General features: G+C 39.8%; 1 protein-coding gene across 6 annotated transcripts; it reads right to left on the bottom strand.

The window, feature by feature from the left end:
- Positions 1-48,983: 48,983 nt before the first annotated feature.
- On the bottom strand, positions 48,984-136,664 carry pbx3b (pre-B-cell leukemia homeobox 3b). Of its 6 annotated transcripts, XM_036578622.1 has the most exons (11): positions 135,189-136,664; positions 134,458-134,531; positions 68,825-69,066; positions 66,953-67,143; positions 65,055-65,190; positions 63,580-63,609; positions 58,622-58,787; positions 57,943-58,020; positions 57,407-57,519; positions 55,884-55,973; positions 48,984-50,714 (listed from the first exon to the last, which is right to left on the bottom strand). In XM_036578622.1, exons 1-11 carry the CDS (start codon positions 135,386-135,388, stop codon positions 50,622-50,624), a joined length of 1,413 nt encoding a protein of 470 aa, XP_036434515.1. In that variant the 5' UTR covers positions 135,389-136,664; the 3' UTR covers positions 48,984-50,621. The 6 variants fall into 6 exon arrangements, with proteins under 6 accessions (XP_036434515.1, XP_036434517.1, XP_036434516.1 ...); XM_036578624.1 differs by lacking the exon at positions 57,407-57,519; XM_036578623.1 differs by lacking the exon at positions 63,580-63,609.
- Between the last annotated feature and the right edge of the window lie 7,515 nt (positions 136,665-144,179).

The raw sequence follows: 144,179 nt of genomic DNA, 5'->3' as shown, positions 1-144,179 counted from the left end.
AATGCAACCAAATTTACCTCTCTTCATACTTCTGTTCCAAAAAAGTTCTGTTTATCAGTACCATTATGGCAATGAACTTTAGCAACTTTAGCCAAGTTAGTGTTATCCAGCCCTAGCAGCAATCCTGAAACATTTAATTTTTGACACATAAAAACACACAAAATAAAACACTATATTGGTATATAAGTAACCAAGATCTGCTGTCAAGGAAGGGAGACTCCTCCAGAATTTTCCTATTTCACAGCAGGGATAAAAAAAAATAAAAAAAACCTCTTCCCATTCACACAATTCATGTGAATGGCGAATTCATAATTCAAAACAGCAGATTTCGCAGAAAGGCAATTATTAATCAATGATGTGCTTGACAGTGGCGAATGACAGGAGAGGGGCATGTAAGGGGGCAATCAGATTTTTACTGTCCCTGCTTATCAAGCAGTCTCAGATGAATTGCTAGAGGCTTATATAAGCAGAAGCACCAACAGAAAGGGCTGGATGCCACAAATAGACACATAACTGGACAACAACAGTTACATATTGTACCCAAGCACACTCAGGCAGGCAGATGGACAGTTCTAACCCACATTTAGAGGTCTACTCAGCCAGGCCTGCTCTCCAGCGCTGGTCACACAGTAAGTGTTGATGTGTGAGTGCATTTATTTTCCCAGCCTGAGCTGTACTCTGCTCTTGCCGAAACAGTGCAGCATGGGCTGTCTGAAAATAAAGAGCCCGCTGGGCATTTAGGAGCTGACTGGCCCTGTCCTCCTGCCCCCGACTCTTGATTAAGGCCAACGAGCAGCCAGGCTTAGCAGAGCGTTAAAGTTGAAACCAGCCAGGGAGGGAAGGAGAGAGACAGAAAGAGTGAGAGAGAAATGGAAGGCAGAGGAAGGGAAGTGGGGGAGGCAAGAGATGTGAGACTTCTGGCCAGAGAAAGAGAAGCAAGTATGAGTCAAAGCAAGTAAGAGAGATAAAGACACAAGTCTTTGGGCTTGAGAACAAGTGGAGGAGCCTTCTATCTTTAAGGAAGAAAGAGGAAAAAGCAGACCAAGACAGAAAGAGAGGTAAAAGTGAAGTATGAGAATGAGAGACAGCATTTCTATTAAAGCCACCACCACTGAACCCCAAGGAGGTCATTAGGAGACCACTGACCTCACTGGTGCAGCCTCTCTGACAGGCCACCCACTGGCATGATGTCATACTTCACATGTCAGAGCTCATCAGATATCCACATGACCGCTGGGAACCCGACGAACTCAAGTGGAATTCAGAACCCTGCACACCTGATTACTTCACTGTAGCCTCCAGCTTCGCACGTATAATATATTAGTTTTATATTTAGTGGAAAAAAACAAAAGAGACCTTACAGAATTTGGACATGTCTGGTAATCATAACATCATCGTAGACTTAGGGATTAAAGATTATATAGTGGACTTGGTGAGCGACTTGGTGAACAATCATTTACACACTTGAACGATCATTCATAACATCATTTACTAAACACTTAAGCATAATTTACACACTGGACCCACCTCTGAGAATGACACACATATTTTGCATATACGTATACACACAGTCTATGCACCAGTACACTTCTGGTTTATTCTGTGTATATTGTCTATTTATTGTATTGTATAGTTATTGTTTTTTTTGTGCACATGATAAAAAGGAAACAACTGCAAATCAAACAAAAAAAGCTGCTGGTGTTCTCAGAATGGACCAGACACCCAGATTCCAGACCTCAATATCCCTGAATGTGTTTGGGATTCCTTGAAATGTGAGAAGCAGAAAATGCAATCAACTTCCAAGACTGAACTTTAGAGGCGTGGATAAACATCCGTGCAGTTTTGAAAATCTGAAAGCAAGTCTTCCAAAACAAATGGAAGCTGTAAAAAAGGCAAAGAATGGACACACTAAATGCTGAAAAAAATAGTTTATTATATGTAGTTTTTGAGACTTCTGTTTAATTTTCTGTTAAAAATGTGTTTTCTGCTTTTATTCCCTGATGCTAAAAAATGAATTCCTTGCAATAATAATAGCTGTTTTGACTAGAAATTAAATGAATGGTGGTCTTTGACATTTGTACAGTAGGGTAATATATACAAATAAAATACTAAAATAAATGAGTCAATGACATAATGTGCTGACTTGCAATCAGCTACTTGTTACTACACAGTTTATGCAGTTACTATGCACTGTTGCTGTTTACAGGCTCTATAATTGGTCCAGATCTTCATGATATTTGCAGTTATTCAGTGCTCTAGAAGTATTGATGATATTCATGATGCCCTCAGTATTATGAGTATTATGATGTAATTTATCACATTAACAATAACATATCGAAATACCGCCCACCCAAAAAACTTACTTCTCTAGAACTACCAACTTAAAACTAATAGTTTTGAACACTGGTACATCTTTGCAAGCCCATTTTTGAGGATGTTAGTATTAGATAAAATTCAGAACATTAATTAAGCTAGGAGTAGATTTTAATAATCACCCTAAAACAATAGAAGGCATGGAGGCTTGAGAAGAAAGGAAGAAGAAAGTCCTCATTAACAACTACAGCTCCGCAAATTGAACGGATGCACAATTCATCACATCCCCCTCCCCTCTCTAACCGGTATGAGCAGGAAGGCCAGCCGCACCAACTAATGACCTGGAAATAGTTCCTCTAGGCTTCCTGTAATGATGCGGCTGCTTGGGATTTCTTTTTTAATTTGGTCCTTAAGAAAATAACAATCCTCTGTGGCAAGCGCTCATTATGGGCTGGTTTGTCGTGGTTGACCATTAGGAAGGGAAAATAACCTTGCTCGTTTACGGGCAGTAAAAACACTTAAGCTGGAAGATCCCCAAGGCCAAGCATGTGTGTAAAGGATGAAATGTCCAAATATAACTACACTCTTTCAATGGTCAGCCTCCCCACTGCGATTCAAGTGTGAGACAATGTCGGTACCACATTTAAACCATGTGATCTCTAACTTTCATTTCAGTGGTTTCATAGCTTGATATCAAGGATTATTACTTGTATACCTTGCAAAAATACTGTCACATTGCACATGGGAAAACAATATAATCAAAATTAAAAGCAAAAAATTAATACACAGCATTAAAAGCTACTGTACCTTTAAACAAATGGATGCCACAATCAGTCTTATTTTCGGTTGATGCATGCAGCAGAGGCAATTTTATGGACTGGACAGACAGTCCCACAACTCTGGCAGAGACACAGAGTGTTTAAACGATGCACTGGTTACACTCATTGTGTACTGAAGTACTGAGGCATGGTGAGAACAGATACACCTCTATAGAGCACAACCACAGGCTCCCTAATCAAGTCTGAATTCAGCATGCAAATACAACGCTTATAGGACAACACACATTCAAATGGTAACACAGTATGAGATCTGGCCTTTTTGGGAATGCCTTTTCGTTGTTCATGGGGTGGGTGATATGGAAAAATATTATATCATGATACTTCAAGACATTTTCACGATACATGATATGCATCATGATATTTAGTTTTTCTGAGATTTAAAAAGTTGGAACAGACAAAATAGAATCTGTAGTGCCGCATATAAAACAAACTATAACAACAACACCAACAATAATATTACATTTTCAAACTGTACTGCACTAAATTCAATTTAGCAAGCCCAGTGCAGATCATTTTCTAGTTAAACACGCAGTTGTTTAGTGTCCTTTAAGCACTATACGTTCAGAAAAGCATATGACATAATTTATCACGATAATGCTAAGATATCATCATGTTGCCCACCCTCAATTGCTCATATGCTAAATTGTCATGAAACTTGCCTGCACAATACCGTGTTGGTTTTTGCAAAACAAATTCTGCAGAGGCAATAAATTATGCTTGCTATTGTTAATATACAGTGATTTTCTCTTATTACAATTCTGTGCCACACTCTTTTAATTAGACAATCATGGGTAATAATCAAAACAAAAGTAGAGCTCACTAATTAAAACAGTTCAGCGATGCAGCACTTTTAAAATGACAACAAGCGTAGCCCAATGGCCCCCACCCCCCCGCCTCACAAAAACAGAGAGTGTGGAAACTTTCAGCACTTGCAACACTGAAATTTTCTGTTAACAGACAACTGCGACTTGACAATACTGACTGACAATGACAATAAATTGTTGGACTACCTGATCATCTGACACATTTCTGTTACTCATCAGTGAATTGCATAGCATCTTTCAGCAAATTCGACTGTGCTTCATCAAGCAGTGACTGTTGTACATTAAATGAAAAGGCTGATGCATTAACATTACTTACACAGGCTGCAATAAATAAATATAAAAAAAACAAAACATACTGATGCTATATTGGGAGAGCTCTCTCTTTCAGCCATTGATCTGACCCTATTCCCTCTTATCATAAAGCATGTCCATAGCACTTCAGTCAACAGGCTCATCCTTAATGTGATATCTCTCTGATTACTGTTTCCACTCCCCAGCTGTGCCTCCCCCTCCTTAATGCACACAGCACTTTCTAAAAGCATTTGTTTTACGCAGGATCAAAATAATACCAGACCATCCATAGGGAGAGAGGCATTATGGTTCTTTTTTTGTTGTTTTTTTAAAGGCACTCTCCAGGGACCAGCATTGATTCATTAATGAATGGAAGCAGGCAGATGAAAATGGATTTATTCCGTCCAAAGAGGTGTCTGTGCACTTCCCCTTTAAGATGCTCTCTCGTAGCTTTGCATTGCATGTGATTACACATTGGGAAGAGGGAGATGTTTGCATCTCTATAAAATATTCATCACCAGAGCTGAAAGAGGGGCCTGGCTCTATGGATTTACCCACAATGAACAAAGGAGAAAGCTACAGATAATGCTGAAGAAAAGCAGACACAGAAAATTTACAAATTTTAAGAATGCATGAAATCTATAAAAGCAAACAAAAAGGCAGAGTAAGACACTGGCTAGTTTTTAGTTAAATTAAAACAAATTAATACATGTAAAATAAATCCTGAACGGTTTAATGGTTTGCCTCATATTTTTATACACTTACACGTTTTCTTCATGAGCACTAGCATTGCTGTCCTACAGAACTACAAAAAAATTATCCACATCAGAAAATACCAGCCCAAGTATACAGTCCATTCTAATGTGTGAACTACAATTCTTTCTCATAATAAAAACCTTATTTCATTTAGAGGACCATTAACAATATTAGAAGATTAACACAGTCTTGCTTAAAACCCTTAATGCCCTCAGTACTCATATTTACTCATTAAAATGCTTCTTTTGGTGAAAACAGACATCATCGTAAATTGATTTAAATGCTTGCTGTTTAATGTGCCTTAATATGTCTTAATTGGGCCATAATTATGATGAATATTTAAACGTGAAATATAATCAAATTAATTGCAAGTTTCCAGTAGATAGCCATAATTAAAAGGAATTACAGTTACATCATTTGACAAAGGGAAACATATGAGTTTGGGACTAACTAATGAGACGTTGCTCTCTGTCTCTGCAGGCTACGGGAGTTTGCTGGGGTTCTGTTTAGGACAGTCTGTATTGCATAAGCAAACTACATGTCACCGAAATCAGTATGTGAAGACAATGACTTACATCATTAATCCAGCAAGGTGTAGTTTTAGTCTAAAAGAATGACAAAGATTTAATTCCGAGAATATACTCATCATATCATTATTTTGTCGTAGAATATGTTTTAGTGCTTGTATTGTTAAACCTAATGTTTTATCCCACAAACAGGCTACACATGTCAATGATCTATTTCTGAAATGGCCTTAAAATCATTCCGGTCAGCAAGTTTTCAAATATTTGTTTTGAATATTTGCCAGTAGATGTCACTGTTCCAGCGAAACTGAATATATTCTCTTCCACAAGACATAAGGACTCCATTGAGCTTTCTGATTCAGTACAAAACCTGTAAGAAAACATTTAAAGGTCAAATCTAGAATTGTGAATCAATAGGTTGCCGTAACAGTAATTCTTAGAAAATGTTAAAAATCTTGCTGTCTACTTTGAGTAAACAAATGGCCACCACACAAATTCCTGCAGTTACCTTAAGGTCACTCAGAAACGCTTCATTCTGTTATGACAATCACTAAACTGAGCACCTGACAGCCAGCCTGGCTATCACAGCATTTTCTCACCACTGACAGTGAAGTGCAAGAGTTGACTGAGAGAGTGATAGAGAGAGAAAGAGAGCAAGGCAGAAGAGGATGTCAAAGGAATAATACTGCTTGCCTGGTATCTTCCAAATTGACTGGGTGACAAACATGTCTGTCAAAGCTGTGCCAATATAGTTTAGGGCCTCTCGTGATGGGGCACACACCCAATGACAGAAGCAGGTCATTTCCAACGGCTGGCCACATAAATCCACAGTCTGGCCGCTGTCCTGATGCTGAGCCTGCAGAACATGCACATACAGAGAAAGAGTCACATAATGTATCGTATCTACAGAATATACAGTACTTCTGAACTAGGGCCTATAAGCAGTGCAATAATCAAAAGATCTTACCTGTGACTGGAGTGCAGAGTAAATATATGTAATATATTCATATTTGCAAAATCTAATGTCAAGGTTAAAAAAATTACTTATTTTCTTTCCATATCAACATGATGAGAATGGTAGTTGAGCAGATACTACAGTCCCATATAAACAATGAACCAAAATATGTTGGGGGGACCGAGTACAACCAAGCCTCTCAACTCCCTGGCCCACTTCACCACCACCACGTCTTTCCCTACTGAAATGCTAATAGCCTCCCTCGGCCCCATCTTATGGTAACAAACACTGACATTCTTTTATTTCTCCATCGTCCAAAGAAAAAAAAAAAAAATGCAACTCTGTTTAGGGAAGAGATGTATTAATGTTTCAGTATGTATGGGCTGGGATCAAATATGCGCTTAAAGAATGCCTGGGCCAGGGGCTGGCATGGAATGCTAAAGCAGCATGTATCTTCAAGGTTATCTGGGGGGACAGCGACCTTTCTTCTGTAACCGCCTTTGCTTTATTCCTCTGAACGCATGCATTAAGTTGGTGACGAGTTTTGTCGGAGATGGTGAAGGTGACTTTTACGAGGCAAAGCCAAATCATTGTCTGCGTGAGTATAACCTCACACTGCTTCTGAAATGGCTGGGAGACAGTGCGTGGCAGCCATGGATGGGCTTCGGTTGCTGTTAAGGGGTTTAGGTGCGGGTCAGCTTCAGGCAGTGTCGTGCACAGTAACGATGAGGCTTTCGCCCACAATGGCTGTCACTAGAGCAGGGATCATTTTCCACAGCTTGTGCTGTGATATTAAAATTAGGTCATCATCGTTGCGGCACGGGCCACTTTCCCTCCACCATAGATCACCACAGGCCTGCTCCCCACTCCTCATTACACCATATTTGGTCAATAAGCCATTAACATGCCGCAGAGGATGTTAATAAGCATTCCTAGCAAGAGAAGGGGGAAAATGCGCTTGTGTTGTTCAATGCAAGTGTGTGTGTGAGCGTGTGTGCACAAGGTTGCAGGTGGTATTCTCTGAAGATGGCACACTAGCTATACACTAGCTCTAAATTTTAGTTAATTATTGAGTACAGGGATCTGACTACACGTTGCATCTTTTTTATAAAATCTAAAACCTTTGAATCCCCCAAAAAATCAAAACCCATAAACAATCTAGATAATCAACATCTCCATGGTTTGACATTTCTTCCTTTTTGAACATATGTTTACATTCCTGTATCAATGATAGTCAAACCCTCAAACTTTCTACACAAGTTAAGCAATCTTACCTAAAAGTACCTCTCACTTTGTGGCATTTTAATTTCATCTTGAGGTACTGGATTGCTGCATAAACAAACAGTGCCTCAGGCTAGCTGAAACTGCCTACACAACCCCAGGCTCTCCTTATTTCACTGCTCTAGCACAGTTTAAGTGCTCAGCACTACAAATGTTTATTAAAAAGAACCTTTTATTGATGATAAAAAAGATGTGGTTTCAAGTACTTGGGTGAACTGGGCGAAATAGCAGCAAGTAATATTTATGTTAGGCCTGCAGCAATTCACATATATGGAGAGTTATGCAGGTGAAATAAAGACATGAAACAACAAAAATATGAAATACTAAATTACACATGGCAAAACCCTAAATCAGAATGGTCTAATTTGTTTACATGACATAAACCTTCATGGATCCAATGTGTACATAAAGATTGTAAGCAATATTTATGTACAGATTGAATGACAATAGACTGCAATACACAACCAAGGATAATGCTATTCTACATACAATATGCATCCAAAAGACATATCACTTATGAAAGCACAGGCTAAAAATAATGATAATCAATCCCGGTAGCTTTCCATCTTCATGTGAGTCATATTATCACAACTTCATTTTGTATTCAGGCACAATGAATACTGCTAATTTCTCCCCACAACATAATCGGAGTGCTTTCCAAACGCACAAGACGAGTAACAACACTGAAAAACAGCTGGAACAAGCCTAAAGGCAGTCATAACTGGAGAAAAAAGAGACAAAGTCATTGTCACGACTCATGTTCTTCTGCCATAACACTGTTACAGCACACCATTTACGATCATCCAACAGAGGTGGATTAACAGCAAAATCAACCCAAAACTGGTTTCAGAACTCTCCTAGTTCAAAAACTAGCTCCCAGCACACCAAACAAGAACAAAAAGCACATTATGAACACTGCCATGTTATTTTATTATATTTTCCACTCTTTGATTTAATTTGTTTTCCCTTGCTTTTTTTCTTGAGTGCCTTCTTCCTGCCTGTGAAAATGGGGTTTATATTGATGAGCTGGGCCCCAATATTGATTTCCCATCATTCCTGGTGTGGACATTTTCTGGTCTATTATACTACACTTGCAGCATATTCCCTCAGCAGCTGTAAACTGGATATATGGGCAACCTGACCTTGGCAATATGGAGATAATGAAATATCCTTAATGATCCTTTCGGAAAGATTTTACAGCACTATAGACTGCCAACGCATGTACAATAATAGTTAGTGGTAGCAGAGGTAGGATTTCTTTTTTTTTTTTTTTAAGCCTTGGTAAATCTATAACTGGTTACTTGTCTTATAGTTCGCTCCTGATTTTGAGTCTACACATATAAGAGGGGGGAAAAGGAAAAGTTCTGAAATGATTTTGATTTGTAGTCAAATTTAGAGTTGTGCAGTATAACATCATGTTATCAATTGCGTAATAAATTACACAATGCTCTTTTCTGAGTGCATCATCATCAGGTCAGAACTTCTAGAACACTGAAGAACTGTATGTCATACAGAAAGATTACTACAGACAGCCTGTAAAGTATAACTACTGTATAGTAACTGAATAAACTACACAGTAAGGCTGGGTTTACCCAGTAAAACTTTCATGCAACTAGTTACCTTATAATTTCTGTACTACTTCACAGTTACACGAAGCAATTCAATATTAATCAAAGTCGCATGCAACATATTCAATTATTCCATTATCTGACCAACTTAGCAGCCTGTATTTTTTGATACACCATGTTGTTCTCACTATAAAGTCATCAATGAGGTGTATATTACATTTGCAGCATTGTAGTTATTGTCTTTTTTCTTTTTGTCTTTAATCTGAGTTTTTGTTGCTTTTATGTTAAGCTTTTGAAAATAAACATTTAAGTAGCCATTTTTTATAGCTCGTCTCACAACAAGTTCATCATGGACCGTGTCTGACTCTCCCTTTCTGTAATCATCTTCATCCTTTGGATCCCAAACAAATTCAAAATTAGGGGCTGTCGGGAGTTGATGCTTTACTATATGCAACTTAAGTGCAAATTAGTTACATGTAGTTTCAAGCAGCTAAAGTCACATGAAAGTTTCAGACTGCAAAGACAGCCTAACAGGTAGCTGACAGGATGTGAGCTCATTATGCCATCATCTTATTTTTTATTTAGATTTTTAATTATTTGATTTGTACTCCTGCTCCTTTGTAAATATTTTATTTTGGTAAATTTTGACTTTACAAAAAACATTACCCACATATGTTTTTGAAATATGGCATTACTGTTTTGCTGGTGCTTTAGAAAAATATAAATGTACAATAATCCGCTGTGTATTATGCAAAATGTCTTCAAGCCCGACCGATAAATCGGAGTGCTGATATTATCAACCAATATGAGCTAGTTGGAGATAAATCAGTGTGGGCGTCTATAGTTGCCAATAAATGACAATTAAAACTACGTTATGTTTGTTGTTGCGTAGTTTGTCCATAAGAAGGCACACTGCAACTTCCCTGTTGGCTAAACACACGTGTTTGGAACACCACAAGTCATAACAATCAGCTGACCTGAGTCGAGCAGAGTAACTTTTCCCTCAGAAAATAAGCTATCAGCATTCATGACAAGTTGATAATTTTCATATGAAATACATTACTTAAATAATAATAAAAATATCCCCATCACTTCTCCTCTCAGCCTAAATAAGCTGGCCAACATTTATGTCAGTCATGCCTGCTTTTGCTGCAGTAACGTGAAAGCTGGTATTCTCAGAAAAATCACAATTAGCTTATGTTTAACGTTGCGGCAATTAAGTAGTGTGGGCTAAGATGTTGACAAACTTAATCGTAGATTTATTTATGCAAGAATGTGGCAGTACTAGCGAGTAAACAAACAACGGTCCTATCTTTTTTCCCTAGCTTGTCACTTCTAAAAGTTTTCTGGCAACATTGCTTACAGCATCTTATAACACTGTTCACAGCTCAATTAAGTTACCCACAAAGCTAGCTAATGCTATGTTTATCAGTGGAAAACCACTGATGTTAATGAGTTATTAAACTATAGCGTTTAACTTATTCTGCCTAAATGATGAAACTAAAGTCAGCCTCTTATTCGAATTTTCCCTTTCCACCTTAAATGATGCAGCAGTTACATTTTGGCTACTGTCTGCCTCCGGCACCAAAGTGTAACTGCTGCGCTATTTAAGGTGGAACGGAAAAATTCGAACAAGAAGCTGGTGAATGGGAAGCCAACTAGTGTGTGTGTGTGTGTTTGTGTGAGTTGTAATGACACTACTTCTTTAGAATGCAGAGTGCATTAATATGCTGTAAGACGTTATTCACACGTCAAAAGCTACGTTCACATTACAAGCCTCATTGCTCAAATCGGATTTTTTGCTCAAATCCGATCTCTCTGACAGGATGGTTCACATTTGTTTAGGTAAGTGATTCAAATCTGTCATTAATGTGAACACACCGCTGTCCTGAAATGGCCCGCATGCGCACATCCTACTCAGTAACAACACGTGAATGAATTGCGTGTCACATGCATTATCAGCAAACAAACTAAAGAGCAGAACGAGCGAAGATAATTAACTCTGAACATCCCAGCTGTTCATTATTAGAGCGAGACGAAGGTGGAAAAGATGAGATGTGTTTCTTTTCCACCGTTTACAGGCTTTAACTTCTGTTAGGCGCTGCTGCCATGATAACGCTGAATGATGGTGCACGCACAGTGGAAGGAAATCACATGAATTCCTATCTAAAAGTTTCACATTAAGGTCGCATGGCCACGAATCGGGTACGTATCCGATCTAGGACCACATGTGAAAGTGACTCAGGTCAGATTTGAAAAGATCAGATTTGAGTGTCCACACAGCCCTGAAAACATCAGATCTGAGTTAAATCAGGGCAAAAAAATTGGATTTGTGCCACTTCAGCCTGGTAATGTGAACTTAACCAAAAAGGAGCTCCAGTACAGTTATAACATAACATGTTCAATGTTCAAATATTCCCGCACACTACAATGTGAAATCCCAAAGTTGCAAGTTTTTTAACCTGCATTATGTCATGTTATCTTGGTTAGGACTCTTAAATAACTACACATAAGAAATGTTAGTAAACATGTTTGTTTATATTATGTATTTCTGAAAAAGATTTATTTTATAGATATAGATCAGATTATAGATATATTTTGCCATATCACCCAAATTTATTCCTGTTTAAGGGGCAGCTTTTAGTGTTTGTTAGAATATGAAAGCATACATGATCAGAATTTACTCCTTTATTTACAAATATGAAATTAATAACCTGGAACAATATGCTGTACACTATACGTCCTGTGGTCATTTTACATACTCACATGGCAAATTTAGGGCAGAATGATTGGGAATCTTGACAAGGCATCTTGAACAATGATGGAGAATATCACTTTCAGGGCTCCCTGGATGAGCAGTGCCTTGAATGTGTCTCTGGCTCGATGTGCGAGTTGAAACCTCGGCATTGGGTGTATAGATCATTATGTGTCTGACTATCTGACAGGCCCCTTCACTGCTCCGTGCCTATGGAAGATAATCATCGGCAGAGCCGAGTAACAATGAACTCGTTCCTGCACTCCAGTATTTCCAGGAGAGCACTTCAAACGCTTCGCTCCTCCCCACACAAAAGGAGCCATCTCTTTTGATGTCACTGTCAAAGACCAAGTTTTGTTTCCGTCACCTTCCGAAATACACCCCCCACCACACTTCTTTGCAAGAAAAAGAAAAAGAAAGGAGAGAAGTCACAGACGTGAGTGCGTCTGAATTGTGAGAAACAGATTTTCACATGAAAAGCACACCTGCGTTGCACTGGAACTCCACTGAGGGCCAATCAAACAAATACTTCACTGGTGCCCAGGGATAATGCAAGCATCTTTACCATGCAAAAAAAGATAATGTTCAGCTGGTGAACTTTTTCTAGGCAATTAAACTTACCACTAATTATTCTAAATTTGTTTAGGGGCATACTTATTTGGTGGATTATTGTCCTTTTTTTTAGAAGCTAATGAGGGGGAACGTCAGTTATTAGTGGCAGCTGACTGAAGAGTCAGAAAGCATGTAGGTCTCCCTGCTCGGCAGGTTCAGGGCTGTTATCCCAGCTAACAACAGCAAGTATGTTCCTCCCTCTGTCAAGAAGCCCGACAAACAGACATGACGGCCATCTAATGACTGTAATCACAACAGATAAGCAAGTCAAGCATGGAGAAGTGAGAGAGAGAGGATAAGAAGAGCAAAAGAATTGAAAGAGGGAACTAGAGGGATAGAGAATAGATTAATTGATTCCTTCATCCAGGCTTTCAGAAGAAAGTAGGTCTTGAGAGGGGAGATGTCTTTCAGAAAATGGCATTTGGATTGCATGCATGCACTGTTCTTACCAGAGTCAATATCACCTTTGGTACAATGGTTCAAGTGACTCAAGTTTAGCACCCAGCTAAACACACTCAGTACATGATTACAGGATGAATGGAGGCAAATTACACTGAAACCAAGCTTTATGCAGATAAAATGGGGTCAGTTGTATGCTAGGCCTTATTTCCAGAGGTCAGTTTCGTGACGTATGGTGGTTCTTTGGTTGATCACATTGTATTTTGGCAGTTTTTCTAAGGCAAGATATCAGTCATTAAGTGTAAGTCTACACAAGACATTCTCTTGGTTCTGAGTGAAATAAATAATCATAGCAATTATTAGCAAAATGAAGTGATCTACTGAATATTTTGAATTGAAAAGTATCTATATAATATATAAAAACATAGAAAAAAAACAACAAATCATCAAGAAGTAGACATAGGTGATATGACGAAACTACAATGTCACAATACATGAAAACATTTTCCCGATACATGATATGTACCACGATATTTAGTTTTTCTGAGGTTTGATAAGTTAAAACAGATAGAATACCCCAGCAGAGTCATATTTAAAAAATACTATCAAAAACTATGAGTACAATCATTCAATACAATATTCAGCATTTTACATAGGGACGGTTTACAGCCAGGAGTAAATACCCTCAAGATGCACTGTGATCAGATTATGATCAGATCGCTAAAATCACTGTAGGAGGCAATCTCAAACACATTCAACACAAATAACAGAATGCGTTTTCGTTATTTGTATTCAATTATGTGAGTAGAGATGCAGTGCCAAGTGTTAACTAGCAGGTGAGAGGATAAATAAGAAAACGATACATGGAGGATATGCGAGTCTGGAGTTATCCTTAACCCGAGTCCTTTCTGGCACTCTGGGCCGATGTAAGTGTCCAAGCCTCGCTTGTTGACACATATCATAATGAAAAGAAAATGTAAAATGTAAACAACGCATATGTTTATGTGCTTTTTACTCAAGGAAGTAAAACTGGATCTCATCTGGTCAAACTGGGCATGCATTTTACTGAAAAGCATAAATGGAATCCAATACCCAGACACAGTCTGGACACGAAACATGTCAATGCAATATACAAACAGGCACATACTGTCCAGCACTGTATTATGGAATAACTGAAATCTTTGAGGAGGACCATGCTTGAAACCACTCCTTCTTCCAATTTTATGCCCTATAAATTCCCTTCCCTACCTTCTGTTTCCTGTGACAAAGTTTTTGCAATCCCCACCATCACCACATCTTCTCTGTTTCTCAGTCCTAAATCACTCCTAGCACAGTTAAAAGCGGGGATGGAGGGGTGGGTGCATAGGGTGTCCCGGCCTTCTAGCTCCAGGCTGAAGCTGCCCAGAACTCCAGCTCAAGTTCACAAGTTCTCTCCCGTCTTCACCCAGTCTTCCCTCATCCTACCACCATATTTTGCTACGTTTCAAACTTGCAAAATCCAGTTTAACCTGACTAATTCTGCCCTCTATTTAATGAAACCTGATTAGTAGGTGTTCTTTAAGTGCTGACATTACCCACAATATACTCAGAAAAGTGTGTTGTAACAATTTACCATAATGCAATGATATACTGCCACATTGCTCACCCCATCAAGAAGATAATTTTAACCCGTGTTTGTTTGTTTTTTTTTCCATCTAGTGATCAGGAAAGCCCTAAAGTGTATATCCTAGTGCTGGGTGATATGGCCAAAAATGTTATCACGATAAACAAAATTCATATTGTTCGATATCGATACATACCGCGATAAATGTCAAATCATTATTTCTTTCAAGTTTGAAGGCTGATTTTTGCTCCTGGGTGGTTAATTGCTGTTTTAAACTATCCTTTATGGTCGGAACACAACAAACACTTGCCAAACACTGGAACATTTCACAAATCTGTCATGGGAGAGTGGGAGAAAGTGTCATAATCTAAGAAAGAAAACAGATTATTTTTAGCTGGTGACGAGCGCTCGGCAAACTACCCCGCTACAAATGACATCACAGTATTCAGACACCTGCTGGCGACGACTGGATTTCTCTATACTATTGTAGTAGTTTAAGTGGTGAACTGCAAAATATCTAACACCAGACAAACAGTCCTCTTTTTAGGTACGTTTAAACTGAAAGCGCTGCTGACGGAGCGCTGCTTCAAGTTAGCCAGCTGCTAAAAACAGCTAGCCTGCAAAGCTAGCGCTCTCCCACTCTCCAATGCCTCACAGCTTCCTCAGTTTACGTTCGTTTAAATCAGGGATGTAATTTACATGAATCCACTTCTTTCTTTCACTTTCGTTGCTTGGGAATGCACTAATACTTAAATAGGACTGTCCGAACGCTGTAACAGCGCTTTAGTTGTGAGGATTGTGATTGTGATTTAATGCTGCTAAAGCTGGTTAGGATGTACAGAAAGAGGTGAGTTCGCTGTAGGACAGTATAGTTACACCACTGACCTCATCACTCACACTCGGTCACAGGAGAACAGATCGCCGGTCGCTCCACTCAAACAGGGAATGTATAACTCCGCGTTTTAGCAGTTGTTAAAGACTCATCTTACTCGTGGCCCCCTCCCTCTCTAATCATGTAGAAATACTCGGAAGTGCGCCCTCTCCTGGCGACAGCAGAGTAGTGTCGCTTTCCTTGCAGTAGAAAACGCCACCAAGGCTTTTGCTGAACGTGGAAGCGTGAGAATGGTATATCAAACATTTATCGAACATGTCGTATCGCTCTATCGAAGAAAAGTTATATCGCGATAATTATCGTTTTCGTTTTATCGTCCAGCCCTAGTACATCCTTATTAAAAAGCTAAGGCCAAGCCTAAATTTGATTAGCAGTTTGCTGTTCTTTTCAGAGTGCGTTTTCAAGCTGCGGTGTCACAACAATGTAAGGGATGGGAGGGGAAAAAAACATATCCTGTCTTGTCGCTAAAGTGCCATCCCTGCTCATGTCTGTCACGAGCCCCGCTGTAAACACTTTTGCACTGCATCTTTCATCACCAGTAAATACACCACTGAGTCAGAGACAGAGAGAGAGAGAGACTGGAAGGGAAGTGGAAGGGAACCGTGAACACGTTGACTTGTCATGAGCATCATTGTCTGTCTCTCGACTGGGTGCTACGCCACTGGCTGCCATCTTAGTTTCCCAGTCCATGAACTGTAGACCTTAGATAACTCTGTACAGCTGTCGCAAAGATGAGGCATTCAACTAAGGCATTCTGTGGATTCAAGATCGACTGCATTTGAGTGTGTTAAGAAGGCTTATTCATACTGTATGGTCACAATAAAGAAGCAGACGCACTCTATTATTCAGGCCATAAAATATTCTGAATAGATTTTGATGTTTAAATGAACAAAGCGAAGGTGAAGGCAAATTGGTCAGCAAGAGAGAATGAGATAAAGAGAGGGAGGGAGAGCAGAAAGGAGAGAGATGGAGTGGTATATTGAGATTTTAAACAGGTAGAAAGCAAAGGAAGGGAAGGGCAGGGAGAGGGAAAGGCGGCAGAGAGCGGAAAATAAGTGAAATGTAAATCAAAGTAGGCGATAGTTTGATAAAGTAATCGCGGCTCCAGGAACAAGCTGCAGACCCCGGTGTCAGCCCTTACTGATTCTGCCGAGCTCCCGTGGACACGCAAGCATCAGATTTACAAATTGAAAATCATTAATAATTCTAACCAGGACGTGATAAATCTGAAATCATTCTCGATGAACCTGGACATACTTCCATAAATCAAAAAGATTACTTGGGAATTTTTAAAAATCTGACGTCAAAGTGTCAGACTTACTAATGGTTTTTGTAGATCCTCACAGTGATATGCCATTAATCTGTGATACATTTGAAATATGTCAGCAGGGCAATATGTGCTTTAATATCAGCACTGGACTGCTTCACGCTCAAAGCACGGGATGAGAGAGAGAGAGAGAGAGAGATGGAAGATGGAGGGTATTGCTGCTGTGTCATACACACTAATGAGCAGTTTGTGGGCACCGTTTAGCTCTTATTATGCTGGCATCAACTTTCAGGATTATTTCTTCAGGGACCAAAGCTTTGAAGGTAAGAGCAGGCTTACCTGGTGTTAGTTTTCTGAACTTGCTAATTTATCAGTTAAAATGTTCTGTTTTCATGCAGACTATTTTACAAATTGCAAAGGCAAACAAACGTATAAGTCAAATACATATATACGTTATGTTGTTCTGACAGTTATTTGTGGGTGTTATCCTTAAAATAACCATGTTCCTTAAATCTGAATGAAAGGCTTAATAACCGTAATAACCTAAGATGGAAGGACAGTTGAAAAGGCCAAGCTCTAATCTAAGGGTGATAGAGGAAAACCAAAGGATGGCTGCCTTATTTACTCACCATCTTGTCTGTCAGACTGCTGCGGTCTCCTGAATCCACTCCACCAGGTCAATTTAGTCCATGCACACAATGCACGAACTTCTTGGCTAGCTAGACGAGTCGACGTTCGTTCTAATGTAATGTTTCTCACGGTAGAATTTTGTGCACGAGCTGTCCTAACTGGCTTTTTAGGGGCCCAAGCACGTAGAACTGGAGTTGTAATTTGTTTTTAGTGACATATTGTTCCGATTCTACATTTACATGCATTGTGGATAACGTATGTCGTGCAAACATGGCACTTTGAGTATAGTACCCGTTAACAAGGTAAGCGAGATGAGCTTGATTGGCCTGAAGGAGGCGTTACAGAGTAGCATTTTACTTTTTGTCACATCTGGCATTTACAACCTATTTACAACCGCACAGTACCATGCTAAAGTCAGCACTCTGTATGCAAATACGAGCTAGAGCATGGAAGCATAACAGTATCAAAATAAAATACAAATACTTGTGCATCTCAAAAAAAATCAGAATATCATGAAAAAGTTGTTTATAATTTAATTCAAAAAGGTAAAATGTAATTTATTTTATATTCATTACACGTAAAGTGACATATTTCAAGCATTTTTTATTTGTTTTAATTTTGATCAGTATGACACCTCATGAAAATCAGAAATTAAGTATCTCAAATTGTTAGAATATGTCATTTCGAGTTTGAGTAAATTACTGTTCAAACAGTATAAATACAGTTTATCTCTTAGTCTAGTTCAGCACAATCATGGGGAAGACTGCTTACTTGACAGTTGTCCGGCACACGACCATTGACACCCTCCACAAGCCATAGAGGGTCAATTCTGAAAAGGCTGGCTGTTCGCAGAGTGCTGTATGAAAGTGTATTAATGGCAAGTTGACTGAAAGGGGAAAATGTGGTAGGAAAAGTGCATGAGCTAGAGGGCTGACCGCAGCCTTGAGACGATCATAAAGAAAAGTCGATTCAAGAACTTGGGAGAGCTTCACAAGGAGTGGACTGATGTCAGTGCATCAAGAGCCACCACACACAGACATCTCCGAGAAAAGGGCCACAACTGCTTTATTCCTAAAATCAAGCCACTCCTATACCAGAGACAGTGTCAGTAGTGTCTTACCTGGGCTAAAGAGAAAAAGAACTGGACTGTTGCTCAGTGGTCCAAAGTCCTCTTTTCAGATGAAAGTAAACCTTGTATTCCATTTGGAAATCAAGGTCCTAGAGTCTGGAGGAAGAGCGGAGAGGCACAGAATCCAAATTCTTTGAAGTCCAGTGCAAATTTTTTCACAGTCTATGATGGTTTGGGCGCCATGTGATCTGCTGGTGTTGGTCCACTGTGTTTTATCAAGTCCAAAGTCAACACAGCCGTCTACCATGAGATTTTAGAGCAATTTATGCATTCATTCTGACCATGATATTACTGTGCTTGATTGTCCAGCCAACTCTCCGGACTTGAACCCCATATAGAATCTATAGGATATTGTCAAGAGGAAGATGAGAAACACCTGACCCAGCAATACAGATGGGCTGAAGGCCACTTTTAAAGCAACCTGGGCTTCACTAACATCTCAGCACTGCCACAAGCTGATTGCATCAATGCCATGCCGCATTGATGCAATAATTCGTGGTAAAGTTCTGTGTACTGAACCACTGACAGGACAGGCTCACTGGACACCAAGTGGACATTACTACATCTCTCCACTACTATGCACTGCCACTTAGATTATACATTTATACATACTTCATATTGCACTGCCACTTTATTTATTTGTCCACAAATATTGCACTTTGTTTACCTTTTTGAATTAAATTATGAACAAAAATGAACTTTTTTTTTCCATATTTTTATTTTTTTAGATGCAATAAAATAATATGTAAATGGAAATGTACTTGTATGTTTACATTGCCCACTTATATATGCAATGTTACACTATATTGACAAAAGTATTTGCTCGTCTGCCTTCAAACATGTATGAACTTGAGTGACATCCCATTCGTAATCCACAGGGTTAAATATGATGTCGGCCCACCCTTTGCAGCTGTAACAGCTTCAACTCTTCTGGGAAGGCTTTCCACAAGGTTTAGGAGTGTGTTTATGGGAATTTTTGACCATTCTTCCAGAAGCGCATTTGTGAGGTCAGACACTGATGTTGGATGAGAAGGCCTGGCTCGCAGTCTCCGCTCTAATTCATCTCAAAAGTTAAAAACTCTGTGTAGGCCAGTCAAGTTCTTCCACACCAAACTCGCTCATCCATGTCTTTATGGACCTTGCTTTGTGCACTCGTGTGCAGTCATGTTGGAACAGGAAGGAGCCATCCCCAAACTGTTCCCACAAAGTTGGGAGCATGAAATTGTCCAAAATCTCTTGATATGCTGAAGCATTAAGAGTTCCTTTCACTGGAATTATGGGGCTGAGCCCAACTCCTGAAAAACAACCCCACACCATAAATCCCCCCTCCACCAAACTTTACACTTGGATCAATGCAGTCAGACAAGTACCGTTCTCCTGGCAACCACCGAACCCAGACTCGTCCATTGGATTGCCAGACGGAGAAGTGTGATTCGTCACTCCAGAGAACACGTCTCCACTGCTCCAGTGGTGGCACTTTACACCACTGCATTCAACGCTTTGCATTGCGTTTGGTGATGTAAGGCTTGGATGCAGCTGCTCGGCCATGAAACCCATTCCATGAAGCTCTCTACGCACTGTTCTTGAGCTAATCTGAAGGCCACATGAAGTTTGGAGGCCTGTAGCAATTGAGTCTGCAGAAAGTTGGCGACCTCTGCGCACTATGTGCCTCAGCACAATCGCTCCCAATCGCTTCCACTTTGTTATAATACCACTGACAGTTGACTATGGAATATTTAGTAGCAAGGATATTTCACAACTGGACTGGTTGCACAGGTGGCATCCTATCACGGTACCATGCTGGAATTCACTGAGCTCCTGAGAGCGACCCATTCTTTCACAAATGTTTGTAGAAGCAGTCTACATGCCTAGGTGCTTGGTTTTTTGCACCTGTGGCCATGGAAGTGATTGGAACACCTGAATTCAATTATTTGGATGGGTGAGTAAATACTTTTGGCAATATAGTGTAGCTCAAAATGAAAATAGATAATGCTATTTTAATTTGCCATTTGGTATACTACTAGTGACATTACATTTACACAAAGATTTCTATGCTTTAAGAGTAGTATTTATTTAAATCAAGATGTATTTCCAGAACTGCATATTTATGCTTAATGTGATTATGAAATAATTGTGTCAAAATGATAATTAAAGTGTAACTTATATTGTATGCATTTTTACTCTCTGATAATGCATTAAAATTGTATTTTGAAAGAGAACACCAAGCTAGAAATGAGCAAAATTGAATAATTATTAATATCCTACTAAGTGGATAATATGTGGTTACAGAGCCAGAAACCACTTTTCGTCTTGTTGTTTAGTTAAGGTTTGCAGTGGTATGGTAATAGACAAATATAAGCCTAAAAGCATTTAAACAGAGCAAAAAATGCTGCATGAGTGGTGTAGCCTGCTTACTGCTGCTGCAGCTGCTCACATCAAGCAGAACTTGAGCTAGCTAGAAGCCATTGCTAACAGTGGCTGTAATCCCAAGCTGTTATCCGGCCATCGTAAGGCAGCTTTCTGCGTTACATTTAGCAGCCAATTTTGTACTCATGTCTTTTGAAAGCTAATGCTGAAGGCAAAGAGCCATCAATGTATTACAATGTAGTTTCCCTTAAGTCAGCTTGGTAATAACAGCCAACGTTAGCTGGCAAGTTATGTCAGAAATGGCATGGCTCTCCCTCAACACAAACAACTAGCTATATCAGAAAGTGGAAATTAGAATGTCACAGCATAACCACAATGCTAAGATACAAGCTAGGAGTTTTGTTTTCAAGTGAGCAGTGAGAGGTGGATGATTCAAAAATTGTAATGAATCTAAAAGAAAGATTTTGTGTGACAGATAGCTATGTTTGATAGCAGATATTTACTACTCATATGAAGCTAGCATGTATGAAGACATAGAGACTGCTTGATGTCAGTAGTAAACAGGGCTACACCTCACGTACAGCATTTTTGTTTTGTTTAAGTTGAATCAGTGTTCGAGCCTTATGGTACATTAAAATAACATTATTGTGCGGTAAATTACTACTGTATTGCATACGTCACCTTTTGACACGCCCACTACTTCATCCTGCAGAGACCTATACTTGCACTCAGCAGATGAGGTGAAGAAGAGAAAAATAGCCACTTGTGATGCTTAATGTCTTTATACATGACTCCATAAGAAAGTGTTTAATCGAATGTGTGGCCATGTTTTCTGTTTGAAAGTGAAGCTGGACATAGAGATTCAGTTGATGCCACGCAGGGATATCCCCTACAAAGTGAGCATCAGAGGTGGATATACTGCTCTGTAAAGGGTTACAGAATTAAGCTAGCTAAAAGCCATTGTTAATGCTATAGCTAACGCTACATTCCCAAACAAAGCCCCCATCTGCTGATTTTACCAGTTAGCTAATATGACCCAGCTCAACATGTCACTCATATATTCCAGTGATTTTTGTAATATTAATTTTTAAAAAAACCTAGCTGATTGCGGTTGAAATGTGACACGGGACCAACAAAGCAGAAACATCTGCCACATGTTCGATTAAAGATTCTTTGTGAGTTGTGTATAAAACAAAGTAATCATCACAAAATGATGTATTCCGTTTCACTACATCTTCTAAAGACAGATCGGCTGCCCTAGCCAAAAATAAAGACTTTTCCCCTGAGCATACTGTTGGCCCCGCCCTGACAGGATGTTTGAAGGTTGGAAAGACCATGAAACTGAAAATTCTGGCATTTTGACACAGAATGAGCCCAATAGGCAAGAATATGTAATTGCAAAGAGGAGAGGCGCTGCTTCCCATTTAATTTTGCCACCTTTTTAGCTTGGTATTCTTGGCTGATTATTAAAGAGTTAAAATGCATATATGATAAATTACATTTTAATTATCATTTTACACAATTATCACATTAGGCATAAATATGCAGTTTTGGAAATACATTTTAATTTAAAAAAGATACTCATAAAGAATCTAAATCTTTGTGTAAATGCAATGTCAATACTAGTATACCAAATGGCAAATTAATTTAATTGATTTGAATTCTCATTTGAGCTCAAGATTGGATATATGAGTGAGAAATTGAAATGCAAACATACAAATATTTGTAAGTATATATATGTAAATATATATAAGTTTTGAATTTTTGCGATTCCTTGTATGTACACTCCAAGCCTTTCCAAGTGCTTATTTTTTGCTGGATTGGACTGAACTTTGTACTGAACATCCAAGAAACCATAAGGATAATTTGCAACATATATTCATGTAAATAGTTGTTGCCAAATGATTCACAAACATAACACATATCATGTTTATTAATTATAAAAATAAATATTTTCTTACCTGAACAAAAAACCTTTACTTAATGTAGTATCAGTGTAATCCTATAACATCTAGAAGTCATTTGGTCCTACATAAAATATTGAGTGTCACAGATCTTGATAAATATAGCTCCAGAGCTGAAAATCCACTTTTTAATATATTTTGACTGTCCCATGAATGTAATAGGAGTTTTCATAGAGGTGGACGATATGGAAAAAAATAATATTGTGTTACTTCAAGATTTTTTTTACAATAAACAATGTCACAATATTCGCTCCATCTACTAGGCCCGCTAACCCCTCTTAGTGGTGGGCTAAGGGGTAATATTGCAAAGCATGCATGGGTCAACACTTGACAGAAGTGGTCTACTCAATGTATGAAGGGCATACGTTATGGCTATAATAAACCTAGCAGGTGAAGCATTCAGCAAAGTTACAGTACAAAATCTTTTTTTGTTTGTTTGTCTTTTTCTTTGTCTTCATTGTGCTCACCTTAAGTGGCACAGCAGTAATATTCTGACACCTGAGGCACCACAGTGTAACTGCTGCACCCTTTGGAACAGAAAGATGGAACAGAAAATTCTGATAAGAAGCTAACCTGAGCATGCTAAGAGGTGGGTCCAGCATGCAGTTGACACATTTCTTCATGTGTATATTCAGGTTTAAACATATACATTTGAAGCTAATATGTGCAGAGGGAGGTGGTCTCCAAAATCGTGATTGGACGTTGTACTGATTTTCTGAGTACACTTAGCTTCTCTATCCCCAACTTATATTTTGCATAGAATGATACCAAATTGTGCTGAGTAAAGCAGAGATTCTGGTTATCCTAAAAGGCTGCCTCTTCTTTTAGCTACTCAAAGAAGTTTGGGAGGCTATTTACCTCTAGTTTTGTTAGCAACAATAGCTAGCTTCATAACTGCAGTTTAAAACTGGACTTGGCTGATTGACGTGAAAAATCATGTAAATGAGATATTCCACCAAACTATTGCTTTCGTGAAGTGCTTCAATTAAAAATAGCTCATTTTTAAGCTTACCAGCTCTTATAGAAAAACTACGGGATAAATCATGACCAATACTAAAGGTTCAGTATTGGTATCGGAAAAAAGTGGAATTGTGGCATCTTGAGGTTTTTGAGGATTTTGAGGTAGCCTGCCTATTTCTGGGAAATATTTATTTCTCAGCACCTCTTGTCTGATCAAATTGATAATGTTTATGTTTTTATAATTACTCAGTAAACATAAAACTATAGATGTTGTCTACCAGTTAGGCTCAGCATTGGTCAAACATCAGGAAACATGAAAAGTCTATCCTTGTATGGAATCTCTACTATATAAGGAAATAGCCACTGGAGTGGTCATACTGTGTTGACTTTTTAATGCAGTGTGGCTGTAGCACATCAGTCAGTCATGGTGGATGGTGACTTTGTTGGTTATAACTCAAGTATGAGTTGCGATACTTCACAATATTTTCACGATACATGATATTTCAGAATATTTATTTTTTCAGACATCTGATCAGTTAGAACAAAGAACCAGTATTTAAAGAAAAACTGTGAATACAATGATTTTATTAAAAATTTGGCATACTGTGTTGCATAAATCCAGTTAAATGTTTGTAATTTTGCTCTCTTTATACTGAAACATGCAGTTTGTCAGTGTTCAACAAGTCCTGATGATATTCACGATATGTTCAAAATAAGCATTTTGTATTGTGTTGTGACAATCATGATAGTGTAATTATATTACTGAGATGTTGCATTATAATGGCTCAGTAGACTTAATGCTGATTTTCTTTAAATTCCTTAAGAGAATTAGACAAAAAGGAGAAAAGGGAGAAAGGAGAGATGAAGAAGAGATGAGAGTTTAGTTGCAGATAAAGATGAGTGTTATTAGCTTTGCAAATCTGAGCACTTTTGTTCTTTTGTTCAGGAAAAGTATCTGAGCAGCCTGAAGACTTAAGCAAATCCATCTCCAATCTTACTGCTGTCTAGGATAAACTACAGAGATATTAAGGAGATCTCTTTTTGTATTTTTCTTTGCTATAGGCATTGAGCTTGGGTAATGCAAGTCATAATGGTCAAAAAAAAAAAACAAGACAAAAGTAGTTCAAACTTTACAATTGCTGTTATAGCTCATCTTCTGGGCTCATTCTCTGACTCTGTCTTGTAGATGGGGCCCGATTTATTCCTTGTAAGTGCCACGTGACTCTGATGTGAACCTCTCCCTTTCCTCCTGCCCTTTCTCCCTCCTCTTTTTACTCTTCAGGAAGAAATATGGTCCTTCACTGGGCCTACATGATTCATGGGAGCCCACTCTGAGCATAAATATCTTACTAATATTGTCTCTTTACTTATTCACAGTGATGTAGGCTCAGGCTCTGGCACAGGCCTGATTCCAGCATCCAACATATCTGGATATGTTTCCACTAACACCTTGAGTGGGTTTATTGACTTTAGACTTCCCAGCATAACTCAGACACTGGCTTTTTTATCCCCTAAAGTAAAGATTTATTGAAGTAGGTGATGAATATTGCCATGCAAAAGATTTCGTGATATCTTAGTACAGTAAAAATAGTTTTAGAAATAGTTTTAAAAATAGTTATTTTGAGGCATTTATTTTTGAATAAAGGTGACGATGATATGAATGCAGTGGAGTTTAGAGCAGTAATTCTCAAACTTGGTGCAGAAGTGCTGCTGCATTACACAACTTGGTATTTACCCTACTCTAACAGTTCAGTTCAGGAATTGGCTGATTACTAAAAACATGAAAATGTCCTTGACTGGGTTTGAGAACCACTGGAATAGCTGGTGATGGAATCTCATGGAAGATGCATTCTATTTATTTCTTTGCAATTCTGAACTCTGTGACACATTAACAGTCAATATTATTTTATAGGTTGTATTAAAGCAATAAGCCACAAGAGGTTGTGTCCACTTAACCGGGGAAAATCACTGTTATTCTCAGCTTCCAGTGAAGATTTTAGAGCCAGAACTATCAGTTGTATAAAGTAATCACTTGATATAAGGTGCCACAGCAGGAAACAAATAAACAGGCAATTTACCATTTACATCTGGCGTGCTGAAATGGGGACTTTAAAAATGGATCCCAGTGAAGATGTAAATATCCTTGATTTGAAACTAACAGTGGCTATGTTTACATGCAAAGATTTTTGCCAATCCGATCAAATACATTCCGATTATAGATTCAGACTGAGGTGTTTATATACTCCCTCTACTCAACAATCTGATGAAAATTTCCGTTTACATGCACACTACAAGTAATCTGATCCAAATTTATGCGTATGCAAGTACCACTTAGTGTAGACATTATCATGACAACGAGTATCACGTGAGTACAGTTAGAGTGAGAGCAGTGCTTGTGTTTTTAATTGCTTTAAAATTCTGGCAGACTCAGGAAAATGTACTTCACGAGAGGGAGACGTCATTCTCTGAGACACATAAGCTGGACGTCAGTCCCACTGCTGCCTTTTAAAGTTCAAAGCATAAACTTCACCCCCTCTGCAGACCAGTTTCTGGCTCCCGCCATGTTGAACATCAGAAACGTTCGCTATGACACAAACGCATATATGCAGAACATACTTAAACTTTCCAATTGGGAATATAATTGGATACAAGCGTTTACACTGTTATTATTCTTCTATTTAATGGATTATTTATAGGATTACCCACCTGAACCATTAAAAACAATAAATAAGTAAAACAACAACAGATACAATGATATGTAAATTGTGGGCTAATGCTGGTATACACTTTTAGTGTACATATGTGCTAATGCATACATAACCACAAATACAATACAAACTGGGATGGATATACTTGAATTAGCAAATATAATAATTATTTCTGTAGGGTTACAAACAAAAATGCAGATGATTTATTATAGTAGCCTAGTGTTATCTAAAGGTTCTGATATTCTGGAGTACCAGATGAAACAAATGAACCCTTAAAAAAAAGTATGTGATATTTTTTTGTGAAAATCATATAAGCATGTTGTTTGATGCCCTGTGTTTAAAATAACAGGGTAACTAAAGCGCAAATAAGCCAAAGTTTGGCTTTTTAATATAAAAGGTTGTACAAATATTTTTAAGCATTTATCTGCCAATACAACATGCATATTAAGAATGATCTTCACCAGCACATAGACATTTCCATGCCAAGAAAGCGGCCTCTTCACTGTCTTATTTAGCAGACCAGTAGATGTTCAGCAGTATACCCCCAAAGACACACAAACACCAGCATCAACATCACCTATCAATAATACTCATACCTCAACGCTTGTCATCAGATGACATCACTGTATTTCCTCCAGGGCCATAGAAGAGAGAGCAGAGTGATGAACGTTTTCTCGTTAGGGTGAGCGGTCTCACTCTTCGTTAATGCTAGGTTAATGAAAGACTCTCGGCCCTCTTCATATCCTCCATGTAATCAACTATTCATGAGACTAATTTGTAATCCTTAATCTACATGGCAATTCATTTCACATGACCCGTCAAGGTGATAGTGATATTTACATGTAAATATAGAAGTCTATGATGTGTTTTTCCCCCGATGAGCATACCAACGTGATGAATTGCAAAGCCTGTTAAAAATCATAAGGGAGAATGCATAACTATGCCATGTTGCAAAGATGTACTGACGTTACTTACCATAATGTTAAAATATTTGCACAAACATTGTTATAAATATGTGCTGAGATGTGATTTTTGAGGGCATGTTTGTGAGTGCCATTAAAACGGGAAAATTTCCAATAAGTACACTTCATCTTTTGGTTTGTTAGCTGCCTGTTTTGTCACTAGATCATTGTAACATTACACTCAACAAAAATGTGAGTGCAGGTATTGGTATGTTTCTCTCTTTCTCTCTCTCTCTCTCTTTCTCTCTCTCTCTCTCAGCCTGGGGACATGAGGCCATTAACCTCCTGCAGCCGGCGCCTTCTCTCCTTAATGAGGGGCTGCAAGTACGACCTGCACTGTCGTTCATATTTCTCCTCTCTTCAGCAAACCAATCTGAGGTAATCTGTCGCTCTGGAGGAGGGGGATGGGATGAAGGCTTCTGCCTGACCACCAAAAAAAAGGGGAGTGAACATATTTACAAATGCTTAGCTAAATGAGTGAACATCAGCAGTGGGCTAAAAGGCCACAGTAAAGTGAAGCTGATGGAGAGACTGACTTGGTTATTTTGCTTTGAAAGAAGAATCTCTGAATATATACCCTTCTCTCTTCAAAATAAAGGTGCCAGAAAGGGTTCTTTGGAGTAGTGCCATAGAACAGCCGCGTCCAGTGTTATCCGGCATGGTGGCAGGTTTTTATTCCAAACAAGCAGGGACACACCTGATTCTTTTAATAAATTGGTCAGTCTTCAGACAATTGATTAGGTGTGCTCCTGCTTTGTTGGAATTAACCTCTGCCATAGAAGAACCACTTTTGGCTCCCTAACGGACCTTTCAATGGATGATATGAAGTATGAGTATGAAGAACCTTTTTAAAGTTTCTTGGAACGTCCACATTATGCAAAGGTTCTGTAACAATTAAAGGGTTTCCTGCAACAGTACTTACAAGCCAAGAACCATAAAGAACTTGTTTTTCTAAAAGTGTATGTAGGCCATGTGAATCCCTCTGGACATGCAGAGACAGAAAGAATATGACACATTTTCATTAGGAGATTGGATGCAGTTCTTGAAATTACTCCTTTCTTTTACTGCTATTAGCATGGATAGCAGAGAGGAATTAATTCTATTGTGGTTCCTTATCCTTTCCTTATTTGTCTCAGGATCCCTCACTGGACAGTCCTGATAGAGTCTGACAGTAAGAGCATGGACTGACCCATCAAGCTTCCCCACTGCCCCCCCTCCTGAATATCCTTCTCTCCTCTCCTCTCCTGTCCACTCCTCTCCTGTCCTCTTCTCTCCTGTCCTCTTTCCAAGCCCGGCTGACTTTGTGACAGAGAAGCAAATCTAAGATGGCTGATGATGAAGTATTGTGGTTTGAGAAGGTGGACGGAAAGTGCCAGGACTTCATTTGTGTCAGGAGCGCGGCGACGTTAATGAATTTCTGTGGCGAGGACCCACAGCGAGGCCGAGATTCGATGCCAGCATGCAATCGGTGGCACACAATATCCAGCCCACCGTCAGATTTTTATCTCCGCTGTCTTGTCACCCCTCATTGCATCACTGCTATAATGCAGGCCACTCATGTCAGTACATACGAAATGAGCGCTTTGATTTTTATGTCCTGGCCAATGATCTCCCTCCATGCAAAATCGGCCCCGAACCTGCTCTTTAGATTACAGAGCTCAAATTCATGCTCTCCTTAATCGAAAGACTTTCGAAAAGGTCTATTAGGGCAACTGGTCTGGTCCATCCACTCGTCTTGTAAAGCTCCTCTGATTCATAATGTCGATGGGCCATATCCAGTTACTTAGGTGGAATCGGAGGAGCGTAGGAGACTTAATTGCTCCCAGCGAGCGCAGTCGGAGGACTTGATTAGAGGCCCCGCACCACTTCTCATGTTCTTCATTTGTGCGGCGACGACCTTCTGCAGAGAAGAGATCAAGCAAGGGTCGCTTTAAGAACTCCTCCACTGGGAGCAGACCCCTTTGACTCTGGAAACTCTCAGAGTGCCGCTGAGTCTTTTAACTGTGTAATGTCCTGAGTCATTGGATTAAGCTTTGATGAGGAACACCATGACTTTGTGGAAGACAGTTTTTTTCCCTTTCTTTCTTTCTTTCTTTCTGTCTGTCTTTCTTTTTATGGAGGAAGACTGTTTTTTTATATATTTTTTTTTTGGTACACATACAATCAATGACATCATCACAATTAATTTCTTGCTATAAGTACTATAAGCAGTCGCTTAGGGCCTTGCAAGTTATACAGTTATACGCAAAAGTTTAAATACTCCTGGTCAAATTACATATTTTGTGAAAATTGCAACTTTTTATCAAATATAGTGAGTTCAGCAAATAAGTAGTACTTGCACATAGAAATGTGCAGAGGTTTGTTCTGTGTAGAGGATGTTATTTTTACTCAGCAAATTAACAAAGCATGTAATTTGAATAGGGGTGCCCAAACTTTTGTTTACAATTGTATTGTATATCTAAACGGGTGACAAAGAACAAAGGGAAAAACAAAAGTTCTTAGTAAGGTGTTGGGCCGCCATGGATGGAAAGGGATGGAATGCCTTTCTTCCAAAAGATATTTCTCAGTTGGTGTTTCAAAGGTGGTTTTAAAGGAGTGCTATCTGATAAGTCAGTCCAAAATCTCCCATTGGTGCCCAATTGAGTTGAGATCTAGTGACCTTGAAGGCCATAAGAATTACATAATTTTCATACTCATCAAACCATTCCATGACCTGTGGACAGGGGCAGTGTCATCTTGAAAGATACCATTCTTATCAAGATAGAAATATTTCATAGCATAAAGGTGATTGGCCAGAAAAACTTTGTATTGATTTGCAGTGACCCTTCCCTCTGAGGCGACAAGTGGGCCCAAATCATGTCAGCAAAATTCCCCCACAGCATAACAGAGCCACCCGACTCTTTCAAGCTGTCAAGCATTCACACCTGTACTGTTCCCTTGGAGTAAGACGCACATGCACTCACCCATTAGGGAATAAGGTGAAAAAAGTGGCTCATCTGACCATATCACTTTTTCCCACATCCCTGTGCCTATGTTTTTTGCTCCACTTAACTCTCAAATGTGCATTTATCTTTGGGGTTAATGTTGTTGTTGCCGGACTGTTCTTGCTAAAGTTATGTTGATTTTTCCTTTAATTTTAATTTGACAACAACATTGGTGTCTTTGCTTCCACAAAATCACAAAAGCAGAAATAATTCACATGCCATGTAATATTTTAATTTAATGATAAGCATTTATTTAGTTTATTTTACTTGTACAGACAATTTAAAGCTGTTTCAAGATTCTGTTTCCCCTGTATATATGTATATACTTTTTTCTCATCACAATAAATAAAGTATTAGTTCTTTTTCATTCTTGCATACAAAATAATATTGTTGGGGTGGGTGGTCTTTTGCTTGTATTCTGCGTTTTCCTTCCGTCTTTGTTTGAATGACTTTGAATGAGCCTGGAATTCGTAATGTTACCATGGTCCTGAAGTGGTCTGCATTACATTCCATTAAATCGCTAGAGTTTGTCAGGAATAAAGAAACTTGACACAACCTGAACACAGTATCATAGCAAGCGTGATGCAAGTCAAGTGGTTGCAGCACAGTGAAATTTTAGGAGACTTACAGCAATACTAGCCTCAGATGTAGAATCAAGCTAACAGCAGAAGCTATTTTGACACAGTCAGAACCTCATGTATTTTTCATTAAGTTCATTAAGTTTTATGCGTAGTCTAGACACGCAGAAAGATATGCCTAAAGGATCTGCGTATTTATGTTTTGAAAGCGTAAGGCTATTTATGTATTTTTAGTTTATCTGCATCTGATGGTGAACAAGGAACACATTCACAGATAAGACTACTGACAGTTTGGCTCATTAGACTATTTGGGGTTGCAGAAGGAGACAGAACTGTCTTGCCTTAAGAATGATAATGCTAATTGCATTAGATCAAGGGTATAAAAAGGGTGGAACTGCAGCCTTGCTGAAAAAAAAGGTGTAAGAAATATCACAGTAATAGCGCTCAACTGAGCTGGCTGCCATTAGCAAGATGAATTAGCCAAGTCCATGCAAGTGACAATGGCTACAGAGGGAACCTGATCCTGGAGCCACCACAGCCTGAGCTCCCAGACACCACCAGGAAGCAGACAGAGAGCAGAGCAGCTCCCTTGAGAGCCAGCAATCACATGCACGTACACACACACACATAGTATAACCTCAGCACACACTGTCACAGTATTGCAAAAAGGGCAAATGTATACATGCATATCTGTTAATCTGGCAGTGCACTGTAATAAATCTATCATTGCTGTTGCAACAAAGCAGTTTTTTTTCTCCAAAATGGCAAAATAATTGGTATATAACTTTAAAATATAACTTTAAAGTTTGTTGATTCAAAGTTTTATTACAAGTTAGTTTGGAACTGCATAGTGAGTAACACCACACAGCTGACTGGAGTGTGATTCCCCACCTGGGCAAGTACACCATGCTACACCAATAAGAGTCCTTTTGCAAGACTCCTAACGTTACATTCACCTACCTCTGTAGTCAATTTGTCAATTTGTATTATGAACCAAAAGGTTATTTTATACTATTCTTTCAATGCAAGGTTTAAAGAATACAAGGAGTTACAAGTTTTTGATATGGCAGTATACTCTTCTTAAGTCCCATAAAATTGTATGGATTTGCTTTCTGTACATGTAAATCTCTACTGTATTTGCATCATTGTTAAAAAAAGCTCTTACTGCAGCATAACTACTGTTGAGTATCACATTGTCATGGAGTGTCTCTTCAATATGCTAAACTTCCTCACCCTGACAGGACACTCAAATTCTTTATCTTCACACTTGAATTTGTGTGTGTGTGTGTTTGTGTGTGTGTGTACCCCTTATTCCCCTGTACTGAATTTGAACTGAGAACCACTGGTTCGAGCTCTGTTGCTGTGCACCACTGCACAGGGGTGGTGACACTGACTACAAATGAGTTTAAATGTTGGATTCAGGGCTGGCAGCCCCTGGACTCTACTCCATTACACAGGGGAGCCAGTCAGTCACATGCAGACGTGTGTAAGATCACATAGGAAACGAGAGAGAGGGAGAGAAATAGAGGGACAGAGGGAGATGGAGATGGCTGAAGCGAATTAGTGAATGTTTTGCTGGAAACAAGATCCCTAAAATTGCACTCAACAACATTACCTACGTTTACTCAAACATACCTACTTATGTCATGTTCAGATGATCCATGTAAAGTCACAAATTTCCGATTCCATCAAGGAATTTCACTCTAAAGACTGAAGTCATAAATACTAGACCTTCTGCACTGATCATAATTTTTATGACAGATATTGATTCCATTTTCTTTACAGTCAAGATTTTTTTTCTTTATTTAATTTTTACTTACAGTTTAAATGAACACACTGATATAAAGATGCACTGACATGCATGCACTTCAGATTAAGTGCACCAAGGATCTGAAGAGCATGCATTTTCACAGAATATATTTCCTGATAATGTGGTTCTTAAAATCTGTATAAATATATCAGATGTGTCCAGAGACCTTTCTAATAGGATCAGTTTTGAACTGAGTAAGTGTCCAGGCAATAAACAAGACTAGAAAACAGACTAATGCTAGTATGTTGGCAGTAACAAATGGATATAAAGTAAACAGCTCAAAACCATAGTGTACCCTATGAAAAAACACAGTTTTATTTAACAACCAGATCTTTAGATAGCTAGGAGGCTAATTCAGGAATATTCAAACTTGTGCTTTAAGTTGAGGTATTTAACAAACGATTCACTGTAAAATAGCAAAGTAAAGAATATATAACATTTGTGTCTCTAAAGGCAGTTGGCGTTTAGAGAAGGTTGTCTTCTCTAAACGCCACCTGCTCAAATGTCAAAACTTTGTAAGTAGCATTAGCATTAGCATGGGAAAATAAAGTGCATCACCTTTAGCTTGACACTAACATAACACAATATTAGTGTAGATTAGTATTATAGCAGAGTAACTTTTAAAAAGTTAAAAATTAAATTCACCTATTTTATGAAATGTTCATAATTACATAACAAAAAATACATAGCTCATGAACTTACTGGAACATTTCATTCTTTACATTAGGCTGTGGAGATGACTACAGGCTAAAAAATGCTGCACCCTTCTGATTGGCTCACATTATTTACATCACATACTCACAAAACAGCTAAAATAAATCTATTGCTTGTAATAAAAAACTTATAATGTTTAAACTTAAAATGTTACCACATTGTTATATTTCGCCACCCATTACATTCTCTGACACCGTGTGATCAAAGTGCCATCTCTTAATATATACGTCTTATTCACTTATAGATGTGCCAGTTGCTGATGAATAAAAAATAAATATAAAAAACAGCTGGGAGTTTTTAGTAATTAGATGATAATGACAGTTTTGATGAGGAACATCCGAACACCCTATAAAGCTAGTTAAATAGAGTTAAATCAGCTGTGTTTGAGCTGGGAAATTCCCAAACTGTGCTAGACTAAGGCCTCCAGAACCACAGCTGTACAATACTGCTATCAAGGAACTGACTGTGACAGACCTCTAGCTCCTTTACTGTTCAAATGACTTCGTATGTCTTATATACTTGAGGTTTCAGTGGTAATACGAAATTGCATTAACAGCATGAAGACATGTTTTTAATCCATTCATTTGTTCCTTGATTGCGATATTTCTTTGCTGCTGAGAACTGTAGTGGTGTAGTCTGTGATTAGATTTCAGGTATGAGTCATGTCCTGGCCTTTGTCCTGTAAGGTTGGTGAGCGCTGTTATACATTCTGGGAGAGACCTACTACAATAATGAAAATTGATTAGGACTAAATTAGGACGAAATGAGAAAAATCCTCCTATTATCACGTCTCACCAAGCTATTGAATAATGCTTTGACTGCAGAAATCCTGGCACGTGGTCATATTTTGATGGTGACACGCTGTATCTCGGGGCCTGTTGTCAGAGGCGGCATGTCTGATATTAACACGTTGTCTTTGTCATAATGGCGTCCTCCTGTTCTGTGCCGTGCCGCCTGCTCTTCTGTACTGGCCAGCCAGGCACTGATGAGCTGTGACATGTCAAGTATGACATCATGCCACTGGGTGGCCTGTTGGAGGGGCTGCACCAGTGAGGTCACTGGTTTCCTAATGACCTCCTAAGTGTCTGACTGCAGAGGCTCCAATACAAATGCTGCCTCTCTGAGATGTCTTCTTTTTATACCTTTTTTCTTTCCATTTAGAAGACCTATATAAAGCCTTCTAGATGTTTAAGGTTCTTTTCTCTATTTGTTCTTGTTCTCCCTGGGTTTGTTGTTTGTTTAGTTTGGCTGTGACTTACAGACTGATTAACTGTTTTACTGATATGTCTTCAGTCATAATGGAGTGAAAAGCTGAACCATGCCAGAATCCATCTTTGAATCTCTGATATGCTTGCTCAAGCACACATTGAATCAATGTTATTCCATATTAGTGAATATTCAGAAGGGCTCATGTTCCTTCTTTGCCTGGCGCTAGAATTTTTGATGAGCAGATTTGCATGTTACCCAGGTTTTTTCTTAGCTACAGTGGCATTTACTGTGGTGGTGTAGCTCCAGGTCGCAGTGCCTGGTGTTTATTCTGGGCTGAATCACAGTTAGCCCTAGGCTGTCTTGATAAATAGCTACTATGGGCCGAATGGCGGAGTGCGCTCTTTGACTCTGTAGGTCATGCTGCCTTGTTGTGAGGACATGGACTAATACGATGTGAAGTGTTAAGTTATTATAGCGAAAACTGGACGAGGGGGCTCTAAGCGAGGATGTCAGGCAAGGTGGAGAAAGGCAAGAACCAAGGAAGGTGAAGGAGAGAAGGTCGTGGAAGAGAGGGAGAGAGAGAGCCAGAGATAGTGAACAAATGAACGGTTAAGGAGAACAAATATCACCGTGATGGTATTAGAGAGAGGTGAAATTGCCAGCTGATGACTGGGGCGAGCACAAGAAGGGCAAAGCGAGAGGGAACAGTATGCAGCAGGGAGATAAAGAGAGATGTGGGGGGAGGAAGGTAAAAGTGGTGGGCGGTTGAAAGAGGGTGATCAGAAGAAGAGGCTGAAGAGAAAGACTGATGGAGAAAAAAGTTGAGAGAACGCAGAGCGAGAACTAGAGGCAGAAGTGGGCTCGTTAGCGCGCATTGTTTGTGCGAATGTGGCTGAATAATGCAGCAGTAACTCGGCTCTGCGAATCTCCTGAGCAAAAGCCTCAGCACCTGTCAGAGAGACAACGAAGAAAACACGCCATTATTACAAAGCCAAATAAACTCGGAGTAATCGCTTGCAGATGGTGGAAACAAATCGCAGCTGTTAATATTGTGTGAAACACAAAATATGAAATATAAATACAGCACTGTGGGATTTTGTAACGCAAATCCACGCACACCAACCAACCACCACCATGTCATTAGAAAGACAAGAAACTGCCTCATTGTGAGAGACATGGCACATTCCCCAACAGGCATGGAATCGAGAGGCTGATAGTTGAGAACTAGAGAGAAGGAGACAGAAATGGAGGGGAGAGAAAAAGGAGAACTAGAGAAAGTCAATGGCAAAAAGGTCTGATTTTCCTGATGCGCCTGTTTCTCCACTTTTTCTGTAGGCCTATTTTGCTCTGTTGGATGTCAGTGTATTTTAGTAGTACAAAGGCTTCCCACGCTGGACGACATGGCAGTGCTGAAAGGTAAAGAGAACACCTGTCTACTGTCACCAGGCTTCAGAGCTGTGCCATTACTCAGTACACGCAGATAAGACCCCATCACTGCTCTTCTCACCCCACTCCATCACTTTGCTCCAAGACTGAAGGCGATGAATTGTTGTTGAAGGGTTTTATTAGGAGGTAACTAGAGATGTGTGCAGTTGGTGAAGGGAGAACAGTTCTGGCATGTGATAATTGACAAGGCAGTACAAAACAGCAACACTCTACTAAATATCTAAGAACATTTCAATTGTATACTTTAAAAAGAACTTTAAAAGTTTTATTTATGATGTAGTATTGGATGGCTCAAAGTTTTTGGAAATCTCAAATCAACACCTTGAGTTAATTGGTAATTTAACCATTTTCTACAGTTGTGCAGTGCAATTCTATGAGGGCAGTGGAATGCACCAGGGCACAAGGAGAATGATTCTCAAAATATAGGGTAAAATCTGTAAAATCTGTAACCGATCTGGTGTATCATAGGCTGTGTCTGAAATGTTGCCTATTCAGATAGTCTTCTAAGACAGAAAAGGCCCAGTTATGTCTGAATCGTATGCTTGTATAAAAACCCTGCTGAGGGTTCCTCTGTTTGGCTGATTTTTAAAGGCAGCATGGATGTATCCTTCACTGCCTTACATTTCCAATGCAGTCAAGAGAAAAAAAGCACCAGCACAGTAGAAGAGAGAGATGGGTTTGTGTTATTTGTGACAATGTTTTTTGACAAAAAAGCCCATATATCTTGCATCTTGTAGTAAATAAATGTTATTTGAAAAGTATAAGCCTTCAGCTATTTAATTTTGAATAACTATTACAGAGTTTTAAAAAAGCCTGTTTGTCACAGCTCAGCTTTAGCTAAACTTATTGGTTGGCTTACCTAAACTTACTCATTTTAGCTAAACAGGTCATTTTTTTTTTTCATTTCAGAACAACAGCAGCTCTTATGTCTGTTTATAATGCTCTAACAGTATCTGTTAGCTAATTTGACTAATGTAAGGTAACGTCCAAGATAAGCTAATGTTTAGGTAGTTTAGCCAGTAAACCCAGTGAAGCATTGGTGTTTGTTGAGCATTACATCTTTCTGTGAGATGGATGTTTCACTTACATAAAATACCACATTGCAGTTATAAAACTGGAAGTATCTTTACCTTCTGAAAATATGTTTTCTCCTGTGTGAAAATATGTAACAGCTAATGCTAATGCAGTTAACAGCTAGCGCTGAGCTTTCAGTATCCCAGAGGCATATAAAACAGGATGGGCAGCCACACAAAAATGAGCAAGTAGACTCCTAAATGGTTTTTTTATATGATTCTTGGCTTGTACAGAACTTTAACATTATGTGAAGGTTCTTGAAAATGGTTCTTCACACTTGCTCATCTTATTTAAACACAAAAATATAAACCAAGAAGAATAATAAAAAGTTGGATAACAATAGTGTTGCAATGAATAAAAATGGTTTGAACTCTTGTATGTGTATATTGAAGTGGAAACGTATTATATACTGTATATAAACCTATTGTTAGATCCTCATGTATAACACACTTCATGCATATGAGATTTTCCAGGAATAGTTCAAAGTCCCAGTGTTTCAGCAAATCTAGTCCCATTTGTTACCTAATCAAGTCATTCATTTTTGTTTTGTAGATTTCTATGTTTTAGATTTTTGGGAATCATTCTAGATTTTCCTAAATTTTGTAGATTTAATACTTACAGAACCAAGTCTCAATATGAGACATAACCTTTATTTCTCAAATTTCAGAATGAATGTCTTAAAGTCTCCACGTCACTGACAATATTTGAGATGTAGTAGACTTTTAGACAATTACTCAGTGTCACTGTCTCAAGGATAACCCATCTCACATATCCACCATCCTGGACTTCCTTACCCACATTAATCAAACAGTGAGACACTACAATGGTGAGCAAAAGCGTGAATTGAGCTATGGTGCAAAACTTCAGAGTTTCAGTCCAACTCCTGACCTCCGAGTATACTTAATTTGACAAAGTATATGTAATAAATCATATACTCATTCTAGAATAACCACTCCATTTATATTCAGATATTAAAGTATTGGACATTCTCCTTTAAAATGTAATGTGGTGTTCACTTTGGTGCAGGAATAAGAGAGAGCGCAGTGTAATAACTTCCAGATAGCTGGACTCTCCCAGAGAGTCATACATCATACTTTAACAAGTACCAATCAACACATCTCTTCTCTACACGCCATCTTATCCCTCTGCTTCCTGGGAGAGGACTGAAGAATGTCTTCACATGAATATGTGGGCATTGTATATTATTAGTGTATCCTCTGTGTTAAGGCTATTTACTTTATTAAAAGACCAAACAATCACTAAAAGGACAAATAAGCTTTTTTTTGGCTTTGTACAGTCTGTTCAACAGTATAATGGTTTAAGGTAAAAAATTATGTGTAATTAAATATTAAGATGCAAACAAAATCATTTAGGGTGGTTTGAGGTCAAATGCTTCTTTCTAGAGAAATTAGAGTTAGAATTGAGGAAACAGGCCTCACTGAAAATTATTATATAAAATGGATACAAACTCATTGCTTAATAGAAGGTTTTGGCCTAAAACTTTTATTTTTTAAATGCTTTAATCCTTAAGCTTGTTACTTGGTGGTTGCCAAGTTGTTGCTAGGTGGTTGCGATGGTATGAGGGGTGTTTACTGAGTGGTTGTTGGGGGGTTGCCAAATGGTTGCTAGGTGTTGTTGAAAATGAATGGGAAAATCGAGTGTGGGTCAGCATGGCTGCGGATTAGAGCTTGGGGACCTGCCCTGAGTTAGTACATGCAGTTTCATGGCTTTTGGGCAAAGAAAAGAATATGGCTTGGGTGTGGGCAAAAATGAATGGGCTCTATGAGAGGAACAAGGGATGAAAAAAATGACAAACAGATAAGTGCAGGTCACAACAACATTGAATTTGTGCTCGGGGGCCTGCCCTGAGATATCACATGTGAAACAGTGTCTTTTGATCAAGCAGCAGTGCCCCATTCATTCTTACGGGGAAAAATTAATAATTTAATGAAGATTGTACGAAACCGTATGTCTGTACAAAAAGCTGTAAACAAGCACACTATTCCTGATCAGACCTAACATTCTGGACTCGGAACGATGTCAATTTTCCAAAGACTGCATGACAAGTTAGCAGACTGAAATCTGGCAGAGAATAATATATATTGGATAACAATAGTGTTGCGCATTGTTTTGCATTGAGCAATCACTAATAATCTATTAAAATCCATTTCCTAGATCTTTCCATGTGTGAATAAGACAGAATGAGCGGTGCACAACACACATACAGAATGAGAAAGAGAGCAGCAGCAGATGAGCAGTAATAGGTCTGTGAGTGAAGCAAATGAAATATTAAAAGCCTGTAATGAAAAATAGGAGGTTTGCTTTTTCTCTTTGCACTTTCAAATGTGTTTATTAATTTATGCTTTTAAATCATAACCATTTCATTTGGGCTTGAGCAATAGCGAGCAATGAGAATGGTTTAAAATTTTAATGCATAAACAATGTCCTGCCATTGAAATATAACATGGGTCTTTGAACAATGCACCAGAAGCAATTAATCAAAAAGAGGAGAAAATTACATTTCATATTTAACTGAATATGAACTCTTCCTTAATAAATGATATCTTCCTTTGATTTTATTGGTGTCAGCTCAGATCTAGAAGATTGCTAATAAAATTTAGTATTTCCATAATTAATGATGCATGCTTTTCATGGTAAATTTTTCCAGAGAAATGTTGTCTTTAATGAACCTCAGAGAATGCTGTAATAGACCATCTCTTTAACAAATGTAATTCCCCATCTTCTAAAGGTCCTTTGGTCAATTCCGCTGATTTAAACATATTTAGCCAGTTGTGGAGGAGCAAAGAGAGAAGATGTAATGGATATTGTTCTTATATGCTTGCTGCCATATTGCTACCCCATGCATTCATATTAAAAGAGCAAAAATTTGCAAATGGAGGAAAAATATTTGCCCATTACACTGTCTAGTGATAGTTATGAGTTTCATTAAAATTGTACAAATGCTAAAGAAAAAATGAAACAAAGTAAACAAAAAGTTTACTTGCAGAACAATCTGAAAACTCATAACAAGAGAGTGCATGCAGCACGAGTTTCCTCTTCTGCTCCTTGTCAGGTTAAAAGGCATGGCTCATTTTAGAGAAGTATACAGTGAAAATTGGAATAAATGGATGTCAATTTCCATTTTAAATTGGTAGCCAATGACCCATGGAAGCAGCCCTTTCCACCACAGACAGACAGAATAACTTGAATTAGAAGCGCCTGACATTTCAGTTAATTGCTGCGAGCATGCCCAGCTTTCGCAGTCACCTCCAAACCAGGTTCAATTAAGTCCTCACCTTCACAGCCAAGGTTTAAGAGAAGAGCAAAGGCCGGAGAAAGTGAATTGCTCTTAGACGAAACCTATGGCCAGTGTGGACTCTCTTATAATGTCAAAAATCAAAGGAAGAGCATGCAAATTAAAATTTAAGGAGCCAATAGCTGATATTTATTTGTTGTTTTCATTCATTCATTTATTTATTCATTCACTTGTTAATCCATTTAGTTATCTTTGGTTCCAACTGTTTGTAAATATATAAGCTGAATCATAAAATTTTTTAACTTGATCATTAAGCAATGTCAGGTTTTTAAAACATAAATCCTAAACAATCTTTCAAATGGACTAAAATTCTAGAAAAACGTCTGTGCATGTTCAGGACTGGGTAAACGTTTCAGACGATATGATGACTGACAGCAGGCGTTTATTTAAACCTGTGAGGTAATAACAATGGTCGTAAGAGTTAGTGGCCAATGCAAGTTAGGAATTTGGCCATCATGCAAACACCATTAGCATTTACTAAAGTATAATACTGAGGGTAGGTCTATATGAAAGGCATGCCATTATTTAAGCAACATTGGTATTTGTCAGCTAATGCTCGGATTTTCCCACCTCCGGCTAGTAAAAATTAAAGAAAACACCTCAACTGGAAATTCCTACTTGGAAAGTCGGGATGGTGTTCTCAAGTCTGAGCTCTGCATATTACACCAGGCCAACATCTGTACACACAGTCAGTACGTTTAAATGATGTTTAAATGAGATTTGCTTCCAATCAGTCAACATACAGACACAGTAGTAGGTTAAATCTATAAAATTTATCCTAAAGTTCACTGTTGTGAAGATACATTATGCACATTAAAGTTATCAGTCATATCACAAACATTAGCTCACTAGCTTGTTGCAAACAACACTGGCTTTCATGGAAGTGCCTGTATTTTTCCCACTTTGTAGCTCAAACACACATAGGTTAAAAATGATGCAATTCCAAGCTCCGAATTCCCATCTCCTCATAATTTGACTAGCCAACAAACGATGCAAAAAGAACTTAGTTAATTCATTTGCCCACTGACTAGCAGCATCAGACATCCAGTCAAAGTATGCTAACTCGTTCAGGAAAACATCGCCCAAATGTGTCAGTTACCAGAGCGAGGGGAAAACACTAAGCTAGTTAGTCAGCTTCTTATTCATATTTTTCATTCCACCTTAAACGGAGCAGCAAATACATTTTACTGCTGCTCCTTTTAAGGTGGAATGAAAATTTGTAATAAGAAGCTGGCAAATACCAAGCTTTAGCCTCTTGGAGAAAATACAGTCCCAGCAGTTATTTCTCCCCACAGGATTCAAGCAGCTGCTAAGTGCCAAATTTTGAACGAGTGAAACAAATAACTCATGCCACAGGGATGTTAATGGCCACCAATTTGCACCTCTGTTTGGTTGTAGAGTCCACCTCTATGTAGTTGTGGATTCTGTAGCTTGCTGGGAGTAAGATCAGATGTAAATGAACTTGTAATTTATATTTATATAAGCGTATTCTATGTAGTGATGAATATCTGTAATGATGAATCATGCTTCTCTATTTGGCAGTCTGATGGATGAGTTTGGGTTTGGTGAATGCCAGGAGAACGTTACCTGCCTGACTGCATTGTGCCAATTGTAAAGTTTGGTGGAGGAGGGATAATGTTGTGGGGTTGTTTTTCAGGGTTTTGCCCAGACCCCTTAGTTCCAGTGAAGGGGAAGCTTAATGCTTCAGCATGACAATACATTTTGGACAATTGAATGCTTCCAACTTGGTAGGAACAGTTTGGTGATGGCCATTTTCTGTTCTAGCCTGACTGTGCCCTAGTGCACAAAGCAAGCTCCATAAAGGCATGGTTGGGTGAGTTTGGTGTGGAAGAACTTGACTGGCCTACAAAGAGCCCTGACTCAACCCCATCAAATACCTGATTAAATACCGGATGAACTAGAACGGAGATTGCTAGTCAGGCCCTCTCGTCCAACATCAGTGTCTGACCTCACAAATGCTCTTTTGAATGAATGGGCAAAAATTCCAACACACTCCAAAATCTTGTAGAAAGCTTCCCAGATAAGTGGTGTTATAGCTGTAAAGGGGCAATCAACTCCATATTAATGCCTATGGATTTAGAATGGGATATAGAAGCTCAAGTTGTCCCAGTTGTTTTCTCTCTCTCTCTCTCTCTCTCTCTCTCTCTCTCTCTCTCTCTCTCTCTCTCTATATATATATATATATATATATATATATATACATACAAAACAATCTACCCTATTGGTTTAAGGAATCACTAGAGCGGTATAGTTCCTTTGGTTGAAAAATGCTATTTCTAAATATGTTAAAGAATTTCTTTAGAATTTAGAAATAATAGACATAATATCTTTATTAGTAATAATAAAAATAATAATGTCTGTATTTATAGAGCACTTTCTGTACCAGTGGCAGCTCTGCTTTACAGACAGATGACAAAGCTTATCAGCAATAGAGGAAACTATGAGCATTAATTTAAAATCAAATGAAAAGATCAACACCAAGGAGGTGTAGGATTTTAATTAAATGCTAAGGTAAAGAGATATGTTTTCAAATGTTTTTTTAAAAGTATGTACTAAGCTTGACTGTCTAATAAAAGGTGGAATTGTGTATCTGTATGATTTGTTGAGCTGTTTTGAACCATTTTGTATCAACTTCTTGCTAATATTCAGCTATGCCTTGAAGCTTTTAAATTCTTGGAGAAAGTGATATTTTTTTCTCTTTGGAGCACAAACACTCATAATGAATTTACATTGCTGTCAAACACTCACAACAAGATGTTCCTATTGCATTAATACATTCAGCATGAAAACGCCATTAAAACAAATGAGCCTATTGAAGGAGCTCATTGGCAGGTAAATCGTTCCAGTCGGATCAAAGGGGGAATTGTTGAAATTGGCTTTCATTATTCAAGGTCTGCATATTATTTCTGTCGCCCCTAATTACAAGAGGTATTGACCACTGGGAGCACTTGATTGAGGCGGTGCTAAATAGGTTTACCTGCAAAAGGACTGAAGGTCAAACTGCTTATTGCCTTCCTCCCACTGCCACCCCTCCATCTCATTGCAGAGTGAAGAATAAAGACACAGCACAAAGGAAAGATGCCACAGGATTCTGATTTTGTTGACATTTTTATATTGTGATGGAATTGTAGTATAGCTGCTTTTGTAGAAGATACTTTTATTCGTTCCATGATTTTTATTGGAAAACAGCAATGGAACATCTCTGAAAAGCAAGCAGCACAACCTAACACATTTTGCTTTGTGCTATATTATGTCTTAAATAACTGAGCAAGATTAATCATTTAAAGTCATGTGAAATCATATCGCATTTTCCATCTAAAATGTATTTCCAAATGATACACTTCATTGGGGAGCGAAGGGGGGTGGGAAACATTATATTACTGATTAATGTTTTTTCCCCCACCTGCTAGTTCACAGTGACGTGATGAAAAATCAGAAGAGGTTTTAGACGTTGGTGAAAGTCTTTATATTTCAATGGAAGATTATGGGAATTTAGTTTTTTAACTAACAAGGTAAAAAAGGTAAATTGTGATTTTCAGATTGACCTCAACATGCCCATCTCTGCTACAAAAGCTGTACCTTGTTTAGTGAGTTTGGACAATGCCTTCAACATACTGTTGCAATATGGGAAAAGACTGTATGACTGTTGGAGGGGAGAGAACAGTGAAATCTTGGGCTGGAGTTGTCTCTCGGTTGTGCTGAAAGACTTTACAAGTCCAAATGATGTACTTGTGGTTGTGCAATTGCTCATGCGTGTGTAGCTGAAGCATTTTGCCACTCAAAGGGTGCTCACTAGCACCATATATGTGTTCTTTCTGTGGCCTTTGGCAGAATGTGAGTAAAAATGCATTTGTTTATTAATTCACTGACCTGCATAATGCTTGTAATTTGAATTCAGATACTGTAGATGAGCCATTAGGTCATTAAAAAGAAAGTATGCTGCATGCCATACGTGGAAAACCTGCATGTCACACAAATCTGTCCTCTGTGAGTGTCTTGCATTATAGCAGGGATGTCCAGTCCTATCCATAAAGGGTGAGTGTGGCTGCAGGTTTTCATTTCGAATAAACAGGAGCAAACCTGATTCCACTTGTTTAATCAGTTGGCCAGTCTTCAAACAGTTGATCATGTGTGTTCCTGCTTTGTTGGAATGACAACCTGCAGTTACACTGGCCCTTTGCAAATAGGATTGGAGACCCCTAGTCTATGGGTCTGCATGTTGTTGATATCACAAAAGTGTAGACTTTACGGAGGACTTCAGGGCTTGGGGTGCCATTTGGGACTGGGCTGTAGAGATGGAAGTTGGAGGAGCTTCAGGTGGGCTCCTCCTCCCAAATAATTCCATAACTCCATTTTGAGCATCTGCCTTTTGTGAGGAACAAAAGGAGGCATAGAGAAAGAGTCAAAATGTTACAACGTACCCCAAAAGCAGGTTGAGGGGAATATGGGAATATTGTTGTTTACTTCAGACAGCTTAGTTGTAACACTATGTTACAACTTACCCCTGTCATGCCTTGTTCTCCAGCCTCTCACTGTGAGTTGATACATGCTTCGAAACAGCGCAACGTTACTGGCACTAAGAAAGAGATTACAGTCAATTCTGTGACTTATATAGGCAACTCAATAATCAAAATTCACTGAAAAAAGAAAGTCAGATAGCTATGAAAATTTACACATGCTAGACAGCATATTCTGCTTGAACTTGTTTAGCTACATAAAACATTCATCCACTCTCCCCTGTTAGCTACTATATTGGAAAGAATTTCCAGGTTAACACACTCTTTGTCTGAATGAGGCCAGTAAAACCCAGGTGTGATGATCATCTGCGTCTGCCTGGCTCTAGCAGGTGCTGGCTGAATCTAATGTGCTCTCCCCTTAGTCTGAATGCTCCTGCTTAGATTGCACATTTCTTACACTATTTACAACAAGTCAGCCAGGCCAACGGCGAGTAATGGAAACACTGTTTGCTTACTGATTCGTACATTTGCTGTAAGCTGGCCTGCTGTGCTTGAAAAAAAATGTGTAAAAAGCTTTCGAAAGCTTTGTGTGTTCTTCCTCTGAACTGGTTAAAAACAGGCAAGTTGTAGTTTGTTTCAGCTGATGACTAGGTGTGTGAGAAGACCAACATCAGCACGGGCTTAAAGGATTGTTCTCAGGTCCAGGTGCAAAGTTCGGTGTCCATGCTTCTAATAACTTTTCCAGTTGAAAGACATACTTGATGTACAGAAAAAGGAAAAATGAAGAAAAATACTAGAAAAATATTTTAATACATTTTATTAAATTATTAAATTGAACAAATATGAATGCAAATAGTGTGGCAACTAATGGGCTGTACTCACACAAAGACAAATAAGCATAGTAGTGGGCAGTTTCAATCTACAATGATATGATTAAGGTTGGATGGTTTAATCAAATCAAATCAAATAAATAAATAAATAAATAAAATGTGTGGGAAATCGATTGGCCAGAGGAAAAAAGTGAACATTTCCATGGCCTTTAAGATTTCTAATAAGTATTTTAATGGTTTGAAAGACAACAGATAAAGGGGTAAAAAGTATGCTTTTTCTCTTGTAAGTATAGTAAGAGTGAAAGGACAAGTGTTCATTTTGAGTACTACTCAAGTAAATCTTCCAAAAAATATTGAAGTATCTTAACAAAGTACAATCTCTAGTTTTTGTTCGACCCTTGGTGGATTTATTGACACCCAAAGCTGGCAAATTAGTCAGCTTCACTTAAGCCATCATGAGCTTTTTGCTAGTATTTACCAGCTTTATCAGTAAGAGATACTGAAATACGATCAAAAGAGATGATAAACTTTTTTGTTACTCTATAAATATAAATTGGCAACAATACGGTTTTCTGAATCCTTTGTAATGGGGCCAAAATTCTGAACAGCTGAATTATTCTGCGAAGTACAGAATTCTTCTAAAAGTACTTAGCAATGTACAAATCCTTGGAAAAACTCCACAAGTAGACTAATGTTCATCACATTCCATTGACGAAAACATGGTTATTTATAGTGGAGTCTGTAAGTAATTGGACAGTGGCTCCAGAACACTGGATTTAAAATGAAACAATGACAATGCAGATCATATTTAATTGGATGAAATTGGGGTGGCCATTATGACGAAATTTTAAAGTTATCGTGCTAAATTATGTAACAATGTGGCTTCTCTAAGCACATTGTGGATATCATCACTACTCAAAGAACACAGACTAACAACGTTTCACTACAAATTGAGGCCTATTTTGTTAGATTTAGTGCAGTGCAGTTTGCAAAAATCTTGTAGTTGTAGGTTTATTATTACTGTAGTATTTTTATACATGACACAACTGGTTCTATTTTGTCTGTTCCAACTTTTTAAATTTCAGAAAAACAAAATATTGTGATGCATTTGATGTATTGTGAAATTGTCTTGAAGTATTGAGATAATATTTTTGCCATACTGCCCACCTAAAATAAAATGTTCAGTATTTCCATAACACTTTCACATCCTATATGGATGCACTTTCCCTCAAATTAGTCTATTAAAGTCTACAAACATCCTAATTAAAGAAAGGAATTTTTGCAGCATTTGTCAGAAGTCTCAGGCAACAATTGGTAATATTAATGTGTTTTTGTCACTGTGCCACATGGAACAGCTTCTAAGAAGCTGCTGCAAGGATCCATATCATTCCGAATACTTCAGTTGGCTCCAGCAGCCCATGCCATGCTGAAAAACCCATCTCTTTCTCTTTGACAGATCGTAAGCCTGTAGGGGAAACCATGGTTTCTATAAGGGGGCTGTCACTTCCTCTTAGAGGCCCTGTCACCGACATGTGTGCCTTCCATAGATTTGCACTAATGTCTTTAAGATAGTGGTTTCTGATTATCTAAGTAATGTGACACTAGTATTCATGCATTAGCAAAGTGTTGTGTTTAATTCCGCTTGTGTGCTTGATTTGATGTATGCGCATTAAAATATAACCAATCGCATTTAAATCTCTGTTGACATAAAGGGGCTGTTGTGCTATTGCATGCAAATAGTGTGGTTTTATTGAAGTATTGAGAAATAGTAAGTATTATAGACTGTCCAGTAATAAACCGTGTAAAATAATCAGATAACTTTTCTCTGTGCCAGGGCTGGTATTGCCCATTAGTTGACATATCACCACATCACATAAATAAATAAATAAACAAATAAGTAAATAAATAATAAATAAATATTTTTATAACTTTCAGTCTTATCAGTCCTTGCATTCCTCTGTACTAGCTTTGTTTACAGTAGACTAGGAATGGGTTATGAAACATATCTACTTAAATGCATATTCACTGAAAAGACTTGAATAGAAAAGAGACCATGTAATTCACACAAAATCTGAGAATGTATACTTATATACCAGAAGAAGCAAAACCAGTTGAAGAATATGTGCAAAGCAGAAATTATTAGAAGTGAAACTGCTGTGGACTGCAGAGAGCAAGTAATTCAATTCCTAAGAGCTTCTCAATGTTCTGGAGAAATGTCGGCGATAATGGGGACATGAATGTGTGGGGGTTCAAAGAGGCTGCAGACAGCTTATTGGTAGTGAGTTTGTTTTGTGTCTCTGATCGGTCAGTCCATGGGTCTGTGGTTTGGTGATTGGTTGTCCACAGTCTGAGAAGGAGCTGTATCACTGAAGAAGAAATCAGTTCGAGGTATCAGAGTGCACACTACCAGGACCTTCGGTAGGGGAGATCACAGAGGACGGGGTTGTAGCATCTTGCCATCCTCCGTCAGCCTGTAGCAGGAAATGCAAACAGAGATAATGCGCTAAAATTTTCACACAAATGCAATTTGGCTCCATATTTCCATATTGAGTAGTTTTTGGACACAGGACCCATACTTTAACTTAAGTTGTTTTTTCTGTCCTATATCAAGCTATGAAACCTGCTCATCTGCAAATTCCATTTAATAAATAAATAAAAATTAATTTAGTTGTTTCATTACTTGTACTCTTGATACTTAAATAGGCCTATAGTGAAGTATTTAATCCTTATATCTTTATTTTAGTTTTGCATTCAGATTAGGTTGATCAATTAATTAAATATATATTTCTAGCTCTATTTCTAGCTGTATTTATTAGTAAGACATGGTATTTTTAACAAGCTGTACTACTGCTACTACTACTACTACTACTAATAATAATAACAACAACCAACAACAGTAATAATAATTTGTCTGCTTGCAAAGAAAAAGTCATGATATCAGGATCTTCCATCATGAAAGGAAAAAAGTTTATTCATGTTTGAAATTACACATAACTACCACAAGGAAGACTTTTCAGTCCAGGGTGTAGTCTGGTTAGAAAGAAACACGAAACATTTTTAATACATTAGATTCACTGCCACAAATAAATTTTCATGACTTCTTTTTTTAATCAGTTTCAGAATCACATACGATACAAAAAAAGAGAAAGAAAGTTGGAGCCCTGTCACACAGAGCCTGAAATGTACAGTTCTGAATACTGAAACCTCTATGCATTACAGATTTTTTTAACCATGATTTTTTTCCTTTTTTTAAGTGAATTAGTAACAAGATGAGCAACATTCAAAATGTTCTTCGCTATTTACAACAGTTTAACTGTTCGGTGTTAATTTTTAGTCCCACGTCCCACATTCCCCACCACCCCAAGACCCTCCCCAAAAATTCACCACAAAACCCGCTCGGTCTCCGTGTTATTCATATTATTTGTATTATGGTCATCATTTTTTTTTTCTTTTTTTCCTTTTTAAAAGTTGCGAGAAAGCAACTCATTTTCTTAGAAGATTAAAATATACATTAGATTACATGAAGAGAGAGAGAGAAAAAAAAGTTTATTACAAGATGCAACCAAATGAATCTACGTAAAAATGGAAAAATAAAGTTAAAAGGATGGTGGTGATATTGTTGAGAGGTAGTCAGTGAGAGCACTCTAAGCTAGAGAAATGTTGGAAATCTATTGGTTCTTCTATGAGTCTGAATGAGGTAATAAAGCTGCGTATTGATTTGTGAGATGTATAAATACTCTTAAGCTATATTATATACAAGACCGTTTTTTGTTTTTCCTGTCTGTGAATGGAGTCCCTACGAGCCAAAACCATGGAGTCCTGAAACATAACGGTGTTAATGTAAGACTCATATTCTGCATTTAAAAAATCATGTCTCACATAATATGAGCCTCACTTAAGTACATTTTGTGATGCAATGAACATTGATGTTTTATGTTCGAAAATAATACAATTATGGAACACATATTTGCAGAATTTCAATTCATACCCCCAAAATGGAGTGGATTCATTTAGATCACCTAATTTAGGACCATGCAAGGACGTAAAAAGAAAAGGTCAGATAAAGAAATGCATTTCTAAAGTTCCCAAAGCTGCCTTCTTTAGCATATTAGCCCTGTAAAATGAATGGGTTTGAGTATTTACTTCTATCAGTCCTTGCATTCCTAGCTAGCTTTGTTTACAGTAGACTAGGAATGGGTTATGAAACATATCTACTTAAATGCATATTCACTGAAAAGACTTGAATAGAAAAGAGACCATGTAATTCACACAAAATCTGAGAATGTATACTTATATACCAGAAGAAGCAAAACCAGTTGAAGAATATGTGCAAAGCAGAAATTATTAGAAGTGAAACTGCTGTGGACTGCAGAGAGCAAGTAATTCAATTCCTAAGAGCTTCTCAATGTTCTGGAGAAATGTCGGCGATAATGGGGACATGAATGTGTGGGGGTTCAAAGAGGCTGCAGACAGCTTATTGGTAGTGAGTTTGTTTTGCGTCTCTGATCGGTCAGTCCATGGGTCTGTGGTTTGGTGATTGGTTGTCCACAGTCTGAGAAGGAGCTGTATCACTGAAGAAGAAATCAGTTCGAGGTATCAGAGTGCACACTACCAGGACCTTCGGTAGGGGAGATCACAGAGGACGGGGTTGTAGCATCTTGCCATCCTCCGTTAGCCTGTAGCAGGAAATGCAAACAGAGATAATGCGCTAAAATCAGTATCAGAATCAGAATTGTTTATTAGCTAAGGACATTTTCACATACAAGAAATTTGTTATGTTGAGTATTCACACAAAGACAGCAATAAAAAAGGAAGTATTGCAGAATAAATGAAAGCATGGATTGTATTGTAATATGTTGTTGGGAGTTATAAATAATGAACTGACAAGTATTTGTGCATCTAAGTGATATAGTAGTAACCAATGGAAAGACCACACTGTTTAAAAATGACACATTGATCTTCCAGAATTCATTTAAGATCTGGCCAACAATTAGGAAAAAGTCAACTTGATAAAAAAAGGAATTATATAACAAAACAAAGCAACTAATGCAGTAAAATATATGCCTATGAGGACCGGTGTGTGTGTCCATCCCTGTTTGTGCAGAGCTCTGCCTGGTCTCAGCACATATTGGGTGAGAGATGCCTGTTCATATGCATACTGATACATTAAAAAATCATAGGGGTCTGAGTGTATGTTCAGTAATGCCAACGGCCATCTCGCTGCATTTACACTAGCAACAGCCCCCCCCTTTCTCTCTCAGCTGCCTCCCTTCTCTTGGAAAACAAATTTGCCTTAACGTTGCAGGCAAAGGGAGCGATCTCTGAAATCAATGTCTAATCAGATTTCGGCGGTGGGCCGACAGCTTGTCGCTCCATATTTTGATGTGAGTCAGGAGGAGGGAAAGCCAGGCTGGGTGGGGTGGGGTGGGGTGGGGGAGGGGGGACGCTGAGCGAAAGTGACGGTGGAGGCCTTTCCTCCACCCAGCGCGCCTGAGTGCCTCTGACTGAGGCGTGTGGCTCCTGGCAGAGACTAGCCTTTGCTGGATAGTTTCTCCTCTCCTCTCCCTTCCTCCTGTCCTGCCTCTACCCCCTCCCCTCCTCTTCTCCTGCTTCTTACAGTCACCACAACAAAAGGTTAGCGTATGGTAATTTACTTGGGATGCGCAGCATTATCAAAACAATCCGTCTGTGTTACTGTAAAAATGTGGTGAGATGCGTGCTGTCACTCTCTCTCTGTATATATATATATATATATATATATGTGTGTGTGTCTGTGTGTTTTGTGTGTATAAAGTGGTGTCAAACGTGATTAATTATTGATTTTTATCAAACACAGTATGTCTGAAGCCCAGCTGCTCACACATTGTTGCGATGACTGTAGCCCTAACTGTTTATTAAAATACAGTAAATATATATATATATATATATATATATATATATATATATATATATATATATATATATGTATATATATATATTGATATATACATATTAATATATATCATCTCTGTGCAGATGTATAGATGTATGTCATATATATTGTCACTTTCGGAACAAAAGCTCCAAAAGAATATATATATATAATATATATATATTCCTGTAAAGGTATTCTTTTGGAGCTTTTGTTCCGAAAGTGACAATATATATGACATACATCTATACATCTGCACAGAGATGATATATATTAATATGTATATATCAAAGTACATATCATCGCCATCCAATTTTTTTAGTATTATTTTTACTTTTAAATATCATTTGGGCGCGGCAGCTGTCCTTTACATTGTGTGTATCATTTCATGATAAATGGACCAATAGATATGCTCCAAAATTACTTGGAATAAAATCTCTTTACATTAAATTTACCATTTTGGAGACTTGTTTTTCTTTGGACAGTGACGATATATAAGGTGTCTGAGTGTGTGTGGTGTATGTTTGGGGAAGGAATGCTCAGTGGCGGAATTAGAATTTTGCTGATTTAGAGTTCCTGGAATAGGTCAATAAACAGATTGATCTGGCTTCTTCCAGCCACAGTGTCTGGGCTGAGGCTGAAATAAGAGCGTTATGAGGAAGTCTGCTCAGCCCCGGTGACATGCATCATCTGCATTCATCCACAGTGACTCTCTCTCTCTTTCTCTCTCTCTGTCTCATTTCTGAGTCAGAGGAGAGAGCAGTCAGACTGACACCACCCCATTCTTTCTGTTTTTGGGAGGAGCAGAAGTGCACGCATGCACAGCAACAAACTCAAACACACACACTCTTGCAGTGGTGATGGAGTGAGCTCTGACCCAATCAGTGGACCACAGTGTGAAAGCTGGAGAGAGAGAGAGTGTGTGAAAGTGCAGTTTGAGTCTGCGAGAGCCTGACACTTCATCTGCACTGCTGCAGGCCATAGAGGCCACAACAAAACCCGAGATGACATGCTGCCGCGTGAACATTCGCCACGGATACACTGCCATGGTCGCGTCCCACTGTCTTGAAAAGCCACACATACGCTTTGGCTCCTGACATTGATGATAATGTGGATTCTTTACCTTAATTCATGCAAATGCACTGTAATGCTCACCAAAAAGCATGCATATGATATGACAGCACTGCTTTATTAATTACCTTACAGTTAATTATCCATCCATCAAAATCCATCTGTTTCCCCGTAGAGATGTTGTATCTTTATTTTTTCTTCAAATTTTGAATGCTAATCGAGGTTAACTGACACTCTAGACTATTTTATCAACAAATCATCCTGCTTTGCTTATACCTGCAAGGTATGTTTTCTTGTGTAGTTTAATACATTATTTCTTGATTTATTTCTATTTATTTAATTGTGAATGTAAGAAAGTAAGTACATTGGCTTTATTCAAAAGGTTCTCCCTCTCTCTCTCTCTCTCTCAGTCATCAAATAACTGAATCTTTTTACCCTTGTGGTTTCAGATTACAGAGTGTATGGAGGAAAAAGCACCACAGCAAACCTCATCAAGGAAGATAAAATTCATGTCTACCGACGGCTGCAGGCGATCATGCTTTCATATTTCATCACGTTGATAAGGATATTGCGAATTCTTTGAAGCATTTCAAAACAGCCAAACAGTGGCAGAGATAGGGCACTAAAAGCCTTTTCATCTCACCACGCTATAGGTTACCGTAATATGAAATGTTTACACAGGCAACAAACATGTTTAATATCTGTCTGGATCTCATTTTGCATTCACTCTGCCTCAAGAATAGCGCTGTTTGGGTTTACGGCAAATGATGTTTTGTTCTCACTCACTCAAGTGATAGAATTTCAGCATATTCTTATGTCTTGTGACAGATGTTGTATTTGTCAATTTAAAGATTAAAACTTACACTGGCATTTTCTTATGTTATATTGGATAATCATTTCTTTATAGACAAGATCACACATACACTGGTGTTAATATATTCACTGGGACTTTCCATTAAAATATATAATTCTGTAAATTAATACTGCTTTGGCTACATGTGTACCTCAAATCAAAGCTCATTTTTGAGTAATAAACATTTGTCTTTATGGCAAGCACCAACACAGTTCACACACAAAATTCCACTCTTAGCATTACTAAGATACGACTATCGGGTATTGGACTGATATCCTACTCGATATGTACTCGTGCTCATGGACAAAGACTCTTGACAGTCAAACAAAGTCTTTAAACAAGCTTTGGTATAATCCCATCAGACCGTTTTAAGCACATCCCCAATACAGGTGGAGACACGAAGGCCAGAAAAATGGAGGCTAAAGAGTCAACTTTTTTTTCCAAAGTCCTCCTATGCTGACTTTACTTTTTTGACTGAATAGAATAGGGAGGTACAACCATATGATCCTGCCAAGTATATTATTGCCTGCTTAGGCTTCAGTGCTCAGTGTTAGTAGCACTGCTCTTCTCTATGTTTCTCTATGCTCAGCACTCAGCGCAGTGTTATTTTCAATGAAACAGCTGTATCTGAAATTGTTCATGGACAGAACATTTCACACAGCATGGACCGAGCATTTTCATACTGTGTGAGTATATAAATTGTAGGCTTTGTCTCGATGGGCAGTGTATTCATATGTACAGTGTGAGTCACCAAAGAACAAGATTTCTAAAATCACACAGTGTATGTCAGGCTTTAGAGGACATTCAACTATAGCTCAACCAGCCAAACAAAAGACTTCAGACATAAAACTCTACAAGCAAGCTCCTCGGATATGATTCCTGCTGTCGCTGTGCTACAGAGACCGTTGTTGAAAGAGACAGATCAGGGTTAAAAACTATGAAATGTACTTACAGCTGTACAGAAGCGCTTTTCTGACAAGGAGCAAAATCTACTCGTCTCTACTGCAGCGCTACTCAATCAAAAGTAACTGATGTAGCATAGCTAGCTAATTCACATAATTGAAAATCGGCTAGAATGTAATGATTTAACTGTTAACTGTTTAACTTATAACTATTTAATTCTAAGTAGCTTACTGAGTATAATGTCAGACTTGGTATCAGCGAATACAAAAGTACAAGTAGAGTGTACTTGCACTTGCCCAAAAAAATGGTATCAATGCATCAATACACAATGCTCACTGTTCCACACTGTCAGAAAAAAACAAGTTTTGTGCAGGCAAATTTTTGTTCATCAAGGTACAGAAAATGTAAATGTACCCTTAAGGGTACAACAATGGCCTTAAGCAACTTGAATAGGGTTTTCCCATGGGAAACATACTTATTTATACCTTTTCATAAACTAATGTTAAAAAAGTTAAAAAAGAACAATAAATTAAAAAGCCTGGAGTCAATACAAGGTGTATAGAGTCAATGCAATTTAAAAAATATAACTGCAATGGAGTAAGGTACAATTATGTTCCCTAACTAAAGGTACTGAAGATCTACCCTTTAGGGGAACCACCACAGTGACAGTTTAGTACCTTTTTTCTGAGAGTGCAGAGCTCAATGGAGGGGCAAAGCTTTATACCCCCCTAGCCAATGCTTGACATTAAGCATTGTGACCTGCGTCATGTGTGGCTGCTCTAGAGCATCTTATTCTGTTGGCAATGCTTTTCTATGAAGATTATGCAAGTTGTGTGCACAATTAATTGCCTGTATCAACAATGGGTGCGCTTTAAAGTAGCTGAATTCACTAAGGTCTAAGTGTCTGGATACTTTTAGACATACAACGTATGTAAGCTGTATACGCATATTCATGTGGATGAGAACTCTGGTCCATGATGTCAATATTGTGTAAAACAAATGAGCTATGCAATAATAATTCACAAAAATTCATGAAAGGAGTTTAATCAAACCAAAAATCAAAATTAATTACATTGTTATTTGCAATAAATGGCAGAATTCACTTACATTCAAGCCATGTGGACTGTACATGGAGTTCCCCCCAAGGGCATCATTGTATCCTGCCGTCTGACTGATAACATGGCGCAGGGTATCCACCTGCAGAGAACACAACAGGAAGTCAAGCCTGTCAACTTCCTGTGTCTCAGGAACACATCAACAACATGAGCACAAAATCATACAAAGCACTTGCACACTGATGTCTAAACAGAGGAGGGAAGAATGGACCAATTCCCAGTTGTAAGCCAAGCTAGAGACAGCAATCAATAAACTCTCTTGAAGTTGATTTTATGCACATTTTATGAGAACATTATCTGTGACTACTTCAAAAACATTGTATCTGGTCACTACTCTCCACAATTTGTATTAATGAATAAAAAGAAAAAGTCTGTAGACCAATATAATAAGTACTGGAACAGACTCTAGTCCACTTGACCTGTGTCTTCTAAGTCTTTTATCAGGCTGTTGGGCTAAATTGCCTGAGTTAAGTACTTTAAGTACTTTGGATCACCCTGTGTAGTTAACTTTTCAATTTTTTGCAGAACGGGGGTATTTTTAAAAATACCCTGTCCTAACTCTCTTCAACTGATTCAGTCAATCACTGAACTGAAGTGGGCCGAGCTGACAAATGTGGGTGGGCCCAACTGTTTGTTTACAACTGTGCGGTCCATTGTTCTCTCTCTACTAAATTTGCAACACTAGGTGGAATGCATGTTGAATGAAGTAAATGACATACAAGATGTTTTATGTGAAATTTATGACTGCATGCATAGAAATTGTTTTTTAACGATATTTATTTGAAAGCAGAGACCTGATTACAGTACAATAAAAAGACAAATTATTATTCACATATTTACATTTTTACACAGACATGTGATCTGAAGACAGCAGTAATACGTGACACAGCAAGTTAAGCAAGCTACAGTAATATGCCAGATATGGCGAGTAGATGTTTTAAAATACTCTGCTATGGTAGAATTATAATGGTTCAGAAAATCCTCTCTCTTTCGTAATCTCCCTTTCAAGAGCCATCTCTCATGACAATGAGATGTATCATCTTAAAATGGATAAACATTATGAAGGGACACAGGCACAATGAAAAAGAGATAATAAAGGATACAGAAGTTTGAAGGAAAGTACAGTTACAAACACCCAATACCAACCCAAGAGCTCAAGTCAGAGCCAAATGCATTCGCAACATCAACTGCAAAATGGGGTCTGTTCCAGAGGTGAGATCAATTTACTAACAGACTACAAATAATGAGGATCTGCTTTTATTGGCCACCCTGGGCTATGATAACGGTAATTTGTTGGAGGGCAATTTGGGATTGCTCAAATAATCCGTCCATAGCCAGACATCAGTCATCAACAATTAATGTTCCATTGCTAAAATAAGATGACTAGGGAGGGGGCACACAATTTAGTATGATTATCTGTAAGCTGGTGTTGTTGAGACTGTACTTGGGATGACTGGCTAGCTTAGCAGCTTTCTGTTCTGGCACACAGCCCCAGTCCCTGTGCGTGGAGCCTACCTGTGACTGTACATTGGCTCCGACTTGTGCCCCTTGGTAAGAATCCCCATTCAGATTCTGCATGCTCATGAACATGTCCCCCGAGTTTGGGAGGTTAAAAGAACCTGACGAACCTGGAAAGGAAAGATGTAAGTGGCTGAATAACAAAAGAGAGCAAGGAAGAGAGAGAGGAATTCACACATACACACACACTGACACGAACACGAGCATACATACAAGTACGCCATCACCCATACACAAACACAGATGCCCAGAAAACAAGCAACCAGAGTGAAGCAAAAGCAAAGGGAGAAAATAATTGAGAAGATAGCCCATCTACTGCATTACCTATCTAATCAATAAATACATACATACATAAAGAAAGAAAAAAGGACAAAAGAAAAGAAAATCTGATGACACACAGAGATTGGTTATGGGGTTGGCAGCCTAAGCTCCACAGGGTTTCACATCACCTGCTATTCTAATGGACTAGCTCAGAAGGGATCATGTGCCAATGACAATAAGGACAGGAAGAAGCTGATGGAAAAGGTCAGTACCAGTAAACATGTTGGTTAATAGAGAGTTTTTGTTCTCTGCAGAGTCCAGCTGAAATTCTTCATCTTTCATCTGGAATCCTGGGTGCAAGAAAAAGGGGACCCCTTTAAATCTCTTACCCACAAGCCCTCAGGGCCTCAGCCATGTCCATAACATAGTCACTTCTGCTTAATATGTTTTTTTAATATATTATTATTATTTTTGTTTGAATGTCAACACTATACACGGCATCATGCTACTAATAAAATATTCATTAATATTCTTTATTTTTATGAGCATAACATGCTCCAAGCAAGAGATTTCCATTATTTCACAGTAGGGGTAACACTGTTATGCATAAGAGGACAGAAAGGAAGGGAAGAGTGGGAGAGGATCATCATTTATATTTCTCTTTTTTCACTAAAAACAGTTCACACGGCCGGAACCCATGCACACACACTCGCATACACACATACCCTACAGTTTCTGCTTGTCTGCTTGACTATGCTTGTCTCGTTCGGCATGTACGGTCTGGGAGGCAGGAGAGTGGGGCTTATCCCCCTAGCTGGGACCGCTCACTGTCACAGCACCCAGGCAGCGCAGAGCGTGGGAGAGAGCATTGCTCTTCCGAGGGGAGCGGGGAGGCATGGGGTGGGGTAAGGGTCTGATTTGGGATTGGGATGGGTGTTCACTGGTGCTTACCAGAGTTGGGTGTGGTGGGTGAGTTGGTCTGGCTGTTCTGCACAGCGGCAGCTGCCGCGTGCGCCGCGTTCACGGCCGTCTTGGCAGCGTACAGGTTGGCTTCCTCCTGGAACTTGCCAATGTTCTTCTTGTACCGGATCCTCTTGTTCCCGAACCAGTTGGATACCTGGGGGAGAGAGAGAGAAAGAAAAGGAAGGGGGGGGGTTGAGGGAAGAAGGGAGGGGGGTGTCAGACGTCAAGGCAGACGAGGCACAGTGCACTGAGCAGTGTGATTGTTTCAAGATGTCACGTTCAGGTCCATCAAGTCCACGGTCCCCAGCCTCCTGCAGTAATATCCGCTGGGCACATAGACTAATTAAGTGATTATCAGACAGGGCTTGTGTGCTATTACGGATGAGAGCGTGACATGCTCTGTGTTTGTCTCTAGACAAAAACCAACACACCAGGGGCTGCTCGTCTTGTGGCAACACCAAGCTTTGGTGGTGCTCACACAGGATCACGTCAACAGAGCAGTGGTTCACGTTTGTGGCAAAGTTGGTAAGAATCCAGATGGAAAATGTTTTCTCAGCAATGGGGCACATTTTGGTTTTGGTATAGCATTAAGCTGCTGTGCTGTGTCATTTGTGTCAGATTTGCTTAAAGATTTATTTATTTAGTTTAGTTTCTATTTTTGGGTTACTCAACCTATATTCTCGGCATTTTCACTCAATTAAAGTGAGTTTATCAAATAAAAGTATCTAACTGCGTTGGCAGATAATTTTCCTTCTTTTGAGTATTATTTCTTAAAACAAGCACAACCAAAATGATTTGAAATGACAAAATTACTTTAATGTCTAGAGATTGGTTGAATAATCTTATAATATTATTACAATGTCAGAATGGGCTATTTTAGGTATATTGTCTACATTTTAGATGTTTTAACTTGCCAAGCTACCAATATTTGCAGAGCAGTACAATAAAAGTGTCTCTGATTAAATCTTAGGTTAATGGCATATTCAATTTGCATTTAATGCAATGTTGCTGATTACAAGAATAGGCTCTTCATTTATGGGTTAATAGTAAACAGGAATAAATGAAGTTTCAAAGCACACTCTCACATATAGAATTTATTAGAGATATTAGAGTACTACACTTAAGACTACCGATTCTAGCTCATGCATTAATTATTGCAGTGATACAAAAACAAAGCATACTGGAAACAATAAGATCTAGGTCACATCAGGGGGGCAGAAGTGTGAATGCTTGCGCTGCAATAATTGTGGAATAATAAAGAGATTAGGGGTTGTTTCTTAATAGCCCTATAAATTACAGTGGCCTGTCGCCGTGGCGATCTCTCCTGCCATATCCCAGCGCTGGCTGGGCCAGGCAGAAAGCCCAAGCCCTTTAATGAAGCTTTATTTAATTTCCACCTCTGCGCTTCCATTTTAATATCTCCAGCAGCCGGAGCCATGCTACACCAAAGCCCGCGAATTTACATGACATCAGATCAGTCCTGCCCCACCATGTCACTGTGCTTCTAAATCTTTAATATCTAGGCAATTAAAATTAATGACTGCTCGGCCAAAGCCACCACCGTTGGCAGGCTTTTGCCTTGACATCAATTGTTTGATGGGTTTACCTAGAGGTTAAACTAACAAGCAAGGTTTAATTGGAAGCAATGAAAGCACTAGCCATCATCCTTTTTAGCTAACCTGCTTAGAGAGCAGCTTTTAAGGGCAGGGGGAAGGATGCACATTCAGGCTTTAAACTTTAGGCTGAGAGACTACTGTAAATATGCACAGGCCTTAAGCTACACAATGCAGTAATTTTTATATTATGCCTGGAAAATAAGCCTATCTGCAATTTGTATGTATTTATAAACAAATCGTGTACCTAATTTCTACATAGGATAGTTAATTTGTCTAGGATAAGCTATATTCATTATATTACTGACTGTATGTTGGGCAAGAAAGAAGTCTCACAATAGAAACAGAATAACTAGAAATCATTCTTTGTATGGTTGCCCTATATGAAGTACAAAATATCCTGCTATGAAATAATTGTGGCTTAAAATGTGACTTTGTCTCCTAGTTTAACAATACATGTTAAACAAACACAGATAAACTAACGGGATTGACAATGCAACTCCCATACCTTTACACATTACACATAAGAGAAAGATGGAAGTAGCAGAGATTCACATAAGGAGATTTACATAAAGGAAATCACTTATACGCACACTCTTAAAAAACTGTTCTTGATACGACAGTTCTCAATGCAACCATTTAAAGATACAAAACCCTTGTGCCTCCTGAAGGGTTGCATAGGGTTCGCTGCAGCATCAGTTCTTTGCTAACTGCCAACACAGCAATGCTAACAAATCAGAGTGGAGAGGATCTGCTCTAATGAATCATACCTAGCCTCAGCCCTGATGTACCATTGTGCTCTCCATTGATTTGATAGTATCGCACAGAATATAATATGCAAGGGATTCATCCAAATAAAATTTAGGATCATATAGGCTACTGCGAAATTATTGATTCTACATTTACTATCATGGTATTAAATTGATGTAATAGTAGTTTCAGGTAGTTCTTCCTCCCTTATCCCTGATGTGCCAAACTACATAAAACCCACACACCATAAACGGCTGGTGAAAGGAACCCTCCAAACCCGTCTTATCTACAGCTGGAGCATGCTTTCAATCGACTGATCAGTGCAGCATGCAACGTCAGCCACTAGGCTGAATTACTACTGTACACCTGACCTCTACCGAGGAACTGGCATGAGGAGAATGTTCCAGTGATATAGTACTTCTGTGTGCCTACAACCCGACACCAGGTTTGTTTTCCCCTGCCCAGTGGAGAGGAGAGACTCTGTGCTTCTAGTAAATAATTCACCACTTCTCCATCTGCAAGCCTGGGTCAATACACCGCTAGAGTCACTGAAAAAGAATAGATGATCTTCCCCAGGTTTCAATAGCACCAGATTTTATATCGCCTCTCTTAAGGAGAGTGAATGTTTGGAGTTCTAGCTTTGTTAACACACCCACACCCACAAAACAAGACACAGAAAATATTGTTTAGCTGGATCACAGTGGGTAGAACAAACCTTTCCTGGTAGCTTGCAAGCTATTTTGCTAATCAAAGCTAGCTGTCCCCCAAAGCTTTCCCCAAAGCTAGCTAACATCAGAAAAAACTGTCATTTTTACATATGATCCACATAACTATCTTTTTGTGATTAAGTTAATCATGGTAGAACATGTTGTAGCAATCATCTATTGCTAGTTGAAATATCTGCCCTCTGTCCTTAAGGATTGTTTCAGCTACAGCAAACACTGTCGTAGGTGGTTTCAGCGGCCAGAACCGCAGATATTATCAATAATGAAGCAGCATGCATTAATAGTTAACACATTAACCTAGGGCCAGGTTTAGCTTCATGTATAATGAGCTAAAATATTGATAAGTGTCACTGGTTTGAACCTCAGGAGTATTATAGCAGAAGAAAGCAACCTAATTGTGTAATGATGTCAAACTTTGGGCCTATTAATTTGCATTTGTGATCCTGCTCACCCTCCCTCCATATTCCCATCCCTGGATGACCAATGTGTACAGTTTATCCCAGCCAGTGCCCAAACTCCGCAAACAATATCAATTATATCCACCCAACACATCTCAAAAGCCTTACATGCAGCTGTGGTGGTGCTCATTTGAGAGAGCAGGGTGGATAATGAGGATGTCTCGATGCACTAACATGGACCCATGTCTGATAAAGGGGCTAAATTTCATCAACACCATTACACACTCTCACATCACTAACAATCAGTACCCAGTTCCAAACCATGCTTTTGCACTGGGTGCCTAATTTAGCCTTGGCTAACTCAGAAGAGTATCTTGTTTTCTCTATTTATTGCTGTTTGTTAAAACAAAAAGGAAATAAAATCATTATGTGCTTCATAGATGCACACTGAAAGAAGCCAGTACAGACAATTTTTCCTTGCCAGCATTTCAAAAAAAAAAAAAATTGTAAGCGTTTTGACCAATACATGAGTGTGTTGGCTGCCTAAAATATCACCACTAGATCAGACCATGCCACACAGACTTTGAATTGACCTTGCGTTTTATGGCTGTTGTATCTGTGCTAAGTTGATAGACTGATTTGATATGAACAAAATCATGGTACAAAAGCACTTTGCCGTTGCCTTTCAACATTAATCTTCTCAAAATAATGGATAGCTCAGATGTGCTAAATGCTTTTAGGGCACTTTAACTGGACCCTACTAAGGGCTCTTCAAGCTGAGTTCAAGTGACTTCTGTGAGAGTACCCTTAATTCCTAATGCACTTTGACTGGCTGTCTAGTTTCTATGGCAACCTAGTTAATTAAGGCCTTTAAAGGCCAAGAGTCCTCCAGTGCATAAACCCATGTAACCCATGTAAAAGCCACTATAACACAAAACAAAGTGTGGCAGATCCCATGCCCCTACATACCAAAGACACAGAATGATCAAGCATATATCATGTTGCCTACACGATAACAAGTTCAAATATAATACAGCTGTCTGTGAAGATTCTAACGGGATTAAACACAGGTACTTCCTTTTACAAATGTGTAACAAATGAACAGACATGGTACATAAAATGAGATGTGACCAAGGTAGCTGGGATCTTGCTGTAAGGTCTTTAGGTGGATCTTAATCTGATGAGATGGTAAGTCTATGACAAAATGGAAGGCTGAATGTTTTGCGCTAATGAGCCATCCATATATGAAATATTTAACACTGCACTGATTTCCTTTGCTTAATTCAAAAGAGTGTTAGGAGCGGTCTGGCAGTGCAGGTAAGGTGATCGGGTTGAGGGGTGTATGCATTCTGAGGTGTCAGTGAACACACATAAAGGGGTTTGAGAAAAAGAAAAAAAGAAGAAAAGAAGGCAAAAGAAAAGACCAAAACAAGAGTGGAGCAGGAGAAATCATGACATACCTGTGCCACTGTGATGGTGCTTCCCACCCCCTGAAGGCAAAAAAGAACGGCTTTTACAGTATCTGACTCTCAACAGCCCTCCACATCCCCCTCCCCACAGCAAAAAAAGAGACATTTACATATCACAGAGAATTCCAGTGGTGTATACCGAGACCTGTAGGCTAACATTAGACATTAAAAAAAGACCACCTCTGTGGCTTCATGTACTAAAATTATTTTTTGTCTGTGGGGAAATGAGTGAGGGGGATACTATTGCCTTCAGGTGTGTGTTAACTTAGTGCTTCCACAGAGTGGGAAAATCACTTTGATGGTACCGTATGCTTTTTAATCCACCCACCACTATCTTTTGCCTCTTCGCGGACAGCCACACGCATGCAGAAGCACACTCACACAGCTAAAAAGTAGAGGCTAAGGTGGACTACAACAAACAGTTGCATAAGAGCAGATGCAGTGGCTACAGGCTGCAGAAGGCTCTGGTCTTTCCTCAAAGCTCAGTGGATGGAGGACAGTATGCATGGAGGACGGGGAGGATGAGAGGAAAGAAAGGGAAATGGAAGAATGAGTGTAGGAGGACTCTAGTTTAGGTTCCATTCTTACACTCTCAAACATGCAAACCCAGAAATAGTCTCTATTCATCTCTAAGCTTTGAATGTTAATTTATGCTATCCTAGCTGGTTATTCATCGACAGTCAGCTCAGTGGACAAAACAATTGTCACATGCATCACTTCTTTTATTATACCTGATTATGTTTCCCTTTGCCTTAAAAATGGCGTCAATCCTGTCGGGAACAGATAAAACCAGTCTCTTATGACAGTTTCTGTCCAGTCTGGCCCACTCTTTTACAGACTGTGTGCACTTTTCAGTCAGAGTTCATATGCCTATTTCAGCACTTCACCTGCTGTCCCATATTGTCAATTGGGATTGATGAATTTGCTGGTATATCAAAGTATCCCAGTGTTCCACCATGTCTGTTGAACCAGTCACATGCAGACACCCTCCAGTTGTCATCCTGGAATGTGGCAATGTCAATGTTGTGTTCTGCTTGGACATGAAGCACAAAGTTAGTGGAACAGTGGGCTAACACGAACAGAAAGGGACCACATATAATCCTTACCTGACAGGACTGACGCTGTCAATAAGGCAATGGTCCCCAGACAAGGGGCACTTAACTAAGTGCTAGAGAAGAAATTATGCATGTGACTAAGTTTTGTCTGGGAGGTAAAGAGGTAAAGTCTTAAAAACAAAAGTTGCTAAGTGGTTCTTGGCTTAAGCATATACTTATTGGAAAAGCCTTTAATGAAACAAAAACTTCTTTTTTTATGTTCTTCTATGCACAGTTCCAAAGAACCTTTTTTGTCCCCTTTTATTTTTAAGAGTGTCAGGCTTTGAACCTTAGTGAAGCTCTGTTATCTCACTAAACAAAAGGTCTAAGTGTTTGTGTCAAAACTGAACTGAATGAAATGTCCAGTCTCACCTGGGATACCGTGATGCTGCACTTCTTGGCCAGTTCCTCTTTGGCTTCTTCACTGGGGTAGGGGTTGCTGAGGTGGGAATAGAAGTACTCATTCAGGATCTCCGTGGCCTGCTTGCTGAAGTTCCGTCTTTTCCGTCTGAGTGGAGGAGGAAGAGAGGAAGGCGTTTAGCGTGAGCAGCAGAAACGTGTCTGTTTGACTTGAGATAACAGTGCTGGGGCAGGCTTGGAGATGAGAGGAATAATGAGGGGAGCAGGACTCCCTCAGAAAGAAAACTGGACTTTTGAACTTGGAGGAACCCTAGTCGGAAAATACGTACAGACACACAATCACATTGTTACTTCGCTGAACAAGCTCTAGCCCAAGCGTGTAATGTGCAGTGTTTAGTGCAGACAAGCTCTCTCTCCCTTAACCACAATGGTGCGTGCTCAGTTGGGGCTGTATCTTGGGACATTAGAGAAATCAGACCATGCCCAGCTGAGCACTGTTCCTCAAGTACAAGTGCCTGGCCTGAAGGAGCTGTGCTCAATCTAGCTGACTGTGGCCTGCTCCAGACCGCAGCGCACCCCCGCTACCCCCGCTACCCCCACCCCCTTCTCCTCCATGCCGCAGGCTCATTGCTGCTCAGGCACAGGCTTCTTTCGCCTTGTTTAATGCCTTTCACACAAGCGCCAGCACCGGCCCAATGACTGTGCTTCCGCTCCGTTTGAGCATTCCCCCACAACCCTTTACTGCACTTATTTTCTCTCTCTTTTTCCCTCGCTCTCTCTCCCACTCTCTAGACCTCTCTAGACCTCTTGCACCAACTGTTTGTGATTACTGTAATCTAGACCACCTGCTGATGACCTCCTACCCACCAAACACAAATGACTTCATTCCCTCGCTGCAGAAATCTGAAGTGCTTTCAGGTGCTTAGCATGGCGGTGCTGAATGGAAAGGCCTGCAGGCTGCATGAAAGCTCTCCTCACTGCAGAATGCCTCTGTTGCTAATGGATGAATTATGGAGTGGAACTTCTGTTATTGTGGAAGTCACATGTTAAAACAAGCAGGTGTGCGGAAAAAATGAGAAGCTGTGCTTCAGCTGCAAAAGGAACACTTGTGACATCAAATCAATGGTCTGACGTTTGAACTTATCCCATTATATAATTTAAAAAAGACCAAACTAAAAAAACCATAACCCCTTTAATGAGCAGGATTATACTGACAGTTACTCTTCTTTAGTATTACTCAACTATTTTTCAAAACATAGGAAACAGAAATGCTGTGAAACGTAAGAATGCAAATACGCTCTTAAAATTAAAAGCTCCTCAGTGGTTCTTGGACATATGGATGTTAGCTGGTACGTAGCTGGTATGATACAGAATTAATGCTCATTATTTTTCTATCCCCCCAATCTTGCTAAGGGTTATGTATGTTTTATTCTTTTAGCAAGGTATAATATTGCACTGGTTAATTGAGAAGACCACATATTAAGTAAAAGTGGACTGTCTTATTTCATTTCACAAAACATTCGGTCAGACAACTACTTGTACATGTGGATTCTGGCATAAAAACTTTTGAGAACCCCTGCTTTATAGAACTATACTTTCAAAAAGTTCTTTAGGGCTGTGTTTCCCAACCCTGGTCCTTGTCAATCCCTTACAGAGTTAAAGTTAAAGGGTGTGTTAAAGCAGCGAAAGTATTTCAATTGCAGGCTGGACAGCAGGCCCCCAGGATCAGGTTTGGGAAACACTACTGGGACTTTTGTAAGACCATCTGTTAAATGCTGTAAATGTAAATCTAAATGTAAATGCTTTAGGGAAGCAAAAGTGGTTCTGCTATGGTATCACTCTAAAAAACCCTTTTGGCATCTTTATTTTTAAAGAGTGTACATGTGTATAAACCAAACACAAAGACAGACCTGGCATCAAGGAAGCGTGACCTCAGGATCATGACGGCTTCGCAGGTGCTCTGTTTGAGCTGCATCTGGATGGAGCTAAACTTGCGGTGGATGATGCCAACCATGCGTTCTATCTCTTTGGGTGAAATGGGCCGCGTGCGTGACTGCTCCCGCAACAGGTTCATCACGTGGGTCGTAAACTCATTACATGCCTGAGGAGGAGGTCAGAGAATCATAGAAATAAGATTTTTTCATGTTCTTTAAGTTTCGGGATAAAGCATTAGGCATGCAACTGTTTGACTTTTTGGCATTGATCAGTTTTAACAGCTCTTTCAATGCAGTTTAAGCTTTGACAATAATACTTACAATTTGTTTACTTCTCAAATCCGTTTCCATACTCAATGCCTCCTTTTTGAATTACAGCTTCACTACATGTACATCCCGTGAGCAGCTTAATCTCTTCCAGCATATTGACAATGACAACACTTGACATAGTTCAGTAGTTGAAACTGCATCATCTCGACTGTATTCATTTAAATTTCTTTTAAGCTACAGTCAGTGGTTTCTGAATGGAGTTCAAAGCAGCAGCTCTTGAAAGGAGAGAAACACAAAGCTCATGCTGTTTGTAGCAGAGCTGAGTACTTCAGCAGCCTAATAGGTGAAGTCATCTATGAATGCAAATGCCGATTTACAATTTGCCCAGCACCCAGAAAATTTAAACAGCTTTTCGTTAAACCAGTAGTTCATACATGATTAATTAGAATAACTCATTTAGGTAGTGCACACTTTAGCTCATTACTCTGAGTAAAATTCGTTAAGTATTTACATTTAGATAATTAAAATCAGGGGAACACCCTTAAGAAAGATGCAGTTGCACTGGGTGGAAGGGTTGAGCACCCCTCTGCACTCCCTCTTTTTGCTGGGAGTAAATTAGATGCATTCAGCCCAGGGGCTGGCTAAGCCATCACTTTCTGTGCCTTTTATTTTAGCTCTGAGGGACTGGATGTCCTATGCTGTTTCAAACAACACATGGCACAAAATATTCTGTCTTATGATATTACAGATATCAAATAAAGAAATATAAGATTCTAAACCTTGAACATTGTCTTATTCATTTGGGAAAATGGCAATTCTTGCATAACTATATATTCATATGCAGATGTTCTCCAATCATAAAGGACACCTTCAACAAGGTGTGAGTCTGTCATAGAAAAGCATTAAATCAACAATCATTGAGTATTCATTAGGATGGTATTAAAATAGATAAAGCAAGGAATACAAAATGAATGTCAACTCTATTAAAAGAATCAATACAAGGCCCCAGTAGAGGAGGCAGCCCTTCATAGCAACACTCTGAGATGCACTCTGTCCAGTAAGTAAAAGAGTCAGCTCAATATTAATAAAGGAGAATTCCACTGTGGTGGGGTCAGTTAAGTTCAGGCCTTCCATTTGAAAACAACCGTAAATCAAAATTGGTTACTACCTATTAGTTTAGATTTTGGCATTGAAATAGAAGAGCTGTTTGGTCTAGTTTTGCTCTCTGACATGTACACTATAAAAGAGCAGAAGGCATCAAGTTCTAGCAGTTACAGCAGGTATATGCATGTGCTTACATCATGGCAACCGTGATTACAACACTCTGTATACCATACATGAAATCATATATATGAAAGAATCTGTAGTGCCTGACTAATAATTCAACCCCTAAAAGTCTAAGAGCCTGTACGTAGGCCCATGCATAAATTTCTCACTCTCACAACAGCATAAAATAAACATATAAATTTCATAGTCAATACCATAGCTGTAACCATAGTAGTAGGTCAGAGCAGTAGTTAATAATGAATGAATCTATGATGAAAACACGTTTGGCTGTTTGTTTGTGTTTCTTCTGACCTGTTCATATTTCTCCAGTTCAGTGTGGTAGATCTGTCTGATCTGGGAGAGTTTGGCTCGGTAGTCTGAGTGTTCAATGGAGTTATCGGTGGGACTGCCCGAGGCTGCTGCTGCCGCTGCCGCCGCTGCTGATCCTCCACCTTTTTCTGGCCCTGCTACCCCTTCTGCCAACAGCATGTTGTCCAGACGCATGAGTTGGGGGTCTGGAGGGTCTTCTTCCTGTGCTCCACGGATACTCAGACCTGCAAACAGTGGAAAGAAAAACAGAATGATGAAAATACTATACTGTAATTATATTGTTAAATACTGCGATTGTGAAATATATTAAAAACACATTGTATGACATGGATTATATAAATACCCTGATGCCCACAGAACACAGAACACGTCTGGAACTGTGATTGGTTAAAATGCTAAAATTCTTCAGCAGCTTATTGGCAATGTTTGCCAAGCCCGGTGACCTTGTGAAGATTTTTGTGTTTTCTCTATTCTAACACACTTCAGCTCATTAGCTAATTATTAAGGCCTTGATGAGCAGTGCCGAGTGAGTTAGAGTAAGGAAAATAGAAAACGTGCACAGCATGGTGTCCTGAGGACTGAAATTCACTGTTTTAGGGCCTTGAAGATTGTACACAGACAGACAAATGACAGCACACCTGAGAACAGTTATCACACCCTCATAAGAGCAAAGAAAGGTTTACATGAGGGTGATTATTTTCACCACTCGGATTGCTGGCAGTGAGTTAAACAGTGAGTTCAGTGAGTGCCATGCGACCAGCAAACGCTCTATGACAGCAACTCAGAGTGACGCTAGATGATATTACTGTAAAAACATGCAGCCGTCTGTGGGCCATAGCTATCTGTGAGAAAGAGAAAGAGAGAGAGGGAAAAAGAGAGAGGGGCACTCGGGGTGCTGCGGCAGTGCTGAAAGAGCCGGTAGGTATGAATTTGTTTTTGCGCTGTTTCGCAGACCTGCCTTCTCGTATTTACACACCACACTGCACACACTGTGTGTTTACTCACCGCCCAACATGACAGCGACACACACCAACTGACACACACTCAACAGCACTGTGGCACTTCCCCTCACAGAGACGATGCTAAGCAGAAAGCCGTCTGCATGCGTGTGTGTGTGTGTGTGTGTGTGTGTGTGTGTGTGTGCTTCTGGGCGCCTGCTGCTCCAGCGCCATGAGTGCAGGGGTAATAATGAGCAGAAAGTGTTCTCACAAGTGCCGTTATGTTTTGTGGTTAACAAAGTGCGTTATTATACCATGCGGTTCTGCTCACTGCACAGAGCAGCCTGCTCCAAATGTATGTAAATTTGCATAGCGATCGATATGAGGGAGAAAGATAGCTCATTGTGTTTGCTTGATATTCATAATGAACCTTGGAGCAGTAAAGAGCCATTAAGATTGATTACAGACTTCCTCATCAGTGCCTGACTCTCTCTCTCTCTCTCTCTCTCTCTCTCTCTCTCTCTCTCTCTCTTTCTCTCTCTTTTCCCTCTGTCTGTGTAATGAACACCATTCACAAACGAGAATAATGAACCGGGGTGGGGGGGGGGCTCTTTATTCTAAAAGATTTTAATCAAGAGCTTTAATCTTAACATGTATTTGATTATAGCCCCGCTCTAAGAAGACTGAAGACACAGACAGTCCCTGCTTTTGTTTCTGGCTAGTGCCTTCTGCCTTTGTTATCACAGCCCACCGCCCCCCCCAACCCCCCACCACACCCCCCCCCACACCCGCCTTTCTTTTCTCCCGTGCCTATCTTTCAGCGAATCCTAATTAGTCCTCATTCAACACTGGAACATGCACACCTGCTCTGGCAAAGCAGTAGCCTACATGCCCTACATCCACGAGAGCACAAAGAGAGGTGAAAAAATCCAAGGGAAATGATAAATAACCAAATCTAAAACACTGGCAAAATAAAAGTGCTATCATCTATTAATTTAGCAACGGCCAAGACTTTTGAAATATATAAATCAAATGCTGTTCATGTATATTAGGACTGACCCAAGTAGTCAGTAGTATTGGGGTAACTGAGGGGTTTTTAGCAGTTCAGTATGGGTGTACTTAGGATATGGTTAAGTGGAAGTATACAGATGCTACAGAACTATGAAGCAAATGCAGTGCTGTTTTAACACATTAGGACTGGCTGAAGTAGTCAGTAACATGGGGCAACTGAGGGGTTTACAGCGGTTCATCTTAGGCCTAATTAGAATATGATAAAGTGGGAAAGTACAGATCTTTTGAATTACAAAGCAAATACAGTGCTGTTTGTGTATACTGGGACTGGCCTGAGTAAGCACATTAAGTAAAGTGTGTTTAAGATATTCATTATATGCTTAATTATGATATGGTAAAGTGGAAGAGTATGGATAGTGTAGAATTATAAAGCGAATGCTGGACTGTTATTCAGTGGTTCATTATAGACCTATTTAGGATACAGGAAAAGAGAGTACAGATACTATTGTTGCTCTGCAGACGTGGTCTGTAAAACATGCCATACAATACATTAGAAGTTCATTTAGCTCAGTTTACACAATACATATGAACTAAACTAAACTCAACTCTGCACAGCAGCCATGGAATGACAAGAACACAACTATCTCTCCTTAAAGTGAGATGTTGGTCACATTAATTTAAAAGAACACAAACAAACTTTGTTTAAATGAATGTGTTACTCTGAGCCCTTCAGATACTTGCATGTGTTTAAACGTAACATCAGCTCTACACTTCTACTAAGCTCTTCTGTATACAAATACTTCAAGGCCCTCATGTACTGTATACTAACACAGTTGCACTTATGAGCAAAGCTTTCAAGAGAGTCGGCCTAGTATACAAACATGTCCTCAGAAAATACAGACATACTCAATCTAACCCTCACACACACACACACACACGGGCAGTCCCCTAAAGAAACCAACAACCCAACAACGTGAGGTTCCCATATACTCTACCGGCAACATAGATCTATAGCAGCTCTGTACCTCCAGTCTGAGCCAGTGATTGAGCCTGCAGCCCATCCGGTGCTGTATTGATCAGGTGTTAGTGCATGTATGTGCTGCTGATATGAGGCCACGGGGTGTAATGGTGTGAGAGGCTGAGGATGAATGAGGTCATTTGTGGGAGACACTCAGCTGGCTATGCTGGACATTGCAGTGTCAGCGCATAGAGCCAAGGCCACACCAGGGACGATATGACCCTGCTCCACTGACTCCCAGTGCACCCTCTTACAAACACACGCACAGAGTTTGTTACAAGGCTTAAATCATTCACTGTAATAACCTACATGTAGGTTTGACCATAGGTTCTACCTGTCAATAGAAATATAATTCCTTACCAGTTGTCTACATTTTAAGAATGCATCTAAAGTCATGCTATATGTTCCCCTGTGTGTGGTTATGTGTGCGCTTGCTTTCTAAAGGTGGCTATGGCTTTGTTTTCTGGGGGAATTCCTCCCTCTCTGTCAGGTATATTAAACATATCTGCACACCGTTTCCACACTCAACCCTGCTTGTCACTTTCACTCCATTCCCTCACACCAGAGGCATCAGCCTGGAACTAGCAGCGCTTGGGGGTTGGAGGGATGGGGAGGGGAGGAATTCACCCTGCTTCTCCCTTAAACTTACATAATCAGCCCTTTCCTTCAACCCAAACAATCTGGGTCCATAAAGAGCTGCTTGTCTTGTGTTGTATATTACCATCAGGTTCCTGTAAACAATAATGTGGCTGTTCACAAGCTACAGCACACAGAAGGCTGATGTGAGGATGCGGTGCGTAGCGTAGTTAGAAAAGTCGTGTTGTCCACACTGAGGCCAACTCTTTTATCACGCAAGTCTGTTTAAATTTGGGAAATGGCCAGGATGAAAATGATTACTTGTACAGCCAGAGATAATGCTGTGGGCCTTTGTGCCACTGGCAGGGTATGGCAGCACCAATGGAGCCCAGTGATCCAACTGTCATGCTCAGCACCCCCCACCCCCAACACCCTCTGGTCATTTCCAGCTGCCAGCTTCGGACAGGGAACAGTGTCTGGGTTTACCAAGAGCTTTCACTAAATCACACACACACCACACAAACAGATGAGACTCTATAGTAGCATTCCTGTTCCAATCTCTTATTTGTATGACACTTTCACATCATCATTATAAAACAGCTTAACCCCTTGTATTAACCCTAGGCTTATAATTCAGCCATTAATCATAATACTTAAAGATTTACTATTCAGTAACTACATGAATACTAACAATAATGTCCAAATGTTTGTAGACATCATTCACCATTTCTTCTGAATTCAAGGGTATTAAGAGGGAGTTTGTCTCCTTTTCTGCAGTAGCAGCCTGTACTTCTTGTGTCTCTTCGTTTCACTGTTCTCTCTAAATATCTCTCATGTTTTCTTGTTATCCTTTTCATTATGCCCAGTGTGGCCTGAGTTATATGGCCAGCTGACACTGGAAACTGACGAATGTGAACTAACCAAATCTTTTCTGTTGTAAAGCATAAAACACTGTCTTATCATTCCAAATGAAATCAACTATGTCTGGAGTGAATTACCACTATCACGCTCCTGCAGGAGCTTACTCTAGCTGAAGGTCTGTAGGCTGCTAATAACACTTTTTTTCAGATTTACTCACAGCAACATCCTGTCGCAAAGCCTGTAAAATAGACTTTCTGGCTGATTAGATCTTGCACTGGCAGAAAAGCTGCAAACACAGAGTCAGGACAGCCCATGGCCTTAGTCACAGATATTGGACTGGATTTACTCAATAAACCTCCATCCTAAACTTGAGCCTGATGCAATGTGTACACTCCTCTGAGCCATTTAACATATCTAAAGAGTGATGTAACATCACAGGTAGCAGAACACAACCTTGGCCTTCCCTGGTCTTGTGCCCTCTTGGTTATTCTTTCTTTTTTTTCCTTTTCTTCTTTCTCTGATGCAAGTCTTAAGGAGTTTAAACTGAGGAGCAAGAAAAAAACCCAGATTCCACAGCATTCACATGGCTGTGTCTGATGCAACGTTTTAGTGATCGGGGCAAACGGACAACGGGGACGCAAAGCTCGTGTGAAGGATGGAAGGTGAGCCTCACCTTTGTGGATATGCCCTAACAAAAGAAATTACAAAGTAGAGGGCTGTGGGGGGAAGGAGCAAAGGCCTAATTAGTCAGACTTCTCTAGGCCTGTCACTTGATTTCATCAGATTTCAACCAACAACACTCCCTACAAAAGGGAATGCTGTTGCTTGTGCATTACGCAAGGCTTTGAACTTAAAAACATCATGTTGGCCAATTGTTAAATCAAATTAGAAGCACTTCTACTAAAAGCTGACTGCTGCTGTGATCAGGGGTGTAGCACCAAATTTGTGGAACCAGGAAGACTAGAGGCTGCTACTGCAGTAAAGGGGGACAAACTCCCTCTTAATACCCTTGAATTCAGAAATGGTGAATGGTTTCTACAGACATTTGGACATTATTCTTAGCATTCACATAGTTACTGAATAGTGACTGACTCTGTGTTTGCAGCTTTTCTGCCAGTGCGAGATCTAATTAGCCAAAAAACCTGTTTTTTACAGTAACGCGCCCAGGCCCCCACCTAAGCAAGAGATTAAAGGAAAGGAAAAAAATATATATTTATTAGGCTGTATGTCTTTATGAAGTTGGTTGGTATGCATTTAAGTGTTAAACAGCTGACAATCAACAAGGTAAGTGTGCTTTGAATCATCAATCTTGCTGTAGTTCAGAATTAGACTTCAACTTGGTCTCTGTTCAAGACAATCAATGTAATTAGAGCTAAACAGCCACTAACTGCCATCCATAGCCAACAATGGAGAAGTCACACAATAGACATGAGCAGCGGAAAATCAAACCCCTTTTATGCTTGAGGGGGGCGGGAGGGAGGATAACGGCACCAACAGGGAGATAAGCAGAACTTGAAAGATGATTGTGGAAAATTCAGTATTGTGTTATTCATTAATAACAGATTATCAAAACTAGAAACCAAAACCAGTTTATTTCTAAGGCTTTTGGAGGGCCCTGGTTAGTCAGGTCCATCTTTACCTTCAGTCTGACACCACTGGTTGTGATCCAGCAGCAAGCTTCTTTGTAGCTGTTTTCAAGTGAGCTGAAAGTGTACAGGTTTTATGTTTCCAAAGGGTCAAAAACAAAAAGGTTGTTTGTATACATTTTAAGAATAACAGTGAGACTCGCTTTCATTCTCTACCTCTGTTTCTCAGTCACTACCTCTGTCCAGCTCCAACTGACCTTTGACCTCTGCCTTATTTGTTTGCATCATTGAAGAGTGGCCAGGAGAGCCATAAAGACTCAACCCTGCTGTGTTAATGTGCAGACTGGGCCAAGCTCTTCACACACACACACATGTACACACACACACACCATGAGAGAGAAAATGGCAAGTCACTCAACCTTCAGCACGGCTACTGGCACAAAGCAGAGTCTGTTTATAAGCTTTGGAGAATTGAAAGATTTACTAAAAAGTGTGTAAAAATGTAGAATTTTCATAGGCTTTGTCCAGAAATGCAAAGTTTTACAGAATTACAAAAAGACTATTGTCTTATCTCTCATGCTCTTTCTCTGTCATCGACAGTTTACTCTGCAGGAGTTCAGAGTCCGATCGACACCTCAGCACATCTAATTGCATCGACTGGCGCAGGTCTCCCAAAGCTAACTAATCGAAAGGAAATTTATTTCCTGTCAATACCTGGAAAGGTCAACTCTCTCACACTGGAGCTCTGTTCACTTCAGAGAGAGAGAGGGAGTGAGAGAGAGAGAGAGAGAGCGAGAGAGAGAAAGAGAGAGAGAGAGAGAGAGAGAGAGAGAGAGAGAGATAGAGAGAAAGTGAAACAGAGAGAAAGAGAACGACTGAGTGAGTGAAAGGCAGCAAGAGAGGGTGAGAGAGACTGAGAGCAAGAGAGAGTCAGTGAGACTGAAAGAAAGAAAGAGAAGGACAGACAGAGAAATAGAAAGAGAGAGAGAGGATGGGGTTAGACACAATGTTAAACTGGCCACAGATTTAAAGATGGGGCAAGTTAAAGCAGGATTACATGCAGCCCTTGACACTAGCCACGTTTACATGCAGCCTGATAATCCGTTAATAATCCGACTAATAGCTCAATCGGAATAGAATACGTCCATGTAAACACCTCAATCGGAATAGTCTAATCCGATTGAGGCCATTCGGAATGCAGTTTCTATCCGATTAAACGAGGTGGGTAAACTTCTAAATAATCCGTTAAATAGAAGAATAATAGCCATGTAAACGCCTGAATCCGATTACATTCCAATCGGAACGTGTAAGTATGTTCTGCGCATGTGCGTCGCGTCACGGCGAAAGTTTACACCGCTCAACATGGCGGAGCAGAAACTGGTCTGGACCTCACGTGATGTTCGCTGTCATGGTAACGTTTACTCTAAGCGCTTCTCCACGCATGCGCGTCATTTTGCATCGGATTACTTGTAGTGAGCATGTAAACGAAGATTTTCCATCAGATTGTTGAATAGAGTGCATATAAACACCTCAGTCTAAATCTGTAATCGGATTGTATTCAATCGGATTGGCAAAAATCGTTGCATGTAAACATAGCCACTGAATGATCCACTGTGATTACAAAACACTAGGAAAACACACACTCACACCCTCATACACTTATACACTCCTCCTCATTTTGGACTCACATCTGTGTGTGTGTGACGAGCTGGGAGATCAAACGACTTCTCGGCTGCAGAGCCACTCAAGTGCGTCAAATTACCACCGCAAATCTTTTGTGCTGGCAAATAAAACAAAAGATCCGCTCACACTGATGTCCTTAAAGTCTCCTGTTCTCTCCATCAGTCTATCTGTGTGTGTGTGAGACAGAGAGGGAGACAGACAGAGAGAGCCTTGGCCTACATCCACATGGCAAAGAGAAAGCCAAGGAAAATGCCTGCAGGCCTGCTCTCTCTCACTCTCTCTTTCTCTCTCTCTTGCATGTAGGGTAATTAACATGCCATTAACACATTAATACACATTAGCTATTCCCAATGTTAATGACAGACTAATTACCATACCTGAGAGTGCGCCGGGAGAGGCTACAACACACTTCTCTCCCTGTGCATCGACTCAGACTGCAGCCCTCAGCCCAGTGCTTAAGTCTCTCTATTCCCCTGCAGTCAGGACTAGTTTGACCTCTCTGCACTGCTGTGCTTACCTGCCAGTGGATGTGGGCTTGTTTTGCATGAAGGGCCAACCAACATGAATATGTGACCAATATTGATTTTACGGAGCTAAAAATACAAACAAGTGACCGTTTCAGCTGATATTATTTAATGTAGGCCAAAAGAAACAGCTTTAGCTGAATAATGTTTGTTACATACAATATACATGTCTGTGAATGAGCCATAGTGTAACCAGGTTTACAGTCTTACCAGTCAGTTGCAGCAACTATGTGCCAGGGCTCTTTACTTTGAGAGTGACTATAAAACTGCTAAGTATCTGTTATATGCTTTTTTAAAAAGAATGTCTTTTACAAGCTTCAAATATTTTAAATATATTTAAAAAAAAATTGTTACAATTTAAAACAAATCACTGATTATCAGCGCATTATTGGTGGGATGTTTGCCAATATCAGTCAACTGATATGTTAGTTGGTCCCCTATTTTGCATGCAACATGCCAGAGAGATGGAGCTCCATAAACCCTAACACACCATTGTTAATACTGTGTCAACTAAAGAGACTGACAAATAACTTGGTATTTGAATAGGGAGTCCACGCTGGAGATTAGTGCACTGGGGAACATATGGAAGCTTATCTTGCAGATTCCCAGCAATCACTGATAAATTAGGGGGTAGGCTTTGAAACACTGAGCACTGGAGATGAATGAGCTTTTTGACAGAGCAAGAGAGGGGGTGAGTGAGGCAGGGTGTGAGAAAGGGACAGTGGGAGAGAGAAGAAAGAGAGAGAGAGAGAGACAGAGAGAGAGAGAGAGAGAGAGAGAGAGAGAGAGTGGGAGGGAGGGAGAAGCCCTGTCTGTGGTGGATGATGATGCTGATGATACACAGTATCTCGTCTCTGTGAACTGAGTGATAAGCTAATCAGGACCACTGACAGTGATGCGTGACAGTACACACACGCACACACACACACACACACACACACACACACACACACAGACACACACACACACACAGACACACACACACACACACACACACAGAGAGAAACTGATCCCCCAGGGTTGGGTCAGAACTTATCCAATCACAAAGAGAGAGCAAGAGAGAGAGAGAGAGACAGACATACAGAGAGAGAGAGAGAGAGAGAGAGAGAGAGAGAGAGAGAGAGAGAGAGAGAGAGAGAGCGAGAGAGAGACAGAAAGAAAGAAAGAAAGAAAGAGACAAGAGAAAGATACAGAGAAAAATAAAAAAGAGAAAAGAAACAGATAAAAACAGATTAACACAGAGAGTGAAAGAGAGACAGATACAAAGAAACAGAGACAGAGAGAAACAGAGAGACAAACACAGAAAAACAGAAAGAGAGAAAGAGAGAGAGAGAGAGAGAGAGAGAGAGAGAGAGAGGCAGAAGTCAGGGGAAAGGATTTCCTGTCAGTTCAAGTAGGCAGTGTAGGCCTGGATGATGATGTGTTTCCTTTCCCTGGGAGAGGGGTCTTTGACAGGCTGAGGGAGAGAGAGGACGAGAGACGGGGCAGGGGCAGATAACCCAAACAAACATCATGTAGACATTTTGCCAAGCGCACCAAAATTAATCACTGTCCTGTTGAGGAGCTGACATTTGTCTGCAGTTACACACAGTATGGTCCAGAGAGAGAGAGAGAGAGAGAGAGAGATAAAGAGAAAGTATAGAGAGAAGAGAGAGTCCAAGGGGGGTCTCTTTCACTGTTTGTTTTGAGCGTATGAGTGTGTGTATGTGTGTGTGTTCCCCGCTCGGACACACAGTGGGCTTTTGGCCAGGAACTACAGTGGTCAGTGACCGGGCCTAGTGTGTGGAGGCTGGCCAAACCACTGCGCAAGGCCATTGTAGCATGGATCTCCCTGCCCACACACATACACACACAAAAATAGAGTGACCTGTCAGGACCTATTCAGCATGGAGCTCCTGAACTGGCTCTTATGGGGTCAGTAGCTCTTGCCAGACTCACCATTATTCAATCATTTGTTTAGTCTGTGTGCATAATTAGCTGCAGCTCAAAGATACTAAAGCCAACATCCACTTATTTGTGCACATAGACATCTTGGTGTTTGTGCTGCAGTAAAAAAGAGCACTTCATATTTTCACATTTCCTCCAAAATGGGCTCTATTCATTCTGGATCCAAATACCTGCATATTACTGTACAATGCAATATGAATATGAGCTTCAGGCCCTCAATGAGAACATCCCTAGATTTTTAAATTTCCAATTTCACTCTCTCAATTTATGCCTTTTTTAGTCCTCATATTTCATGTTAATATCTGGTTGGGTTATTTGTTCTTGTCTTATTAAGCTGCTGGCCTTCATTTGTGGCCAAGGTAGTGCGCTTCTTAATGCACACCCCGAGCAAATAATGCAAATGTGGCATTGAAAGCCACTTATGAAATACCCAAAGGCAACTAATCTATGCTAGCCACTTCACCCTCCTCCACTACTGCCCAATTAGGCAACAGAAAAGTGTGTAAAACCAGGTCATGCGCACACACACACACACACACACACACACTTATAGACGGCAGGTTCTGCATTATTACTTTCATTATACGCCACACACATTCATACTTATAAAGATACACACATGCACTCCATAGGCTGAGGTCTGACGGAGACAGCAATGTAATATGCTCATATTAATCCCAGAATCCTCTACGCCTGGTGATTTCATTTTCATTTCTTCCAGCATGACATGGGCTACAGGCACTGAGCTCTCCGCACATGCTGGGCATGTGTGTGGCTACGCGTCTGCGCGTGTGCGCACGCATGCGTGAGGGTGTGTTGATAAACAACAAAAGCAGCGTCGGAAACGCACAGCCGGGCCGTGATCCAGTGCCAAAGAAATTACTTTTTGCGGCGGCGTCCTCCGCACCAGACTTGACAGTCCATCATTTAGATTTGGCTGCAGTGGATCCACAGCAAATACTCCACTGCCTCGAGCGTACAGAGAGGGCGAGAGAGTGAAAAAGAGAGAGAGAGAGAGAGTGAAAAAGAGAAGGGGTGAAAAAGAAAGTGAGAGAGATAGTGAGAGAGATAGTGAGAGAGAGAGAGAGAGAGAGAGAAAGAGAGTGAGAGAGAGAGAGAAAGAAGGGCATATCCCGTCTCCCTCTGAAGACTGTGTCTTTCTCTCTCTCTGAGAAGAAAATAACACTCCAAATTACAGATTAACATCCTCTAGTCTTGTGCATCCTAAGGCAGGGAACCTACAGAGCCCCAATTAGAGAAAGAAGAAAAAGGCACTCACTGACACTCAAACTGACAAAGACACAGAGGCTGTCTTTCATACACAACACACTCCCAGCCTCACTCTACCCCTTTCTGCAGGGCACTCACTCACAGGGAATCCACTGCTAATGCTCTTCAGGAACACTCGTTAAGGCTTGAGGTAACAAAACACTGCAGCTTGTCCGAAAAGGGTCTGCGTCTGGATGGGCACTGGCACTTCTGTACCTGGGTGCTGCCCACACAATGCCCAGCCTGTGTCCACTGTAGCATTCTGCCCTGCTGCCTGCCGCCACTGGAGAACAAAGCCATTCCTGCTTCTGGAGCTCACAAAAACTGGCCAATGCTGAGGAAGAGGAGTGCTCTTCATCGTGTACAGAATGTATATGCACAATGTCCATACCTTCAAATGGCAAAATGTTTCTAAATAGATTTAAGGGATGCTTATATATTTCTTAAGCAAACATGAAGTGAGAAAGCGTTTTTTTTTTAACTAGCTCTCCCAAAGTCATCACACTTTCCAAAGTCATTCTATTCCATACAAAATGCAGACTAGAGCTGCACAATATATTGTTTGTTAGTTGTCATTGACATATTGGCCTTTGCAATGCTGAACAAGCGGTTACATACAAATGAGAACTCCAACAAATCATTGTCTGTATTGTACAGCCCTAACACAGACATCTCTTCACTCAAAAAAAAAAAGAAAACAACCCTAGTGAGAAAGACATCTATAGACAGAGAGGATGTGAGGGGAGGGGGAGATGTTCTTTAGCTAATTACAGTAATTAACAGTTGCAGCTTTAATTGGAGGGGAAGGCATTAGATGAGTGAGTGTTTTGTGGCTTGCTATTGGGGTGGACTCGTCGTTGTCTCTGTGCTTTTGTCTGGAGGGAGGTTTGGGGCTCTTTGACATGACACACGTCAGGGTTGAGCCGCCTGGGCTCATCACCCACATGCAACGGTCAGCACTAATGAGCCGGTGGGTTAATGAGAGCATGTACGCTCCACAACAAACAGCAACGCCATTAGCTTAGCCTAGACAAACCTCCGTTTCTTTCATTCCTTTTTCTTTCTTTCTTTTGTTCCGTTGTTCATACACAGATGCATCTCAGTCTAGTAAGCTACTGACTTACTACAGGAATGTACACCATGATGAAATTTACTGTTTGTACAGTTTTGCTAAAGTATTTTATTTCACTTTTTTGTTTAACACTTGGGGTGAACTTCATTACCCATCATTCCATGAATTACTGAACTACAATTAAGGATGGCTACGAAGCCCAATTTTTCACCAGTATTCTACATACCATTATTTCATTCACAAGCTTTGAAAAACTCTTCAAGCTTAGACTGTTTCCAGAAACCAATTTTGTTGTAGATATATATGGTATTTTAATATAACACCGTGATGTTCAGGTTTTCTCCAAACTGCAGAATATAGAATATATGAAACTGTAGATAACAACGTTTTATGATAAAATCAGTATCTTGAATGTTTCATGTTTGCAAATGATTGAGTCATGAGGCAGATAACTACTCCAGTGTACAATGGCGACTACTGGATAAAATAGCAATTATATATGACAAGGGACTCAAAACATTTGAACTGCAGTGCACATTTTCTTCCTTATTTTCTTTTTCTTTCTTTCTTTTGCTCATGCAAAGAACCATGCAGTAACTGTTCCTTCACAAACAACTGAGGCCCATCGCTGCTTTTTACGGAGCCCTGGAGGGGAGTGAGATAAAAAAATATAATTAATTCGAGCGAATGTTTTGCAGTTCGTACGCACATTTTCTTTCATTCGTGGTCACGATTTCTTAAATCGTTCCCTCGTTTTCTTTTAAATGTGTGTACGTTTTCTTTACTTCGTGGGAACGTTTTTTTTTATTCGTGATCACGATTTTCTAATTCATTCTCGTTTTCTTTTAATCGTTGTCATGTTTAATTTTTAACGGAACGCACGTTGTTTATTTTTTTGATTTGTGCGCAAAATCAATGTAGTAGAGGCAGGTTGTGTTATTTGTTATTTGTGCAGAAGTAACTAACAGCTCCCTGAGACTGTCTGATGGGTTTTGATGTGTTAGATTGATGAGATGATGGACAGAGATGCTCTTCAGGTCTGATTTTGATTTGGGGCGTTATGAGGAAACTGTAGATCCTCTTCACAGAAAACGGCCCACAGGTTCATCAGTGCAGCTACAGTTTGGTGGTGAAATGAAGGAAGACAACAAACCACAACCACAATCTTGACTAAACTGCACTTGCTAATGATCATATTTAACAGAGATATAGACGCAGCGCGGCCGCTTAGCGCTGTTTCTGCTCCCGCGACAAGCTGCGGTGTTAGAGATCATCACACAATTACAGGAAGAAATGGTCAGTGTCAACGTTTCAACAAACTCAAATTAAACACACACAGAAACATGCATGTGGGATGAGGTCAAATAGCAAGAGAGTTTAACAGATCTATGGATTAGATATAGATATGTTAATGTGAGGATGTTGAAACGTTGATCATTTCTTCTTGTAATTGTGTGATGGTCTCTAACACCGCAGCTTGACGCAGGAGCAGAAACACCGTGGGCTGTTTGCTGTGAAGAGGAGCTCCAGTTTTCTCATAACCCCCCAAATCAAAATCAACCTGATGAGCATCTCTGTTCATTATCTCATCAATCTAACACATCAAAACCTGGCAGACAGTGTCAGGGAGCTGTCATCAAAAAACAAACAACGTGCATTCAGTTAAAATAAAAAATGACCACGGTTAAAAGAAAACGAGAGAATGAATCGTGATCACGAATTAAAAAAAACGTACCCACGAAGTAAAGAAAACGTGTGCAAGATTAAAAGAAAACGAAGGAACGATTTAAGAAATCCTGACCATGAATAAAAGAAAACGTGCGTACGAACTGCAAAACAATCGCTCGAATTAATTATTTTTTATACCTCCGTCCCCTCCAGGGCTCCATAGCATTTTGAGGACTACAGCCAGTATTTTTCATTGAAAGGAAAAAGGAAAGTGAACATACACTTCATCTCCATTTTGGAGTCGACTGCAGCGGCGAGTGACCTTTTCGGATTGTATTGCCTTACTTTACTGTTCCACATGTACTGTATATCATTTCCACAAAAGACCAGCCAGACGGTGCAACTCTGGGTCAAACATGAGGCATTACATCCACCAAAAGCTCGCTCTACTCCCTCCCCTCCTCTACCGATCCCCTCTCTCTCTTCCAATTCAAAGAAGCTGGCACTTAGGCTGCAAAGTGCTCGCTCGTTTCACTGGCTCGTCTTTCTTAATGTGTTTGTGAAATCCCACACCCCTTTGAAATGTAAGGGGATTTATAGGAACATGGTCCATTGAGAGATTCCGAGACACATACACACTCTTCTCTCTCTACCCCCCACACTCTCTCCTCTTTTCTTTCTGAATCTTCTGAAGCTCTTCACCTCTTCTCCTTTCTCTCTGTCGGCTCTGTTTTTCGCCACCCTGTGTTGGGCAATTACATGCTGGCCCTGAAAAACGAGGCTCGACCACTGCGTCCGTCTTTTTAATAAGCTTTGGTTAAGATGGCATGTGTGAAGGGGTTCAATATCCTTGCAGTGGGGCAGAGGGGGGAGAAACCAATCTAAAATATGAGAGATAGAGGAGTAAATAGTGTTTAGGATTTGGTGGAAAGAGGAAAGGGAGGGCAGGGTACTATCTCGGTGACTCTGGCTTTCGGTTTCATCATGCTGTTTTCTTTCATTCTGCACATATTCTGTAGCCTTGCTAGATATAAGCTTGGAAGCTTTTGTGAGGAAGGTCGACTTTGGATATATGCTTTTCTGCTTCTTTGCAAAAGCTGCATAATGGTGCCTCCAGTTTGCCGATTTAAATATGAATGCACACTGAGACCGGTCATATGAATAAGTCAAAAAAGCACATTACTAATGGATCAACTCTTCACACAGCTCTGAGTGGCCTTGAGTTTATGTAAAATAGGGCATATTTTTGTGGCTAATGCTAACCGAATAAAATAATATTAAGTAGCCATTCAAATGATACTGCTTTTAAAGCCAGCAACCGGGAATAAAAGCAATATTAATATCATCTCCATGAGATATGCTTTTAGCGTTTATGCATCTGTATGTGTGTTTTTGTGCTGTTGTGTGCCTCTCCTGGCCCCTTGTGAATGCACTGACCTACCTCTCTCTCTTACACTAGCGTATAACTCAGAGCAGGAATAATGCTAACGTCTGGCTGGCCCCGAGCCGGAGCAGACGGGGTGTAAAAGCGCCATGTTTGAGGCCAGTAAAACGAGTCAATAAATACAGTGAGCGGCTGGCGTGGAGCTAAGGCCTCTGTTTGAGGGGATACGGAGGTGAGCTGCTTCTTCTCACCCTCAGTGCACGCAGATGACAGCCACATTATGGGCCCCTCAGTCCGCCCGGACCAGCCGCTCGCCCGCCAGCTATATCTGTCAGTGTTAAATACGCCCGCATTAGCCGTGTAAACAAAGACATCCGCAGCAGTTACAACACACCACTGCTGGGAGCCAGTGTGCAGCGGTTAAAGTGGCTGGTTAGTTTGCTTGTGGTCTCTCCTTAACCCTTATACCAGGGAAGAAAGATGAAGCTGCTTTGCTCTATTTCTCTCTCTAGAGAGAAAGTGCTGGGGGATATATTGTCAATTCACAGTCATATTCATTTTAGTTTTAGCAGTAGTGATTGATAACAAAAACTCACTTAGAGGAAAGGCACTTGCTGAGTGCAGTTTAAAATACATAAACTGAATAAATTATAAGTTTTCTTTCTGAAAATGTGGTTTCTGTCTAGTTAATGTTGGTTACGTTAATGGTGGTTTTCAAAATGATCCTTGGGGATCCAAGGACAGTCCCAGCTCTCAACACATAGGAATAGAGCAAAAATATGAATGATCTGGGAGTCCCTGAGGACTGGTTTGAAAACCACTGGTTTACTTTAATGTGTAAGGTTCCCTTGGTGTAATTTAAAAAAAAAGCATCAAAACAAGCTATGTCATGTTGCTTTTGGGATAGAGTACTAAGAACCACAGGTTAATTAACTAATGCATCATCTTATGTAAGATATACAATCTATGGACAAAAGTATTAGGACACCTACACATTACAACTACAGGAGCTTTTATGATATCCCATTCTAAATCTATAGGCATTAATATTGAGTTGGTCCCCCTTTGCATCTATAACAACTTCCACTCTTCTAAGAAGCTTTCTACAACACTTTGGAGTGTGTCTGTGGGAATTTTTGCCCATTCATCCAGAAGAGTATTTGTGAGGTCAGACACTGATGTTGGACGAGAGGGCCTGGCTCGCAAACTCTGTTTTAGTTCATCCCAAAGGTGCCTGATGGTGTCAAGGGCAGAGCTCTGTGCAGGCCAGTCAAGTTCTTCAACACCAAACTCACCCAACCTTAGGCTTGCAGGCAGCTGCTCGGCCATGGAAAGCCATGCCAAGAAGTTCCTGGTGCACAGTTTTTGTGCTGATGTTAATGCCAGAGGAGGTTTGGAACTCTGCAATACCTGAGTGAGCAGAGCGTTGGTGACTTATGCACCTCAGCACTTAGCGAACCCGCTCTGCACTTTACGTGGTCTGCCACTTCATGGCTGAGTTGCTGTGGTTCCTAAACGCTTCCACTTTTCAGTAATACCACCAGCTGATCGTGGTATATCTAGAAGGGAAGAAATTTCGCGAACTGACTTCTTGCAGCGGTCTTCTTTCTAGCACTCTTAATTTCATTAAACTTGTTAGAACAAGACAGAATGCATGGCTAGGTGCTTGATTTTATACACTTGTGGCAATGGGATGAAATAAAACACCTGAATTCAATGATTGGTGTGTCCCAATACTTTTGTCCATATAGTGTAGGAGTATAAAAACATCTATATAGATATTGTGAGGTGAATTTTACCAATACCACCACTCTCTAGCCTTTCTTTCTCTTGCTCTCTGTTTGCCACCTAAATGGAGAGGTGATGACACCAGAGCACTCAAAATGGAACAGCCATTAAATAAGCTAATATTTGAGTTAGAAAAAAAAAACAAGCTCACCTGATTTTGGGTGCCCTGGGTATGAGGGTATGATTTGTTCCTTCTTTGTCACAAGCACTTTTCTTTCTTCTCTTTGTAATGCTAAAACAACATCACTTCAACAAAGCAAATATATTTAGTGACTGTGCTGTGCGCGCCTAGAATCAGTTTGCTTTGCTATTCTCTGCTTCCATGGTTCCTGCTCCATAGGATATGTTTACAAATGGGAAAATTTCCCCAGCGAAATGGGAGACAGCAGGGGCTTTGACTACGCTCAAGCAATATTCCATACTTCCTTTACCCACACTGCATATCTGACTTTAAATCACAGCACAGTAGTCTGGTAATAAGTCAGCCTCTCTCACCCCTTTTCTGTGACACACACTTCTTTACCAAGCCTCTACATATTAGCCCTTTATTCACTGTGCACCCCACTGCATACATCCCTATAGAATTCTATGAGGCCTAAATATATCACAAGGTGATCCTAAAGATGGGAAAAAGATTTCAGGTATATATTCAGGAAGATCTCCCCCACCTCTATCTCCTTCTCTCTCTCAGTCCTCAGACATTACTGCCAGTAGCTGAATATGGACTGTATGCATCAGCAGGTCTGGAAAAAAAGCATCCAGTAAGCGGTACAAATCCCCAGGACCAAATGAAATGTATTAAACATGTGGAGTTCATAAATCCACTCTGGCTAAGGGCAGGTCAGCGTGTATGTGTGTATTTCCCTCAGGAACATACTCCAAGGAATGTGCACAGGCTAAGACAGCTGTCCTGATGAAAGCAGAGAAAAACACTAACACTCAACCATAAAGTGTTAAAAAGTACAGAGTAATAAAACAAGTTAATGGATTCCAATTATTATTTCAGAGTAGGCCAGTATACTGTGACATATATACTGGATATCATGCATCTACCAGATGTAAATGGCAAGAAGAGTTGAATAGGTTATAGCCTCTTTCCATCACCTTCATTATGTCATCTCCTGTACACTAAGCAGAGGCAACAGCACTGGGCAGTGTTGAAGAGCCGTGAATGGACTCTTTAATCTTGAGTGCTGAATGAAAGATAGAGACACTTGGCATGCACAACTAAAGACATATACACACCTTCTCAAGCCAAGTCTAGAGAAGGCAAAGAGTAGATTAGATCATTCCACAGTAGTTCACACTGTCATCAGAAGAACCACTTGTGATTCCCTAAAAGCCTTTCAAAGGATGGTTCTTTAGAGTCATTATTGTAAATTATATGCAAGTGGAAAAAATAAATAAATAAAAGTTGTTTACCAGTGAAAGGGTTTTCTTAGAACCATATGTCCACGCAAGAACCATTTAGGAACCTTTTTTCAAACTATATAGTGGTGGCCAATTCCACCCGTTATCTACGTCATCCCCATCACGCAATGCTACCAAGCGGGAAGGGTGAAGGCTAGCGCGTGCTTCCTCCAAGACACATTCTGTTATGCCAGCTCACAGACGTCAGTACTGACTAGCACTGCACTGAGTTACAGAGGGGAGGGACGGTCATCCTACTCACCCCGGCTCGGTCTCCTTGCCATGGATGGCATCACCAGGAATTGGAAGTGCGATCTCCTCAAGACTGAGCCAGTGCTAAGACAATTGCGCCATTTGGGAATCCAAGGAGCCTTTGTTTTTAGAAGGGCAAAAAACCTACGCAAAACATGGAGCTTTTTCAGACATTAAAAATGTTCCCCACATTTGCACATCTCAACCATTGCAAGGTTCCTTAAGGAACCAAATGTGGTTCTTCTGTGGCATTTCTGCAAGAAACCTTTTGGGATTTTTATTTTAAGAGTGTATGCTGGGCACCTTTGACATGGGTTGCTTTTCTATACTACTGCATCAAACAGAGGATCCTAAAAATTAAATAATCTACCGATCAGTATGGCCAAAACTACTCTGCAAATGTATCTATTACAGAAACAAGGAAACTCCCTGAGCTGGATTAGGCATTATGCAAGTGGTATAAGCTGTTTTGTCTCCTCCACAGGGAAGATGGGAAGTAATTATGTCTTTTTCGTGATGGCTAATCTACTTGGATCAGAGGAGATCAGACACAGTAAGTCATCAGCTGGAGCTCAAGAGCTGGGCTCATTCCGAAAAAGCCTGGCAACAGCCATTCAGCCTCGAACAGCAACAATGCTTGTTTTTGCTGGTCTGTGAAATCTAAGCAAAACCAAGGTCAATTGTGCAGGCATAGGTTTTAAAAGCACTCATGGAGCGTCATCCGTCAAGTACTATAGAGCAGCGCTCCATGGAGTGTGCTGTACCAAATATGTGTGTATGTGTGTGGGTGTGTAGTGGACCTATGAACTCCATTAGTATGGGCCATGGTTTCTAACCCCTGCCAGCTTCTATGGAGAAACAGCAGTCCCATGTTGCGAGCATTAGCTTGTGAAAAACCACCGGGGACTTCGCCTTTGCAATATGGAGGGTTTCAGATTAGTCCATGAAAATGTGAACAAAGTCGTCTCTTTTAGCGTCAGCCCATGTTATTACTAGAAGTAAAACAAATAAGACCCCAGCACATTTTAAATCGCTTCCTGTCGCATTTCAAAGTATAATTTAATCATTTTTTTTCCTCCCTCCCTTTCTTTCCCTTTCCCTTGCCCCCTCTCTTGAGACACGTGACAATTACTTCATCACCGTCTAGTGACGGATTAAAAAGTTGTCAAATTAAATATTAAAGGGGTTCTGCAGGCGGCTGTGAATTTGTTTAAGGAATAACAGAGATTGGAGCTGAAACGTAGAACCTATATGCATATTTTATACCACAGGGACTGCATCCATATATTTTCCTCTAGGCCACCTACTTAGAAATAAAGTGTGCAGAGTCCATGGATGTAGCTTCATGCTGTGTTTGAGAGTTAACATTGGTAAGAGCTGCTTTTGTGCTTTGCTGTCAAAAGGAATACGGCTACATATGATCATGCCGAATAAAGATATGAATTCATTCGCTACGCATGAATATTTTGTTAATGGATTCTATTGTGCACGCAAAGAATAAAGCGACCAGTTCTTTTTCATGCAGCTTGAATCAGAACCCACTGAAACAGTAGTTAACAGCATTTAATTTTCAATAACGCCGCAGATCTTGGGAGAAGAGGAGAAGAAAGAGGAAGAGAGGAGAAATACCCTGGTGGAATAAGCTGCAACACAAGAGGCGTTCTTTTGTGTTGGCAGAAAACGGAAGTGACAGGTGACAGTTACGGAACGGCGCTTTTCCAGAGATCAAAATTGCGTGAGCTACAAAGAGGATATGCCTAGATGTAGCACAGTTAGGTCTTTATAAAGAAGCTGCACTTTTGTTGCCATATCACAGCACAGACAACATTGATTCTTTGAAACAATGACTAATCAATAGAACAAAAGTCTCCCCTTCACAAAGTTTCCCATGTAGATTTCACCTCTGTCTCAATTAAAAGTGTCTCTGCTGTATAATGTATTAAAAGAAGAGGTCAATGTTTTATCTTCAAAAACATATTTTCTTTACAGTACTTTGTACTACACTACAAAATAGCACAAAAATCACTAATGCCAGTAAGCTAGTCAAAATCATAGCTATCAAAGTGTGATTATTTGCCAAAATTTTCAGTGAACCCCTTAAAATCCAAGCTTGTTATATACTAAGTCTTATTATTCAGCTATTCTTAGGTTATAGAAGTGTGTAATAAAACCTTTAGCCTACTGGCAGGCCCTGGCTATTTAAGGGGTTAAAATACTAAAAGTACCTAAGTCACTAAACATATGTCGATGCTGTGTTGTTTTCATGCTAGCATTTGTGCATGACCATTTTAAACTCAGAACTGGATGCAGTTCTATGTTCAATTATATGTATAGGCCTTCATACTGTGGTTTATAATCATGCACGCTTGCAGTCAGCATCACTGTCACGGGGAGGACCTGATGTATATATGTGACCATCTGCGTCTGCTGTGTTGGAGGGGATTTCATTGTCTACAACACTGACTCACACAGTTAAGATGTTAAGAGTAGTTATAGCACTGAAGACTGATGACATAAACCAGTGCAGCACTTTGATGTGATGTCATCACACATCACCTCTGAATAATGGTGGGGTTGACATGGGATGACTGGCAAAGCCCCAGTCAGCACGGTCTGTCTGTGTGTGTGTGTGTGTGTGTGTGTGTGTGTGTGTGTGTGTATGTGTGTGCGCGCTGTGTGAGTGTAAGACTGCATGTGTGCACTGTAAGAAAGTGCTGTGCTAGGCTATACTAAATCTAGGACATGGGCTAAAATTAGCATCTCGCTGAGAGACAGAGTGGACTATGCCATAGTGATTTGGTCACATTAGCAGTCCACTTCAGCCTGGTTCATACCACAAAGCAGGATCTGAAACACAGATGGTACTTTCCCCACAAGGACCACAGAAAAAACATGATTTAACTGAATGAACATTTCTGAGAACTGCGCATGTGTTTCCAGCTACCGTACCCAAAAGTGCCATACACACCAGTGATCCTCTTTCATAGAGCAACAATGCAAATAGATAGCCACCTAGAGGATGAGCAGAATGTCAAAGAACCAGCAAAGAATATTAATTGGCCTATCCATACTCTGCCCACAAATGCATTCTTTCACAGCAACTGTTGCAGGGTTGGACAAGTCTGGTCATCGGCAAAAATCTTATTCAACATAATGAAAATGAGTAGTGCACAGCATTTAGAATGCGTTATGAATTTCAAATATTTTATTCTATAAGCATGTGAAAGGTCAGTCTGTTAGATTGCATGTAGTTTTTAGTTTTTGTTGTTTAATCCAGCTAATGTTAGCATGTTGGTAAAGTTATTGTCATTTCCAACCTGCATAGTTTTGATTACGCACAACAACATAGTGTGGCCCGGTAGCGTAGCTGGAGTTCATATAGTGACCCTACAAAGACTGCTGCAATTTCTTATTAGGTCAAATTGAGATTTTTACCACAATTGTGTACATCTCATCAGTTACTGTGAAAGAAAGCATTTGTGAGCGGAGCATAGATAGGACATAACATACTTCAGGACTGGCATCTCAAACATAGTCTCCACTGCACAATTTTAATGCAAATATGGAACATTTAAGATTCTATTTCCTTTTCTGCCTCCACTCTTCTTCTGTAAATAAACACTGCAACCCAAGCTGTTTCCCCACTTTTAATCCTTTCACACACAAATCCTATCCTTGGTTCTTTACTCTTCTTTCTCTCTTCCATTCTCTCTTCCATTCTCTCTATCATCTTCTCTTACACCACATTTCTCTTTCTCCTCTCTTTGCAGACTGCATAATTAATGACCCCGCTACGCTGTCAGTGGAGTCACGTGCTGGTTGATGATTCGGTCGGCTCCGTGCTCCATGAGCCGCCCTTTACCCGCCAACATTAACTAGAGAGAGCAGTTCTGCTCGGCACAGCTACAGCGTCAGTCTGCCTCTCGTCCTCCCTGCACCTTTTGTTTCATCACTGTGATGGAGAAGGGGAGCGGAGGCGAGCACAGCAGCAGCTCGCGCTCCAGAGGGCCCCTGCCTAACCTCATCTATTATGCATTTGCAGCCTCTGAACGGATCGCTGACTGATCCTCAAATATTTCTTGAGGCTCAGGCATCTTTTAGCTATATTCTTTTCACATCAGCCTTGCCAGGCTATTAGCCTACGAGAGCTTGCTGTTGTGTGACACAGAGCTGAAATTATGAATTGCGGCTATAGAGAGAGGGAGGTGTTGTAGGCTGATGGGAGCGAGCCGGTGATTGGTGGGTGATAGGAATGCTGTTTGGTGACACAAACGGAATTCTATCTGCAGGAGCGCTCCCTCTGGAGCACTGCTACACGAGAGGAGGCTGCACAGCATTCCCCATGCTTGAGTTGAAACTCATACATTTCAATAGGGAGCCATTTCAAACCGAAGACCTGGCGATTAGGCTCAGAAGCCTGCCATTTTGTTCGAATACATTGAATTCCCAAGGCAATTTTGTTGCCGTTTTACTTGTCAAAAACAATTGGTGGCGGACATTGGGGGAGAGGGAAATAATACATACTGTCTCTGACTGAAACCTGGGTTTCTCAACGTACAGTGCAGAGTGAATCTTCTTGAAACTCCACTCTTTCACCTCTCTCAGATTTCTTTCTTTACCTGGCCTCCTCCGTTTTCTCCTCTTTCTCGCTCTCTGCCACCCCCAATCCCCTCCACCCCCCCCCCACCCCCCGCCCTAACTTCTCTCCCTCCCTTGGAGGCCTTGTGTGTTGGGGCTTGGGCCGAGACACAGATTAAGTGACTTGATCCTGCAAACATCCAAGGAATTCAGGCCCGCAAAGAGGTCAGTGTGAGGCCGAGGGGATAGCCTTACACGCACGTGCACACAGACACACACACACACACACATGCACTGCCTCTTCCATTAGCCTGTCAGAGGTGCTGTCACCAGCGTGGCCCTACAGGGCTTTCACAGGGAGAAATAGCCTCAACAAGCTGGCCCCATGCTCCTTAATGGCAGACCATTGACTCACGGCTACTCTGGACAATTACAGCCCAGTGAAAAACATAAAGCCAGGAGAGAGGGGAAAAAAGTACATGTTTGATGCTCTTTTTCAAAAATATAGTAGGGAGTATATCAGCTGAAATGGAATGTGTTTGCCACAATTGGATTGTAATGAAACAATTCAAAATTTTTCATAATAAAAGGCACACCCATAAAACTGCACTTTTAAATATGGGCTAATGGAATTATGCACGCTTTCCATAGCCTCCCCCTTTCCGGGTGCAGTGGATGTGCAATCGGCTGCTTAATTGTGAAGAGGTTTCATATGGAGAGACAGAGGAAAGGCCTAGAGTCACAGCATGGGCCACTTTTCACAAATGGCCTCTTTATTGGATTACTGTTCCATCTTAAGCCCTAGTGTCCAGCTATAATGTCATGTCTTCCACTAAAGTTCACTTGTTTGGGAATGCCACATTAGGTAAACACAAACGCAGACCGCAGTCTCCTGCTCTTTCGCTCAATTGGATTTTCGCTGTCTTGCCAGGGCATGAGACAGTCAAATGAAAATGTAAAATGCTGAACTTAAACAGTGGCTTAGGGGCCTTCTGAGGATTTGTCATAGGTCATGCAGGCACATGATCTTTGAGGGATAAATTTTGCTTTTGTGAATACATGGACATTTACAAATGCAACAGTGAAAAGTCTGATATTTCCTAACTAGCCTATATTGGCAGACAGAACAAACAACTGGTTTAAGCAACATTGGCAAGATAATCTGTCAAGATATACATAGTGACACACAGGATACAGTAGTTTTCAAAACACTAAAAACACTCACCCTCAGCTGTCATTCACATCTTTCAAACCACCCTGCTGACTAACATTTTTCAGTTTTTATAGCATCCAGTGATACAGTTAGCTAGCCTGAATCAGGCACTTAGCCTCTGCTGTATATCTGCTAGCATTGCAGTTTTTATGAACTCCTTAGCAGAAGGTCCAGCCTGATGTTAAGCCCAGCAAGCAATGTGGAGGCAGGGCAGCCAGCAGTTAGTGTGCAGCATGGCAATGACACATGGCATGTTAGCAGCTAATTCTGTCTCATTTATTTTACTTATCCAGAAGATTCTAAGAGCTGATAAGGGAACATGCTGACCTTGTCAACTTTTCTCTTCCAGTCCCACTTCCTCCATCCTTCTGTCTGGTTCTGTGGTGCTTCCTGCATGCATTCTCTTACTGTCTAAGTGAAGAAGGTGGTTTTGTGTGCCATTTTGGAACAGCTGTCTGTTAGCTGCTAATTGAACTAGCTTACAGTAAAAATGGTGCACTGTTGGTAATACAGGGCCATGTTTAAATCCATTACCATATTCTGCAACTGTTTACCCAGAGTGGATGTAAGAATGTTACTTAAGCAGTGTGTTTATCTTGAAAGGAGTGTCTAAATTGAGTGAAGCTCAACTGCTTAGCCATTAGTGCGTGTGTACAATTTTTCCACTCCAGCTTTGGCATGCTTACCGCAGAGGGTTGCGGAATAAGGACAACAAAAAGAAAGAGGAGAGGTAAAGAAGGAGAGAGGAGAGCATCTTTTAGCTCACCAATAAATCCTCATTATTTGAAATGGCGTCTTTGAGAGCTAAGAGCGTTGTGGTGTGTGTTCTCTTAATCTTGCAGTCGGTGGTAGTCTCTGCGAGGCAGCCTAGGTTAATGCAATATCACAGTTGGGCGCCTCACCATGACACTTAAACCCCCTATTAGTAAAACACTCCCTTTCCACATTGTAAAAATGAGCCTCGGCTGCCACTTCCACAAGCAAGCTGGCAAAATCAGATGATTTATAATTGTCAGTGAATAAAAAAGCTACATCCAGTGTACATTACCTGTAATTTGGGCTATGATGCCATGCACAAAATTGGCTCATATCACTCAGGAAAGTACAGCATAATAACAGTATACACATGGATAAAATTGCTTAAAATGCATATATACTAAGCAAAGGTAAAAATAGCCACAACCACATTGCTTGCAGAGAAACAAAGAGCAGTGGCTCATCCAGTGTACTGGTACATAAATTAATATCCTGAATAGCACCATAATTGGAAGCTACAGGGGTGAAAAGCAGAGGAAATTCATACAGGCAGGCATGAAGAGCCACAGATTAGCTTTTTAAATAACAGAGAATGCAAAGCATATTTCCGAACATCACTTATTTACAAGAAGATTAGCAAATAGCCGCTCAGTGGCAAGCAGTCAGACCAGAAAAAAAATGCTCTGGAGAGCAAGAAATGTTTATGGTTTGGTTTCCGTTTTTATCTCAGTCGAATCAACTAAAGAGCATTGTGAACTTGCTGTCACATCGAATGAGTTACAGTGGACTGCAGCTGGGGTTCTCGCGGCCGAGTCTTCCTTGCAGACCTGGCATGCATGCTTTATAGCTCAGGTGCTCCGAGCCGCTGTAAATTTGGCTTTTATTAAAAGAAAATTAAAAAATGAAGATGAATCAAAGGGCTATCTCAGATTCGGAACATCTCGACCCTGGGAAAGGACTGAGAACTTTTTTTGGATGAAAGTGAAAAAGTGTATTTTGGCTTGAAGGATGCAGGTAGAATGTAATGGGTCTGAGAGACTGAAAGCAAGAGTTCAAGTAAGCAATTGGTGACAGCATAAAAGGGTCAGGTGATGGATAAAACACAGAAGAGAGAGAAGGATAAATAGGCTAAAAAAAAGTACAGCAGATGAGCATCTCTCACTGTTGTGAAGGACTTATGTTTGTGAAGCCTCTCCATGCCTGCTGAGCATCTGTGTTCATGAGCCATGCCCACGGCTGCCAGGCTTGCCCGAACACGCGTGCCCAGGCTAGCCGCGCCATGCCACCACAGTGCCACGTTTGCCCGCACGCGTCCTCCCGTCTCCTCCTCCCCCGACGTGCCGGGTCTCTCCAGCTGCAGCTTAATTTCCTGTGACTTGCCTAATTACTGTAATTAAGGATTAATTGCCATTAATTATTCACACATAAGCTCATCGCAAATCATGGGGTAAATGTCTTCTGAAAGCTGCCATACTAGCCATGGATAAACACACTGGGATGCTTCAGGCAGCTGAATCTATCACTCAAGCCCGCAGCGAAAGGAGCCTCCTGGCCCGCCTACCTTACCAAAACAGCCATAAGTCTCCACAAGAGGAACTGCTCCAGCCCAGCTGGCCTGATCAGACCCAGCTCGCCTTGCATTCTCCCATATCACTTAGGCTAAATCCCAAATAGCACCCTGTTTGGGTGCAGAAGCCATTATTTCAGGACCTATATAGTGCACTATTTAGGGAGTGAGAATCCAAATGGACTTCAGCTTTAGACTATCGTAAAGATGGACAGATGAGCATTGATAGAATGAGGGGCTAAAAGTGCTTGGACATTTTAACTATGAGAGCTTAAGATGGGAGGTTAAAATGAAGGAGGTGAAAACTAAAGAAGTTTAAGCTGCTGTGATCTTCTGGAAGGATCCTCTAGTTTAAACAAGAAGTTAACATGAAACGGTGGAGTGTGTTTGAAAGAGCGACATGATTAACTGCTTTCGATTCTCCATCCAGTGGGTTTCTTGCTAGAAGTGGGTTCGAATTATCGGTCTAAAACAGTGTGACTTTCTCACACTCTTTTCATCTGAAGCTATTCACCATGGGGAAGCATCCAAGAAGAGGTCAAGAAAAAAACTTCCACAGCCTACAGTATCTTTCTCTTCTGCTGTCTTATTTTCAAACATGGCTTTCTACCAGCCAGATAAGTGAGGTCCAGCTGTGACTATGACTCCTATCACCATACGCTTGATCTATTCAAATTCTCCACAAACTAGCCGAAGGTATGGAGCTCGGCTTCTTCGGCTTGCTGCTGGAGGTCGGCAAGCGTCTTAGGAAAAAAGCCCCAGCGTTTCGGAGGCAATAGTTTTAAAAGCTCACGCTTCATAAAATCATAATAATGGCCATCATGTAAATCTGCTGAATATGAAATGTCTGCCGGGAGGTGGCATGCAAATAGTATTTAAAAAGCCGACACTTTTACAGGGTCCTAAATCAGCCCTGCTTCAGTTTGGTTCATGAAATGGGTGTGGAAGAAGGAAAAAAGAGACAGGGAGAGAGAGAGAGAGAGTGAGCAAGGGAGAGAAAGAGAGAGAGAGAGGCTGACGCTTTACAGCTGGTCTGTGAAACTTCACAGCACCCTGACAAACTCAGTCATAATAGACTGAGCTGACAATTACTCTCCGACTCTTGAGGCTCTGTCGCTAAAGCGTCTGCTCGCCCAGCGCTGACGAGAGACTGCAGAAGTGCTGCCCTAGGTCTTTTAAACATAAATGGGGGAGAGAGGGAGAGAGAGAGAGAGAGAGAGAGAGAGAGAGAGAGAGAGAGAGAGAGAGAGAGAGAGGCACTAATTGTTCTGCTGGTGCCTTCTGCTTTAGATTAATGCAGGGAAACATTTTCATTTGGGTACATAAGTTTGTTTGTCTGATTTAAACATTTATGCTAATGGCCCTTCTGCTGGCTCTTTAATGCTTTACACACTGTTGTAAACAGCTCCTGAGCATATCCATCACACCAAGCCATTCACTCTCTCTCACTCCCTCTCTCTCTCTATGGAGTCCCAGACAGAAGTGGAAAGCGCGCACACAAACACACACCCACACACACACACACACACACACACACACACACACACACACACACACACACACGTAACTGTCACACGAAGGAATCAGGGCCAAAGCATGTTTAAAAGAAAAGCATGTACTTTCATAAAGTCAACAGTGCTATGCCTTATTATATGCAGCACACAGGGCCAGAAGGCAGTGCTTATAGGCTGCATGACACCACCACTTTCGTGACATCAATACCAACACTGGAACCTTGAATATCAACTGTTACCGATACAGATTCAATATTTTTCCTTTACAATTTACTAAATTTAGCTATTTCTCCTTCAATACCTCTGTAAGCTACCTCACAGGATGCCTATTTGGCTTTTTTGGGCTTAAATGGGCAGAAGACTCAAGTAGGTTCACTGGTCATTTCAGATAGTAAATAAAATGGCTAAATTTGCTTTGCAGACATTGCAGCCATGGCTTCCTATCATCTCCACTGTAAACTGAGCTAGTGAGTTTCTGTACAAAGCATCTCACATCTAACCCCTCTGAATGACGTTTATGTCTCAGCGACTGAATTATTCAGAAGAAAACCTATGGATTTCCCCTTAAGGACAGTATCTAAAGTAATACTCAAACTGCTTAAACACTCTACTATTCCACAGAATGAACTACCCCCAACAACATGACATCACCCAATGTGCTAGACGTGTTAAAGAATTGGATCAGATTCATTGCCTCTTTCCTCCAAATCCAATCCAGCATTTTCTGGTGAGATCAGACAAATACCGATACCCATCGATACCGACAGACCATCTCTAACTATGTCTCATGGCCCTGCTGGATCGACGAGCTGTGCTTTTCTTACGGATTTAATTTTTGATTTATAATATGCATTATGATTTTGATTCATGTAACTGATATGCAATTTTCTTTTTAATTACTGAGCTACTATGCATTCCAATCACTAAGCCTTTATATTCCTGCTTCATTGCGATGGGCTTACACAAGTCTTCTGAGGTCGCAGGGTGGTGCAAGTGTGCATGTGTTCATTTTGATATGTATTTGTGCATCTGAATGCTGAACCTCAATGACAGTATAACACACACGCACACACACACACACACACACACACACACACACACACACACACACACACACACACACACACACAGACACCTCTCTGACATCTCTCAGCACGAGCATGCATCACCATCATTTAATTGATACTTCTCTCTCTCTCTTTCTCTCTCTCTCTCAGCTGTCAGGGTCCCAGTGTTGCCTTCATTTATGGACTCCCAACTGCCACCACTGGGGTAATTACACTTTATGTGTTAATTGGTGTAAATACAAAGCTGCACCCACAGACTTCATGCCACACCTATAAATTGTGCCTGTGATAAGAGTGAGGTGAGACGAGAGAAGAGAACGTGTGCATGCATGTGTGACAGCATCAATGCGTGTGACAGCGAAACTTTCGTATTAAGCAAGAATGGTGTAGCATGTTTTATACTGTAAATATAAGACAGCTTTTCAGGCCCTACTCATGAATATCTCATCTATCTATATGTCTTTTTACAAACCAGACAACTAGCTACTTTTTCAACAAAAATAACAAAAAATATAACAACAAAGTTTAAGTCAGCAATGTTTACAATGTTATATTAGCAATCATTTTCTATAAATCCGTTTCAGTTTTTCAGTTTATATGACAAAATAGGAAAAATTTTGGCCAAAAACCCCTCTAAACCTCTTAAAGCAAATTTTTCACATTCAAACACAAACAGCTACAAACCCAGATGCCTGTTTACCCTCTTGTTCTTTTTCCCCCCTTACTGCAGGCCCTTTTTGGAAAGTCTCTGTTGTCAGCAGATGTCCTTCCACTGGAGACAAAAGAAATGAGAAGGGCTTTGGATATCATCAGCATAGAAATGAGGCAGGCTCTCTCTCCCTCTCACTCTCTCTCTTTAGGCCCGGCCCGGCCCCCAGGCCTGCAGCTCCAGCCACTGAGCTACCTTTTCAACTTGCAAATGACAATGTCACCAAACGCTATCCTTCCATCAATCAAGTCAAGGGGGTCATGAATATACAAAAGGCAAACGTGGAGACTTGGCTACCTCCCGCTGCTTCACTTGGCCCAATTATACAGGGTTCCTTCTCTCTCTCTCTCTCTCTCTCTCTCTCTCTCTCTCTCTCTCTCTCTCTCTCTCTCTTTTCTTTCTTTTTTCAGTCTTAAAGGGTGCTAGCCTTAGGCTCAATCAAGGTAGGTCAGGCATGGTCTTCATAGGCCCTCATAGGAGTGGACTGCAAATGCAAGTTCAGCATGGATGGCCAATGTCATCTTTCTTTTGCATTGTTACTGCTGGTGGCCAAGAGACAGGAGAGGCAGTTCTCTCTAAAGTGCACACATATCAACAGAGAATACTAGACACAAGCTTACACATTCACACACACACACACAAACATTCTCTCATCTGACCGCCTCCCAACACATACACACACATGCACACACACACAAGCAGGGATGGCCCAGCTGTCAACTCCTAGAGGGTGCATTAGCATTCTAAGTGATATCCTGTGCTGCTCTCTGATGAATTAGTGTGTGTGTGGGTAACTAATGACCTCCCTGCCGAAAGAGGAACTGATAGTCAATGGCTGCTCCTGATCAATACTGCAGAGCCGAATCCAGCCACCGACAAATCATTCCCAAGGCCAAAGGCATGCCTTACACACACATTTACAAGCACGTTCACAGGTCGGATTCGCTATCAACAAAGCCATCAAGTTAGTCGGCTATTTAAATCGTATTAAAGAAACAAGAAAATGTGTAAGATTGTCTCAGTGCTAGTTTGCGGATAAGGGCTGGTTTACAGTTTGTTCTACCTCTAGAACCACACTCTCTCCATGTGAGCCAAGCGAGCACTGGTCTAGTTTTGACAAATGTGTTCCGGCACACGTCTATTTAAAAGATGCAGTCTTAGACCGGGAGAAATTTGTGGACATCACTAATGACAGAGGAACAGTAAAAGTAATCGAAGACTTACAAAGGCTTTGATTAAAAAAAAATTCCAACATAAAAGAAAATAAAAAAAATCCTGAAGTGAGAGGCACAAGAGGTCATGTTTCAAGGTCTGCCCTCAAGCTGTTTAGGAAGTGTTAATGTGTCTCCAAAACCGCAACAGTGCATACACACGTGCATACACACACACACACACATACACACTCACACACATAAGCACACGCGCACACACAGAAAAGAAACGGAGACAGAGCAGGGTTAACGTCTGGCTCAGGCGCTGGGAAAATAAATTGCTTTAAATATGGAAGTGGACGTCGGAATGGTCCCTGCTTGAGCGGAGTGGGTTTGGGTAAACCAACAGTCTGTCGGCCATAATTTATAGACAGCTATGATAAATACTATTTGTCCACGACAGTCACATGAAATAATAAACCTTGGCTCTGCTATAAACATTACCAAATCTTGACACTATTGATTTATAACGTCTAACACTGACATCAAACCAAACAAGTGACAGAAACAATGCCCAGGCTTTAGGCGCAGTTTGTCAACTATTAATGCTGTCAGAACAGGGCTTTGCTGCAAGCCGGGAGAGCCAGTTGTCAGCTGGTCAGGCTGAAGGAGAGAGAATGAGAGAGGGAGAGAGAGAGAATGTGCTGGAATCACCGACAGGGGTCCTGTCGGCACAGCAACGTTAGCCGTAATTACACCCCTCCTCCCTCCCCAAACTCCCACTCTGCCAGCCCCAACTAAAAAAAATCATGCATGTTAATTATGTAAATTATTAATTGGGCTGAGACTGCTGTTTATGGGATTGCGGAGTTAATAACTGGATCAGCCTGCACTTGCAGCCTGACCTGTGACAAGCCACAGCCAGCCAGGGAAAGTGACATTCTTTCGAAACATTAGTTCCTACACACATGCACACACACACACACACACACATACATACACACACACACACACACCTATGCTGGCACACCATGCTGTTTGAAGAGAATTGGAGGTAAAAAAAAATTAAAGCAGGCTTGTCCAAGAATAAATTCTGTGTTTTACTTAAGAGAAAGAAAGACAGAGAGAGAGAGAGAAATAGTGTCTCATTTCATGGCTGTCCAGTGTTCCAGGATTGACTAAGGGCCTGACTGCACTCACCTGTGACAGGCCCAGCTCATGCCCTCTCACCACCTGCCACCAACACCAGCTGAACCCAGTACACACTCTCTGAACCCCAACTACACGCAGACTCACACTTGTTGTGTACGCATATATTCACAAATCTGCTCAGTGCACTGCCACAAAGCTAAACCAAAATGACCACGTTCCAAAACTTCACATTAGTTCTTCACTCTGCAGATATGCATTTGTACCTATTGCTCTCACTTTCAATATATAGTGGATTGTACACAGTATATATGAAGAGATTCATCCTGTGCAACTTTACGTTCAAATAACTAGTAGGAAATGTTAGATATGTACAGAATGATGAACAGAGCTGTAGAATATTCTAAAATAACTAAGAAAGCCATATAGCACCAGTAATAAGGTCATAATAAATGTCTATCCAGATTACATCATAAGGCAGATAACTTCAGAAAAATAATAAATATACAAAGATAATTTTAGTAATTTGTTTATCATGCTTTTCAATTCTTGTTCACAAAATTCTTGAGATATTCAGTAAAACATCTAAAAATATCTTTGGCTGAAGAACATATAAAATAACAAAAATTGTTAATATGAAAAAAGATTTTAAACTACTGATTGGTTCTATACAGTATATCGTTGCTGTCGGACCAAAACCTTGTATCTCCAAAATGGTAACTTTACAGGAGAAGGGAAATACATGCCTTACTTTTAATGTACGTCAGTGGAACCAGACATTTTGCCAAGTAATTCTGGGCCATTTCTTTTGGTCCATTCATTATGAAATGTACACATAATATAAAAGACAGTAGGCATTTTCATATTATGTTAAAAACTGAAAACTGACAAAAATGGAGATACAAGGTATTGGTCTGACAGCAGCGATATATTAAATACAGTATATACAAGTTTTGTTCTTTTTCTGTGCAGTTACCATTTCTGAGACACATAGTTTTGTTATGGGAGAGACGACAGATACCTAATACTGTCATTTAGTCTGGAATTCCACCTCAGTATACATTGCTCTATTTAGAAAAATCACAAAGCACCACAATAACCTTTAAAACCTTAAACAAGTACAGAAATGCCTGCTACTCCTTCAACACCTAGACACAAAAAACCCACCACCTTAGTGTACTTTCACAAAGCAGGCATACACAGACCCATATAAAATATTACTGCTTAAGCCTTTGCCCCAAAAAAGAAGCTTGTCTACACGAAATTAAATCCATGTTTGCTACTGACATGCAGACATAAAGTAAATGCCCAGTCATTCCTCAGACACAGCAGGGACTTTAACTTGGCCAGGGCTGGAAGCTGTGGTGGGCTTTACCATGGCTGACCCTACACAGCTCTGCAAGTATTTCCTGCACACACACTGGTGCCTGTACTGACAGTCATGCAGGAGAGAAATGCTACATAAGTTCCACAGGATGCAAAAGAGAGCTAAAAGCAGGGGCGATCAATCTGTATGAGCCAAGATCGGAACAGGCAGATTTTTGCTCCAAGCATGAGATGCCTATTTATTACTTTTATTTTGGCTGATTTGTGTTGCAATTTTATGAAATAAATAATTCCATTACATAGAACAAATAGTGTTATTTATACTGCTACTTCGGCTAATGCAAAGTATTGGAAATGTGTGTTCCATGTGTTCATTTAGCCTGTATGGCGTGAGCTTCAGGGGAAAAAAAGGCTAATAAAAATCGGCCAAAACAAAACAAAAAACAAATTCTAATTGAAATTGAAATCAGTCATAAAGATTCATAATCAGTGCATCCCTGCTAAAAAGCTAAGGAAAGATAAAAACACACACTTGTTTAGAAATATAGCTTTAAGGCTGAGGATCAAGGGAATGGTATCCACCTCTGGTAATGAAAACACACACATACACACACACACACACACACACACACACACACACACACACACTGCAGAACAACCTAAGCAAGCACTTGTGCGCTCACACTATATTTTAATTCCAGCTCTCTCGTTCGCCACACAGATTTAAATTATAGTTTGATTAGAGCCAAGGAGAAGGTACTGTAAATTCTGCTCTGCTTGAATGTTTGCAGCAATTCCTCTAAAATGGGAAATATTGATCAGAGTGATTTTCCAGGGTGCCCCCAAGGGAACACACACACACACACACACAGAGAGAGAGAGAGAGAGAGGCCGAGAGAGAACAAGACATAACTTCAGAGGCGTAACACAACAAAATGGAGTGACCAAGCCTCAAGGCATCAACAAATATAACAGTGATTTTTTTCAACTTTAATTTGAATCAATATTATCATTTTAACAATAATTTTCACACATGATTAATATTTCTACAGTATTATTCAGATGACAAGTCTAAAAATTGCCTTTATTTTTTAAATAGTCTTTTATTGGAGACAGATTGTAAAACTATGTATGTACAGATGGAAAACACAAGTCAGCTGAAAGCTCTTGACTGACTGTTAAGTTGAAAAAGAGCAAATAACAGTTATATTGTCCTGGCTTTGCACTCGTGTTAGCGGGTGGATAAGAAAAGTCTCTGGCACAGCTACAAAAGAGTGCATCAGTTGCAGGCACGATGTGCGTCCGATCAAAGGGCCTGATTCAGTTTGTGCCAATCAATACACTCAGTCAGGCCCACTCTGGATGTTAGTGTTGGCTGAACCTGAATAGACACTCTGTTTTTGTCTGGCTCTCCTTCTGAAACATGAGTTTGCACAAAAGGCATCAGTCTGACAAGCACAGGTAAAGGATGGTCTGGGAATAGGGCTGCTGTTGATTTTACATTATTAATTTGAGACAGGCAAGGTCATTTGGGCGTCCAGTGACACGGAACTGGTCATTACCACAACACATTGCTGATTTGTCTAAACACATTGATTGGCATGGCCTTGAAGACAAGCATAAAGACAGAAAACAACCAAATACAACTTCACAAAGTTTCATGTAGTAGATTTGGGAAAAGAGAAGGCATATAATTTTTTGGAAGCTACTTAAATGATTAAAGTCACAGTTGTTAAAAAAAAAAGCAAAAATAAATTCCACAATCAAACACCGGAAAGATATAATTACACTAGCAATGAATCAACAGCAAATATCTGAGCCAACATAAACTCCACAAACATGCAGAGCTTCTAGCACGAGTACAGACATGGTACACAGAGAGCGAGAGAGAGAGCAAGAGAGAGAGGCCTTGGTGGAGAGCATCTGGCATAAGCCAAACTCAGAGTGCCTGTTTCCAATCGCCCTGAGCGCCAGGCCTGTGCCAAGTCTGTAAACAGCCTTTATCAGCAATAATGGTGGCATAATCCCAGCTAAAGAGGGAGGCAGCATATGGCTCCGGCCTTACAAATGCAATCCCACAAAGTAGCAGGGTACATAGGGGAGGGGGATTTGTAAATGGGAATGCCACTTAAAGATGACTCTGCCAAGCTTTGTTTTTTCTTTTTCGTACAGGTTGGGAACTATACTGGTAGAGAATAACGCAATGTGTGTTTTTCTTTTTCATCTGAACATTGATCATGGCGAGAGAGTGACACTATGGTTTGGACTCCAAACTGCAAACAGCCAAACACATGTAACCTGCAAAGATCTTCAGGGTTTAACACAATGTCGACATTATAAAAGTCCTGTATTCAGGTCGTTCTACCAAAATTAAACAATTTGCTTCCCTTACATGAAGAGAGCAGTTTAGCAGTTAAAATTATGCATAATTGTAAGAGCAATAACTTAAAATGATGAATGTGCAATCTGATTTCAGTGATTGGTTTGTCCCTCAGAGTGGCTGTAAGTGTGTGTATAATATGCAAACTGTCATACAATAACAGTGACTTACAGGAAATGACAACAGAAGCAGTAGTAATATAAAACAATACCTGTTGTATTATATTTTTATTTTCCTCATCATGGATAGGGTTGTCAGGCCAAGCACATCAATCCAGTTGTTAACAGGGATAACGTTTTTATTTATTCAATTCAATCCTATTCAATTTCCATGCATAATAACAAAATATCACATAATACTGTTTAATGGCTTTCAACACAGGTGGAATAATGGCTGACTTAAGCTGCAAACTTAAACCCTCTTACCAATCTTTATGCAAATGGCCTGACAACCTCAAAATTGTTTCAAAGTGGGAGGCAAATTGTACACTTTTTGTTGATAGACTCATTTAAAGGTACAATCATAATATAAAACCATGAATTCCTTTAAGGTTCATTGTATGTTTTAACTGTATGTCCGCTCCTCCTGAAATGCAGTAAAGATTTTCTTCTCTTCCTTTTCTCCTCTGGGCTGCGATTAAGATACATTCTCAATCAGCTGAGCTGACAGTAGTGTGCTCTGGTGTGAAGATCCATTCTGCCATATCTGTGTCTCTGTTGTCAGCTTTTATAGGATAGCTCTTTCATTAAACCTATCACATTTTTTCCTTTTTCGATCACATGGGTGAGGCCAGCAAGACAGATCTTGGGGTCCAGATCAGCAGAACTTGCCAACTCGCTCTCTCTCTCTCTCTCTCTCTGTCTTTCTCTCTCTCTCCAGCCTGGATTCAAACCTCCCTCCATTGATTTTTCATCCACTACTGCCACCATTCATTGTTTGTGACATCCTCCTGTCCACTCCTAAACACCCTTCAACCAAATCAACTTCATATTTTTGTCAACGCCTGGCTACAGCATTGGCCATATAGGCACTGGCACATGATTTAGGATGCCGATTTTCAACAACAGTTTTACAAGACTTATAAAACAGCCTGAACGTGTTCATTTAAAGGGCTGATAATGGAGAGCAGGAGGCACTCTCGTTCAGTCTAGAGGCCTCAGACTCTTCAGTGTTCTCTAGGCGTGGAAAGTATGATCTCGATGTATTATCATGATAAACTGCACCATGATCAGCTTTTCTGACCATGTTTTGGAAAACTTACAGAGCACCGAACAACTGCATGTATCATTAAAAAGTAATTGAGGTGAAGCTCCCAAGTGGCATAGCTGTCCATGGATTCAGGGAATAATAACAGGTATTTATTAATAGAAAGTAGTTTTGCACAAATTCAGATACTACACAAAAATAAAAGTTGAAGTGTTGAATAATTGATTTTTAAATGTGGTATTGTTGTCTGCTATAACTTATCAAATGAAACATCGTCATACATCACTGTAAAGAATATTTTAACGTTATTCCTACCACAAAGGTATATTTGAATGTATTTTACAGGTTTTGTTATTCTAACCATCAAAGTGTTTTGTAATTCAGTAACCTATTTCCTCCTGTAATGTTAATACAATATTAATAGATATTTGCTCACTGCCATCTTGATAAACAGTTCTAAGCTTTTGTATCATGACTGTGCTTATAACTATGTAAGAATGTTCAAGCATTTGAAATCAAAACCTCACCAGAAAGATTTGCCCTATTTGCATAAATCTTTAAACGTTGTTCTACATATTGCAGTTAAATTGAGGGACAGCTAAATCCTCAGACAGCTGTGGGTTCACATTACAGCACAAATGAGCTGTACATTAGAAATACAGGAGTGCAGAAAAACTGCACAAATACAGCAATCAACTGTATCAAATCATTAAATGTAGTAAAGTATTGTAATTACAAAAAACAGCATGAGTTCTGTAAATAAAAACTGCTGGAGAATTACTGACAGTAAATTACTACTGTATTGTGACATTAAATTTTAGCCACACTGCCCACCTCTAGTAAAGAACGCTGTAACCATGATAACAAATGCTCTAAAAATCCACTACAAAGCACCCATGTATGTATAAGTGGAACAAGCTAAAGTAAATCAGCTCATCAAATAAACCTAAAACTAAGGGGCATCACATAAATGCAACACCGCATTTGGAGCAGCCTCATTTGAAACAACACCTTGCCTCTGTGCCCCCTCTCCAAGAATATAAGAAAATCTAATACAAGCAAAATCCCCTCCTTTTTTAATTTGTTGTATTTCTCCTAATCAGGCCCCTGCCACAGTTTTATCTGCCCTCTATTACAGGCAGGATATTACCGTCGAACGATGACAACAATAATAGCCCAAGCTGACCTTGACTTTTCCTGGTGAATTTCTAAGAGTAATATTTGATAAGGACATTAACAGGGGTCGGTAATGAGATGAATATTCTCCATTAGGTCGGTTCTACTCGGGGACCGGCTCCGAAGGGGGAAAACCGCCTGCTCGGCCTACGTGCTGGTCACTCTTACTTGTCAAGACTGATTTATTGCCTCCTAGCTGTTCAATTTCACATTTTGTCCTCGTCATATCCCCGCCTCGTGATCATTCGCCACTGACCCTTGTAGGGCAGGCCGGGAATATTGATAAAACAATTATCTGCTCGCCGTTCATTTGATTTTCTATTTCAATTACGGATTGGGGAAAGCAAAAAGAAAAAGATTGCAGCATTGATTTTTTTCCCTTTCTTCCCCTTGCCTTTCCCCTTTCTCTCTCTCTCTCTCTCTCTCTCTGCCTTTGATGGTGTATTTCAATGACATGTAGAGTCCTATGTTCACTATTTCTTATGTTCTTTCTACACTTTAACATTAGACTAGTGCAAGATCCTTCGAGACAGGCCTATCGCGGTGCTCCTCAATAAAACAAGATAGTGGCAATAAGCACACAATGCAATGAAAGCCAGAGAGTGACGAATGAATAGAGAGATATAGAGCATGGCTGGACATATATAGAGAGACATAGCACACAGTGACAGAAGCAGGGGGACAGAGGAAAGAGTCAATCCCTTCATATCTTGCAGAGGAGTGTAGCTCCAAACGCTCTGTCAGCTCTCTCAATCACCAGCCTCACATGAACATGGATGTAAGCGCAGTGTTAAGGGGAGTCTGGCCGTAATCTACTCATCTCTCCTTGTGTGTCTGCTGAAAGGAGATAGAGGAATAGGAATTTCACTCCCTGAAGACGTAGAGAGCGAACTGCTTTAGAGGTTCCATAGAGAATGACCACCAGGGGAGAGGTGTTAACAGAGAGGCTAGTTTAAAGGCCTTCTTGACAGGCCTAATCTGCTGCCTCTGTGGGCATATGTGCTAAATACAAAGGTGGTTCCATCAATGAGAGCCAGAGCTATAAAACAAAGCATTGTCATATAAAAACCTCATATCTACTATATTTCTTTTGTTCATTTCTGTATTTTTACACCATTTGAAAACACTCCTTACCCTTTACATAGCATTATTATTTCATGATATGTGGAGCAAAATTGAAAAAATGAAAAAAAAAAAATCTCATTACAGTGTTCCTGATTATTTTATTTGAAAGCTATCAAAACAGGAACTTAAAAAGCATGTCCTGCCTAAATATTCAAATGGCCCATATTTTTATTTGAATACTTAAAGTTATGCTATGTGAGGTTTGTGGATTTGGAGGCCTCTGTGGTGGAAACATGTAATTATATCAATGAATCTGATGATTGCAAGTGCATTTAAAGAGTGTTCAAAGAGAACTTGGTCAAAATTTGGTGAAGGACATGTCTTCCGAGGATGTAAGTGAGTTATGTACTGTTATTAGTTATGTACTCATATGTTCACCAGTATAATGTTGATTTTTCATTTGAGACCTAAACATTTAATTTGAGCCTGTGCATGTGGCAATGTGTAAAGATGTGTGACATGATCTGAAAACCCCCTGCCAAATTTGACCTAATGCCTCTGACATTTAAATTATTATTTCAGGCTTTACAGAGTAACTTGCCATACCATATTTATACCACATTTCAGCATGTTTGATTTTTTTCCTGAATGCCACTTCTTTAAATTTTAACAAAAATATCTTGCACAGTGCAGCATTAAGAATCAAAAGTAGAAGTACTATGAGTTATTATTATTACAGCTATTATGTTGTATTATTTTGAAATTTATTAAGGAGACCTGACTGACTGCAGACTGACTGTTCATGTGTGCAACAACATAAGTCTCCTTAAAAGAAATTGTACTTTTGTACTTAAATTGAAGGAGGAATACAAAGAACTGATATATACTGTTCTTAATTATGCCTCTGTCTTATAAGTCTCATTAATGATGCTTCATAAGTGTTATAAACAGAACAAATGTCTGTCACTTTAGTTTGTTCTTTATGTAAACACAATGTTATTTTTTAACATTGCATATCAGCTTGCGATTAATGGCTTGCGATTAAATTAAGCTGTTCATACTCATTTATTAGTTTATAAATATGTTATTCAGCGCCTATACATGTATTTTAAAGTACCTATGTAGGTAATGTTACTGTTTTCCTGCTCCTGTAAAGTTACCATTTCCGAAATATGAGGTTTTGATGATATGTGGACTACAAGTCACTGCGGGCATTCTGAAACAGAGTGAGACTCCACAGACAACAATAAAAGCAGACGGTCAAGTCCAAGTTCCTTGTGGTTAAACGCAGGGCATCAGATATTCTGGGTCTTGTCCCAGATGAGCTGTAATTGCTACTCACTGTTAAACGTGACTTGTGAAATGGAGATATAAAGTGCTCGGAAATGATGGAGAGCAGAGAGTAGGAGGGCTGGGGGCAGCTCAGCAATACCTTTTGACTTTCACACGGCTGTGAGTGAGCAAGAGAGAGCGGGCCATGTCAAATGAGTTCATTACAGTATGAAACTCAATAGATTCTCTGTAAATGATTTGGAACATTGATAATGGGTTAAGGCCCAATGGGAATCAGGCTGAAATAGCCCGGTGGGAGCCTGGGAAAATGTGCTTCAGCTGAAGCGCCCGGCTCCTGGCCAAAAAAACCCACAGCCCAGGAAGAGTTGAGCAGAGGAGCACAGTGTGTGTGTGTGTGTGTGTGTGTGTGTGTGTGTGTGTGTGTGTATGCGTGTGTGTGTGTGTGTGTGTGTGTGAGAGAGAGAGAGAGCAAGAGAGACAGTGAGAGAGGAAGAGTGGACCGAAAGAAGTAATGCATTGCATTTACTTGATTTAAAAATATACATCTTTTCCACAGGCTTAAAATATATATATATATATAATATATATATATATATATATATATATATATATATATATAATGAACATAACTATAACCTGTGTTGATAAAGTATATTTTATACATGTTTAAATGAATAGTACATTCAGTGCAATGCTTTTTCAGAATATACAGCTTAAAAGAGAAGGGAGAAGAAAAGAAGAAGGTGAAAGAACAGTAGAAGAGAGATGTTTGATCATGAAAGGATAAGGGAAAGGAAAGACAGGACTGGATAAGAAAAGGATGAGCAAGAGAGAAATTCTCCCACAGGAGAAACCTTCGTCTAAGCTACAGAATGGAACATAATCTCAGCTAAAAGGGAGAGGAGAAACTGAAAACTTGAGAAAGCTGATGATAATGCTATGGCTGGTTAGTGATCCAGCACGGCCATTCAACTGTACACACATTCTCTCTCTCTCTCTCTCTCTCTCTCTCTCTCTCTCTCCCTCTCTCTTTCTCTCTCTCTCACCCTGCTTTCCTGCACTCCACTGCACACTAACAGCCCCGGGGGAACATGGGTGACCTTAAGGATCTTTGCCTTTGATCAAAGTTGAGGCTGAACAGCTCTGCAGATCGCTGGATCCAGAAGAGGATGAAGCCTCTGCTTAAAAGCCCTGGCAGAGAGCAGCTCCCATAACTGCCCAAGCACTCTTCCAAAACAGGATTACCCACAGCAATTAAGCTAATGAACTAGCTAATGTAACAAAGCATAATGATCCTTCCTCTCAAGGCCTCTTCTCCTGGCTGTTATAGGTGGCTTTCCTCCCATTTAACTGCAGATAAGTCTAGATCGTTATGTGTTTAGCCATAATATAAACCACATGCCCGAGTATTGGGTATCATAGGAGCGCTTTAGAACTGTTTTCTTTAAGAAGTGCTTTCTCAAAGTGACTTGTCATGTTGTCATGGCAGTATTTTGGTTGATGATACAGGAAATGATTTCATAAAAGGGAGAGGACAATGGGCTGCTTTGTCAGAGACGCTGTGCAGGATAAAATAACACTTCCTCCTCAGCCACTGATGTCAGAGAGGGGGAGACAGAAAGGGCTAGTGTCTAAAAATGCACCGTGAGGGGGAGTGTGAGAACGGAGGCGATGAAGAGGAGAGGCAGCAGTCAGAGGCTGAGATTTTCAACTTTCTCTCTCTCGCTCACATACACAAACTCCCGGCCTCCCGCTCTCGTTCGACTTGTCTGTTCACTGCTGCCTTTTTCATTTGAACACATTTTCTGCGCCCAAATTTCACTTCAATCTCACCTCATCTCTCCATACTACATTAACCCCTGGCAATTGCCTTCCAAATGACCCCATTACTGTGTAATTGCCTCAGTAGGGCCTGCTCTCTCTCCCTCACTCCTTCTCTCTGGTAATTCTGCTCTGCTAACCCTCCACATGCTCCCCAGCCATCACTCCATGCACTGGACGCCCATCAAGAAGTGCTGCCACTGACCAGAGCACACATACTCTCCCTCTCTCTCTCTCACACACACACACACACACACACACACACACACACACAAACACAGACCTCTTCTCCCAAGGAGGCCACTGTGAACATCAACTACTACTTACTGGGGTTCTGCAACCTGATGATTAACAGAAAGTCACCTCAATAATTGCTAAAAATCAGAGAGCTGTCTTTGTGTACACAAAAATGAGCATATTGTTGCTGTCATACCAAAAACTCAATTTTGTCACTCATTCAATTTTACGTTGTGTGAACATGTTACTACAAATGGGCCCATAGAAATGGTCCAAATTTAGTTAGAATGATATCTTGTTCTGTTAACTTACATTAAAGCTTAAGAGCATGTTTTCCTTCTCCTATAAAGTCCATTTCAGAAATACAAGGTTTCGTTTTAACATTGACGATATGCATGGAATGAAAGGATGTCCAGCCTTCAGTTTTAATCAGATTTGGAGTGTGGGTGCAGTGAAGGGTGGTGAGGGGACCAAGCACCTCTCTACAAACCCTCACCTACACTGTTCCCACCAGGGAGTGTGTGTCATGGCTACTCAACTCTTCTCTATACACACACACACACACACACACACTCATGCAGATGGGTGGGGAAAGCAGAGTTGACAGTGATGTATTGCAACTGGTTGCAGGTGTCGAAGTGAGGAGCGAGACTGGACCAGTCATGGGTGGGTGGGCCAGAGAGGGGGACGTGAACCGAGAGAGATAGAAGGGGGAAAGGGGCGGGCCGTTCCACGGGGAACACAACTGATACCCCCGTTTACATGTGGAGCTCCCTGCCTTCTCCTCTCTTCTCTCATCACTTTCTCTTCTCTTGACCCCTTTATTATTTTCCATTCTCTTTTATTCTTTTATTTTCTATTCCTTTCTCTTCTATTTGTTTATCTCTTCTCCTCTATCCCTTTTTCTTGTCTTCTCTTCTTTTTCTTTCTATTCTCTTATCTTCTCCTTAGCTGTTTTCTCTGCTCTTCACCTACTCTGCCCTCCATGCTGTCTGCTAAGACTCCCATCATCACCCCATTAGACAGAATCCCCCCCTCTCTTCAGACAGTGAATGTGAATAGATAGATAGATAGATAGATAGATAAATTGTTTACAAAGACACAAACAAAAAATACAATCTGTATCCTAGAACAGCTGTGCCGACCTACAGCACCTATCCATTTACATCACATCACTAGTTACAGATAAAATGCACAGTATGCAAATACACAAGCAACAACTGTATGCACACATGCATACTCACACAACCCAGCACACACACACCCCATCAAAACCAATTTGCGTCTACCATACTGCCTCTACAGTCTGTTTTTCCTGTCTCATTCATTTGAATTCTCTCTTTTGCAAAAAAGCTTTTTTTCCTTTTCTGTTCTTTTTTTTTTTTTGATTGCAGAATATCAAGGTGTTTTCGTTGCAAAGCTCTAACCGATCCTGCGGGATTTGGCTCCAGCAGCCTGTCTCCCTCCGCCTTTCAACACCAAACTCAGCGCTCCAATCAAACCCAACCCACCAGGGACTCCCCCTCCTTCCCCTGCAGCGCTGCCTGCTCCCGACTCAGCCCTGCTGCCATCGATCCAGCACTGGGGGGGCTGCAGGGCCTGCACGGAAAAGGCACGCTGCACTATGCAAAGAACAAAGGCCTAGCTCCTGCCTCTCACACTGCTTCATAACACCGATCTGTTCTGTGTGCACACACATACTTTTTAGAACAATAAAGGTAAGGTTAATGAGGGTATTGCAACAGTCCCAGCTCATCAAGTGTCTCTGAGTGATTTTCTGAAATTCAATTAGACATATCACTCTTTAGTTTGGTATCAGCTAATACAAGGATCATTCCCCTTGATGACACTAGCAAGAACTACATAGACGATACTCTATGTACCAGATAATTATCCCAAATTTAATTATAAGATTCTTAAATTGAACAAAATCAAATAGGAATTACAATAGATATAATTCACAGCCAAACAATGGAAATTATAACATTCTCAAAACGATAGCAATACTGGGACATGTCCATATAAATCAAAGTAAATACTGCTACAGTGTCATTTTGAAAGCAGATAGAATGAGACAGATGATTTCTTTGGTTGACAGGTGTGAAGTGTAAAAATCACCACCAATTGAGGTCAATAAGAGACATCAGCTGATTATGGTAATGAAGAGGCGTCATGTGACCTCCAATCATTTTTGCAATTGGTGGACCACTGAGACATGCTGCAAATTCGTCCCGCATAATTCTTCCTGGCAAGGTTTAAAAATAACGGCACCATAAATACGAGGCCCCTTTACGTAATCAAAGGCTAATTCACTTCCTGACAGAAAGTAAATTCCACTATTTTCTGTGAGGCTTTATGAAATTGCCATCATTTTTAATTAATTCTTAATTAAAATATATTACACCACAGCTTCTACACATCTCTCTTGGTATTCTAACATAATCAATTCAGAACCATTTACATATCATTAATTAAAAGCTTTCCCCTCTCCTCCCTAAAATCATAATGAGCTTCAGCTCCTCATTAAGAAGCTATACGCTCAAAAATAACAATAACGTGGCAAAACTATGAGCTAGGAGAGGTGTCCATCGCCACCGACTATTTTTTTCATTTCACACTCTTGTTTGACTTACTTTGTCTTTTTTCAGCATCAAAGTCGATTTCATGTAAATCACTGATTGTAAGTTGTATGCTGCATTTTCTAACTTTCTAAAATTTATTATAAGGATTGTACAAATGCAGTCTTTAATGACTGTAGGGCCTGACTGACATATTGGATGGCTAATAATATCGCGAGCCGGCATTGATGAAAACACCTACAGCCAGTATTATACACTTACTTTTTAACTGTATGACAGCATTACAGACTTAACTAGAGAACTGGAACATAAAGCACCATCATGGTCAATGTTTAGCATGAGAATAGCATGTTAAAATACAAAAAACAAGTGAAAATAAGAAAAATAAGAGGTACTATAAGAGGTAATAAACAGAAACCAAATATGGGTAACCCAACCTTTATTGCTACAATATTTATATTATATAGGAATGTGAGTCTAATTAAAACTGTTTGAGGATAAAATTCTAAAAAAAAGTCTAAAACCTAAATAGAAAATTTAATTAGGCAATATTTTCTCTTTTGTTTAGCCTCCTGAAATCATTATCTGTCTTGGCCACCAGTTTACTTGTCAGTAGAGCCCTAGTTTGTAATGTTGTGGTTAATTATACGAAATTTGGTGAGCATGAGCACAGAAAATTCTGAACACAGAAAAAATGCTCAGAAACAAATTCTTAAGCCTCAGCCTTAGAATTTGGCAGACTGCAGCCCGCTCCTGAAAGGTAGTTGAGTAGTTTGAATAGTCTGATGATAGGCAGTATAAAGAAATGAATGATGGTTAGATCCTCTTCAATAATAACAGTCATTCAGCAGCACATGCTGCATTACTTTCTACATCTTACAGCTGTCTCTTATGGAAGAGCTCTAATATCAAGTAATGATGGGTGTTCTAGTGTGGTGAATCAGGCCAATGCTGATTTCTATCGCATCTCTCGCTCTCTCTCTCTCTTTCCCTCTCTCTGTCATAGGTGTCCCAGCGCTGGTTGTCAGGATGGTGTGTTTGAGTCCTCCAGATGTCAGATAAAAATCGCCGAAGCTGGCGTTCAGGCCTGCTGAGAGCAATTTATTTGAATGTTTTGTCACTATGAAGGTGCGTTCTATGAAGGCTGTGCGCTGAGACAACACCTTCTAGCCTTGCTGCACACACATGGACACACGTGTGCGCACATGCATACATGAATATTTACCAAAAAAATTATCATAACATGCACCTATTTTCACCCTCATCCTAGCACATGCATGGCATACCTTCACACGAGGGCAGCAGAGTCATAAGTTGACACATTTTTAATGAAGACCCCTAACTTCACACCTCGGATTACACACATTCTACATTTTCTGGGGCTGAACACACTAACACAAACTTCCTATTACAACATGTACTGATTCACAGCCTATTAAAGGCCACAGTCAAAAGTGACGACACCTTGCACCCATGAACGGCAATTAAAACTTAAAACTACAGATGGCTCTGGGGAAAAGGTGCAAATTATTTTAAGTCAACAAACAGGCCTGATCGTGAAAAGGGAAAAAAAGTATAAACATATTCGTCATTCAACGCCTTTCAGAAGGTGGGAGTGTGCTAGCATGTTACTAAAAAAAAAGTCTTATTTGCGAATCTATCTTTAAAAGCCAATAAGGTACACAAAAAATATAGAAACAATGAATTAATTAACATGCTTTTTAGGGGTTAGTGCAAATTCTCATAAATGTGTGTGCTTGGCTGCAGTCCTGAAGTGTACGACACACAGAAACACGCTCAGCAGCTGTATGAGGTATTTAACCCATCAACACTTACTGTTCCTCATCCATGATTTACATACACAGGCCTCAGCTCACACCAAGCCTTGTACAGATTTAAAGGGCCCACATCCTACATTTTTCCTTGTATTATATTGTTTTCACTGAGGTCCACTTATGATGTTTGTGTAGGTTTCTACACAACACAAAACAGTTAAAAACAGTACATTTTTATATGATCATTTTTCCAATCTTCCTGAAATGCTTAGAACTAAATAGGCTGTTTCTGTAACTGTGTTCTTAAGACTGATATACGTAAATGAGCTCTGTTCTGATTGGCTACCCTCTAATGTGTCAAAAAGCAGTCTGGTCTCAAACACTCCTTATAGCATCAGTGTGAAAGGGCAGGGCTAATCTACTGTAGGCTGAATAGGTGGATATATGGCAACATAAAAACAGTGAGGTCAAAATAGTCTGTTCTGGCAGCTTAGTTTCGATATATGTACTGCATGGACTGGGGACTATGTTTTGAAACTTGTAATGTTTACATACTACTTCAAACTCTTCAAAAGGGGAAGATTCAAAAACGTAAAATTCAAAAAAAGGGGTAAAATATACACTTTAATATATACAAACACAAAACCCTGAATTTGAAGTCAAAATGAAATTGGAAATCATAACGCATTTTCCTTCTGTATCATGATATATATAGTGATTATTACGAAGTAAATTTTTAAGTAGTATTCCCTGTATTAGGGAGCATTTTCTCCTGATGATATTGGGGATTTTGGGAGTTGGAGGTGAAACAAGACATTCTTGGTTAATATTATTTTGCCCCGCCTTCTGGTACATGATGACATAATCAAATATCTTTTTAATAATTTTTAATACTTTTTTTAATTAACAAATATTTTTGCCTTTTAAATGGTACGATATGATGAATCATGAATAATATGACCAGGCATCTAAACTAACAACAAAAAATGTCCATTTTTATTTCAGGTTTGCTTTAATACTTGTACACACATGCACATATATACAGACAAAGAGAAAATTTTGATATTTTAATAAGAGAAAAAAAGCAGCTTCTTATAAGACTCAACCAGCCACTAAGTCTCTGTTTATGCACTGCAAGAAAAGGTATGCCTTATTTTGTATATTTTACAGATATTTAAATATCTTGTGTATTTTACAAATATGAACATGCAAGCATACACATTTATACATACTATTTATTTGATTTTTGAATAACCTCCTGCTTATTCCTGCCCCAGCTTATCATAGAAAACTGTGCTGCTGTGAGGAGGAAGGAGAATTTCTCAGCCATTAAATAAAGAAGGGGGAGAGTTTGTTTAACACCAAACTGTCAGCGACTTGGTGGGTCTTTATTTACTCGGGCACTGGCACAAAGCGCATTCTATTTTAGGACGAGTGTTTTCCCTGGACACCCTCAGTTCAGATAGAGCTACTCATGAAAAAAATAATAAACAGTAATATCATAATTTAACGACAAGCATGGGCATTTATCATGTCATTAAACACTCTAAAACAAAAATGTGATATTCAAAATAATTTTGAATTAAGAAAAAAAAAACTATACTACTGCTATTAAAACTCTGCTGGAACAAATTACAGCTCTGACTTCATTTGTAAAAAGAGAGATGAAAAAGCAGCTAGAAGAGCGAGAGTAGATTAAAAAGGCAAATGTGTGTATGCTGAGTGCTTGTTCTCTACAAAGCAGGGCCATTCCACACAACTAAACCACACATCTAGAATCACATCCTCTTCAGCAGGATCAATCCAAAATGAAGTAATGAAATATGCACTGTTCTGTGTTATTTTTTTTTCTCCCTCGCGTGCTTCCCTGATCCTTTGACAAATCGCGTGCAACTGGAAATCTCCATAAATCATGATTAAAGACAAGTATATCATCAGCCGAGCGTATATCTTCCCTGGCCTGACCCGTCCCCTAATGAGAAAAGACCCTAGACTATCTTGGCTGATTAATTAATTCAAAATGTCGGCTGTTATTCAAATGCAGGCCTGGTGCTATTTGAATAACACTTGACAGCGATGCCTGAAGAAATAATTTCGAATTTGTGTGGCTCTCTGATGCATTGCTGATGATAGCATGAGGAAATGCTACACAATCTGCTCTCTCTCTCTCCGTTTACCCCTCTGACTCCACCCTTCTTTTCTACCTTTTCTCCCCTCCTGTCTCACCTCTTCAGTCTGCATGCTGAGTTTCATTACTTCCCCCCGGCGTTAGTGTGGTCCGCTCTCTGTGGTCCGGTATTTCCACTAAAGCCAGTGTGTTAGTGCTGCACCCCCCCGTCTGTGCTGATCACCGCAAGCTGCACAGAGGGGGAATTAGCACTGAGGGGAGGCCAGTCTGGTGAAGAGAGAGAGAGAGAGAGAGAGAAAGAGAGAGAGAAGCTCAAAAAGAGAGAGAGGGAGAGTGAAGGCAGACAGAAAGAGAGAAAAGGACAGGGAAAAACAGAGGACAGAGAAAAAGAGAGAGAGAACAGAGAAAAAGAAAGAGTACAGAGAGAGAGAGGACAGAGAAAGAGAGAAAGCAGAGAGATGAAAGAGAAAGCACAAAAGAGGACGAAAAAGGAGAAAGAGAGAAAAGAACGAAAGAAAAAGAAAAAATAAAGAGAGAACAGTGAGAAAGAGAGAGAAAAAAAAGGAGTAAGAAAAAGAGAAAACAGACAGACAGAGAAACAGAAAGAAAGAAAGAAAGAAAGAAAGAAAGAAGAGAGTGGGAGAAAACAGAAGAAAAGCGAGAGAGAGAGACAGACAGACAGACAGGGAACGTGTCCAGGGTTTTTTGTGTAGTTACAACAATATACCATGACTTTGCTGACAACTGGCCGTGCTGTCAGAGTGACACACACACCCATACACATTATTTGGTTTTCCCACGATGACACACAGCTTGTTTCTGCATGCAGCAATTTATTGCGGGTGGAGGACGAGCTGAGGGGCTGATTGTGATAACAACACACACACACACACACACACACACACACACACACAGTAGCTCACAGCTGCTTCAAACACGACCATTTAAAACATCTGCCCTACTGAGAGCACATCTGAAAGTGCAAGTATTTCAGTTTTAATTTGTGGAAATTGGTGGTGCCACATTTCTAAGCGCACAGTATTTGTGCATGTCTGAGTGTGTATGTGTGCCTGGGTATGTGTGTGTGTGTTCTATCTTGCTTCTCATCAGGCATGGAAGGTAATCAGGGCTCAGGAGAGAGGAGAAGCTCAGTCATTAAATAAATTAACTACGCCGCTCGCCAATCCCACCGCACTTGCAAACTACAGCCGTGCTCTGCATACCTGCATTATTTCACACATGCAGAAATACAATACTCACACAGATACTACGTTTTTTACATGAAAATCTGAAACGCATACAAATCAGCATACACCATTCACACAAACACCTCCATACAAACACACACACTCTGTGTCACGTTGAAAGTGTCTCTAATTTCAGGAGGAAGGAGAGGAACGCCCTCTGCCCTGCGTGTGTATATGTTCTACATTTGCATGCCGTTACTCTTCTACTCTACGTGATTATATTAGAAGACTGGGAGCAAATTAACAAGGATGTGGAGTGCTGTGTAAATTACACAAGCAGTGGGGAATGATATGCTCCTCAATGCCTCCTCCCATGAATACTGTCCAAGAAAATGCTTTCTCATACTAACAAACTGAGCAGCAAACTAGGAGCAGTGGAATCCAATCAAAGCAGAGCTGGGCGATGACGAAATGTCAACATTTCATTTTTCATACTGATGATACAAGGTGCAAAAAGTATTCAAAAGAAAGCAAAGCGTAAATTGCTTAACTTGGACGCACTCTTAAAATTAAAAGGACATGAAAGTATTCCTTGGGAGTGACGCTATATAAGAACTCAATTTGGTTCCCTAAATAATATTTCAGTAGATGTTTCTTTAAAGAATCACATTTGTAAATGAGGTATGTTAGTATAGAGAACCTTAAAGTTTACATAACCTCCACATAATGTACATGTTCCATAGAAGTTAAAGATTTTACCTTGAAATCTACATGCAAGAACCATATGTGAACATTTATTTGAGTTCTGAGTATTGAGTTTTTTTGAGTACTGTATTTTTACAGTGTATAGTCGCATTTACAAATGTCACATTTTATGCAACCCCCTAATGTCACTTATTTACTTATTCACTTATTAAACTCTTATTTACTGTGTTATCATCATTTGATGCCTGTTGGAATATTGCAACAGCAATTAGTGGTGTTTTCTTTTTCCCTTAAATGTCTTCACATTTATCATGATCAATATATTTTTCTGAGATATTTTTCATGTTTTTTTTCAGAGTTAGACTAGAGAGTAGTATCCTAGAAAAGCAAGTTTCTAAGATCAGAGTAAGAGCAGTTATCTTTAACTAACTGTAAACTGAACTTGAGTAGCTACTTCAAAATGCACTTCTCACCGGACAACTTATTTAATTTTAAACTTACTTATTTTTCTTTTTAAATGAGATACAGAAAGTAAGTATTAAAAAGTTTCTGCAAGAACACTACTTAAATCATTACACTGCTATCTCCAGGCAAAGTTTGGGAAACAGTTCAGATTCAGGCTGCAATGTTTTACCCTAAGAATATTTTTGTGTGCTGGAATGAACTTCCTTGCTTTGTCATATGATCCATTCTGTTTGAAGCAAACATCAAATGCAACAGTATAACAAAGAAAAAAAGAATCTACCAAACTCACTGCCCCCTATCTCTCTGTTAACTGTTAACATTCCTTTTTTTCTCTTATAGAAGTTACTGATTTACTCCTAGCAGATTCTCATACTGTCTTGCTCCCCTGATATCCCACAAGAGGGAGAAAACCCGAACTGAGCCATGTAAAACAAATCCGTATCAATCATCTTGACAGAGCCGCAGCTTATTTCAGAGGTAGAAGTGAGCAAAATACTCCTTGTCAGCAGAATGGCCTCTGTCAGAAGGGCTTCTTTACACACCCACAGCTATGTGCAGAGACAAATGTCCCCCGAAATTCTGTGCAATGGGGCAGGCTGAGTTTCTTTCTGCTCTGACTCAGAGATGGAACAAGTGCATTTTTGGATGAATGGACAAGAGGCCAAGGATCACCATGGCCCAGATTATTAAAAATTCATGCCGTAGGACACAACAGATAATGATATCATGGCTGCTGTGCATCACTGAATTTTGTTCACCTATTCTCACTTTGATGCAAAATAAAACCATGCATGGGGGATTTCATGAGGGAATGGAGATTTAGCTGCAGGTTTGATGCGTTCCTTGGGATACTGGAGGTCCTGATCACAAGTAAATACATACTAACTAAACCTTTGGTGACTTTTCAGGATAAGGAAAAAAATATAAGCTAATTTAATAAGTAATTTTGGACCATTTCTACTGGTCCACTTATCATATTCACATAATGTAAAGAGCAGCTAGCATGTTTTTTTTTATTTAAAAAAAGGTTTTGATAGGGCAGTGATGATATATATGACAGTATATATTTAGACTTTCAAATACAAATATATAATTTCAAAATTATAAGTTAAACTGTAAAGGTTTTTTTTATGTCATAGTAACACCACAGTATTGCATTCCATTGTGTTTCAGCTCTTTTTCAAATGCCTTCTACCCACAAGCAGCTATTGAACTCAGGCCATTAGTAATAATGCATTAGGCTGCGTCAAGCTGAGGCATACTGAGCGGAGCGGGGTGTTTTGTATTGACGGGGCAGGAACTCTCAGGCCGCGGACATGCGGTTTCCTCTGCATCTCGCCCTCAATAAGATTACTGCAGCAGAGCCATGAGACAAGCAGAGTGCCAAGAAGCCTGATTAAATGAATTAACAAGTAACTGACACGCTGTCTCTGGGACGCTGCCACTGCCAGGGAGAGCTGGAGAGAGAGAGGCAGAGAGAGGCAGAGAGAGAGAGAGAGAGAGAGAGAGAGAGGGAGAAAAATCTGGCATCTTAAAAAACTCACCACAAAAAGAGTGAAAAGTCTGCCTTACTTTTATGAAGCTGCACAGTTTTTTCATAATTTGGCTCTTTTATTAATTTAATGAAACTAAATCAAGTCAATCAGTCACATACTGAAGCATCAGAAAGAAAAAAGCAAGCTCTGCTGTGACAGAGACTTCATCATCACCTTCAGAAAGCTGTAGTGACTGACAGTTATCACCAAGTGCTGGCAGAGGCATTCATTCAGGAGGACCTCCAAGCACCAAGTGAGAGAAAAAGAAGATGTGAGGAAGGAAAGACATTAGAGGAAAGAGATGGGGGTGGTTTGAGAGAAAAATAGCTGTAATGTACTTGCTATGACCTCCACTTTCTGAAAGAGAATAAAAACCAGCTCTTTTTTGCTGCTTTTCAATCCCCATCAAAGCAGTGCAGAGGGGAAGGACAGCATTCTCCACTCTCGCCCATTAATCACCGCTTTCTGGGAGCCGCGCACGGATTAATTTCTGTCAAACCAAACATTGGTGCATTTTGTTATGGTGCTGTTCGCTCCTCATTCAACCCCTGCAGCGGCCAGGTTTCTGTCCAAAATGAAGAGAAGAGAAGAGAAAAGAAGAGAAGAGAAGAGAAGAGAAGAGAAGAGAAGAGAAGAGAAGAGAAGAGCAGTAGCACAGTGTGGACGAGCGAGGCAGCATAGGAGCAGGAGAGAGACGGAGAGACTGTATCCCTGGGGCTCTGACACCAATTAAGCCATTTCACCACAGGCCCAAAACTGGATATGCCCCCTTTCCCTGAAACCTGAGACAGCATCTAGCTCTGGCTGGCCCAGCGCCATCTTTCCGTTGCTTCAGCTTACAAAAATGAACTTCAAGGGATTAGAGTGGGGAGAAGAGAGAAAGAGAAAGAAAGACAGAGGAATGGGCCACATTTGGAGTGAGCTTTTGTGTAGTTTAAATGATAGGATTTATAAAGATGGTGGATTTGGGAAAGTAGAGTAGTCCCCCTAGCACAGTTAGGTGCATGGATAGTAAATCTCACTAGTTCAGTTAGGAATTAAAGGCTTTCTCTGTGTGAGACGCACTCCACTCGCACACTCTTTCTTCCTGCTGTCTTTTTCTTAATTCAACTCTCTGCCTGCCCCAATTATGCCAACAATGGCAAATAGCTTTCGTCCAGTGTTTCAAGAGTGTGAGAGCAGGTGAGCTCAGAAAAGTTAGGGTCAAATATTTAAGCAGCATTTAGTAAAAGGAGTGTATGTTTAACGGGGGAGGGGAGTGGTTAGGGGGGCATTAAACGCGTGAACATTAAATAACAACACTGGAGTCAAAGTGAGCAATGGCATCAGGATGCTTTCTTAATATTAAATAAATAAGTAGAAAATCGATCAATATATAATCCCTCTAGCGATTAAACCTAAAGAACACAGAGCTGTCGGTTTCAACCTCAGCCGCTTGGACCGGCCGTCTGCAAGCTATCAGACGTTTACATCTGCTTTTGAGTCTTTTACGGTTGCCTTTCGGTACACGGCAACGTGGGGCTTGTCAGGGCCGTGGGAGACTAATGCAAGCTTTGCTATGAATTAAATATAAGAAATCTTAACACAGCGGCCAATAAGAATTATTTGCCTTATTAAAGCAGCAGAAGACGCTGATTAAAATTTCATTGCATTGCAGTCTTTTTCCTTTTTCTGCTTTTGATAGATCATTCTAATGTGTGAAAAGCAGGAGGAACAATGGCATGGGGACTTAATTTGAGCAATGCAAACAGGCAGAAGAGAGAAGACAAGCAGTTTTGGGAGAATAAGAGTGTTAAACGAGTGCAATGCGTTGCATTTAATATTCTAACAGCAGATTACAGTCTGCTTCTCTTTCATCATAGAACAGTATTTGCCTCCCAAATTGGACTACATGGTTTAATGAGACAGGTGTAGGTTTAGAAATGAAATCTAAATCCCGACTGTATAAAAAATGAATGCTTTTCCAATTAAATGAAAAAAAAAATTATATATATATATAATATATATATATATATATATATATATATATATATATATAAATTAAGTACTATGCAAAAGTCTTACATACCTGAGAAACCATTTACCATCTTACCATAAACAAATAAATGCTTATTGCTTACTACCAGGTTTATTTGTTTAAAAAAGTATATTATTTATTTGTATTGATGAGCGCAAGTATGTTAGCTTAACTTTTTCCAAATCTCTCCTTGAGGAAGCGCACTATTTACAGTAACCATCCAATACCTAGCTAAATGAAATAAGATGTGCTGCTGATTGAGTTTCACAAATCCACGCAATGGCTGGAGTTCACAGAGAAGTCAGGAACCAAACTTGTGTTCTTCTACCTGTATCCTTCTAACCAAGATATCATTCCAAAAAAATTACATTTTACAGCAATTAGGTTTATTTATATTTATTCTAATATTATGTAATGTTTACCAGCAAAAACACACTTACTAGAGTTATAAATAGTTTTAAAACCAAAACAACACAAGCACGTAAATATTTTTAAAAAATATAGTTCTTTTGCACAGTACTAAATATCACAGGGTTCTGAGTAATAAATATATAATTTGCAGTGTATACATATATATATACATATATATATATCAGATATTTAAAATGCAAATTCACACGTTAACTTTAACCAATTCTTATTTTAAAAATCTCCCCCAAGGCAGCGCTGTGAGGCTGTCCCAGAAAAGCCATCCTTGCTTCACCAGAGTGGTAGAGCACACATATGTACTCTGCATGAGAAAGTAAATGAACTTGAGAGTATCCACTGGTCCTGATGGAAATCCCTTCCCTGAAACAGCGAGCCTAATGAAATGGAGATCTATAAATAGCACCATCATTATGGTGAGAGAACTACTCTCGATCTGTACTCGCCTTACCATCTGACCCTCTTTGTACTAATATGTGTTCCACCAGCGATACGCCTTCTACCGGACGTCCTGGCAGCACTGAGGTAGCAGAACCAGGTGCAGATATTAATGATGACCTAATGAAACCTTGGTGAGCTGCAAACCAGCTGACCACCAGGCCAGACTATGAGCATCATGAAATGCTAAAAAAATATAAACTTCATAAATATAGATATAGATTAGATTATATACGTTTCATAATGTGAAGCAAAACTGAGCACAAAACAGGGAACAGAAGTGAAGTACTAATGGTGATGTTTTCATTGACCATAATGCAACTGGCTACATATCCATATAAATCTCCACAAGAAAAACATAAAATGTACCTTTTGTACAGAGCAGATGTCACTATTGTAAAATGCTGTAGCATTATGTGAGTGAAGTTTTATAAATGGTATACTATATAGACGACAGATGTAAACATTGCCCATATCTTTTTTTTGTCTTCTCTTATGAGACATAAACGCTATGCCGCTCGGCGCAAGGAAATTCTGAAGCTTTTATGCTCTGTGACAAAATTATTGATGACAACGTATCACAAATTGCACTTATTTCATATACACACATGTCAGGAAGGGGAAGATGTAAAATATTAAAACAGCAGCGGCAGGCAAGAACATTTACTTTTTTAAATGAAAATTTAATGTTTCAATACAGAGCACAATTTGGTTAACCCACAAAGAATAGCTGACAAGTCAGAGGTGATATGAGATTCATCAGATTTCCTCTCTCTAACCCTTCCAGAGTGTGTGTCTATGTGTATGTGTGTACATGTGTGTGCTGCTTAGAGCCCGTGCCTATAGTCATAGTCTTGACCTTTGACCTTTAGAAAAGGTCAAAGCTGTGCTGGGGTCACTGACACAGCCAACTAGACAAAAATTACATTCACAGAAAAACTTAGAAACTGCATGATTAATCCTCAAAAAATGTCTTAATAAAAAAATACAATTCTAATAACAACTAAATTTAACTAAACTAGAAATAACAATATTATTTAAACATTGAATATTCCCATAGAAGACAGAAAGACCACATCGAGCTAAAGGTGGCTCATACAATTGGAAAGTACAGTTTGTAGGCACTACGCACTTAGCACAGCTTCATCCACTATTTCATGGCCACTTTCTCATAAACAGGCTAAAAGACCAATGCGAAGTCAGATGTAATTAAATGAAACACGAGCTCATCTCATGCTGGACTGCCAGGGGGATGGGTGGGCTTTCTGCTGTGGGGAGGTCACATTTATTAAATAAGATTAGCAAATAAACGACAGTGTCACCGATAGCCACGCTCACGCTGAGGAGGGAACTAGGTGAGATGGGAAAAGTGCAGAGGAAGTTACTGAAACATTTATATTTTTGCACCTAAGTACTACTATATTAGTAAGGCTTTCAAAGTGATATTTAATGATATATTTAGTGTACTCCGGAAGAGCAGAGCATTTAGGCAAAGCTGTCCTACTGTGCTAAAATGTCTGCGTTCCATTCATTTTACTGCTTTTGTAGCCCTACAGAAATAAATGTTATATTTCTCATTAACACCAATCCAGAAATGTAATGCATGTTTCTACATTTTATAATTGTTTAGGCATTACCGTCAGAAGATATGTATAAAATAAAATTGCCCATACCCATTCCCATATTAAGTCTACATATAAGCTCTACTAAAGGCATAGATGGTTATCCACACAGTAGACAGTACACTGCATCTTCTGCACAGGGCAGTTTCCACTAGCATGGAATTTCCAATCAATCTTTGTACTGATGCATTCTGTCCATCTGAATGGAGAAAAAAAAAAACAATATAGTCATCCCAATCTAGATTAACAATTAACCTTCTGAAATTTTCTTGGCAAATGCTAATTGTTTTGCAGGTTACCATGAAGGATAATTTGCAAAACTTATTAGGAACTGTAGTTTTGCATTTGTGCATGTGTGACAATATGCTGAAGCTGAGGGTAAGCTATATGCCATGATAAGTTGTGGATATAGCCTATATAAAGATATATTTGTAATTATGAGGTACTGAGAGGAAAAACACACTGAGCATGTGAAAGTATGCGATTACTGATTTTTGGGGTTTTTCTCCCTTGAGTCTGACATCCACCCTTTCCCTCCCCTTCTCTCTTCTCCCTCTCATTTTCTTTTACACTTCCCCTTTTATTGCCACCCTCAGCTGGTAGAAGGCAAAGGGATTTGGGGAACTGTGAAGAAGATAGCCAGCCCCTTCTTTCTCAATCCGTCACTTGACCAGCAAATGAGAGAGAGAGAGAGAGAGAGAGAGAGAGCGAGAGAGAGAGAGAGGGAGCCCTGCTGAGAGAGAGCCATTCTGCCTCACACTATCTTGTCAGTGCAGACGCATCACTGGTGCAGACGCAAACAAAAAGCAGCCCAAAGTCAATTGTCTACTTGGCTGAATGGCTTTCTATTGTGGCCCGCATATATTTACCCCGGCATTCGGGAAAAAAAAGATGGGATCTGTACTATTGTAGCGAAAGGCAAGTGAGGAAGGCAGCACTTACTAATATTTACTTTTGATCTCTTGGACTCGCAGCGCTCACCATAAAGTGAAAGCTCTGCATGCCTGCCTGACTGCTGAAACATGGATTACGACCTGGAGTTAATATTTCATAGTTTCACGGCTAAGTGCACCTTTGTTATTTTGTAATTACCAAACAATTAATGAGTGTGTTCACTCATGAATTAATAAATATGTAATTAAGTGGTAATAAAAAAACTAATTTCATATATATGAATTCATATTAAGATCAGAGACAATGACATACCACTTCTACAATTCAAGAAAAAAAATCAGATTAACAATAACGATATCAATGATAACAATGATAATGCAGCAGATGTCAAATCAACTTCAGGGTAGATTCAGTTGGCTCATTACCATTTTGTCGGGGCGCCTCAAAACAAATGTTCCCCGAGGGTTTAAGAAATGCTTACTCTCTCCGTCGCCGCATTCCATTTATTCAAGGTAATGCTTTTAGCCTGCCTCGCATGTTGTTAATTACAACCATGGGTACACATTAATTCAGCCAGTTCAGAGCACGCAAATCAGGGGGCTTGCCCTGGACAAGCGAAAAAACAACACAAACAGTAGAGGACAGAGAGGAATAAAGTGTGTATATGTGTGTCTTGGGGAGGCGTGCAGGGGGCAGCTCTTGCTTTTGCCTTTGCCCCTGTATCTGTCTTGTTGTGTGAGTGATACTGTGTGTGTGTGTGTGTGTGTGTGTGTGTGTGAGAGAGAGAGAGAGAGAGACAGAGTGAGGGGCGCAGCACAGCAGGGGCCACACTGCTAGCTTTCTGCGGTCTCTCTTTTCTCCAGACCGCCCGGTCCTGAACTTGATGAGTCAAAGGTCAGAAAAACAACAAGTCAATAGGCAGGCAGCCTCTAAGCCAGTGATCGAGTGAAGGAAGAGCGAGCAAGAGGGGGAGAGAGAGAGAGAGGGAGCTTGTGATTTTGGCACTGTAATAGTTTTCTGTAATCTCTCTCTATTGATTAAACCTCACTTCAGAAAGGAGTGGTGCTTCAAAACACCTCTCTCTCTCCTTCTCTCTCTCTCCTTCCCTCTCTTGGTCAGAAATGCCATATGGAGGTAATCTTTCACCTTTGTTATTCCTTGCTGCTCTCGCTGCTTCTGCCACTGCCGCCGCCATCCCCACTCTCTATCGGAACGAGAGCAAACAAACCGAGCACAAGCCCCGACACACACACACACACTCAGTGTCTGATCACCCCAGCAGAGGTCTTCGTCAACCCGACACTGTAGTTCTGTATTCCCGCTTGAAATAAAGCCAACAAGTTTATTCTCCCCCTGCTTACAGGGTCTCTCAATCTGTGCACAGATAAGGCGCAATATGTACAAAACATACTGTCTGGCGGGACAGTAGACACATAAAAAATGCATGCTAGAAAATTATTACCTCCGTTTCTGGGTACTATGAAACTTTTGGTGAGAAATGAGCGATTATGATTATGCCTCCTGTAATTAAGCAGCAAAAGACCCTCTACAGCATCCTCGTTAAAGGCATACTCAGCCATCACCAGCCTGCTGCTTCTCAAACACACTCCTCGCATCCTCACAAAACCTTGAAAAAAAGGGAAGGGTGGTGCAATGAAAAAAGAAAAAGCACACATAAATGATAAAAATTCAAGGAAGGCTGTACAGAAGCAAAATAATTTCAAGCATTTCTGCCACATCCCCTTCATTTGATTCATTTAAATGCAAAAAGCGAGAGAAAGTGGAGAGAGAGAGGAAAAAAAACAAACCCCTCCTGCTAAAAACACTCAATTTACTGACAGGCAAATGACTTCATGCTGCCACTTAATCTCATTTCTTGCATAATGCCCTCTAATTAGCATATCAAAGTGAATTAATACTTCTAGGGCTTTAGCAAGGGGGAAATCTGCTCAGGGCCTCCAAAAGCAGTTAGTGGAGTGCCAAGAAAGCTCCCCTACACTACATACAGCTTTGCATTGCAAAACGCTTCCATCCATTTATCTGCTCTCTCTCTCTCGCTCTCTCCCTCTCCCACACCACCCAGACAACACTGACTACTGCTTGAAACGGAGAGAAGACTACAGTTTTTTACGTGCCCGGTCTCCTCTCCATAGTGCCCTGGGCTCCCAATAACATCCTAAATCTAGTAACTCAACTATCCTTTTTACAACACAGGGAACTTTTTTCCCACGTTTGGCAAATTTTAGCATTAAACTACAACTAATCAAGGTTAATGTTTTCTTTCATGCAGCATCAAAATTTTATCTGGCCTGGAGTGATAGAGCATACAGCATCTTTCTGTAACTCTAGTTTAGACTACATGACTTGTTGTACTGCACAAATCAAGTTGCCTGTGTACGGTCAGGAAACAATGAAAATATGGCTGTGCTGGTGTGATTCTGGCAGGCTTAGCGCCACTGGACTGTGTGCTGTTTGAGCCGTGTTGAATCAGGCAGGGGTAGATGATGCCACAGGGAGCAGTGAAAGGGTCGTGGTGTGCTCCAATACAGGCCAGTCTAAAAGGGCCATCAGACCAGCTGAATGATGCCAAGCACGGATAAGTAAGAAGAGGAGGTGGAAGCGGAGATCCACTGAACCCCCCCCACAGGTTACGGGCTGCAATTGTGAGCCTCCCGTGCATTCTTACACAGCCAGCGATGGTGACATTACAATTACACTGCCAGCAGAGGAGTATGTTATGTGAGTTTAATAGCTACAATTAAGAGCAGCACATACAAGAAAAAAGTCTTACATACAAATACTCCTTCCTGAAAATGCATGGATACACATAAAAAGGCCTAGACACACGCACGCATAACCAACTCCCAACACACACACACACACACACACACACACACACACACACACACACACATCTTTCTTCCACTCTTTTCCAAACAGATGTACATACATAGCTTTTTTTCATTCTCACTGTTTACATAGTTACAATGCAAACACTTCAGGTTTGATTTAGGCATTTCACCTTCCAGCCCCCATTACAACGGATTCAAGAGCAACACTGAATACTTCATCTTTTCAGAACTTGTCTCTCAGCACTGGCTGGAATATGAATTTCTCAAATATTTAAATATATATTCAGGCATTATTGCAAAAATGCTATTTACAATTACTACTTTTTCAAGTGTGACCAGAAAAAATATAAAATGCAGATATATGTCCTTGCAAATGTATATCAATGTATATGTAAAATTGTATATACAAAGTAAAATGTAATAAGAATATAAAAATGTAATATAATACAAATATAAAAACTGACAGGCAAATGACAAATACACACACACACACACTGTTATTTGTTACTTTTGCTATTAGATATTATTTTATATTATTTTTATATTTATTTAACATGATAAAAGATTAAATTACTTGAATAATAAAAATATAATAAGGAGTTCTTAGACCTAGTCGCTGTACTACAGACATCAAAATACACAACCCAATCTAAGCATAAGCTCTAAGTAGAGAAAATTAACACACAACATATCTACCTTAAATTTATATGGTCTTTGGTCCAAACTAACATTACCACATGTGCTGATACAACATATACACTCATCTCCACGCTGGCGATTTCTAAAGACGAATTCTGTACACGCCACAATTTTTTCTATTTTCAAGAATCTGATACACAAACACACAGCCCAGATTATAGCCCCACATCATACAACAACAACCGTTCAAGTCATGTCTCAACAAGTTCATAAACACAAATGTACACACAGCTTTGACAGTACATTTACTATATGTTCATGTGTGTGCATGTGACAAAGAGACAGTAAGTGAAAAACAAAAGAATGAAAAGAAAATGCAATGGGCAGAAAAGCGAAGCAAGAGTAGAATGCTTATCTGCGCCTCCGTTATCACCCTGATGAGACAATGTCCTTCAACAAGCCAATGAGGAAAAAACAAGCTTTCTGTTCAAAAAGAGAGAAGCTTTTCTCATCTTCTTACGACAAGACAGCCCTGAACCACTGCAGCAAGTACATCACTGCACTACCACAAACAATAACCTCTGTCAGACTACTTATTATTTCATAAGCCTGTTATTTATTTTAAAATTATCCTTAAAACCTTTCTCACAAACCATCAACACCATACATTTCAACTCCTTCTTTTAGTATTCTTATATATAATCACCCAGCCATTCCTCAGCAGAAGGAATTACTACTGTAAAACGGGAGACAATGCCAAACACGAAGCATATGTTCACTTATGGGTTAGGAAAGAAATTAGCAGAAAGAAGCTTGTTAGTGAATTAGCCTGGATGTGCTAAGGAGAAAAAAGAAACCCTTCAAAACAGGCTGCATCAAAAGGATTACAGCAACTGAGCTGGTAAACAAGCTCATTTAAATAATTAGCATACTTAGGGACTCTATTCTGTATGTATATTTAATTAGAGATATAATACAATATGGAACATAATTGTATTAAATGTAACACAATAGGCACACATGGAAGCGCACACCACAACCACAGGTGGGTTTAAAATATTGAAAGCCCACAAATAGCGGATGACAAATGTTTCTTGTAAATACAATTATGTAGGGAGCATGGTGTTAAAATAGGTTACATATGCTTCACTTAGAATGAAAACCTTTTACATTACTAAAATATGCTTTAATGAAAATACAAGCTGTTCTTGGGGTATGCATGGCACTCTCTTGTTCTGTATCTGCAAAGTTTAAAGGAATTTCAACAAGCTGTAAAGCTACACTTCAAACATTTTGCTTCACCATTCGCATTCACTTCTATCTCTGGACAGGCATAAAGAACAGCTCAAGCAGGCTGGGCAGCCGAGCAGGGCCTTGCCCTCCCCTGGCGGAGAGCTCCAGCGGCCTAGAAGTTCATTAAGTTTTATGATCTTCCCCGAGCCACTTCTGCTTATAAGCCACACAAAGTCCACAAATCTGGTAAAGCACAATTCTGCCTAAAACCACACTGTGGCATAATGGTACACACAGTTGGACGCATAGAAATGCCACAACACCACATCTGAATGAAAATTCTTTCTTCAATTTAAATTGCTTTGAATAATATATGTCAAAATAAAGTACACAACTGAATGCAGTAGTGTAATAATTTAAGATATTTTTTAGAACATGCTTATGACAGGGTGTTTAGAACAAGCTACAAAGTTCAGTTTTATTAAATGCACAGGCCACCTGCAAAGCCAGCTTTCTTAAGGACTAAGACTTAATTCGCTCCCCTCATTCATCTGCAATTTCCATCCCATGCCAAATGCCTGTCTGGGTCATGTAGCAATTCTTCTCTTTGCACAACATGTGTGTACTTTTGAACACATCCTCGCAGCATTATGTGCAAGTCCACAGTCACTTTAATAATACAAGATGCAGAATGGTGGGGGAAAAGCACATTAAATTACATCCCCTTGCTTTTGGATATATTACTGAACTGATGCGGTCTTTTGTGAGACAATGACATATGTTAATATATGACACAGGGGCACACAGTATGGCCTTGGCAACGCATGTGCTGAATTGATGCTGAATCTGTTGCTGAACTTCATTTACAATGTGGCGAGGCAGACTGAGTGAATGGTCAAATGTCAGAAAAATAAGAACAGAATATTTAGGCAGATGCGAAAACGTGGATCGTGTGTACATTTGTGACATTAATACACTGTAAAGCAGTTGCGCAAGAGGAATGCTTTTCCAAGTTTTGCCTTTTTTCTATAAGAAATTAATTATGAGTAACCAAAGTGGGCATTTTTTTTCTCAATGGTCAGTTGAGCGCTTTTAGATACAGTAACAGTTTCTTCACAATACACCTATATCAAATAAAATTTCAGAAAGCACAGAGTGCCATATTAACCAACAACAACAACAACAAAAAAACTTATTTCTGCACTTTTCCTGCTATTTTCTCAACTAGAGCACACTGGCTCCTATTTGCTATTAGGTTAACAGAATTCAGTATGGAGATCCATAGTGTGGACGTCCTGCATAATAAAATGGTGCCAATAATTACCTGCAGGACCGCCAATAGTGCCAATAATTATCCTATAAATTGGACATATAATTAGGCTAAAGACCACAGGAACTGGACTGCCCTCTCAACCACATTTCAACACATGCAATGAAGCTAGCGGTAATTATAATTAAGCAAACAGGCTAGGGAGAAACAGTAGCACGGAACATGTGGACACTTGCACACAAACACAGAACACTCTGACGCTCTATTCTACCCCAGCAATTTTTAATCGTTCTTTCTTTCGGGTTCAAATGGAACAATGTGAGAATGAGGCGATATAAACAAATGGCTAGCGGCAGCGTGCCTCGTGTAAGCCCCCCCGGAAACTAGGAGCTAGCCTCCATGAGGCAGCGGGAGACTGCCTTCTCACTCCGCCGGTAGCAGCCAGCAGGTCTTCAGCTGCTAACCGGTGCTTTTCTTTGCGCGTTGAGCTTTGCAGCATCTGACCGAGGAACAGAGGCGACCAGAGCAACGCCGAGGGAAAAGAAGACAACTAATAAAGATGGCGGTGTGTGAAGGTTTAGTGGCACAGGACTTGCCTCTTTTTGAGCCGTGCGGGTGGAATAAGTGGCCTTTTTCACAGAATGCACACTCTTACCTGTTTTCTCTTTGATCTCGCAGAGCACGCTGAAGAGGGCAGGCTTCATTCTGTGGCAGTTCAGCCCGTGTTTCCTGTTTCAGTTTGGAACAAGACACAAGATTGATATATAGTCACTTAAAATGATAAATGATTTTTTTTCTTTTTTGTCATTTTATACAACATTATTGTGTACCGAATGTTTTGCTTTTTCTTCTTTTAGGAACAACATCCTTTATTACCTCAAAAGAGAAGCTGGATTACAAATAACTACTACATGTTTAATTTTTAAAATAGTTTATTTATGCTATTTTTAGTTTTATCAATAATAGCATATAGACCTACATAAGCAGAAAAAATGTCATGCGGGGCAGGATAGGTCCTGAAATGGCTACGGGACAGTGATGCTGAAACTTTTAATTAAGTGTTTTAAAGAATAATAATCCTGAACATGTGCAGTGCAAGGATAGTCTACTGTTTACAAACTCTGAAAACAATTTAACCTACTTCTAATTTGAGGATTATTTTGGGACGTTTTAAATACATATAGACAGGTGACTGAAGAAACAAAAAGAGTCTAACTGTATGCGCTAACGTTGTACTAGTTTAAACATAACAGAAAAAAGGTTGTCTACATTATATGTACTGGTATCTATAAGGCAAAGCAAATAAAACCTCTGCATTTACGAAGTGAATGTTATTTTATCTATACCGCAAGCGCTCGATCAACAATTTTAAAGAAATCCACCAACTTTGCTTGCGCCTCGTCCAGACTTTGGTCTGTTATGGTCATGATCTGATGCAGAATGTCACCGATGTCTTGTTTCCTGCCGTCCCCATCGGTCCCGTCGTGTCCATGTGGAGGCGGCAGTGCCATGCCTCCCTGCACCGAGTGAGCAGCCAAATTCACGCCGCCGAGAGTCTGCATGATCCGCGCCTGCTCCGCGTCCATAGTCCGCCGCAACCCGATCAATGCGCTTCTTGCTCAGTAACCGAGGAAGCTAAAGAAACGCGGAATGAGCACATGCAAAAAAGGCTACGTGACTATATGAGGAGCATCTGCCGAGATGGTTTCGTCTCCGAAGCGGGTACGCGGCAACAAGGCGAATGAACCGCGACCACAACCGAGACAGAACTGTTAGGCAAAAGGCTTCACTTTCTCACAACAACAGGAAGAAAAAATCTCAACCGTCCACCAGTTCCGTTTCGAATATGTCCTTTAGAGAAATCTCAGCCTTATTTATTTCAACTTCAGCATCGAGGGGACAGCGGTTGCCCGTTGAATATTGTCCGAGCCTTCATGTCAAACTGACTTTCTCTTCGCAAAACACTGTTGAAGCTCCTTGGAGATGGCTGGATTTTTTGTCTATGTTTTGTAGTCTTCTTTGTATAATTTCTCCGTTTGCACTTCTTCAAAACTTGCACGAATCCGCACTGCAAACTGGCAGAAACAAGATCCGGGGAAATAATAATAACAGCGCGAATTGAATGAATGAACGATGTAAAAAGGAAAGAAACGCAAAACAACTGTTACCAAAATGTTGTCTTTCAGAAGAGTTTCCAAAAATGTGATCTAGGAATAAAATAAATGGTTGGCACCATCAGCAAAAATACAGCATAAAGGTGACAGTACAAAAATATAAAATGTACAAAAAGTTTTCTTAGGATGAGTGGGGGGAAACAGAGAAACTCGAAAAAAAATTAATTACACGCCATAAAGCGATGCGCAAAAATATCTGCTTGCTCAAATTTATGAGGCGAGCTCTTGGGCTGTGTGTGCTTTATGTTGTTTGATGGCAGCGGTAGTGAGCGATTGACAATGTGCCAATGCCACTCACTCAGTGTGGACGTGTCAGAGCTGAAGCTGAACAGAAAAAAACGCTACAAAAATCGACATAAAAATGCACGCTCCGCCCTGCAGAGGAGGGGTCTAGATTCTTGTCACTTCTTGCTAGAACCCCGAAAACAAGATGCCAGCGCGCTACTAATGATACTAGTGATGATAATGATGAAAGAAGAACATCGAAAAAGAAAGGCTGAAGTCCCACTTTGCCTGTGCCTCATTTAAAGCGCGCCCGTGCAGCGAGATGCCGTCACATTATAGACGCTGAGAGCGTTTTGCAATAAAACACGCGAAAGACATACCCGAAGTTTTATGTTGGCTGATACTACACTGATAATGGATTGCTCTAGCTCCTCGTTTCTCCACACCATAGCACGCTATGGTCGCCTCTACCAAGCCTGGCTAGCAGGGTAGGCGAGCGGAGGACATGTTTATAATATTGGAGCTAAAACGCTTTGGGCCAATCCTCGCTTCGCCTTTGTTTGAGCGAGTGCCCGAGCGTCCAATGGTAGGCCTGAACTATGTGTGAACGCCCGCCTGCGGAGCGCAGTACCGTGCAGCGTGAGAGCAACTTCTGATTGGTCGTTGCCACGGGTGACACGTACTGCCCAAGCAGGCGGCGCTGCGCAGGGCTCCACAGCAGTTGCTATGGTAGCAGACTGCGAGGAGATACAGTGACGTTTCCGCGCTTGCTGCTGGCGCGCGCATAATGGGGCTGTGCTGGGGTTCCTGCATGAACACCCGACCGAAATGAATGTCCAAAAGGCGAATGCTGATGCGTTCCCGTTCTTGCTGCCTTTAAATACACCCGTCGTACCGTTGGACCTGTTTCAGATGTTTCTCTGAATTTGTTGCCCCCCCCCCGCCCCAACATACAACCGAACAGCTTACCATACACTCTTAGCAAAAACGTTTCTGTCCCAAAAAAAGGTTCTATCACTTGTAATGACTTGTGCTATATAGAAACATTTTAAAAAGGTTCTTTAAATAACCACATACAGCAGGTTATTAATCATGGAGAGGAACCATTTAACCATGCAAAGAGCCATTTACATATTTATATTTTTCTTTGATTTGTCATGCTTCTATATGGTTCCATTTTCTAAAGAACCCTTGAGCAACCAATTTTAAAAGGTGTAGCACAGTGTGACTAGCATGGCTTCAACATAAAGATGTGTAATATATTAAGTGCTTTGTGCTAAGTTTTTTATACTACTACAAATGTCTAAACTCACTTCAGTTAATTTATTTGTATTTAAATGCGTCCTGCACACATATTCGTACAAATGTTTTATTTATCAAATTTAAATAAAATAAGCTTTGACCAGCAAATGATGACATTACACTTAAGTAATTTCGTTCTCCTTTTTTCAGTTAATCAATATAGTGGTTCTAGGACTGTAAAGAAAAAGCCACTTTCTTAAAACAAACTGTAACTTTGTCATGCTACCTAGTGTTAAGATACAAATGATGAAGGCTTTGGCATCACAGCTAAACTTGTGCACTTCGGAGGCAGCAAGTCTTGCACTTGTGACATGACAGGCTCTGCTGTGATGGGACTAATTACCAGGACTGAGAGATGCAGACAGACTAAGGAAATAGAGCTGTTAATTTGGGTGCAGTTAGAAAGTCAATCAGACACCTCTCTGAATGCAGCAGCATGTGACGGCGCTGCACTGCAAATATGTGAAAGTGGCATGGGGATTCACCGAGTACGCTACGGCTCTGAGGCCCTGTAGGCCTGCCTTTATCACACACTCACTTAACAAGGGGAATTAACGCTGGGTAATTAAAGAGCAAAGAATCAGATATGCAGAAAATCAAAACTTCCTCTGGGATTAGCCATAGGAGAATAAAATAAACAAAGAAAAGCTTTTAAATGGAAATGCAAGAAAGCCTGAAGCTGCAGAAGTCTTGTTTTGTATTCATTACTTCATCACCAGTGGACTGAAAAGAATACTGTATACATGGTGAAAGGATAGAAAAAGAAGTAAAAATCTCTGATGTTTCATTTTGTTGGTCTACAATTTGAAATACAATGCTGTGAAATACACTACAGCTTGTTATATTTTAAATAAAAGCAATGAATTAAAGCAATTGCCTATTGATTTATGAAGAGACAGTGAGATTCATTATGCTATACTTAATAACTGATGAGTTTAATGAGTGGTAGAGCACATATAACTTATGGTAATGTGCCCCTTGTAGTCATCTCAAAAACAAACAAACAAAAAAAAAAACTGAGATGCTCATCTCAAATTGTAACACACTACACTTCCTGGATTTGTAACTCTTTTGTTTGTATTTGTATTGCAGGAGTTGTAGCTACAAAGGGTACTAGTCTCAGTATTTAAATGAATATGTACCATTATAAACACTGTATTAAAGGAGGTACACCACCATTCCAAAGTTTGTATTCACTATTTTGCTGAATAAAAACACAATTTTGATGCAGGTATATGTATGATTCTTTTATGATGTTATTACTCTACAATTTCATAGGCATCAATTAATTAGTAGAAAGAATTACTTGTGATTACAACTATGGATTATTCTATAATTTCCTGGGAAAGCCATGTAACATTGAGCTTGAAAACATCCTGAAAACAATATATTTAAAAACTAATGAACAAATATCAAGATAGATCTCTCTTCAGGGATGAGTGGATCGCTGTAAATTGTATATTGTATACACTGTATATTATTGCATTATTGTTTTTCCTCTCTAAAAAATTTAATGTTAAATAAAATACCTTAAATACCTTATAGTGTCAAGCTTAAAGTATTTCAGTCCACACTTTAAGTTATTATTAAATAAAATAACAGCAGTAATGAATCTGACAAACTTTTGAATGGTTAATCTTTGATAAAAGGAATGAAACGTCTTTGATAGCAACACTCGGCAGTCAGTGCTTACTAAAATCAGCCTAATATCATACACTTCTTCCAAAAAATACATAAATTAAAAAAATGAACTTGTTGAAACTGGTTGTTGAATATTAAAGTACTTTATGCTGGAAGACTCTCAAGACGGTCGAGTCTATGCAGAAGCAAGAAAGCAAACAAGAAGCTCTGTCTTTCTCTCTGTCTCTCTCTCTCTCTGTCTCTCTCTCTCTCTCTCTCTCTCTCTCTAGCAAGCTGTGTGGTTCTCCTCGTTCTTATTCACTTGACCTTGAAGTATCAACCCAACACACTCCTGAGTTTAGTGAATGGAAGTCCCAGACCTACTGCATTTATCATTGCAATACTGAGCTGTCAAGTCGCACTGCATAGCTGTCAGACAGGGCTCAAAGGAACAGCTCCACATCCTCTCCTCCGGTGCAGCGCATGATTCTTCATTGCATTACATTGCATGCCTTTTCACCATTGTTTCCAGCCATGTGTCAACATAATTCATCTCCACAACCATGACAGCAAATCTTGGGAATAAGTATAAAAAATGGGGAAAAAAAAGATTTTTGTTTCATAATACTATGTTTACATAATGACATAATGACAAGTGCGTGTTTGGCATTATGAAGTGCTTATAACTCATCACCCCAAATTATCTTTGCAAACTGCTGAGGAGACAGGAAGAAGTGTCAGTGTAGTAAAAGATTCCTGTTGATTTATGACCAATACAATGTAAGTATCAGCTGATATGGTGTTGCTTAGTTTGGAACTGATTGCCTACACTAAGGTATACATAACATTCTCTTACGTCCTCATATAGATGTGGGATTAGTTGCTACTTAACACAGACATATGTTAACATAAGAAAATGTTGCTGTTGTTTGTTGACTACTGATGTAATGTTTTTGCTTCTTTTTAGTTACTAACATTAAAGAAAAATGGCTCTGGCTATTGAATACTGTTTTACAAAGTAAACATTCCAAAAATCTTCTTTTGTATCAAGTGCCCCATTAATATGCTTTGCCCAAAGGGGAATACCCCCATTTTTTTTTAAATGTCTACATAAAACAATCATTGAGATGTAAACTACGTCATTCAGAATGTTTGATGTGAAATGCTGCATTATAGAGAAACAAACCAGGTTGAATTTCTTTACAGTTGTGGTGATAGGAAGCAGGCGGCTTGTAAAAAACACAAATGTAGAAACATTATTATCCAAAACAACCACATATATCTTCTGAGTTTTTATGTACAATGGTTAAAAAAAAAATAAACAAAATAATTACAATCCCATGAATGTACCTCTCCACCGTGAATATATTTAAAAAATACATTTTAGGCCAAAACAAAACAATGTCTCAGGCATAATGCAAAACATTCATAACCAATCTGGGTGCTAACTTTTTAGGAAGTACCTTTTAATAAAAATTTAACACTTAAGATATCTGGCTCCTGTCACCACCACTGTGAGCAATTCTCACTTTATAAGCTTCTCCATTTCCCTCAAACCACTCTAAAAGACTTCAACTTAACGATTTAACTGTGCTAAAAATTTGAAAAATTGGCGGAATTCTCCCTTAATGGTGTTGGTCCCTTCTTTCTCACACCCACATTTCATGATGAGGAACAATGTTAAAAATGACATTGTAGTTAACTATGTGCCAATAATTTTAACCTATCTACTATTTTGCTGAAGAAATTTGAAAAAAAATCAAAATACAAGTAAAAAAAAGCATAAATATCACAATAACAGGAAAGTTTGTTTCTCAGTGTGTTGCTATGCCTTTTTCACTGAGCAGAAAAATGTTAAATTACTGAGAGTAAAATTTGAAAATGTATGGAGTAGACTCCTGCCTAATGGATTCATGCTTAATTATGTATCACATCTTCATGTACATGTGCATCAATTAGTGATAAAATCTTCCACTTATGACAGATTTAATTGACAGTTCTAAAACAAACAGACACCCCTCCTATCCCATAATATGCTCATCTTTTCTAAAAGAATTAAGTCTTTGAAGAGTGAACGGGTTGTCACCCCTGCACACCCCACCGCAAACTGTACATGAAAGTGGAAAGATAACACTTTGTCATCCGCTGAAATTGATATTACGCTTTTTTACAGTGACAGCCAAAAATGACCCACAGGTGTCTCTGAAACCAGTGACTGTGTTGTCATATTTCATTTAGGCATCCTTCTGCAAAGCCATAATTACCTAATTAGCTTGTTAATTAGGAGATTAGCATTTACTGATAGAGTGGCTTGCTCAGTGGTGATGGGAGGAGTGGAGTTTAAGTAGGGGGAAGTTATGGGTGTCTTACCTTAAAGTGTGCATCCCAGTGTATTCTCAACAATGTAATTTTCTATTATATAGTGTATGAATGATACACAATATCAAGAAGCTAATAAACCAAAAAATGATGTGGTTACAAGTTACATACAGATTGAGTTGAAAGTTGAGTAATGAAAGCAAAGGCTGTGTATTCACAGTACAGTAGTGTGTTGAATATAAATGAATTGTAATAATAATTATTTAGAATGAAATGTATTTATGAAAAATGTTAGTTTAGACCATAGAAGGCTTTGAAATATTAAGCTAAATAGATATCAAGTTTAATCAGAAATGATGTGTTTATAAGGCTCTTTAGGATGTTGTACTGTGTAAATGGAAAAGAAACAGAAAGAATCAGTTCAATTCTTTATAAATAATCATATTTATAACATTTCTTAATTCCAATAATGTTATTTTTTTTATTTTTTTCATTGCCACAAATAATAGTACTAAGGCATAAAAGCAATTAATATGCATATATATATATATATATATATATATATATATATATATATATATATGTGTGTGTGTAGTTTTATCTACCAAAAACAGTTGAAATTTTTGCATAACCATTTTCCAACCTCTCTTTTTTGCTTAGAATTAAACAGGCTGTTTTTGTCACTCTGCCTTAAAGACATATGTATATATATAAATCTATATATAGATCTAATCTATATATAGATCTATTAATATATATTTAAACAATGTCTATTCTGATTGGCTGCTCTGTATTGTGCTTTGTTCAAAAAGCAGTTCAGACTGAAACACGTCTTATAACTTCCACATGAATATTTGGGCTAACCTGCTCTAGGCTGAATAAGTGGATATTTGTAAATACTTTGGTTTTTGTGACATCACAAAAGGAGTGAATTTAAAACGGGCTTTCCAGCTTATTTTCCATATTTTGACTGCATGCACTGGGGAGTGAGTGGTATGTTTCAAAACTTTAACAATACTTACATACTACATTAAACTCATACATTAAATTTTATTTCAAGAAAAGTTATGAAAATGTAGTTTCCAGGGGAAAATAGTGATCGTCTGCTGTAGGTGAGAGTGTATAAGCTTGTCCTGTTATTGTCAAACCAAATATTATTAATGCCGGCTTCGCAGGCCCTCAATCCTAAAAAACAAAAAAACTTTATTGCTATTCCTAACTGCAATGATGATGCGTAATTAAGTGAAAGCTAGATTGTACAAATATCTTGTATAGGCCTGTTGTACAACACTATATGTATTGCATAAGCTCCTATGTTAGAAGCTGATGAGTTGAGCAGCATTTCCCTGGTCTCTAATCACCGTGGTTACATTATAAGCAGCCTAGCCACTCCAGTCCCTCGTCTGGGTGTCGCCAAGCCATGTCCTGTTGCCGAGAGAGATTGTAGGAAATGACTGGGGCGGGCAGTATCAGAGATATTACTAACCACGTTAGCACCAGCCTCTCATCTGGTTTACGTTCACTGTTTCCCGATACTTCTTCCCTGATATTCACTCCACGCATGTAGTATGCCATTGTTACTGCCTCATACAAAACATGCTAAAGACAGGGCAGTGGTAGAGCACACTGTTCATTACTGAGTTAAAGTTGTGATGCTTCCGTAATACTGCAAGGAAAGTCGTTGAAGTTGTGAAGTTAGAAATTTTGGTTTATATGACGTATTCTCTGGAGTGCTTAAAAAGCAGATACATTTCTAAAACGTTTAAATAAAATCTTTGAATGCTTCTTCACTTTTTGCTGTTGTGGACAGAATGATATGAATTAAAGAAAAGTATAATACAAGTGTAAAAAAGTACAATTTACTGACATGAGACACTTTATATCAGGTGATAAGGCATCAGTTAATTAAACTAATTTACCTTTTACGAGGCTGTTATGCTACGACTTCATAAACACTCATGACTCATGAAATGACTCATACCTTATGTAAGTGTCTCTCTCTCACTCTCTCTCTCTCTGTTCAATGCTACTTGTGTCTCATTCCCAGCTCAGGTTGATAAATAAGAAGGAAAAATTGCATCTGCCTTTGGATGTTGTTACATCCCCACTACAGTCATTAACTCATTTCAAGTGCAATCATAGAGTGGGAGGTAAATTAACAAACTATTAAAAATTTTATGTTATACAAAATTAGTATGCTAATGTTTACATGACACCTTCATAGAGCTGCAATAGTTTTTGATTGGGAGGCTCCCTTCTCACTCTCTATTTAGTGTGGCTCCTGGTTGATGGAGAGTTTGCACGATGCCTAAATTAAAAGGCTGTTTGTGGTGGGTAGCCATTCTTTTCATCAGGGAGGAATGGGAGAATGAAGGAGAGAAAAAAGACTTCCTTCCTTCCTTCCTTCTTTTCTTCTTTCCTTCCTTCTTTCTTTCTTTCTCCATGCTTTTCTCTTGTAGACTTGACTATGTGCATCACCTCCAGCTGTGTTTGTTAAGTGAATCTCATACTGATGTGTAAAGGTATAATAGTGAGGGTGATAATACAGCAGAGGGCAGCCTGCAAAAGGCAGAACAGAACCTGCAGAATCTCATCCACAGTTTCCTGGGTCGATTGTAATAGGGTCATAAGCTAGTCTGGATCATATTTTAGCATTTAGCCCCAGGTTATTACAGCGAACCCACTTGATAGTCCCTGATATGAGATTACTGCTAAATCAATGAGCTAATGAAATCAT

The sequence above is a fragment of the Colossoma macropomum genome, unplaced genomic scaffold, assembly GCF_904425465.1.
Source record: "Colossoma macropomum unplaced genomic scaffold, Colossoma_macropomum, whole genome shotgun sequence".
Lineage (NCBI taxonomy): Eukaryota > Metazoa > Chordata > Actinopteri > Characiformes > Serrasalmidae > Colossoma > Colossoma macropomum.
This window is presented reverse-complemented; position numbering and strand designations above follow the sequence as displayed.

What these genes read in the sequence shown, in the direction of transcription:
- pbx3b (XM_036578622.1), bottom strand. Translation starts at nt 135,388, where the DNA reads ATGGACGCGGAGCAGGCGCGGATCATGCAGACTCTCGGCGGCGTGAAT. An exon ending in CGAGATCAAAGAGAAAACAG is followed by an intron (nt 69,067 to 134,457) that starts GTAAGAGTGTGC and finishes CACTGTTTGCAG; the next exon opens with GTCTGAGTATCCGTGGAGCA. An exon ending in GCAGCATCACGGTATCCCAG is followed by an intron (nt 63,610 to 65,054) that starts GTGAGACTGGAC and finishes TTTTGCCTTCAG; the next exon opens with GGGGTGGGAAGCACCATCAC.